We start from the raw sequence: 144,179 nt of genomic DNA, 5'->3' as shown, positions 1-144,179 counted from the left end.
TGTTGCTACATGACAACAAGTCTTCCTTCTTCTAATCTAAACACAAGTCTTCCTTTTTCTAATCTAAACACAGATGGCTCTGGCATAGACATGCCACAGTGTAATTACACATTCCCCTTTTGGATGTGCTCAGCCCCAATTGTCACTCCCAATATGTACAGTGCTTTAGTGACTATTGTCAAATTGTGTCTATAAATTGTGCAATTATTTACCCAGTTTGGATGCCTAGGAGAAGGGATTGTTGTCAAATTGCTCTCCAAAATATGCTCCCAGTTAGATCTCACTAGTAGTTGGTATGAGGGCCCATCTCCCCATACCCTTGCTAACCTATACCTTACTGTTCACTTTACTTATTGGGACTGGGGGAAATGACATCATGTTGGAATGTCTCTGTTTCTAGTAAAGTTGAGAATATTTTCTTGGTTTACTATATCTTATCATTACATGCCAGGAACTGCACTGTGAAATACTTTATTTTGTCTTTGCAACTTGGGTTTTCCAATGCAACAAATACCTGAGACAATCAGCTTATCAAGAAAATAGGCTGGCTGGGCATTTGGTGGCTCAAACCCATAATCTTAGCTACACAGGCCAAGATCTAGGGATAGAAGTTCAAAGCTATCCCAGGCAGAGAGGACCGTGAGTCTCTTATTTTCAGCCAGCCACTAGAAAGCCAGAAGTAGAACTGTGGTTCTAGCAGAAAAGGCCTAGCCTTGAGCACAAAAACTCAGGAATAGTACCTAGGTCCTGAGATTAAGCTCAAGGATTGGCACAAAATAAAGAGAGGGGAGAGGCTGATTCTGACTGATAATTTTAGAGGTTTAAGTCCATGGTCAGTTGGCCCTGTTGCTTGGGCCTAAAATAATAATGATAGCTTGGAGTGGAAGGTAGTGCCAGCAACTAACCTCACAGCAGCCAGGAAACAAGGAAAAGGAGGAATAGGGAGACAGTGGTATCCTACAATCCCCTTCAAGGGCATGCTCCCAATACCCTAAGACCTTTCACTGTGCTACCTCCCATGAACACCATGGACTGAGAAACAAGCCTTTAACAGACACATGGGCCGTGGAAGAGACTTCAGATCTACACTATAGCACAACTCATCCCTATGTAGTAGTGAGGAAGGATCACTATGTTTTTTTCCCATATTAGTCACAAATATACTGAGATTTGAAAGTTAGGTAATTAGCTTAAATGTACACATTTAATGCCCAGGGCAGGAAAATCAGACTACAAATTAATTCCACAAAGCCTATTCTATTCTTTTCCAGTAAAAGAACCCAGATTGTGATGGGAAGAGACATATGGCCAGATTCAAAGCCACATTTTCCAATTTTCCTTTTGGTAATCATAGCCATATGATTGAGTTTTTTACCAATAAGTTATAGACAAAAGGTGAGAACTGAAACTGTTTCCCACAAATTCCCTTACTTATCTGGATCTTTCTTTCTTCCTCTCTTAGATGATTGAAATACCACATACACCATAGAATCATGGGACAACCCAGAGATGGAATTTTCATAAGAGAGATGCAGTCAAAAGCACAAAAGGAAGCCTGGACAGACTTTTCCCTTCCACTCTAGACAACCTACCTCCGGAATTCAAGTTACATGAGCAAACTCCCTCTGCTTTTCTGTTAATACTGATATAATGAAGGAGCCAGGATTTGAACCAAAGTGAAGTTCAGTCCTGACCCTTAAACAATATCATTCCTTATCCAGGCAACATCTCCATACCAAAGGGATGTTACTACAAAAGAAGACTATATCAGTGGCCAAGAAAGATTGGAAAATTCTTGTTCCGATTATGTTTGCTCAGGACAATTGGAGTTGCAAGTCTTGATTCCAGGTAAGAATAACTTTAACCTCCTAGCAACAGCAGAAGAGTTTGTGGATAATTGAAGTAAAAATAGGCTAACAATGAAGAAAAGAAAAACAAATGTTTAAAACCAGAATTCTAATCCTGGCCTTACCAGAATCATCAGTGGCTTCAGCATTGTGTTTTATGTTGATCTTACCCCCCCCAAAAAAAAATCACATAATTTCCATCTTCCTTTTCTTCTGTGTTAATAAGTTGATCTTGGTTCCATAAGCTTATGGTGGAAACCTTGTAAGGATATACACATAAAAAGCTTTTTCAAAAAAAAAAATGAATGCTGCTCTGAACATGGAAGGAATCATTATATAAATATTGAATTCCTAGTGTATGTGTCTCAATGCACTCAGTGCCTATAGCTATTACTACCCGGTTTTAGTGACCCCCAATTTCTCCATTTTTTTTTCAAACCATCATATGGTAGAAGATCCCTTGAGGTACAGGAATCAAATCAGAATGGAATAACACTGTCTTTGTGAAGGTTTAGAGGCGCCTGGAGAAGGGTGGGGTGTGTGTGGGTCTATGTGCATACAAGCATGCACGTGTTTAAGATTTAACCTGCTTCTTCTCATTGAGTTTCATATAGTTCATGCAAAGAGTTGCTGAATATTCATTGATCCATCTAGTATCCACAAGTATGCTATTAGAAATGCATTACTTATCTATAGTTTTGAAATGTTCGAATAATTCAGTGTTGATCCTTTGCAAGATAGGTTTGCTACCTTTAAACCGAAGTGACAATAACATCCAACTGATCTCAAGTTGTGCTCATAGTCTTTATGTCTCTAACAAACCAGAGACTGCCTCTGAGAATCCTGTATGTCACCATTAAATTGAAAAAGGTCTGAAATATCAAAACCTCACTTCGGGTAGGGAAGGGAAGTGAGAAGAGAACAAACGGATGGTTATTCATGAATCACTTCCAGCCTGCCATGATAAATAACAATGGCCTCATTCTCCTCTTCTCCTGGCTCATAATTTTTTTCCCTGACAGTGTTTTACCTGCACAGGAAGAACTGGGCTGGAGGCATGTCTAGTAAAAATGATTTTTAAAGCCTCTTAAAGCATACAATCCTGTTTAGGTTATGAGCCCTTCTTTTTGCATATAGCAAACAATGTCCGATTTATCTCATCAGATGAGGGGGAGGACTTAACTGGCTACGTTTAGTCTGGGAGTTTTGTGACAATCTAAGAATGTTCAGGGAATCTAACAGATCTCTTAACATCTAATAATGTTAAGAGACTGTCATAACATTACATCGATGAGAGAACTTCTTTTTAAAAAATTATGAGCGGAGAGGTCCAGATTTGAGCTTTTGCTATACCATTAAGCATGGAGATTCACTGGCCAAATACAGGTCCTTCCTCCATACAGGTAAAAAACACCCGTGCCATTTTCACATAAAAGGGGTGGTATGTTATTTGGAATGAAGTGCAGCAGTGCAATAATAGCCATCCAAAGTATAGCTTTCTGGGTGTTCTGCTTCCATTGTTTCAACAAGGAATTGCCTGTGCCCGGTGCTGACAGGCAACACGATATGACATGTTGGTGAACAATTTCAGCTGTTTTCTCTCTCTCTCTCTCTCTCTCTCTCTCTCTCTCTCTCTCTCTCTCTCTCTCTCTCTCTCTCCTTATGAACCATATTTATAGACTAAGCGTTGCATTTGGTTCCACTTTCCCATACAGTTATCGTCTTGGGCGTGGATTAAATGTAGATCTGGGTGTTGAAAGACATTTACATAAGTGCTGTTTGTGAACGCAGAAGGCCAGTTCCATCTATTATCGCCAGAACATTTAAATCTTAATGACTGGCATTGTTGTCTAAAAGACGGTGTTTTTCCTGCTGAGAAACTGCATTAGATTCAAGAAACAGAGCTCATTTCCATTCTCTCAGCAGTCTCTCTAGAAATGACATGCAGTGCTTGAAACTGTTTATTTCCAAATTCAGGCCTCCCTCGCATCAGTCATCAGCTTCAATTACCAGTTTTCCGGAGCCGAGCCATCAGGCAGTCTGACACCGGGGTCCGGCCTAATTCCCACCTTCTCCAGAGTCAAGAGCATAATGTGCAGATGAAAAGGTGCAAAATAGCCTGGACTTCATTAGCATGCAGGGCTTGGCTGTTCATTTGCTGGCTGCGAATGGAAGTTCTGACACTGGGAGCTTGCTACAAAATGAGAAAAGTCCTCTTCAGGGGAGATGAGGTCCTCGGTGGTGAGGAAAGGTCATCAAAAAGACAGCCGCTGCCCTTGCTCCCTGCTCTCTATGACTGCTTATTGATTCCAGGAACACCTCATTACACGCCGGATCAACATATTATTGCCATGTTCTGGGACTGAATTGTTTACAAGTGTCTTTATCACCGGCAAAGGCTTGCCCGGAGATGCGTGACTACACTCATTTGGCTGTGACCCGCCAATTATGTGTTATCCGATATGTTGCCGGGTATCTTGATCTTTGCCCGGGTCTTCTCCTGGCATCAACACAGTCCCATTTACTACTTCTTTTCTAACCACTCTTTGGGAAAGTAGCCATTAGCCTGTCAGTGTGTAAATGTGTGTGTGTGTGTGTGTGTGTGTGTGTGTTAACTCTGCTGCAAGAAATCTGAGTATCATGACTCCATTACTTGCAATGCATGAGGTTCATAATCATTTTGAGAAAAGAAATCTGATCTCTCTCTCTCTCTCTCTCACACACACACACACACACACACACCCTTTTTTTTTTTTTTTTACTATTATTATGGCACCCAGGATAAGTCAGACAATTTGCAATCAGTATGCACCACAGAGAGCATAATGTGGCCTGTTCCCAAGCTCACTCTGCTTACATATAGGCCCTACGAGAGAGGTGTCATATTTTATTTGGGCAGAGCCACTGCAAAACCACCGCACAGGACCATTTTAATCTTTCATTACAGACACTTCTATGGCTCCATAAAAAGAAGAGTGGAATAGCAACTCGATTAAAAACTCAGTAAAGAGATTGCACAAACCCTTCATCCCCCAAAAAAGTGAAACCGAGTGCCTTCAGCAAGCACACTTGATTTCCATTTCTCCACTGGTGACTACCACCAACTACCGCCATAACTTTAACCATGTTGTGAAGTGACAACTTTCACTTATTTTTATGACTATTGGTTGGAGAAGGTTTAATGACTCTGCCAAATGTCTGTGCCATCTGAATAATAACAAAAGAATCATTACACTTACATGATCAATTCCATCAAGAAGGGCTATTTCACAGGTTTTCCAGTACAGCATAGAGCAAATCAAGTGCCCAGAAACTTGCCTCAATTTTTCCTGGGAACATATATCCTTGGCAATGGGCACATTCTATAATGAGCGAGATGAATTCTAACTACCTTCAGAAAGGTGACATCTGTAAGTACATTCATTTCCAGATATTTCCCAGGTTTATGTGTTATATTTCTTCAATTCTCTCCAGGCACTCTTTTCCCTCTCTCTCCTTCCAAGTTTTGGAGAAGAATTTTATAAAGATACTAAATTCTTTTTTATTCTCTCTGAAATCCCTCAGTCCTGGCTTTCTGACAAATGACTAACTGAAAAGGATAAATAAAAGATACCCTCTCAGGGTGCTTCAAGTAAATTGGAGTCAAGAGAGAGATGTTTTCTCTTCCAGTGTTTAAGGACACTGTAAATTCTGTAGTATCATCAACCAACAAATAGCCTTTGGAAGAGAGTAAGATGATTGGAAGGATTACCCTTGATTTATTTTTGGAGTCAGGATTGCACTTGGAAAAGTTTGGTCAAGGGATAAAGATGGAACAAGAGGATTGTTTATTTAGGTTCCCATCTGAGGAGCAAGTCTCAATGTGGACTGTGGCTTAGAGAATGACAAAAAGGACAACTTCCAGTAACTAGGAATCAGACAAATAGAGTTTCTTTGTCAACTTACAGTGTAATGATGTAGCAGTGGGAAAATTCTTTGTCTGTAGACAATTTGTGATTAAAAGTTCTAGATAGAAGGGATAGTTCATCCAGAAGCTACTGTTAATCTTCCTAACCAGCACACTTGTTACTTCAGCCATAAAAGAAAATTCTTCTCTGTTTTGACTTTAATACTTTATCTTCTGAGTTATCTAAACGGGCACTAAAATATTCTCCTCAATGGGCAAGATAAAAGTTATTAATCCTTGAGATTTCTTCCCTGTCTTTAGGGGGGGAAAAGAACATGGTTAATGGAAAATGCACACACAATGTGATATACATTGATACAGTGAAATGATCAAAAGATAACAAAAATTTGTTTTAAAAGTTGTTTATTAACAATAAAATCTTCCCGTGTATAACTAATATAACCCACTTTTTAAAAATAAAGAAATGAATGTTATGTGCAACTTTGTGGCAAGGAACTTTCTAGAAACTCAGCATACATTTATTTATATATTCCTCACAGCAATCCTGTGACTTAGGTATTGTTCCTCCCATTTTATAGATGAGGAATCTTTTCAAATATCAACTAAAAGTCAGGCTCTGGTGGCTCATGTCTGTAATTCTAGCTCCTCAAGAGGCTGACATCTGAGAGTCGCAGTTAGAAGCCAGCCTGTGCAGAAAGCCCATGAGACTTTTCTCTCCACTCAGAAAAAGCCAGAAGTGGTGCTGTGGCTCAAAGTGTTAGAGCACTAGCCTTGCGTACAAAGAGGCTCAAGGAAAGTGCCTAGACCCTGAGTTCAAGCCCCAGGACCAGCAAAAGAAAAAAAACAAAAAACAAAAATCAAATCGAGTTTTCCTGTGTATTCAAGGTGACACAGCTAGTGGCAAAGTCAAAAGTTAAACCCACATGTGACCCATGGCAGTGCCCATGCTCTCTGCTCTGCCACCTCTAAGGCATAAAACATTATTCACAAATGTTCAATAACCAAAAAAGCATATTTTCTGCACATAAGCCATCAATACATAGAAAGTGACTAGTTGTGATAATGAATACACCAAAACCATCATCTTTGACATATCTGATATCCTTAACCATAGGTGAGCTTGAAGGAAGCCATCTTTGGTTGATACAATAAAGTTTGATTGAAAAGGACAGTCAAAGCCATTTAATTAAAAAGTGGGGTGGCAATTGTAGGGAGAACATGTTTGGGAGCTATAGAAAGTTTCCCACCAGTCAGTAGGAGCAACTGAGGACATCTTGTCAACTTTTGACTCTTTTACTCATCCCAGTTGTCTGCAGGTCTTCATTTAATGGTTTTAATTGTTGTACTGGGAGGCGGGGAGCCAGCATATTAAAAACATACTTCTTGGGGGTCACAATAGTACATTTCCCTATATCCCCACAGTCCATTTGACCTTGGAAACCCAATTATTAAAAGTCCAGTTATAATATGCAAGACTGGATTCCAAAGACTTGAGAGATAGCCATGTACTGCCTACAAACTCACACAAACTTGTTCGTCAGTTCTGGAATCTTTTCTTGGTTCATATTTCCATTTTCTCTGGTTTGCATGAAAATACCACTCTCTATGAATGATCACCTGATGCTGAGTTTGGATTTAGAGTTGAGGGAGTAGAAATGAGATATGAAGTCAGCATTAGCCTAACCAACTAAGTAGGATGTGGGCAAGAACTTATAAGTGTGGAAAGTGATTTTATCTTACTCATACATCATGTGTTTGCCTTGGATGAGAAGGAATTTATAAATAAATACTGTTGGTTTCATCAACTAAAAAAAGGAAGGAAAATGATAAATATTTTCTAACGCCCATAATAATGTATAATTCTGGATATCTCCTGGTCTATTGTCCTGACGAAGTGAAGCACGATGGCTTGTCCATGGGGATTTCTCCTTCTCAGTTCTTTCTTCTAGCATCAGGGACCTCAGCCTTCCAGCACATTCATGCTGCTCCCATTTCTTCTGTGAGAGAATGAGAAACATTTCTTTCATCAGTTAATTTGCAAGTTTTTTCCATCTTCAATACATGGCTTTCATTAGCATCATCATTCCAAAACAGCAAGACAGAAGAGAGGTCCAAGTATGAGTTGTTAAGTATACACATTGGTGAGAATTAATACCCTCTCCTTCCCAGTTCCATCCCCAACAGGTAGAGGGCATTGCTTGACAGTAGGGAATGGTGGGAAAAGGTGGTATTGGCAAGGACAAGCCTTCTAAGCACCATTCAGGAAACTTATTCCAATCACAAACATGGACATTCCTACATAATAGATGCGTATGTCATCTAAGTCTTACATAGACCAGGAGGATTTCAAAAATACTCGATTTTCAAAATATGTAGCTAGGAGTTCTAGACAAATACAAGAGAAATGAGCTGTTTATCTCGATTTCCATGCAAAGGCATATTATGATAGTTACTCTCTCCACCCAGGTGTTATTTTCATGTCCTTTGTGTTTTCACAAACATGCATTGAGAAATAGCAAGGTGTTTCAACTGCTCAAAATATTCTTAGAGCACTAATCTTCATGTTCTCTCCTAAAAGAGCCAGTAAAAGCAACAATAGTGTGCCACAAGATAGGTATAATAAGAAGTGCTCTAAGAGTTTCAGTGGGGAGATGGAATAGACCCCTTTGGACTAACATGATAGGAAAGCCTCCCTATCCCCAAAGCCTTGGGGATTTGGATAAGTGGAGAGAGATGAGTAGGTATGATAAGCAGTATCAAATATGTCAACTAAAAGTTCTTTCCATTGCATGAGCCTATTTTTCCATCTCCCTAAATCTTGCCCAAATTTATTTTGACTAATAGAATGAGTCCTGAGTGACATCCTGCACACAGGCCTTAAAAAGACGAGAATCTTCCACTGCCTACCTCTTATAGCCAAGCTGTCATGTTGTTGAAGTCTAGGCTATGTGGCAGAGTAACTACAAGCCATATGAATACAAGCTGTGAGAGAAGCCATCTTGGAATTTCCACAGAAATAAGTCCATCTGACTCTCCATGGAGAAGTGTTCAGTATGTCCTGCCTGAATTCTTGACCCAAAGCATTGTGGAAAAAGCAAAATATTGTTGTTTTAATTCATTGTGTTTGTGGATGACTAAACAACAATCAACAAGTAATACACCATTAGTAAATGACAGTGCCAGAGTGATGAGTTGCTGGGTGCCAGTGGCTCACAAATGTAATTCTAGCTACTCAGGAGGCTGAAATCTGAGGATCATCAAAGCCAGCTGGGTTAGAAAAGTTGGTGAGACTCTTATTTCCAATTAAGCACCGAAAGAAGCCAGAAGTGGAGCTGTGACTCAAGTGGTAGAGTGCTAGCCTTGAGCAAAAATGCTCAGGGACAGGGCCCATGCTCTGAGTTCAAGCACAGGATTGGTACCAAAAAACAAAAGTGACAAACTGCTTTCCACATGAAAAATGGCACATATAAAATAAAAACAAATACATAAAATAAGAACAAACTTTCAAATCTATTCATTCAATGCCATCTGTAGAAGGGGTTGCCAATAGTCCTACCCTTGGCTCTTTGCCTTTAAACATCAGTGTGTACCAGCTCAATATCCAGTTACCAGACATATGTGTCATTGCCTGGGAGCTATTTGTTCAATCATTTGTTTGTCTTCTCCCCTGAAGCTTGTCCTGCCTATGCTATGTTCATAGAAGTCAAGCTTCTAAAAACTAGCCCCCTCGGCTAATAACTAAGGGAAGTTTGTGCATAAATATCCCAGTTTCATATGGACTTCCTACAATACTATTATTCTATAATATTTCTCAATGTTCTCTTAGTAGAATTAAATTCTTGTTGCTTACAATATTAACTTACTTTATAACATATAATGTATTTTAATGGCTGCCTTTCTTGCTCTTTCTTTCAACTCCATTAGTATTGTTTCTTAGGATTATCTTTGAAAACACTGCTTGCTTTTGGAGAAACCCAAACTAAGATACTCTCATTTTTCAGCTAAGAAAAATAAGGCCAAGGAGCAGATTACTTTAACTGGATGCTATGATAAAGCAAACCTAAGTAGGCAAATGTTCAATAAAATTTTTAAAAATCGGGCTGGGAATATGGCCTAGTGGCAAGAGTGCTTGCCTCGCATACACGAAGCCCTGAGTTTGATTCCCCAGCACCACATATATAGAAAACAGCCAGAAGTGGCGCTGTGGCTCAAGTGGAAGAGTGCTAGCCTTGAGCAAAAAGAAGCCAGGGACAGTGCTCAGGCCCTGAGTCCAAGCCCAGGACTGGCAAAAATAAAAAATAAAAAATAAAAATCATTTCTTTCTATAAGACAGTCCCTAGAAGGTCAGAAGACTCTACTCCAGAAAGTCATCTTAGGAACATGGCTTCTATTTGCATCATTCCCACACATCAGGTCTCTACAGGAAGAGACATACAAGATGAGATGATAAGCACTGGTGAGAATTGAGTCACAGTGGACACAAAAAGCTGCAAAAGAGAAGCTGCCAAAGAAGCTAGGAAATGTACTTCTATTTGGGCAGCCATATGCACACCAAAAAGAAAATAAGAGAAATAGTAGACTGCCACTTGTGGCACAGGATGACGTAATTGCCCAAGTGTCTACAGTTAGTAGAACTATAAGCTTTCTACTCACTAGTTTCTTTCCTTCTAGTCTGATTTATATTAAAACCAGCTTATAGTACTTTTCCAATGGGATGCTGATAACTATGGTATTCTGCAGGGTCCATCTCTCCTCATCATAGAGGCCATAAAGCAGAATAAGCCTATGGATAATGGGTCTACTAGTTTGGACCAGCCAAAACAAAAGCATAAGAGTACCACAGTCACTAATAACCATGACTTTTCCTTTTTTATGTATTTATTTATTAATAGCTATTGGGGTTTGAATGTGACCTTGGCCTTGCTAAGCAAACACTCTACCACTAGAGCCACGCCCCAGCCCTGTTTTTTATTTAGGTTATTTTCCAGGTAAAGTCCTGCATTTTGGTCCTTACGGGCCTTAGATTTTCATTGTCCTACCATGTTCTCTTGTACCACTAAGAGTATAGGTGCACACTATTATCCTTGACTTGGTGATTGAGATAGGATCTCCCTAACTCTTTGACAAGGCTGGCCTTAAACCTTCCCTATCTCCAAATCTTGAGTAGTTGGTATCAAGAGTCATGAACCACCACACCCTGCCTTCCTTAAGTAGCCAGGCTCATTGGTGGTTCAAATTGCCTCACAGTATTGATTTTAAAATGTTACCTCCTTCTCTTTACTGCCTGAAACACAACTCTGTCTTAAAATCTTGCAATTCTACAATCATAATGATGTAAAGGATGCTCCTGAAGTTATATGCAACTCAACTTGCCTGATTGTCATCTGGACCAGCAGAGGGAAGAGAGAGCACCAGGGAACTAGATGACGTTTATGATAACCAAAGGCTTTTATAGTCACCCTGAACTTGCTTCTGTGGCTTCCAGTCATCCACGTGCCCAGAAAGCTTTTTCTTTTTTATTCTGTATCACAGATGGAGATGATAAATGGATATAAGCAGAGCTCTTTTAAATAGGAAAATAAGCTGGCACTGGTAGCTCATGTCTGTAATCCTAGCTACTCAGGAAATTGAGCTCTGAGAATTGTGGCTCAAAGCCAGCCCAGGCAGGAAAGTCCTTAAGACTCTTTCAACTAGCCAGGGGGGAAAAAGCTGGAAGTGGAGCTGTGACTCAAGTGGTAGAGCACTATCCTTGAGAACAAAGCTTGAGGACAGCATTCAGACCCTGAGTTCAAGCCCTAGGGCCAGCATCTCCCCCACTTAAAAAAAATAGAGGGAAATGAGAATTGACAGATTCATCTAAGTGAACCCTACTCATAACTTTTATGAACTAGTCTATTTTTGTTATTTTTGTTACTCCAGTACTAGGGTGGGGACTGTAGCCTCCACTCTGGGAAGCTGGAAGCCTTTGAGGTTTGGGGCAGTGTGTGTGTGTGTGTGTGTGTGTGTGTGTGTGTGTGTGTGTGTATGCACACGCATGCACCCTGGTCCCAGAGCTTGAACTCAGGACCTGGCACTGTCCTTGTGCATTTTAGCTCAAGGCTGGCACTTTACCACTTGAGCCACATCTCCACTTCCAGTTTTGTTTCTCTGACTGGTTTTGAACCTCAGTACTAAGATCTTAGCTTCCTGAGTAGTATAATTATAGGAGCCATGGGTGTCTGGTTAATATTTTTCAAATCATACTTTTTATAGATTTGGGTTTTAAACTGACCATATATACAAAAACTATATTTTAAGGTTAATGGATATATGCTATATCTGAACTGGAGGAATTTGTTCATTAGAACTGTTTATATCTTCCAAATAAAAAATCATGGGGTGGGAGGCATGGCTCAAGTGGTAGAGCACCAGCCAGTGAGTGAAAGCACCAGATACTGAGTTCCAGTCCCTGTCTCAGACAAAAAAAATAACAGTAATTATATGTCTGGAGGCATATGTCAATGCTGAGCAATTATCTACAATGCTTTTGCTTTACTCTCCAGCATTGTTTTGTCTTAATAAAGATTGTACTGAGTCTTTAATAAATCATTTTTCTACTCCTTGGCTACTTTGTAAGTTCCTCACAGTAGATGGTATGTATCTTTTACCGTATAGTTTTTTAAAAATCACAAACGTTGTATTCGTTAAGTTATCAAATACCACCTATTACTATGTTCTGAATATTTTTAGTGCACATGACCATGAGTAGCAATTGCCTAGAACCCTAAACCGGAAGTTAGTGCTCTGGATTTTCTTTCCTTAACAATTTTGACTTATACTCATAAACCTCCCTCCAAATGCAGACTTCAGTCTCAGTTAGTGGACTGTTGAAAATATGTGTCTAATCACCAAAAGGCAAGCATTTATCAGGATAATCTTTCCAAACTCATCAACTTTAATGGTATCCAGACGGCTTATTTGGAGAGGGCTCATTAGCAGGAAAAAATTCTCAAAAATCTCATGCTCTGTGTCTTTACTTATGTAGTCAAAAATATAATCAGAGTTCTCTGCCTTCTTGTTTAATAGCCACTTTCTGCACATATAATACTTTGAAAAATAGTCAAATAAATGTAAAGAAGATAAATACAGAGCATAAACGAACTACTGCCAAAGAGGGTAGGTTGTATGCATAAAAATGAATAACACCAAAGCTGCAGATTAAGAAACTGAATATGTAGGTGTTTAAAAATGAAAATGGCTCCCAAAAGAATTGATAATGTTCCATTTAAGGAAAGAAATGTTTTCAAATCATTCTGTTGACTAGAGAAGTCTGAATCAAAGTCAGAAATTAATAAAAGGCTGTAGACAGAGACCTCTAAGCATAAATAACAGAGATGATTTGTATTCGTATAAAAGCCTGCAAGGCCCTGCAGTGTCTATAGTTCCATGAGAAAAAAAATCTAATGAAATGCAAGAATATAATGTTAAAAATAGAAATGAATGTGCCTAGGAGAAATACTATTGTCCTATCGGTGTGACACAATGACTTGTTTTCTGAAAAAGTAATGCTTCAAATTGAGCCCAGGCAAGCATTGTATTCATTGTAAAGCTGTATATTTAGACCTATAGCCTGAAGAGTTCGTCTGTCTTTAAAGCTCAGTGCTATCCAGGGCTCATTAGAGTACAAGGACAAAGCTCTATCATATTACTGCTTTGACATTACTCACAACTTCTGGGTAGTTTTCAGTGGCTTCAAGTACTTAGATTGTCAGCAGTGTAGTAAATAGAAAGTAGAATATTGAATGTGTGAGGTGTATTCATCAAACATGTGGACATGTATAGACAGAGATTAAAAACCCTCCTTACACATCCTGTTATACTGAAGTTGCTGCAGAACAATTCCAAGGTAAACATGATTTGTAGTAAACAGAGCTATAGTGCAGTTTGTAAGAATTAGAACAGTCTGAGTCTCATTCAAGATCAAATGGTTGCTTTCTAGACTTTGTGCCAGGAATAGCCTGAAAGATAAAAGAGTATAATCAGAGCCATGAAATCTTTAGTGATAGAGACAGAGCTAGTGAGGAGGGTTAAGTATCTAAATTTGGGGCTTTTTTGAGAGAATGGCAGCATCTTCAAGTGCATGCTTCTCTATTTGGGCCAACTTAATGTTTTGGCTGAGCTCTGGTAGGATGAGTGCCCTCTCCATGCCTTCTCAATACCTGTGCTTTTGTGGGAAGCAGCTTTCAGGAAGAGAGTGTATTGTCTGTGGTGAATGAAGATAGGAAGGATAAATGGTTAGGGACCAATCAATTGAGGACTACACTCAGCCCAAATAATGTATTACTGGTTTCCAGTCCTTCTGTTCATGTTAATGAATTTATTTATTTATCTGTTGGTTTATAAATAATGCTTGTAGGTAAGGAGGGGGGGGGGAAAGATATACCAGAAGTAATGCCACAGAAAGCTGGTCGTCTTCTGACTACCTACTTTGTCTCTTTTCCACAAACCACCTATAAAGCTGTTCCTAATAGAACAGTCCAGTCCCCCAGTTTCAGAAGAGGAAAATGACCCTTCATTTCTCTCTCTCCTTCATCCCCAGCACCCAGTTCTTCCCCAGGCAAGTTGTTCTTTACTCAACACCCTCCCCACCCTTGTGTATTCATCTCTGAATCTTTTATACATGACCTGCCACCAACCTGATGACCCAGGGAGGGTTTTTTTTTTTTAAGGTTAGGGTTACTTAATGATAATGACTTATTTTGCACATTGTCGTCTGCTGATGTTGAAAAGATAAAAAGACATTTGTCAGGGCAAGCTCCTGAAGTCCTCCGAGGACTTCAAGAGACCCTGCCAAAAACGTTTTCAAACTGAATAGTCGTCGGGCTGCCAGATAATTCAGAAACTATTTGTATGAGCTGTTTATCAAATTATTAACCGCACAGATGTTGTTTGGTTGAAGAGCAGCTGAATCCCCTCTCTGGCAGCCACGGAGACAAAGGTCTCCAGGAATAATTGGAGATGTGCACAGAATATTAAATTAATTTACTGCTCTTAATTCTTATGCAAATTCTGACCTCTGATGTCGCCTATCAATTACCCCGCACGCAGTGAAAGCGAAGGCGAGACAGTTTCTTTTCTTCTCTTTGCTTTTTTTTTTTTCCTTTTAAGAACTCGGAAAAAGGAAATATTTGCAGTAAGCAGGCAGCGGGAGGACTGTGTAACTGGAATTGTTTAATTGAATCTCCAAGTTTTCGGGGATGTCCGTGGAGGATAAAACCCTAGGAGAGGGTGGAAGGAGTGCAAGGGGCGGAGGAATGTGTTGTTTGATTGCACACCTGAGGGTCGGGATACAGCCAGGAGCCCGGACCAGTGCTGTCACATAGAACCTTGGCGGTGGCCTTAGGACTCAGGTCGGTCGGTCCTTGGCACTGACGATTAGGTGCCTGTATGCCGCGCTTCCGCAAACCTGAACGCTCCAAGTTCACTCAGCCTGGAAGCGCCTTTGCTTTTCCTCCACCGCCGCCTTTGAGCTCTAGATTGCATAGCCTTGTCTTTCAAGGAATTTATCCAACCTTTAGAAGCCTCAACAACCATTTTTTTTTTTCCTTCTTCTTCATCCAGTTCGTTGTTTTGGAAACTCAACCCGCTACATTGCACTCTCACATTCAGCTCCTCTGCAATCCCGGGTGGGCCGAAATAAGATGTCATTTTGTCCTGTGTGGAGCAGTGACACCCACTCGTTTCCCTGAATAGAGCAGACGCCGGGCTTTGTCCGCCGGGCTTAAACGCTGCATGGCTTCTGTGCTTGGATGGTAGGTTGGGAGACTGGGGTCTCCGAGTCTTTCATCATCTTTCTTATAAGGAAAACCAAATCGGGCGCATAATGTCATCAGCCCGAGCCCGACCTCGCCGGGACCTCGGCAGCCCGATGTTGTAGGCAGCGGCCCCGGTGCAGCCACAACGCGTCGCCTTTCAGCTCCTCCTGGTGCCCACAAAAGCCAGACCACAATATCAATTAATCATGCAGCGGGCAAACAAGGAGATTTATCCCGCGACAAACAGCCCCACGGAGAGCCGCTGAATGGGCGTGATTAGCATGTGAAAAGGAGAGCAAAACTCCGCGGTTCAACAGCTAAAGAGCAATTTGATGGGGCTGGGATGGGGAAATTACTTGATTAGCGTCGGTTGGAGGAGAGCACGGTTACAGCCCCCTCGGCCCCGGAATCCGACACGGGAACAAAACGCCCTGGTAAACCCAGCGACGTGGAGGGAGTGCGCGCGAGGGTGCGCAGCGCCGGATGATGGGGGAGGAACAAAGTGGGCGCAAGGGGCTGACCTGCAAGCCTTCGCCAAAACCAGCCGGAGCTGACAGGAGCGGCGACCACTGGCTTTCACTGCCCACATCTAGAGCTTCCAGCCCTACCAGGGCTGCTGATCAGCCCTATTTTAGCCATTGCCTGGGCTCTGTCTCCTAAGGACAGCGACAGAGGCGCGCCCAGAGGCAAGGGCCCACCCACGTCGTCTCGGGAGCCTTATCTGGTGTCCTCAGGTGTGCAGTCCGCTCCGCAGCCTCCGCCTGACCCCGGGCCCTGGCCCCACGTCTGAGCGGCGACTTCATCAGTCTGGTCTGTCTCTCGTTCCATCAGTTCGGTTCGCACAAGGCAATGAATTGGAGAGCCGGGAAAGACCCGTTTTTCCCGAATCTCCGAATCTAGCCACTCTGTTCCTCCTACCTCTTGGAAAAGTCTCCACATTTGGAAACCTAGCACCTGGCAAGAGAGGGTTTCTAGGTTGATGCCATCCACGGTGCAAAAGTGGGGAGTTGAAAGGGAGCGCCCAAACTGCGGGGCGTGTCTGGAGGCTATGGGGCGCCCACAGGGTGGGCGGGTGCTGCGCCGCGTGGGAACGACTGGCAGAAGCTAACAGAGCAGTCCCCCGGGCTCTGCCTGCGCTGGGCTGGACTGCGAAGGCCTGCCTCCGGCAGATCTTGTGGCATGGGAAATTGGAGTTCGCTGCTTTCTCTCCAGATTCGCAGCGCAGCGCCTAAGGTCCGCGACTCCGATTTTAGTTTGGGGTCACTTGCGCCTCGTGGAGAGACTTATTTTCGGAGAGGAAGCGTGACCCGGCGAAAATGCAAAGGATCGGCGCCGTGGAGGGCCTGCAGGACAAGGCCAGGAATAGAATGAAGGCACGCTGAAGTTCCCCTCTCCCCACCACCCCATCTTGGCTGGTCGCCCATGTCTTCCCAGACACTGCCGACCTTGACCCAGAGCTAAAGCCTTCTCCCACGCAAGAGAGGGGAATTTACTTTCCTGCTCTCAGTGCTCGGAGAACCTTCCTTCTGGGCACATACCCACAACTCCTTGCTCCTTGGCTCCTCCCAGTGCCAAGGAAGGGGAAAGACTTCCATCAGGTACCCCAAGGCCTAGACTACTTGGCTCCTAGGTCTCTAAACCCAAGAAAAGGGACCCCTGAACTCACGTCCGGAATGTGGAGGAGGGAATGAGCCTCCAGTAGATAACTAGCCTCCTTCAAGATACCTGGCTAGGGAGAATCTAATCCGCCTTCCAGAAGTTCATTAACGTAAATGTGATAAAGACTTCAACCAAGAGATTTGCCAAAGCCCTAGCAGTATTAAATATACCCTGCCTCTTGGCACAAAAGAACGGAGAACCAAGGAGACAGATCTTATATCTGTGTGTATATCCGTACACACATGTATATTCGAATATATAAACACAATAAGGTATATTTTATATACAACATATAATAGTGATATCTCTATATGTCTGTAGATAGAGAGAAATAGATATATGGGAGGGGGTGGATCCCCCTTACCAAGTGAACTGTTGTTGTCATTCAGTTGAGCAGTGCCAATCAAACAGCAAGTGGTCGACTTCAAAACTCTAAATTCTTTCTGAAATGTCTTTGGTGAAAGATGTACAGCAAACTCCAATTTGCTGCTGGTGCTTGCTCTCCTCTCTCCCTCTCTTGCTACTCTGTGCTGAGCCGCAGCACAGCTCCCTCCTTCAGCCCCTCGGTGGCCCCTTGGAAACTTAACTTCCCAAGCTTGCACCAGTAGTGAGCACACAAAGGGGTGCCATTACTGGGCCAAGCTAGAGAGCACACCAGTAAGCAGGACATGGTGGGTAGCTGTGGGGCCTCGAAGCTGTGCAAACTCTCAGTCAGACCCCAGAAGTTGGAGGGAGCACACCTGGGTTGCTGAGTCCCAGACATGCAGCTGTTCAGATGCACAAAATCTGACAAGCAACTTGGTAGGGCATGCAGAAATCAGTGTCTCAGATCACCTGCCCATCTTTCTAATGCTCCCTGTGGTTTGAACCTCTTCTTTGGGGGGCTGAGGTTGTGAATTTTAATTCCAAAGCCAAGTGGTTGAACCATCTCAAAGTTGGTGGGTAGAGGGGGCATTGGCAGAGAACCAAGAATACTTTTGCCTTCGGGATGGGCAGAGTTATTCCCACCAATAGCAATGGCTCAGCGCGGGCTTTTTAGCTTTAAAAAAAAAAAAAAAAAAAAGTTCTCCGTGCCCATCATATTGCCCTGAAAAGCAAAAGAGGCTGCTGCAATTTATTCCGATGGGCGGTTTTTAAGAAGCTGGCAATTTGAACCGGCTGGGTGTTATTTAGTGCAATATGAAATCAAATGATCCTATTTCTCAAATAACAGTGTCTGTGAGGAGAAGTGAATCCTCTGAAAGGGTAATTGTCTGCTGATGGTGTTTCCCATTATACCCGATCTTGGCCTAAATGGTGTTCGGCAGCAGGGCGGAGAGTGAGGGGTGAAATCAATGCACGACAACTTGCACTCTGGAGGCAGAAAAGGGCCACACAGATCGTGTCCTGGCACGTCTAGTGAACAATGCCATCCAATGGGCCACCGATTTCGATGTTATTTTGCAAGTATCCGAAATCATTCGACTTAAGAGATCTTGTGGATAAGAGAATAAAACTAACTCTTCTTCCTTTCCAAACTTTGGGACTCAGTATCTTGGCATCTTTGTATCAAACAGCAGATAACCTGGGAAACAAAACCCAGTTTAGCTAGCCTCACGTCTTCCTCACCCCAAGTTAATACTGAGAATGCAAGATCACTTCCTTCCAAGAATATGCAAAGGTCCAGGACCTTCCCTGCCCTGTTTCTGGAACCCAGAGTTAATTCTGGGAAATATGATGCGTCCACAAGTCACACTATTTATGTTATCCTGTGCGGCATCTTTGGGAAATAAAAGTTGGTTCTGGATTTTTAAAAATATTCCCTGTAGGTCCAGTCACTGCTTGGGCTAGGGTTCAGCTTTTGTCCGAAAGAAGCACAGACATAGAGCAAATCAAAGGAGTGACTTCAAATTACAGGGACGAAAGTGGCAAGCGGTGTCAGTAGTCACAAGTAAAAGGCCAGCTTGTATGTAGGCAATATCATATACATATATACATATATATGCCTCTCCTTGAAATTATTTCTATCTGCAGAGCCTGCGACTTGCCTCTTTAATTACCACCAAATCAGGGGGGTGCCCTCTGTAAAGCAGTGGACCTAGAGTACAGTACAGACAGAGCTGGCCCAGAGAGGAGGGGCGTCCAGATTTTAAGCCATACTGGGCCAAGGACATGACTGTAGATTCTGGGCACTTCTCCTTGCCCCTCTTCCAGACGTTTTCTCTCCTCTAAAGAGAGTTCTGTGTGTACCAAGCATTCTGAAATTGTAGTCACAGCCGACATCCACTCCTAATTACGTGCATTTCTTGTTTCTGTTCTAGCTAGGCAGGTTTATTTTCACTGTATTTGAGTGCTTTGATTGTATAAAAATTCATATATGTGTGTGTTTTAAAAAAAAATATTGTGACCTCTATTTAGAAGCCCATTTGGTTGTTTATATTCCCCCCCCCCTTCTTTGGGTACTTTAGAGAAAATGAGGAAGAAATTGTCATTTCTTATTGCATACACAAGGCACTGGCCATCGAAAGCTTTCTTAGGAGATTTGGACATCATCATTCGGAGCACAAGGCATTGGATACCAGGCACCGCGGGTCCCGGCACTTTCTTCTCCCTCCTCTGACTCAAGAAAAGCGGGGCGACCCTTGCTGGGGGTCACTTTCTAGCAGAAAACCCTACCAGGACACGACTTCCCTTCTCCGCCCTCCAGAGCTCACTGGTCGTGGAGCTTTAATTTTCACCTTTCAGCCTCCGGTTGAGACAAACTCCCTGGAGTGCAGAGGTTTGTTGTTGTTGTTGTTTGGTTGGTTTGTTGTTGTTGTTGTTGGTTGGTTGGTTGATTGGTAGTTGTTGTTGTTTAGGTCTTCCATGACAAACCTATTCCTAGAGGACCTGTGCACTCCCGGCTAAATGTCCAATCTCAAATGCGATCATGAAATAAAGGACGCTCACTGTGTCCCAGCAGTGGTCCGTCAGGTCCCTCCACCCTCAGTCCCGTGACCTGCGACCTCCAGTGCAGACCCGGCGACCGGCACCAAAGCATGTACCAAGGTGTCCCCTCGCTCGCGCGGCGGGTGATGGCAGCGGGGGCCTTGTGAGCGCAATCGACTCCTTTACTTGCGTGGCTCTGCTTCACTCTTTCTCCAGAGAAAGGAAGAGTGAAAGAGAAAAGAGGACAGGAATCCCTTCCCCAAACTGTAGGCGATTTCTACGTCTATTCCCTAACGAGTTAAGCTTAGAAATCCCGGTGACTGCACCGACCATGTTGTTGGCGTTTCCCGGCTTCGCCAGTAGCTTGATACTCCTCTACGCCTCTATGCACCCACCCTTCCATTTGGACCCGGGTTTGTAGTGGAACTGGTGAGCACTAATACAGATCCGGGGTCCACAGGCCGAAGGGAGAGGGCTGGGGGGTCATTTGGGCCCTGTCTACAGGAAAACCCCCTCCAGGTGCACTCAGGGTGTAGGGTTGGCAGGAGGAGACCAAGAGTGGCCAGATCCAGCAGCCTCTCTCCCCGGGATTCTCTGAGTCCGTTAAACGATCTAAGGCACTCTGGCAGAAAGAAGGCGGGTTTAAAATCAGATCTACCGCGGCTTGGGGCCTTTTTTTTTTTTTTTTTGCCTCCCTTCACTTCCTCCTCCAACCCCCCCCCCCCCCCCCCCGTCCCTACGCCTTGGGCTCCTTTGCTGGGGGAAGGGCCTGAGGGTCAGATCCATTAACACCCCCTTTCCCCTCTCCTGCTCAAACGACCCCCTCCTTCCACCTGACACTCCATCCACCCTCCCCTTCCCAGACCCACTGACCTTGGGAAGGCGTGGACCCTTGGTGGCTGAGCCTGGCCAAACACTGTGCATAGGAAGAACGCGGCGGCTCCCACGCAGCCAGACCAGCTAGCTGGTCCGCGTCCGCCCCAGCGCCCGACCGAGCGAAGAGCTCCCCTCCCCCACGCCTTATAGTTTAATCACATGAGATATTAAATGATCAAAGCCGCTCATTAATCATCACGCGAGTTATTGAGACTTTGACAGCCCAGAATCATTCTGGAGGTTGTAGCTGGGTGATGGGGGCTTTAAAACCGCTCTTAGGAAACATGTCGAGGCCCTCGCGAACTGATGGGGCCTTTTGGTTGGAAAAAAGATTTGGAAAAGCACAGGCTGGGCTTCCGTTTGGTTAATAGTCAAAAGCCCAAGAACATCCCTTCCGGGCTCCTTTCCTTCATATCTGAATTTTGATCACGATGCTTAAAACAGCCAGAGGTATATAATCCACATCTTAATTTGCAGTTTTTCAGGAGGGTGAATTTGACCTGAATAGATGCATCTTTATTACCTATCGTGGATGGTGTGAAGTTAATGCGATTGAAATACTGATGGAGACACATCATTGAAGTCATTTCAAAGGGTAACTTTTTGCTAACTCAAAGTCATCTCCCCTGGGTTTCCACATACTACAAATATTAAGAAAATGAAATGAAGATTTTTTTTCAATTAAGTAACCAGTTTGGGGGTCTCATTAAAATAATAATCTATGAGTTTTGCTCTGAAGTCATCAGAAGCTGGTTTTATTTCCTAGATTTTTCCCCTTTTCCTAATTTTTTAAATACATCTGCTTACATGGATAAGCCAATTAAAATTGATGTATGACTTGATTACACACAAGAGAGGATGGAAGTGCTCATAAAAAGTGGTCTTTGTCATGCCATAGCAGGGTGACCACCCTGCATTCAGGCACTAACACAATAGCAGAACAATGAACACAGAGGAAATCCCCCCCTCCCCAATCTCTGAAAAGAGTGATGTAATATGCTCTGTCAGCTAAATTTTTTAAAAATACATAGTCTGAAATTAATCTTTGGAAAAAAAGGTAACTCCCATGTTCACACTTCTCCCAACTTAGAACAAGCTAGGGCTGGATGGCCGCCAAAGCCAGTTTTGGTAGGAAAAGGGCTATCATTTAGCTAGGTTGGCAACACCAAAGTTTTGCAAACAAATCTTAGAATCCAATCCTATTATTTTCTCTTTTAAGAAAAGTCTACAAATAAATATCAACCCAAGACATGTTCAAAATCCTTAGCCGCTAAATTACATTAAAATTTTCTACCAGACTGAATTTAGTAAGCAAATGAGTACATATATACTGATCTTCATGGGAATCTTTTATCACAGAATATCATTGATAATTGAATGTTTGCAGGACTATTCATAGGATATATTTTTTCTCTTAGTCTGTTGCCTGCATCTTTCTATCCTATTCACTAACACACAAAGAGATAGGTATCAAAACCCAGTACACACACACACACACACACACACACACACACACACACACACACAGAGCAAGGTGAAATTCATAAACACCACAGAAGCTAGTGCAGGGGAGGGAGCCATAATATGGTGAGGGTTTTCTTTTTTTTCATAAGCCAACAGAGAAAAAATATATATCTTGAGTATATTTATCCAGTCAGTTCATGCCTCTATCTGCGTTGTAATGAAGGAGACATTTGTTCTCAGGGACTGAAAGATCACTTTCTATCCCAGGAGCACTTTCTAGTTAAAGTGGGCCATTGGCCACTGCCTGCTAAAAATTTCACCTTAAGACTTTGCTTTAACACTGGAGGTTCTGAATATAACTAGAATTATCCAGATGGTATGAATTAGTAGGCATGATATATCTTTTCCTGAAATGTGGAATGAAGAACAAAGCTATATAAGAAGGTTTCAAAAATTAAAACAAGAGTTTTGTTGACTGCAGTCAATGAAAGTGGAGGAGATCAAATTAATAGAAAGAACCATTAATTTCCCCATTTTTCTTCATCATGCTGCTTTTGTACACATCAATGACTTTACTGGAATGTTAGAGGCATGTCTTAGAATGTCACTTCTCTTTTTGAGGCTCAAGGAAGTTATATATTATGTGTTCATAACTCACACCAAAAGCAAGAACCCACATTTTTTAACTCCTAGTTCAGTACTCTTTTCAAATAACATTTAAGATAGCTAACATATAACACCCCCACCTCATACTTTCAATCAATTTAAAGTTTGATTTTCTGAGCCTCTTTTGGATTAACCTATGTGGAAAGTACTCTTGACTGAGGGTTATTTCAGCCCAACAATTAGCTGTGATCTTGGATAGGTCACTCGTTAATTTTAGTAGGATTCTCCCACTAAATTTTTGACTAGATTTTTAAAAAAGAAATTATTATAAGAAGCAACAGAGTAGGGAAGGTGGGGTGGGGGGCAGGGGAAAAGAAGACATCAATACCAATGAGTTATAAAGCAAGTTTTCGTTTTATGCACTGGAACTTAATGTTGTTAGAAAAATTTGCAGGATCCTGCTAAAGGGAGGTAATAGAGACATCTACTTTCATAGCAAGAGTATTATAATATTCAGCTCCTGCCAGTCATTGGATGAGCACTGCTGATGTTAGGCATCAATTTCCCATGTCTCACAGGAGTCAGTACAGACTATATCCAAAGAACATTCTTAGGCAGAGTTGGATTGCAAGTCAGGATATATGGAATTGAAGCTTGCAATTTGTGGCCAAACATGGGTTCTTTTCTTCAATGTAGCCTTGCCTGTCTCCAGTGAAGAGATAGATGTGTGCCTCTACGCTGAGTTTGAGTGGACTCTCTTGTTACTTTGACTAATAGGACATAGTAGAAATTACATGGTATTTCTATAGGTGTTAACTGGCCTAGCAGCCTCCATTTTGAGTTTCTTGGAATACTGGGTCTTGAAAGAATACTGGGTCATGAAAGAACTTTGTAGATGTAGTTAACTTCAAAAATCAATTGACTTGGAGCTGGGGATATGGCCTAGGGAGCTGGGGATATGGCCTAGTGGCAAGAGTGCTTAACTCGTATACATGAGGCCCTGGGTTCAATTCCCCAGCACCACATATACAGAAAACGGCCAGAAGTGGCGCTGTGGCTCAAGTGGCAGAGTGCTAGCCTTGAGCAAAAAGAAGCCAGGGACAGTGCTCAGTCCCTGAGTCCAAGCCCCAGGACTGGCAAAAAAAAAAAAAAAAATCAATTGACTTTAAGTAAAGCACATTATTCTCAATGATATGGGTGGGTTTTACCCAACCAGTTGAACATCTTCAAAGGAAAAACAGGTTTCCTGGGGAATGAATTGTTTCAAAATTTCAGCATCAAACTAGGTGACAGTAGCATATGCCTACCATCCTACCTACTCAGGAGGCCAAGACCTGAGGATCAAAGTCCAAAGTCATGCAGGAAAGTCTGAGAGACTCTTATCTCCAAGTAACTAGCAAAAATCCTGAAGTGGAGGTATTGTTCAAGTGGTAGAGGGCCAGCTTTGAGCAAAATAGTGCCCAGGCCCCAAGTTCAAGCTACACACACACACACACACACACACACACACACACACACTCAGCATCAACACCTGCCTGAGTTTCCATCCTAGCAGCGTGTCATAAAGATTTCAGATTTACAAAGCCTTGCAACAGCATAAGCTAATCCCTTCATATGTATGTTTATGTGCATACAAGCACATGCACACATATACACACAGTGGAATGGAGAGAGAGGAAAAAGGAGGAGGAGAAGCAGGGCAAGAGAAGGAGCAGGAGGAGGAAGAGAAGAAGGAGAAGGAGGAAGAGGAGGAAAAAGAGGAGGAGGAAGGGAAGGAAGAGAAGGAAGAGGAGGAGGAGTTGTAATCATTCTGGGTTTTGTTACCAGTCCCTCCAAAGATACAAAAAATCTGTAAATGCTCAATTCCCATATATAAAGGGGTATAGTATTTGCATGTAAACAATCACCTTTCTATATTCTTAAACCATTGCTAGATTACTTACAATGCTGGAAACCACAATGCTATGAAGATATACTGTACTGTAGAGAGTAATTACTAGGAGAAAAGACTATGTATACTTATTGTAGATGCAATCTGTGTAGTTATAAGCGAATACTATTTGTCAGCAGCAATGAAACAGTTTTCCTGAATATTTTTGATCCCTAGTTGGCTGACTCTCCCCAGAAGAGATGCAAAACACAAGGATTCAGAGCTGTGTTTATCTGTCCACAGACATGCATATAAAATTGATCTGCTTCTCTGAAGAACTCTGGTAAAGGCCAAAGCAAGAACCACTCACATGAGCCCAGTAAACCAGGAACCAATGAAAAATCATTTATCATGCAGCAATACTCATAATACGAGGGACAAGTCTAACGTACTATGAATTTCTGTGCCTCGGTTTTATCATCTGTGCAGGAAACTGAAAGGCAAAACAAGAAGAGTGTCCTCATGTTATAACAACCTGCTCTCAAGGCAACTAATCCAGTCTCACTAAGACTGCATTAATCTCTCCTAATGACCTAATCATCTCAACCACCTGTCAGCACTAAATTTCAATATGGGGCTAGAAGGACATATACAAACCATAGCGTATTTGGAGTCATGTGCTGGTTACTCTTAATTGTCCATTGGATTGAAAAGAGCCTAGAAGATTAGTAAAGCACACTTCTGCACATATCTTTGTGTGTGTTCCTAAGGAAGAGTAACTGGGAGTGGAAACCTGCCTTGAAGGGAATAGTACCCCCCAATAGGGTGTTGGCAGGGGGAGGCATGGATGGAATATAAGGAGCAGAAAAAAGAAGCTAAGTTTGAAGCTAAGTTCTGAAGGCTAATACCTTCAGAACTTGGGAGGTTGAGTCAGGTCTGGACTTCATAAGAAATCCTTGTCTCAACACACACACACACACACACACACACACACACACACACACACACACGAAAGAAGCTCATTAAGACAAGCATTCTCACTCAGCTTCCTAGCCATCATGAGATGTGGTGCTTAAACCTCTGAAACTATGAACTAAAAGAAATCTTTCCTACTTTTAAATGGTTACTCCCAGGCATTACTTGTTACAGTAGTAAAAATTTGACTAAAACACTCGATATTTGTAAAATGTTATATTTTTGTTGCTTCATATATAACTTTTATATATTATTATATTTTATATATATACATATATATGTATATGCCTGTTACCCTAAAACCTGGGGGAGCTCACTTGTTAGTTGTCAGAAAGGCAAGAGAAAGCGTGGCTATCTGTTTTTCATGCTCCTTGCTAGTCTCTCTCTCTCTCTCTCTCTCTCTCTCTCTCTCTCTCTCTCTCTCTCACACACACACACACACACACTTTCTCTTCTTTTCTCTTAGCTTTAAAAAATTAGCTTATATTAGCTATTAGAGGAGGTTTTACTGTTCTCCCTGTTTGTCTCTAAGAGAACATGTGTTATGTAGATAGTAATGGGCTGACTTCTATTTCTCTGTCTTTTATGAGACTTTGAACAGGAATAAAAACTCTTAGTCTCAGAACAAAAATGGTTACTTTGTGCTATAGTTCTGATTGATGGAATTCTACATATTAAAGACACACCCAGGAACTGAATCTGGAACTCAAGTCACAGAAAATACTAACTACATGTTAATGTCCTTTGATTTATATCCTAAGTCTTCATGAAAACTTGTTTTTTGTCCCCTAGTGCTAAGTATACATTAAGCCCAATATGCCCAGTAAATATTCAGTAAGGACACCTGGGCTACATTCTTATTGTATATGTTTTCTTCCTAAACAGAAGATTCTATCACAGTCCCTTTTTCCTTGGTCTACTCCAGAGGCTTTATTCATAGCTTCTAAAGAAGCCAGGACATCACCCAACTCTCTGCTTGAGAGTTTATGGAAGAATAGAACTAGGAAGTTGTCTTCACCCAGTCTGGCTGCTATAACAAACTACCATAGATTGGCTAATTTACCAAAAGAAATCTTTTGTTGTTGCAAACCCAAGAGCAAGGTGCCAACAGATTTGGTAAGGACTGTCTGCTCCACAGATGGTAACTTCTTGCTGTTTCCTCACAAGGCTAAATCTTCTTCTACATTCTGTTTTGAATAGTGCACTAGTCCCATTCATAAGGCTCTACCTTAATGACCTAGTCATCTCCCAAAGGTATCACCTCTTAATGTCAGATGTTGAGAACTTTATTTCAACATGTGAGTTTTGGAGGGACACAAGCAACCAAACCATAGTTAGAATTAACACTTCAAGAGCAACCTAACATCCATGATGAATGGGAGTGAATGGACTAAAAAGTCTACTTTCTCAAAAGTAGGGGTATGATTTAATGATAAAGAACATGCTTAGTATGCATTAAGCCCTGAATTCAATCCCCAGCACCAGAACAGGAGGCATGGAGCTGTTTTCTCATCCCTTAGTCAAAGTGATTCTGTTCAATCCTACATGTTTATTTAGGCATTCCTAGCTGAATTGAGCCACCATTTCCTACAGAGGTAATCTGCTCACTAAATCCCTGATATCTGCTTCCTTCCAGCTCATCTCACATCCCTTCTCTCTCAACCACTTCCTAAATTAATCAGAAATACCCCCAAACCTTGTCTTGGTATTGGAGTTTGAGAATTAAAATAAAGGCAGGCCATTTGTCACATGATTACACTAGTTCATAGAAGATCTAGAATATGAACTCATGTCTTCTGACTCTAGACTACATATTTTAGCCTTAAACAGATGTGGGATAATATATTTGAAACATTGATAACACAATATTCAGAAGTCTATAGCAATGCAGCCCCAATGTATTAGGCATTATAGGTATCACAATAAGTATCTTTAAGCAGCAACATACAACCCTAATATTTGAAGTGGAGACTTGGTGCAGGCCTAGAAAGGAAATTGTCTTGAAAAGAGAGAATGAAATAATAGTGGTTATAGGGCATCAAAATATTCCATGGAAACAGGGGGGAGGGGCCTTCAATAGTTCAGCATAGTCTTCAATAGTTCAGTAAGTCTTACTTAATGATGTAAGTTTTAGAAGGCGCAAAAAATTAGATTTACTGCTGGGCACCAGTGACTCATGCTTGTGATCTTAGCTACAGAGGAGTTGAGATCTGAGGAATGTGGTTCAAAGCCAGCCTGGGGAGGAAAGCCTGCGAGACTCATTTCTAACCTCCAAAAGACCAAAAGTGATAGAGTACTAGCCTAGAGCACAAAAGTTCAGGGACAGAATCCAGGCTCTAAGTTCAAGCCCCAGGACCAACACACACACACACACACACACACACACAGAGATTGAGAGAGCATACACATACACACACACACACACACACACACAGATTGAGAGAGAGAGAGACAGAGAGAGAATAACTACATTAAGAACCACTACTGCTTCACACAGGAATCTGAGGATTATGCTTCAAAGACAATCCGGTAGGAAAGTCTGTGAGACTTTTTCTTTTCTTAATATTTTTTCACTATACTTCATCAATTATTTTTTAAATTTCATTTTATTTTTTTCCACTCCTGGGGCTTGAACTCTGGGCTTGAGCACTGTCCCTGGCTTCTTTTTTGCTCAAGGCTAGCACTCTGCCACTTGAGCCACAGTGCCACTTCTGGCTGAGGAATCGAACCCAGGGCTTCATGTATTCGAGGCAAGCACTCTTGCCACTAGGCCATACTCCCAGCCCTTGTGAGACTGCTATCTCCAATTAAATCACATAAAACCCAGAAGTGGCACTGTGACTCAATTGGTAGAGTGTTAGCCTTGAGCAAAGGAGCTGGGGGACAGCACCCAGACCCAGAGTTCAAGCCTCAGGACCAACCCCCCCCCCCCCGCAAAAAAAAATACCACTGACACTATTATAGTATAAGAAACACAAATAGCATTAATCTAGAGAGGACTAATTAAGATTAAATCATCTCATGTAGTACCTGTAAAAATGAAACTCCACATAGCTGTTAAGATTGAGGTAGGTCAGGCACCAGAAGCTCATGCCTATAATCCTAGTTACTCAGGAGGCTGAGATCTAACAATCACAGTTCAAAGCCAGCTTGGGCAGGAAAGTCTGTGAGTCCTTTATTTCCAATTAGTAACCAAAAAAGCTGGAAGTGGAGCTATGGCTCAGTGGTATAGTGCTAGCCTTAAGCAAAAATTAAAGCTCAAGGATAGTGCTTGTGCCCTTAGTTCAAGCCCTGGGACTGGTATAAACACACACACACACACACACACACACACACACACACACGATTGAGGTAGATCTATAGCTCTCTGAATACTGACAGAGAAAACTCTCCAAGACATTTTAAACAAGCACATAAGATGCAGAGCAGTGGCATATATATATATTTTAAGGTTAATAGCTAAATATAGAAAACCATACATATACAAATATACATGTAAACAAAGACATAGATATGTACTAAGAATAATCTAGGAACACCATATGAAAAAGGTGAGAAAGGAAACTAGATTACTAGGGGCAGGGATGAGAGGTTTTTTTGTTTGTTTTTACAGTTTATCTTTTTCACAGTTAAATTTTGCCAGATGTAGTGCAAAAACTAAAAAAAAAAAAAAATCAAGAAATACATTTGAGCTCTTGGAAGCCAGCCAATAGAGAAAAGAAACTAGACCATTGAATAATGTAGTAAGATGTGGTAAGAGAGGCCCAGCCCACGGACTACTCTCTCTTCCCCCCAAAGGGATATTCCTCTTGCCTCTTGAAGAAATAATGCGAGCTGGAGTTGATTGAGAGCTAACTGCACCAGGCATGATTCCAAGAACGTCACACAGTTCATCACATTTAATCCTCTCAACAACCCTAAGAGGAAGGCACTGGTGCCATTACCATTTTACAAGTGAAGAAGAATTTGAGGCACAGCAAGGATAAGTAATCTGTCCAAGGTAACACAGCTTAAGAGGAGGTATAGTAGTATACCAGATACATGAAGCACCTGAGTCAAAATTCTCAACCCCTGTATTCAACCACTTTTCAAGGACACAACAGTAAGTGCTTGTTGGAGTATGAAGGATGTTCCATGTGGCTTCCCCATTGATGTGCCCAGGAATGAACACATGGGCAGACACAGACACAGACATACACACACACACACACACACACAGAACCTTCTAAATATAAACACATAGCTGTCAAATTAAATAGCATTTATTATGCAAAACTCTTTAGTTTTAACCTGAGTGCATCATCATAAGAGAATCCTGGAGTGTCCCTTTGTTTCTAACCCTCGTAGTTAGGAGTACTTGTTGAACCCTGATGAAGTGTATCCAAGTGGCAAACAATCATGAAATCCACCAAATGATTTTTGAGAAGAATCTTAGCATTGAAAGATTGTTCACGTGTGATGTCAGCACCTACAGCCTGCCACTCATGTACCCAGGAATGCAGGAATGCAGAGCTTGCCCCACTTGGGGCCAGCCAGTTATGGTCTATTCCTGCATGAAGGAAGGGTACAAGGATTTGGTGCTTCTCAACTCTGTCCCCTGTGAGGATTTCTCTTTGTCTACAGAGGTATAATCCCGGAGACTTTATGAAAATACAAATTCTAGGACTTTAGTGAAATATATAAGGGTTGCATGATATGGTGAGTCCATTTCATTTAAGTACTGCCTCTGGCTAAGGCAGTAAACTATTATTCTATATTTCTACTGCTTCCCTATTATTTTACGTTGTGGCTATTATTTAGCTTAAAGTTCGGCTATTTTAGAAAAATATTAATTGTAGGCTTATACAATTTGAAATAAAATGAGGAAATATGCATTATTATTATTACCATTAGAGCTGAAGGTTGAAAACAAGGTCTCCTTTATGATTTTTTTTATTTACTAGAATTTTCACCTTCTTGTCTTAAATTAGCTATTACAAATCTTGTTACGCAAAATACTCTTAGTAAGTCTATGCCCTCCTATATTAATCAGACTTTACTAGAATATAATAGGGAATGTGCTAGGGATATTTATTTGGGGAAATTGGATCATAAGATTGTGGGTATCAGTCTTTCCTCCTAAGTCTTTCAATTGACTGGATGAGGCTCATGGCTTTCAGAGATGCTACAGTTTGGGTATGATTGGTGTGTGTCTCCCAAGAGTTTATGTCTTAGAAGCTTGGACTTTAGTGTGGCAATGTTTAAGTGATGGGACACATTAAAATTTGAGACATAGTGCAATGTAATCGCATCATTGCATTTGCTCCCTTAGAGGGGATTAACATAGACTTAAGTGAGACTCTGATTTGTTCCTTGAGAGTGAGTTGTATAAGTGTGACCCTGACCCCTGATTCTCTCTCTGGCTTCCTGTCTCACTATGTGATCCCTCTCACAGGTGCTAACTATGCTGATACTATCTACTACAAGGCCCTTTTCAGAGGCTAAACCAATAGGGATACTTGATTGTGAACTTTCAGTCTCCAAAACTGTCAGTCAACACGTCACTTATTTATTAGGTACCCAGACTGTGTGAGACCCTTCACCATGCAAGATTGTGCTTGAGTTTATCTTGGTTTGTAACTTTTAATATTTAAGCAGATGATATGAGGATCTCTATTGGTATTCATGCTGTAGATTTGGTGTGAAAAATAGGCCAAGTCATTCGTAATTTTATATAAGAATTATATTTTATATTATATGTTATATAAAATTGTTACTTTTTTACTGTTGACTACTAACTGCTGCTCTTTTCATTGGTCAATTTTTTTTAGTTCAAGTCACAATTTTCACATAAGTAAAAACACCTGAGAAAGGAAACTAAAAGAAGTGAAGAATAAAGCCTAATGCCAGTAGTTCAGGTCTGTAATCCTAGCTATTCATGATCGTGGTTCAAAGCTATTCCAGGTGGAGAGTCCATGAGACTCTTATCTCCAATTAACTAGCAGAAAGCTGCAGATGGAAGTGTGGCTCAAGTGGTCAATAGCTAGTCTTGAGTGTAAAAAACCCCTCAAAGACGGTGCCCAGTCCCAGAATTTAAGACCCAGTATGAGCATGAGCTCAAATGCACACATGCACATGGGCACATGGGCACATGGGTGCAGGAACAAAGTGAAGAATAACAAAGTAAAGAAACCTTTTCCCTTCCCTGTGGGTTTTCTTCAGGAAGTTTTACTACTTTGATGATGACAATACTTAAAAACAAAATAAAACGCATGCTTTATGGGCTAGGTCTTATAAACCAGCAACGTGTTAACTGATCCAAATCAAAATTAATCCTGCTTTAATAACCTCCCTATTTATGTATCTGAAAATTCAGGAGCTTTCGGGCTGGTGAACTGTTCATGGTCCACAGCAGGGCAGTGGAAGGGCAGACTGGCTCCAGAGGCCTAGTTTTGGAGGAGCCCATGGGATGCCTGGAGCCAGGTCTGCTTATATAAACATCTGTTTCTCAAGCAAAGTTAAGAACCTTCTTGAAATATGGAGGCCCAGCTGTCCCGGCAGAGTGAGAGAAGGGTAGTTAGCTCCCAAGACCACTACCAGCTCGGCCACCAGCCCCAAGTCTCTCACTCGCCGGCTAGGAGGCGGTCCGCTCCCCAGTGGCGCAAGCGCGGGTCTCCGCCCCGCCCCGTTGACGTCCTCCCGCCCCTCCTCGGAGACCCGCTCACCATAACATTGTGTCCCGCCTCCCTCTGCGCCACGCCCACCACTGCGTCTTATCCCCCCCCCCCCCGCTCCTGCGGCGCCACGCCCATCACGGCATCTTGTCCCGCCCCTCGGCGGCGCTCCGCCTCTTAGGAGAGACGGGGCGCTGTGTTTACCCGCGGTGCATGGTGGGGCCGTCTCCTTAGGCAACTCCGGCCCACCGCTACCCCGAGTCTGTGGGGCGGGCATGGTGGGCCGAGGTGGAAACATGCAACCATTTTCCGCTTCGTCCGCGTCCCAGTCGAATGTCGACTACTACCAGAGGGTGGGCCAGCTTCAGCACCAGCTGCGGGTCAGGTACGGCCCGAGGGTGTATGTGTGGGAGGGAGGACAGGGTGTCGGGCACTGGGGGTATTCTGGAGGTGGGAGGGGGCTGTCTCATATTCCTTCCCACTCCCCTGACTGGGGGTTCCCCAGGGCTCCGGTGCGACGTCCCATCAGCTCCGAATGGGGACTGAAGGGCAAAGTTTACCATAAATGCCCCGGGTAGCTGAGCCCCCACTTGAGAATGTAGCCACCTCTCCAAATTTGCCCAGAAGTGAGAGTGGGAGTTCTCCTGCCTGTCACTCTCCATCAAGCCTCGTGAAATTCTCTCTTGTCTACACTCTGCCCTCCTCACTGTCTCTTCAAATTGTCATCTCACCTTGACAAGCCGCAGTTGGTGACAGGTTCTGGAATGCAGGCTGCAGACAGTGTGTGTTTGTGGAATATATGCCCTATTAAAATGCAGGAGAGTTTCCAAAAAAAAAAAAAAAAAGAAAGAAAGAAAGAAAGAAAAAAAGGAAGAAAGGAAAGAAAGAGAAAAATAAAACAAATCTAGGACTGGCATAGATTTCCCAGCCAGGGGATGAAATTTCCAGTAAGGGAAGTTCGGCTTCTAAAGTTGGTATTGCCTTTGATTAAGACATAAAAGATGGGAACGACTGAAAACAGCTAGACCTAAGAGTGTATAAATAAAGAAAATTAGAAAGCAATTGGACTATAAATAACCCAGGTGAAAGCTAAGTTGTTGGAACTCTTATTTAGCTGCTAAATTAACTAGAGTTAGCAATCTTAATAGTTGACAAGAAAGGAAATAGAGTTTTGGATCTCTTGATAAACAATACATTTAATGAGTGTTAAAAGTTACAAAATCATCCGAGTGAACAGAGAGCTGTGGGTGTGACGATTCTAAAATGATAACAGTATATAATTACTTGTAAAGGCAGAAGTGATTTTCTAAAGCGATTACACTTATCTTGTGCAAGATTTAATTTTTGTTAATTACAAAGCATCTCCTCAGTTGTTCAGTATTTTATGTTCTTTTCTACATGCTATTTTCTTTCTGATATACATTTTACTTCCTTGGATGGCTACCTTAAAAAAATATCTCTGCAGGGTCTTCCCTTTTCTACCTCATATACACTCCCCTCCCACTTTTTTCTTTTTTCTTTTTTTTTCTTTTTGCATGCCTGTATTGGGACTTGGACTCAGGGCCTGGCACCATGTCTTAGCTTTTTCACTCAATATTGGTGCTTTACCCCTTGACCCAAAGCTCCCTGACTGAATTTTTTTCTGGTTAATTAGAATAAGAGTTTGATGGATTTTCTGTCCAGACTGGTTTTGAATTTCCATCCTAAGATTTCAGCTTCCTGAGAATCTAGGATTACAGACTTTAGTCACCAGCACCCAACCCCATTCCCTAACTTTTGTGCCCTCATCATTCTTATAATACTTTTGTGAGAGCTTAAGTAACTTATTCTTTGCCTTGATTGAGGTTTCTAGAAGGAATCATATCTAGCTCATAATGGGATACTTCTGGTGGAGTAGGTGCTTTATAAATATTTGCTGAATTTGTGGAAGAACTCCCCCAAGTCAACTAGTATCTAAGAATTAGGAATGGTTTATTTTAATTATTTTTTTTGCGCCAATCCTGGGGCCTGAACTCAAAGTCTGGGTCATTCCCTAAGCTCTTTTGCTTATGGCTAGCACTCTACCACTTCCAGCTTTTGGGAAGTTCATTGCAGATGAGAGTCTCATGGACTTTCCTTCCCAGGCTGGCTTTGAACTGTGATCCTCAGATCAGCCTCAGCTGTGAGCCACCAGCACCTGGCAGGAATGGTTTGTATAGTACCCTATCATGTAATTGTATTTTTTTTTTGTCTTTTCTTTTTTGGTACTGGGGCTCGAACCCAGGATGTTGCACTTGCTAGGCAAGCACTTTGCCACTGAGCTACATCCCAGCCCAACCCTATCATGTAGTGTCACTAAATAATGATCACTTTCTAGTGAACCTAGGAAAGTGAATCCTATCATGTCCAGGAATATGTTGTCTGCATATACTTGATAATTAAAAAGCAAGATTTCTGAGCCAAGTGTGGCACTGAATACATGTAATCTCAGTGCTTGTGATACTGGGAGGATCATGAGTTTAAGGCTAGCCTGAGCTACATAGTAATACCATCTCAGCAAAAATAATTTTAAAAAAACTATTGTAAACAAAGGATGCAACAACAACAAAAGGTTCTTTGTTTCAATACACTTAAACATGCTTTTGGCTTAGTGTCTGTTCTACTTGAATAGTGGCTGACTTTTTCTCTGCTTTTAGTTATTTGTATCTCTAAGTTGAAAATCTAATCTTAAAATGTTACTGGCTTGAATGGCATTCTTTTTGAGTTATTTTTGCCTCCCTTGCTAGAAACACCTGATTGTATATAGTCCTTATGGTACAATAACAACTGTATAATGATTACTCACTTTATGTTTCACACTTACTGCTTTAATTATTAAGTGAGCTGACTATTAAAATTACTTTAGAAATTTGAGTCCAATTTTATGGCCTATTCGTGGTTCTGCATTTGGAGCTATTAAAAAAATTTAAGTCAGTATAAATCTGTTGCTGTGTCTATTTTTCATTTTAAGAATTCATAACTAATGCATATTATGTACAAGATAGCAGTAACTAACTTTAGATACAATCACAGCTACAGTAAGAACATGAATCAATCCATGGTTGACTATGGAAACATGATGGGTCATTGGGGATTTCTTGAGCCTTCCATCTTTACTGGAAATGAAAAGTCCCCCTAATATGCAGAGTAAGCCTATACTGGTTTTGTTCTTTAGTGGATTAAGAAATTAAAAAATTTAAATTTGTAATTGTGTGAATCAGTGTGTAATGATTGTCATTTTTTCCTATTTGAGTGTTTGGATGTATTTTAAAAAAATCCTAGTGAACACAGGGACCACTGTCTCTTAAAATTCCAGAGTCATTTTGAAGTTTTCAATCTGGGTAGAGTTTTGATGCCTTACCTGTCCAGAAACTTCTAGGGAGTGAGAAATTTAAAAGAGTAACAATAACAGTAACAACAAAAACTACACTTTCTCATCCTTTGTATAGGTAGTCATTGAAATGTTAGCTGATCTGCTATCTGGCCCTTACCTTGTAACTGACATTTTTTTTTTTTTTTTTTTTTTGGCCAGTCCTGGGCCTTGGACTCAGGGCCTGAGCACTGTCCCTGGCTTCTTCCCGCTCAAGGATAGCACTCTGCCACTTGAGCCACAGCACCGCTTCTGGCCGTTTTCTGTATATGTGGTGCTGGGGAATCGAACCTAGGGCCTCGTGTATCCGAGGCAGGCACTCTTGCCACTAGGCTATATCCCCAGCCCTGTAACTGACATTTTTGAACTCAAGTCATCTTACCTGTGTATTACACATAGATATGATGTTAGTCCAGATTTAAAAAATGAGTATACAATATTTCTCTGCATTATGGTGAAAGCCACTAACTAAATCTGAAAGAGTCTAAGGAAGAAACTTGTCACAGTGTGGAGTGCCCACAAGTGTGGTAGAGGCATGTAAGTGGATTTGACTCTTAGAATTTTTTATATGAAAACATGCTTTAAAAGTTCCATTAACTACTCCCAGTTTCTTCAATGCCAACATTGATTCAGGGTCACACACCATACCAAAGTCCAGAAATTGACATTGAGTTAGTAAAGCTGAGGAAGATGGAAAATTGTGGTATTGAGGCAAAAACGGAATAATAAGTGGCTTAAAAGTAGGAACCTGAATGTACAAGGACCACTCAGCCCTCTAAAACTTTGAACAATCCAGATGGAGATGAAGCTGACTAAAGCATAGATTATAAAAGTCTCCCAGAGCTGAGTTTTTTTTTAAACATTCTGAAATAGAGATTTAATATGTAGGAATTGGAAGGTAATCCTGCCCAATAAGCCTTCCTCTGCTTTTTTCATTGAAGTAAATTTCTGTTTTCTAAGCCTTACATTTAAAACAGGTGTGAAGGACCTAGCATTAAGAGGTGTTGTAGCATGGATAAAGGGGCTAGAACATGGGCTACGAACGAAGAGTTTACAAGATTAACACATTTTGTGTGAAATAGAGGGCCAGAAGGGGTTTGGTTGTGGTTTCTTTTAATGTATAAAGTGTTCTGATAGAGGAAGTGTGACTGACTAGTAGGTGTCTGCAACCACTAAAGAGAGAACAGAGTGGACAAAGACATTTTACATCCATTCTTAAAACTTATTTGGGCAAATGATGGCTTTCCAAAGAGCTTCTGTTGTTGTTGTTGTTTTCCCTATATTATAGTTTTGAAAATAACTTTAAAATAGGTTCAAGCTTACTTAGAAGTTGCAGATGTGGCACAAAGACCTCTAATACTCATCTCACATTTTCTCCTTCTGTCGACTTACCTAGAATTATTGGTTCTAACTTGAGTACTCAGTTGTATTTTTCAAAGAGTCTGTGTTTGGATTTTGGACCTCATTTTCCAATCAAAATAATTTTGGTTAAATGGAGGTTTTAAGATTAAGCTAATAAGTTACTCTGTAGAGTAGGTAGACTAAATCTGGGGGTAACTTCAAAGAAGGGAAGGATATATGAAGGTAAATAGAAACAGAAGAACTAACAAAGATAATCTGGAGTTGTCCCTTTCCTTTAGGAAGTCACCCTGAGATGTCCACAAGTGGTCTCAATCTTTGTTTGGCAGTCAAGTATTCCCTCAGATGTCATTTCACTTGTGGTCTTTAGTTCATGTTAACTTAGATTAGCAGTTTGATCTCAGGCAACATTGGAGTTGAAACATTGATAGTGGTTGAATGGGACCTTCTGTGGTTGAACCTGGAAAGGACTCATCTTAAGAATGAATGGCTCTTTATTCAGTTTTACTACTACTGTTTTCTGCCTTGGTTGTTCAGTATTTTTGACCTCTTGCTCAGGAATTCTCCTCTAACTTACTGTCAACACTTACCTGAATATCACATGTCATATGTTAAGTCTTTAGTGGTAGTAACTGACAAGTACTTGCGGTGTTATAAACAGAAAAGTTTTAAATAGAAATTCCCCCAAATTTTAAGTGGCTTTTAGGAGAAATAATCTTCATCAGATTTAAGAGAAGCCAGGTTTGATTTTTAGAGGCCTCTTTCTGACATTCATTTGGCTGTGTGCAAACTGACTGGTTGCAAAGCAAGCCACCAGTCCAAAGTGTTAAGACTCAGCACTCAAATATTGCTGACTCAGAAAAAACTGACCATATTTTATTTTGCAAATTTATTCTGTTTATTGTAGGTCTTTCTTTTGGAATGTCACTTGCCTAAGGATGGGTCTTTTGCTTCCTCACCATGTTAGTTTCCACCTGGTTCATCATCAGCCCTTTTCTTGTGCATTTTCCCCCTTTTGTTTGTTGCTTTTGTTTTTTTGAGTAGAGTCTCACCATGTATCCCAGGCTATCCTTAAACTTGTGATCCTCTTGCCTCTGCTACCCAAGGGCTGGGATTACAGAAATGTACCATTATGGCTAGCTGTCTTGAAGAATCCTATGTTTTTGTTTTTTAAACGATCCTGGTGATTGAGAAATGTTTTTGTATCTTTCAGTCACATATTGCATTTTCTGCTTCTCAGAAAGATTAGAGAAGCATTCTCACAAAGGTGTGATTTTTGAAGAAAATTATGGTCTAAATTCATCAGGTTATTGCTTACCAACAATAAAATGTTTTCTTTTTGAATTATAGTGAACAGAAGAGATTAGATCTGGAAAAGAAACTTAATGAACATAATCAGCCTGATATATGCAGGTAAGGGATGACAATGGGATAATTTCAAGTCAGTTTGTATATGTTAATCAATATTGAATCCTTAATATCATAAATTCTGTAGTTGCTCTCAGGTCCACCTTCAGAAGGGTTCCATGCAGATGCCCCCCACCTGTTTAACGCCCAGTACCTGAGTTACCTAGTTAACTGGCACACCTGGAGGTAGTTAACTCCTCCTTCTCTGAGGTCAGATCCAATCTACCTGGCCATATCTCCCACCTTTTCCTACATAATCGGCTCAACACAGTCCCCGCTCTTTCCTTTCTCTCTTACTCTTTTCTCTTTTTTTCCCTTCTTCCCTTCTTCCTTCCCCTCTGCCTCCCCACACCTCCATCTTGTGTGGGCTGGCAGTTTGCTTTCCCCCCAATAAACTTCTTTCTGCCTGAACCATGTGGCAGGTTTCCTTTCTGGCAAACTTTACAGTTGAGATATATATATATATATATATATATTTTTTTTTCTTTTTTATTTGGTGCCAGTCCTGGAACTTGAACTCAAGGCCTGGGAGCTGTCGAGCTTTTTTGCTCTAGGCTAGCACTCTACCACTTGTGCCATAGCTCCACTCCCAGCTTTTCTGGTGCTTAACTGGAGATAAGAGTCTCTTGGACTTTCCTACCTGAGCTGGCTTTGAACTGTGACCCTCAAATCTCAACCTCCTGAGTACCTATGATTACAGGTATGAGCCACAAGTGCCCAGCATTTACTTTTTTTTTTTAATTTTTATTTTTTTGTCAGTTGTGAGGCCTGAACTCAGGGCCTGGGCACTGTCCCTGAACTCTTCTCAAGGCTAGTGTTCTACTACCACTTTGAGCCACAGCTCCATTTCTGGTTTTCTGGTGATTAATTGGAGATAAGTCTCACAGACTTCCTGCCTAGGCTAGCTTTAAACCTTGATCCTCAGATTTTATTTATTTATTTATTTATTTATTTATTTTTTTTGCCAGTCCTGGGCCTTGGACTCAGGGCCTGACCACTGTCCCTGGCTTCTTTTTGCTCAAGGCTAGCACTCTGCCACTTGAGCCACAGCGCCCCTTCTGGCCATTTTCTGTTTATGTGGTGCTGGGGAATTGAACCCAGGGCCTCATGTATACGAGGCAAGCACTCTTGCCACTAGGCCATATCCCCAGCCCTGATCCTCAGATTTTAGCCTCGTGAGTAACTAGGAATACAGGTGTGAGCCACTAACAGCTAGCTTTACTTTTATTTTTAAAATATTGATTGTTTAATTGATAGTACAGAGCTTTATGCTTCTTAGGCAAGCGCTAGAGTCCTTGAGCCACTTCTCTAGCAATTCTCTTATGTACATGTATATCTGTCTATCCATCTATCTATATAGTATGTATGTACATATACATGTGTATATATATATTTTTTTCCTTTGTGCCAGTACTGAGACTTGAACTCTGGACCTTAGTTCTCTCATTCAAATTTTTTTCCATTCATGACTGGTAATTTAACCACTTGAGCCACACTTCCATTTCCAGCTTTTCATAGTTAATTGAAGATAAAAGTCTCATGGATTTGTCTGTTTGTACTGGCTTTGAACCTTGGTTTTGGGGGATTCTATCTCTAAAATAACCAGCAAAAAGCTGGGATGGAGGCATGCCTCAAGTGATAGAACTCCAGCCAAACAAGCAAGAAAAATAAGTGCAAGGTTCTGAGTTCAAATCTCAGTACAGCCAACAGGGAGTCTTGGGGGGGGGTGTTTGTTTGTTCAGAAAGTAAAATGATGACATCTAACCATAATCATAGTACAGCATTTTAGTACAATAAAGAGTTTCTTGAAAATTATGGGCTTAGAATTAGAGGCTAAAGGTCTATTGTTGACTAATTACCTTTGCTAGTCTGTATTTTCCTATTTATATATCTGTGAATATATTGGTGGTCCTTTTTTTATTATCAAATTGATGTACAGAGAGGTTACAGTTTCATACGTTAGGCATTGGATACATTTCTTGTACTGTTTGTTACCTTGTCCCTCATACCTCCCTCCCTCCTCCCCCTTTCCCTTTCCCCCCCGAGGTGTTCAGTTCACTTACACCAAACAGTTTTCCAAGTATTGCTTTTGTAGTTGTTTGTCTTTTTTTACCCTGTGTCTCTCAATTTTGGTATTCCCTTTCAATTTCCTACTTCTAATTCTAGTATACACGGTTTCCAATATACTCAGATAAGATTACAGAGATAGTGTATTGATACTTAATTTTGCTTGATGAAAGAACGCTAAATAATGTATAGAACCAATAATGTAAGTGCTATATAACAAATACTCTTCTATAATGTAAATGCTTATAAAGAAGAAAGTTACAATTAGCAATAATGGTGCCCTGTGAATAGCTATGTAATATGTCTTAAATATTACACTTTGGATAAGAGTCTCTACATGTTTTCTCACAGGTCAAGTAATGTTACATTCCATATATTATAAGGTATTGTAATAACTTTTTGTAATGTCAAACAAATACTTTTTACTGCTCCTATGGAGAGCATTTTGTATTTTATATTTTAATAATTCTTAATTTTATGGATTGTTGTTGATCCTGTGTCTATATAAGCAATATGCTTTAAAAATTATCATAAAAATGCTCATAAGGCTATGCATCTGAACATGGCCAAATAGACATCATGCTTGATTCACATTTAACTTTAAGAAATAAATTCATATAAAACTTTATGTGAATGTTACCCTGTGATATTGTATGCATTTCTCATGACAGTTATGCCATGATGTAACCAGAGGGGTGTCTATTGGTGCCACTTTAATGTCTTCTTTCTAAAAATGTATATATATATTTCATCTTTTGGGCTTCAGTGCTTTGGGTAAGATATCTTAGATTTCACTGACACATGAATAATTTTATTAAAATTCTTCTTGTCAAAGTCTTAATTCCATTGTTACAAGCTTACTTATTATTTTTCCCCCTAGGGTAAATATGAAGTATGTAAAACTAAAGAAATACCTCAAGGAAATATGTGAATCTGAAAAGAGGGCTCATATTCGCAACCAAGAATATTTAAAGCAGTTTGAGCGTTTCCAAGTTAATGTTGGACGCTTTGCTACAAATCCTGACAAGCTTCAAAAACTTAAGGTGACATCTTGTTTCATAGTATTTTGTTGTTGATGTTATTATTTGTTTGGTTTTTTCCAGGTCTTTTAAAAGTTTATTTTATTGTAAAGGTGATGTATAAAGGGGTTACAGTTACATATGTAAGGTACCAAGTACATTTCTTTTCAAATAGTGTTACCCCCTCCCTCATTTTCTCCCTCTTTCTCTCCCCTCCCTGACTCCCCTCCCTCCCAAGTTGTAAAGTTCATTTCCAACATAGGGTCTAGTGAGTATCGCTGTTGCATTGGTTTGTTCACCCTTTATCCCACTGTTCCTTTTTTTCTTAACTTTTTTTTTTTTTTTTTAAGTTCTGAGCCTTGGACTCAGGGCCTGAGCACTGTCCCTGGCTTCTTTTTGCTCAAGGCTTGCACTCTGCCACTTGAGCCACAGCACCACTTCTGGCTGTTTTCTTTTCTTTTTTTATAGCTAAGCAATGGAATTCTTTATTAATGAACATCATATGTGGTGCTGGGGAATCGAACCCAGGGCTTCATGTCTACGAGGCAAGCACTCTTGCCACTAGGCCATATTCCCAGCCCTATCCCACTGTTTCTGTGATTCCCTTACCCTTCCCCAAATCAGACAAACATATATAAGATAAAGAGTACCAAAATAAGAAACATTGGTGGAAAAAAAAAGTGGAGAAAAAAACAAAACCCAAAAAACGAAAGACAAAGTAATAACTGCAAACAGTACATTAAAGAAAAGAAAAAGAAGGAAAAACAAAAACCCCAAAAGCCTCTTGTTTTCATATCATAGAGATTATTTATATTAGCATCATTTTATATGGTCATATGTACATGGCTATTGGGCTATTGTGAACTTCTGCTAGGACTATCCTAGGCATATAATTATTCTTTGGGTCTAGCTTACTTCACTTAATACGATTTTTTCCAAATCTTTCCAATTACTTATGAATAGGGCAATGCCATTCTTTCTGATGGAAGCATAGAATTCTAGTGTGTGTGTATGTGTATCACATTTTCTTGATCTAGTCATGTATTGAAGGGCATCTGGATTGATTCCATATTGAGTGTGGCCTTGTTTTTGATTATTTGGGTAAATGCTCAGGAGTGGGACTTTGGGGTTATAGAGGTTAGTTGTTTTTTGTTTTCTTTCTTTCATTTCTTTCCTTCCTTCCTTCCTTCCTTCCTTCCTTCCTTCCTTCCTTCCTTCCTTCCTTCCTTCCTTCCCTCCCTCCCTCCCTCCCTCCCTCCCTCCCTCCTCCCTCCCTCCCTCCCTTCTTTCCTTCCTTCTTTTTTTTGTTCGTCCTTCCTTCCTTCCCTTTCCCTCCCTCCCTTCCCTCCTTTCGTCCTTCCTTCTTTCCTTTTTCTTTCTTTCTTTTTTGTAGTGGTGGTGGTAGAATTGGAATGGGTGCTGGTGTTTGCATCCAGTGCCCTGTACTTTTCAGAATGACACTCTACCACCTGACCCACACTTCCAGTCTTCTTTTAGCTGTTTGTTTTAGAAATGGAATTTAGTCAACTTGCTGCCTGGGCTGGCCTTAAACTGTGATCCTCCAGATCTCAGCCTTTAGTGTAGCTAGAATTATAGACATGAACCACCAGTATCTAGCTTAAAATGTGCTTTTTAAAGCTCTTTTCTTTTTGTCAGATCAGTGCCAGTCACTAATGTTCAGTTGTTTGTACATATGATTCAGTATCTGCTTTCTCTGTGGGATGCCATGTGGCCAGTTTCACTCAAAGGACTTTAAAAATATTCCCACTATAGTTGGAGAGTAAATGGAATATTTATAATACAAGTAGCAGGTACAGTGTTGGATTCATGGTATTCGTTGGCAGAACAACTAAATTTGAGCAGCATTAAAATTTCCTCTTGAGATTGCTTCTCTCTTCAAAGAATCCTTTTATTCTCTCTTTGAAAAACCCTTTTATTGAGGTCTGGTAAGAAGTACATTGGCAGAGGGACTAAGACTAGGGATGGCCCTAGGCATTAAGCCTTTCTGTCCTGGGCTGTGTGATGCAGAGTGTATGCTTTTTGAGCCTTCTCTGATACTGGAATATTAATCTTTTCCAGTGCCTGGCTACATCTGTTCCACAAATTATGCAAAACATGGAGGACCAGGAGCTAGCCCTTCTTTTTTGCCATTTGCATACTCAGATATTGTTACCCAAGTTTATTCAACTGTACACTGGTTATAGGAGCAGATGACTTCAGTATTTCTTTTTTTTTTTTTGTCAGTCCTGGGGATTCAACTGAGGGCCTGAGCACTGTCCCTGTGTTCTCCTCCTCCTCCTCCTCCTCCTCCTCCTCCTCCTCCTCCTCCTCCTCCTCCTCCTCCTCCTCCTCTTCTCCCCCCCCCCCCCCTTGAGCTACAGCACCACTTCCAGCTTTTTCTGTATATGTGGTACTGAGGACTTAAACCCAGGGCTTCATGCATGCTAGGCAAGCACTCTACCACTAAGTCACATTCTTAGAACCTAGTATTTCTCTTTTTGTCTCCCCATTCCCTTGTTGCTCTAGCAGTTTTCTCTAGCCTAATGTTATTGAACAATTTTAAATCCAAAGAAAAGTTAAAAGAATTATCATAGGACACATGTATCCTCTATTAGATGTGACAGTTTTAAATATTTTAGTATATTTGCTTTGTGCATGTGTTATTACACTTCTCCTTTGAACACTTGAGCAAGGATCTAATGCCATTATCACACCTAAGAAAATTAACAAATATATTGTATCATTTAATATCAAGTCCACATTCAAAATTTCCCAGTTTTCTCAAAAGTATCTTGTATTGCCGAACCATGAACCCCACAAGAGTTCACATATTACTTGTGTTATTGTTTATTTTAACTTTTTAGACCCTACCATTCTTTATTTTTTTTAAGACTTTGGTATATGGGTTTGTTGGTGTTGTTTGTTTTTTTTTTGTGGTCCTGGGAGTTAGACTCAGGGCCTTGTGCATGCTTAGGCAAACACTCTTCCACTGACATGTACATCTCCAGCCCTGATGTTGGGTATTTAGAAGAAGACAGGCCAAGTGACATCCTTAATTTGACCATTTACTAGCATAGTATTCTCCTCCATTTCCTGTCACAGTGTTAGGATTGCCCTTGAGACCAGCACTGCTCAACACACCAGTCTGCAGTGAAAAAAATGTTCTGTGTCTACGCTGGGGTCTGATGCAGTAGCTACTAGTCATACCTGGCTATTAAGCCCTTAAAATGTGATACAGAGTATACTGAGTTGTGTATTTTCAAAATGAATCTGTTAATGCAAATTTAAATAGTCACAAGAATATCCCATATGTCTCATGACATCCTATCAAGGACTTTCTGGTGTCAGATGGTCCCAGTGAGGTGGACTTTGATCCATTGGTTAAGATAGTAATCTCTAGGTGTCTCTGTCTTAAGGTACCTCCTCAACCTCCTTTGAAAATTAGTAAATAATCTATGGAGGTATGGCTTGGTACCAACAGAATTTGTGTTCCTCACTAAGCTTTTATCTAATAGTTCTGAGATTTGTTGAGGAGCCTTGTCTGAGTCAGTTATTATCTGAGAGTACATAAAGGTGATTTTCTGTTTTATCTTCTATTTGATGACTATTTGAAGAAGTTGAAAAAAAGAGACATCATTTTTAAGTATTTTATGTTGATGGCATTAGTTGTGCATAACAGATTGTTTTTTAAAACTTAGTTCATGAGCTACTAAAGAATATCAGTATATTGTACTGTACTTAGTAAAAGAATGTATACTGTACTTATAGAACTATGGAAAGCATTATAAACATAGTTCAAAATTATATAGATGTAGCCTCTTTTGGACGAGAAATGTCTTTTAAAAACAAGTTGGTTTGGGGGCTGGGGATATGGCCTAGTGGCAAGAGTGCTTGCCTTGAATACATGAAGCCCTGGGTTCAACTCCCCAGCACTGCATATATACAGAAAATGGCCAGAAGTGGTGCTGTGGCTCAAGTGGCAGAGTGCTAGCCTTGAGCAAAAAGAAGCCAGGGACAGTGCTCAGGCCCTGAGTCCAAGGCCCAGGACTGGCAAAAACAACAACAACAAAAAAACCAAGTTGGCTTGACCTGGGAATATGGCATAGTGGTAGAGTGCTTGCATGCATGAAGCCATGGTTTCAATTTCTCAGTACCAGATAAACAGAAAAAGTCAGAAGGGGCTCTGTGGCTCATGTGGCAGAATGCTAGCCTTGAGCAAAACGAAGCCAGGGACAGTGTTTAGGCCCAAGTTCAAGCCCTAGGACTGGCAAACAACAACAACAACAAAACAAATTGGCTGGTGACATAAAGGAACAGATTGTGTAGCCATTGTTGGGAAGGATCTGAATTCTGTGCAGTCACCATGAGTCATGCAGCACAATAATTCTGAGTCTAAATCTGAAGGCTTGCAGAGAAGCCACAGAACCAAGCCAATGCTGTCTGGACTTTCAGTGATTTCATTAGTTCAGCAGGCTCTGTATTTAGCAGAGGTTCATGGGGGATTTAAGTTGTTTTTTTTTAAGTGTCTTCTCATTTCTTCCTACTGCTTTCTTTTGTGCCAGTGTCTAGTAGTGACCTTAGTTCTGACAGAACCACTTGTTTCCTCATATTGCTTTCTCATATTGCTTCCTCACACAGGTATCAAATCTTTACCCTCTGTTGAGTGACATCAGGGAAATCTTAGGAGAAAGGTGTTCACAACTCATTGTCCACATACTCAAAAAAGCTACAGTATTTCCCTTTCCTATTCCTGTCTCCTTGCGCCTCCCTATCCTTAGCTTGCTACCTTTTTCTCCCCAAATCCCATTCTCTTCCAACACTGTATCTTTCTTCTGTTTCTCTAAATCTCCTTCATACTTATATACTCCTCTCCCTATATACGACGCACATGGGTGTGCACGCACACACACACACTACTTCAGATCTGTTGAACAATTTGCATTTCGTTGGTACATTGTGTCTCATACTTGGCTTCGGCTAGACAGCCTTTCTTTTCTGTCCTGCCTTATGTCTGTGTCATAATTGCCTCAGGACTCCCATCATGGTGTTACAATTATGTTTGCATCTTTTTCCACTTTGAGCTCCTTGTGTTATTATCTGTGGATCTGAGTGTCTGGTCCAGAATATGGCTCTTAAGTAAGCATTGAGATCCCTCCCTTGACTGAAAGTTAACTCCGAATTTTGTCTCATTCTCTTATGGACCATGAACACTTTTGTGAGAAGTAGTGTGGTATTGGTTATAACCTATATTTTTCTAGGAAGAATTTGTGTTTGATATCAAAGGCATTTTAAAGATAATGTCAATATTTAAAGATGTAATTCTCCTGGATAATTTTCACATTATATTATGTGTGCTGAAAGGGGTAGAATTTGAGAGCAAATTGATTTCAGCTAAGCATTATGATTGATATTGTGGGCAGGGCCTGGCCTTCAGAATCCTGAAGGGGCAAACAGTAATGTGGCAGAAGGGAAACTGAAGGAGTGAAAGTGAGAATACAGAAGGAAACATATGGAAATTGGATATGTTAAAAGTATAGAGAGATAGCCCAGAGTCATCTGTAAAAACTCCATCTCCTCTTCCTACAACCCCAGTTCATTGTTCACAGATTCCAGTGATTCCCCTGAAATACATTGCTTGTTCATAGTGAGGATGTGAATGGGAAGGTTTTCTTAAATTTAAGTGGGCAATATCAAGCCAGTGACATGAAGTCATATAGTAGGGGACAGAGTGAATTACCAATGGGTTAACTCCATGCTCTTGGGTTTATTAAAACAGATTTCCCAGATTGAGGCAGTTGATGAAGGAATTACCCTTAGAGGGGCTCCAGACCAGGCCATACTACTAGGACATGAGTTGTTTGGCTCCTAAAGCAGTAACTCTGACCAGAAAAAGTCTAGGGCATATGATAGGAACGGAATAGGGACAGGAATCTATCTGCACTAGAGAGAAGAAAGTATAGAGCATTTGAAAGGGGATTAGGAATGGAAGAGAAAAATGGTTGGAGCAGATATATGCAAATAAATATATGAACCCTTGACGTCTGCTGAGGACATTTGATGATTTTTAACTAGGAAAGGTCTATCTCCCAAGTAATTTTGAAACTTAAAAAAAAATTCTCAAGAAGTAGTAGAATCCTCTGATTTGGTGCCGTTACTGAGGAAGTGGGACCAGTGACTTTGTCCTGCAGAACACGGTAAAAAGTCCTTTCTTTGGCATTTAGGAGGTAGATTTCATGGTTATATGTAAAAATGAAGAACAAAGAATGAGATTAAAATATTTTTAGTTGGTGTATAATTTGTATTCACCAATTTGTCATATCCACTCTGATATCAAAATACATTACACAGTTTTTTCTGTCAGTAACTTAGAAAAAAATACCTGTAATTCCAGTAAAATTTTCAAATGTGATAGCTAAATCAGACTCAAAGATACTTCTTCCTGTATTTTAAAACTCTTATCACATTTTCACTTCCATTTTGCTTTAGCAAAATGTATTGAATAAAACTGTTTCCATGGGCTGGGGATATGACCTAGTGGCAAGAGTGCTTGCCTTGTATACATGAGGCCCTGGGTTCGATTCCCCAGCACCACATATACAGAAAACGGCCAGAAGTGGCACTGTGGCTCAAGTGGCAGAGTGCTAGCCTTGAGCAAAAAGAAGCCAGGGACAGTGCTCAGGCTCTGAGTTCAAGGCCCAGGACTGGCCAAAAAACAACAACAACAAAAAAACTGTTTCCATGAGAAAGTACTCTGTCTGTCTTTGGAAGTTATGACTCAAAAACAATCTCACAATCTCATAATCTTATTAAAAACCACTGATTTCAAAAAAACATTTATAGTCACAGGGAAAAAAATGTTGGTTTATCATCTAATTATATAGGTATTATGTTTATATTTTAACACATCTCCTGTTCCTTGGAATCCATAATGTATGCAAGTTTAAAATACTTGGTCTTAAGAATAAAATATTTCTTAAATTCAAGGGATAGGTTAGAATAGAGCGATCAAACTTTGTTTTTATAATTATTTTTTTTATTTTCTTAGCTTATCATTGTTACTGGCTTTAGGAAACTTTGACTAGATATCTGTTTAGATCATTACTGGTCTCTATCATGTTAATAGCATTGTTTAGAGATGCTAAAAATGCCCTACCTGTTATAAACTGCAAGTGTATATAATACTTTTAAAATACTGTAGGGAAAACAGCTCAGTTTTACTAATGTTTCTTGTGCATCTTTTAAATGTATCTAAAGGAAGCTCAGATCTATTTCACCCTCAGATAGAGAACTATGAACACCACTTTGTAATTTCATTATCTCAGAGATCCATTTCTAATTACATGCATAACTGCTTAATTTACAGAATGTTCTCTTACTCATCTGTAATAGACCACAATCACTGACTTTGGTCAGGCTTTGAGTCACTAATGTACTAACTCAGAGTGCTTTTTCATGCTTTGCATTTAAGAAAAAGTCATTTAATGATTGAACCATTTTCATCAATTATAGTGTGGTAATGATGCAGACATCTTTATATAGCTATTAGTACCAGAGCAAACTTTGTATGGTTCTAATGACTATCTTTTATTCCTAGAAAATGGAATGTTTAAAGTTGATCATCTAACAAATATTTTAATCAATTGCTATGATTATTAAGACCATGCTATTATGTAGATAGCATATAGATAAAATCTCAGTAGGACTGAAATTTCCCCTTTGTGTAGGACAAAACTTTTCAAAGAAAATACTGTCTAATGTTTTACTTTCATAACTAGATTTTTGTGACAACTTAAAGTGTCAAGCTGTTATTATGTATGTACCAAGATTTTATCTCTAAATTGATGAAGGACTAAGTAAAAATCCATCAAAATTTTATTTTTAAAATGCATATATTTTGGGCTGGGGATATGGCCTAGTGGCAAGAGTGCTTGCCCCGTATACATGAGGCCCTGGGTTCAATTCCCCAGCACCACATATATAGAAAATGGCCAGAAGTGGCACTGTGACTCAAGTGACAGAGTGCTAGCCTTGAGCAAAAAGAAGCCTGGGACAGTGCTCAGGCTCTGACTCCAAGCCCCAGGACTGGCCAAAAAAAAAGCATATATTTTATAGAATTTGACTTTTTTTTGTGTCAGTCATGGGTCTTGAACTAAGGACCTAGGCTCTGTCCCTGAGCTCTTTTGTTCAAGGTCAACACTCTTATCACTTTGAGCCACGGCGTTACTTCCAGGTTTCTAGTGATTAATTGGAGGTAAGAGTCTCATGGACTTTCTTGTCTCGTCTGGCTTCAAACCATGATCCTCAGATCTTAGCCTCTTGAGTAGCTAGGATTACAGGCATGAGCCCCCAGCGCCCAGCAGAATTTGACTTTTTGTATGTTATTTAATTGTCTATTTTCTAAGATAAATTAATTTTCTTGACATCAATCAAGGGATGTAGTTACACAATAGAGAGTAAATTGGGTTCATTTTATGTTATAAAGATAAGTTATATATAGGTCCTAGTTGTAATAATATCTACCACAAAATCAAACTTTCTTCATATTTAGATTGAATATGAGACACGAATTAAGAACATGCAGTTACTCTCAAAAAATAGCCTGGAAACAAAAGATGAACTAAAAGATGAAGATAGAGAAAAGGTAATAAATTAAAATTATGTTTTCTGTTTACAGATGGTTTCTAAATGTTTATATTTTAAGATATTATAAAGATTTTTTTATTGAGCTTGAAGTCATTAAAGATTTTTTTGATTAGAATATCACCTTTATGTCTAATTGAATTAAGTTTGTTTAAAGGCAGTCACTTTGAGGTTAAGATTTAGATTCCAAAGAAAATCTTAGTATTATTAGTAGATTAAATTGTGCTTTTTCTTTTTTAACTTACAAACTTATGTTGTGTAATAATAAAATAATGTTTTGTAGCTACTTTTTCTTAGTTTGAGAAATGCTTTTAATAAAAAGTAAACTAAATGTAGCATTTTGATTTTTGCTTTCTGTATAGTTTTGTGTATTTTTTTTGTACATTTGAACCATTTCAAAGAGAAAGTGGAAAGAAAAGATTGTATATCTGAGCCATAGACAAAAAGGTCAGCAAGGAATACTTAAATAAATTCTGGTATGTATCTGCCATAATGCAGGCTTCTAATCCTTCTGCCTATCTCCATATAAATGATTCTGTTCAAGACCATAGATGTTTTCTTCACTAAAAGCAGTAAAGCTCTTTTAGATGAAATGTCTAAAAACATCTTGTAATAACTTGGAGCATGCTGGCAAGAGTAGTCACTTGTGACTATGTGTGAAACCCCCTCAGCCAGTCGATATTGTAATAAGCAAAAATGGTAGCATCACTCCATTATTCAGAAAAGCCAACAGCGTGCTTGTTCCTTAGGCTGCAGCATTCATTAAGGAAAGCTTACTGGGCTGAAAGCTGGAAACAGATGATAACGGGATATGATTTTCATATTTAATGCTTTCCTTGGAAGAGTATGTGTGCTACAGATTGATAGAAGAATCAACTGCTACTTTACTAAAAGACTTTCAGGTTTGCCCTATAGCTACCGATGGAATCATTCAGCCAAGAAATTAACTTTTTCTCCTTTTACCTGCTTTATATATCTGCTAAGCAGGCTGCCTGGCTGCCAGTAAATGTTATTATGCAGTTAACTGTTTGGTATTTAAGACTCTTATCAGAAAAGAAACAGAGGCCACACTATTTTGTTTTTATAGTAGGAGGAAGGTTTTAGTTTTTCTTTCTTCCCTGCATTAGCAAGCATTAATCTGAGTTTATAGGAAGTTTTAGTTTTCTTTCCTTATAGATTAAAAAGTTAAAAAGCTAGAATTTAGAGCATTCTTTAAATGGTAAGATACAAAACACCAAGCCCCAGCAACCTTGACCTATATAAAAAGGCCTTTAATGATAAATGATTTATATGCCATTAGATGTGGGCCAAATGTGGTATGATGCGATACTTTTAAACCGTCCATGCAGTTTTTCTGTTTGACGTTTGGTCCTAAAATAATTGATATGTTTTTAATCTACCAACTAGTTTGTTCTCTGTATACCATTTCTGGTAGATACATTCTTAGTATGACAGTGTCAATGATACTTAAGTAAAATTGGAGTGTGTTTTTTCTTTCTATTTGCACTACCGATTCCTTACCTTGTACATAGTTATGGAGTCTTCATTTAATAAAATAGAAATATTTTCTTTATGCAGAAAGGTACCCTCTTAAAAGCTTTACCTATTGACTGTATGTAGAAATCAAGTAGATAATATTTGGAGAAACTTATATCTTGCCTTTAAAATTTTTCATTAATGCTCAATTAAAAGGTAAATACACTACAGCAAAACTATAACAAAACCAATTATTAATATTGTTTTCCAAGTAAGTCCTTTTCATATGCATTAGCTTGTATTTTTTTTTTTTTTTTTTTTTTTGGCCAGTCCTGGGTCTTGGACTCAGGGCCTGAGCACTGTCCCTGGCTTCATTTTGCTCAAGGCTAGCACTCTGCCACTTGAGCCACAGCGCCACTTCTGGCCATTTTCTGTATATGTAGTGCTGGGGAATTGAACCGAGGGCTTCATGTATGAGAGTTGAGCACTCTTGCCACTAGGCCATATCCCCAGCCCCCTAGCTTGTATTTTTTATTGAAAATTTAAGATCTTCTTCTTTAGACAATCACTTGAATTAGTCTCTGTGCCCGGGATTATTGGTCTTAAGGATTTTCCTGTTGCATACATAGTAGATTGAATTTAGTATAGTTACTGAATAACTGTTGTGTTTGAGAAGCTACAGTAGGTCCCTCTGTAATGTCACAATTCTTGCCTTCAAGGTACTTCTCACAAAACAGCCTTTCTGATGGACAGGATAGTGTTACGGAGAACAGGCATGAGCTACATGGAGGAAAATGAGACTGCTTCCTCTGCACTAAGTGACACAAACCTTGGTAAAGAAGATGGTGTTCGAGTAGGCATCAAAGGATGAGTAGGACACAGGTCATAGGAATATATGGACATTGTAGGGGTGGGAGATAGGAATAAAGGAGTAGAAGAAGAAAGGCCAGAAGATAGTTGGCTAGTCAGGCAGAAATCTAAAGAGCTTATTGAGGATATTGTAACAAATGAACTTGGACAGGTACATCATAAAATTTCAGTACTTGGAATGATTATGAATGCATGTGTCCATGCATGTGTGTGTTAGAGTAGATAAAAGAAGGCCTTGGGAGCAGAGCAGTTCCAGCACAAGCATACAGCTGCAGAGAGACGAGACTGGCAGTGCAGCACAGGATAAAACTGGGGAAATAAGCATCAGAGTAGACAGAAGGAACAATAATTGTTATAATGACAAGTGACTGATAATGGTGAGGGATAATAGCCTACCAATATAAAAGGAGAAAGAGGTGATAGCTGTTCTCTTTGAGCAAGGTATATGCCTAATTTCAGAAGACAGATTCTCTTTGCTTCTGGGGTTCCTTCCAAGTAGCTGGTGGGGAATGTAGCTCAGATCCATAGTCAACATTCATGTTGGTTTTAATACTTTTCAGACACAGTTCTAAAGATTTATGTATGCACAAACACAGACATAGAACACACTGAAGTATTACTTAATTGTGGTGCTTGCCTATAATTCTAACACTTGGGAGCTGAGGCTGAGGTAAGAACATAGTTGAAAATAAGCCTAGGCTATTATAGAAAGATCCTGTCTCAAACAAACAAAAAGTTAAATACCTGTCCCCAGATCACAGAATGGTAAGTAGTAGAGCTAGAAGGACTCAAAGTCCAGACTAGTTTGGAGTCTTCTTAAATTTATTTTGATCTAGAGACTAATAAATAAAACAAAACAATAGTTAGAAATGTGGTGGAAAGGGCCTTTTCTTGAAGAAAGTTAGCTTTGATCTCAAGTCAAGATTGGAAGAAACACAATATGTTTAAAAAAATTACTTTTTGCTGGACATCTGTGACTCATAGCTGTAATCCTAGCTACTCAGAAGGCTGAGTTCTGAGAATCATGATTCAAAGCCAGCCCAGACAGGAAAGCCCATGAGACTCTTATCTCTAATAAACCACCCAAAAAGACTGTAAGTGGAGCTGTGGTTTCAGTGGTAGAATGCTAGCCTTAAACAATAAAAGCCTCAAGGAAAACCCAGGGTTCAAGCCCCAGACTTGAACCAGTGCTCCAGTGCTCTGAGTTCAAGCCCCAGGACTGACAAAAGGAAAAAAAAAAGGAAAAAAAGAACCTTTTATGTAGCATTGGACTAGGCAAATACTGGAAGTTAGTGGCAGATATAGAAATTTGCATTCATAAGTGCATGTTTTGTGGGTCGATGGGGTTGAAAGTTACATAAGGGGAAAAATTAGCTGGTGGATCATACCTTTAATTATAGCTATTCAAGAGACTGATATATGAATATTACAGTTCAGAGCTAGTCCAGGCAGTGTGTGAAATCTTATCTTCAGTTAACCAGCAAAAAGCCAGAACTGGACCACTATCTTTGAGCAAAAAAGCTAAAGGGCAGTGCTCAGGCTCTGAGTTCAAGACCTAGTACTGGGACCAAAAATAAAAAAAGATAGGGGGAAAGTTAAGTCATTTTAGCATCTTTCATTTTGTGAAGGCAGCCCACCAAACTAATATACCATGATAATGATCTTTTAATTCCTCTTTCATTTAATTCCACTTTCATTTATTGTCAGCAAATTCTCACAATCAGGACTGAAATGAGATGTGTCTAGTAAAAGAACAAAACTTTCCATCTTTTAGCATTTTGTGGAAAATACTGTTTTATTCCTTTAATGATGATGATACAGAGGGCTAGAGAACTTTCATATGAGGACAAATAATGATTTCTTATTCTTAACTTATGTACTTACATTCAATGGTAATAATGTCACTTGATGATAACAACTCATAATGAATTGACTTTATGGTGGTTTTTACCCTGCAAGATAAGTTACAGAATGCATTTTTTAAAAGACATGCTATGGGGGCTGGGAATATGGCCTAGTGGCAAGAGTGCTTGCCTCGTATACATGAGGCCCTGGGTTCGATTCCTCAGCACCACATATACAGAAAATGGCCAGAAGGGGCGCTGTGGCTCAAGTGGCAGAGTGCTAGCCTTGAGCAAAAAAGAAGCCAGGGACAGTGCTCAGGCCCTGAGTTGACGGCCCAGGACTGGCCAAAAAAAAAAAAAAAAAAGACACGCTATGCAGTCAAAAAGTGAGTTAATGTCTAGAATCATTTTTGAAAAGAAATCTGGCAGTGACTGACCATCATAATTAATGTACTCATATACTTTGTGCTAATAGTCCAGCTCTGGTCACCTATTCCCTAGAAATAGCTCTAGTTCAAAATAGGAGAAATATAATTTGTCTATTGCAGCATTATTTATAGTAGCATAAAAAGAAAATTTGAAAATTTGAATGGCTAGCCTTAGAGGAATGGCTGACCTGCGGAAGGGGAGGGTATAACCACATATATGTGTGTATACATACATATATGTACATACATACATATGTACACAGACATATATGTATGTATATATGTACACACACGGGGGGAGGGGAAGGAAAGGAAAGAGAGAGAGAGAGAGAGAGAGAGAGAGAGAGAGAGAGAGAGAGAGAGAGAGAGAGAGAGATATTCTCAAAAAGAAAGGAGCAAGAGAAAGGGACCAGAAGATTTATGGTGGAATGACAAGGAAAAGAACAAAACTTTCCAAGTTAGATGAAAATCATGAACTCATACATCAGTAAAGCTCAAGTCAACTATGATAAACTCAGGCTTATACCCACAGATTATTTTTAAAAAGAAAACAGAGTCCAAAGCAGAACAAAAACAACCAATGAATAAAGCCGAGATGAATAAGGGAATAAAAATGTAAGAGAGGAAATAAAAATTAGTTATTTCTTTGAAAAGAATCAACAGGTTGACAACTCGTTAGATTTGCCAGGAAAACAAGAAGACTCAACATTTTTAAATTAGAAATGTCAGTTGGTATTTTGTTACTGACCTTTTAGAATATAAAAGATTATAAGGGAAATCTTTAAAAAAAATCTATGTCAACAAATTAGGCCATCTAGAGAAACTGGACATATTCTTAGAATGGTGCTATCAAAGTTAACCAAAAAGAAGTAGAAAATTTGCGTAGACCTATGAGAAGTTAAATGATTTAATTAACAAACTCTTGATTTAAAAATTATTTTTATTTTAAAATTTAATTTCAAATTTATTTTTAGTGGGGGAAAGATGGAAATAAGAATATATCAATCAATGTGAAATTATTGTAATTATAAAATAGATATATCTTGACCAGTACTTTACTTTGAAACAATGTACTTTTAATATTCATGGTTTGAAAAAAAGCTTAGGAAGTCTTTAATTTCTCTTGCTGTGTGCTGCACGCCTGTAATCTTAGCTACTCAGGAAGCTGAGATTTGAAGATCATGGTTGGAATTCCGCCTGGGCAGGAAAGTCCATGAGACTCTTATCTCCAATTAACTACCAAAAAAGATATCTTAGTTCTTTAGACATGGTTTCCTCATTTGACTGTATTTACTATAGTTACTACTTTAACTTCTCATGGACAATTTCTGTTGATTTTTTTTTCCCCCTGCCCTATGTGAGAACTAGAGTTTCCTGTTTTCTTTTTCTTTTTGATTATTTTTTGTTGAAGCTTGAACAATTAAATAATAAAATGTAACAGTTCAGAAAATCAAATTCTTCCCCACTAGAATTTGTTGCTTTGTTGTTTAGTGACTTGAACTAATTAGTCATTAAAGTTTCCGTCCCATAGACTAAGTAAACAGGTAATGAGTAGACAGAGCTTTCTTTACATACTTGGAACTAGAATTCTGTTTTTGCCAAGAGGCTATTGGTATATGTGGCATACACTTTAAGTACTCAGCTGGCAAATTTATATCTTCCCCTTAACCTACAGTTCCTACTTTTGCAGAGCCTTAAATCAAGCCAGAGATGAGAGCTTAGAAATTCATGGAACCATTTCCTGAGCATGTCCATGGTCCTGCATTTGTAGATGGCTCTTTAGATTTCTAGGAATATTCTGGGAGCTTTTCAGAACCCTCCCTCCAATGAGTATTTCCTTCAGCTTTTCCTTTAAGTTTTTGTTAGCCTACTGTTTGCCCTGAATTTTAACCACTACCTTTTGCAGCTTTTGTGTTAGGACAATTTCAACAAACTTGTCCAAGGACAAAAAAGTTATTTGTACTGAGTAAGCACCTAACTTCATCAAACAAAGACAAGGTTTTTTTTGTTTTTGTTTTTTATTTTACATGAGTTTCCCAAAGAACTGCCAGACAGGAAAGTTACCCATTTTTCTCTCTTCTTGTGAGTACAGGTTGTGAAGGGAGCAGTGGGTGAAGTGAGGGATTAGAGTACCATGAGCTCACTGTTCCTATCAAGATTTGCTGTTTTTCTTTATACACACTCACATACTCACACACATGCACACACTTCCAAGATTGCTACAAGCCTGGTAATTTTTCAGAGTTCTGAAAAGTTATTGAAAAAATTTTGGGGTGTTATCTCTTTTATGGAGCAGAGAATTTTCAAAGAATTTTTCAGAGGTCCTTATTCTATCATTTTTTTCTGTCATCTCTGTTCATTTGTTGACTTCAAGGCTGTCTTATTTTATTTTGCAAATAGAGGAAACAGTATGAAGGGAAGCAAGACTTGGATCATTTTATCTCTGTGTGTGTGTGATTTTTCTCTCATTATTTGGGCCTCAGTTTTTTCATCTGCAAAGACATCATATCTCCCTATCTATATGCCTCTGTGAAATAAATGCTCTTATTTCCATGAAAGTGCTTTTGAAGAAAAGTATTTAACTTTCAGAAGGCTTCATGCTTGTTACTTCTGAGTCTGCTTTTCACCATTTCCTTTATTCAAGCTGCTGACCCTCTTCATCCCTCCCTTTCCCTCTCTGAATCACATTTCCTTTCTTTTCTTCTCTCTGCTCTCTCCTTCCCTCTCCTTTTTCCTTTCCCTCCTTTCCTTTTTCCCTAACTGACTATGCTTATTTTTCCCAAAGACATGACAGTAATTTTAAATTGCTATAAATTTTTGAGGTTACTTAGGAAAACTGATATTTATAGTCTGACTACAAATTTAGGATTTACCCCTTCTCTCATTCTTTCATTGAGTTTTGTTTTTGAGGCACTGACTAGTCCAGGCTGGCTTTGAATTCATGATCCTTCTACTTGTCTCCTGAGTTCTAGGATTATAGCCATCTACCACCATGTCCAACCTTGGACGTTTTCCTAATACTAATAGTAGTAGAATTTTGAAACCTCCAATAGTCCTTGGTATTCTCTCCTTACCTATTTTTGCTTGGTTTGGTGCCTCTGTAGCTCCATGGTCTGTAAGTGAAAATTATCTGACTTTAGAGAGTCTAGAACCACAGACAAATCCAGGTAATAAGATGGAAGGAAGAACTCTAGATAGAGTAACTACTTCAGTTCCTCCATGGTTCTATGGCATGCTTTTAGAAATAAAAGCTTTTTGTTTATTTTTATTTGGCAAATTATGTAATAAAATATATCAGTTTAATTTTAATAATATAGTTCAGTTGCATCGAGAACATTCATTTGTTTTATCAAACAAGGTGGGTGCTGATTTCATGGTAATACTTCCTTTTACCTCCTTTTATTTTTTAAAACAACGTAACTGTTCACATGTTGTATACTTCCCTGTCTTTTTACAGGAGGTGATACAGACAGGAATCAAGTTGGGGACATCCATGTCAAGAGGGTTGTATCAACCAGCAACAGTCTTTATGGGTCGCCAGATGTCAGCCATTTCAAGCATCGGAGATTTCAGTACAGAGCAGAAATCTCCCCAACCCACAAAGAACTTTTCAATTCCTGACCCACATTCACACCAACAGACAGCCCAGAGCAGTAATGTGACAGACAGCTATGTAGTACAAACTAATAGTGACACACAGTACTTAAATAAGACTGACAAAATAGATGGAAAGACATCTCTTCAGATTGGTGAGAAAATGCCAGTCACAGCCAGTTTATTGTCTGAGGAGGAACAAACTCATTGCTTACAGATAGGAAGCAGCACATGCCATAGCAAGAATAATTTATCTGAAAGCAAAAAGTCCTCCGAACTCCATTCCTCGTTACAGGAAAGATTAAGTCCCAAGAACAGAACCACTGATTTAAAGTGTGACAGTTCTAGCAGATCAGAGGGATCAGAGGGAGAAATACTGACACAAAAACATACTGAAGTTAAGGAAGAAAGAACCTGCCCGCCAGTCTCTGCAATATCAGTTTCAGAACACTGTGCATCTGAAAATAAGTGGTCTCAAGAAAAGCATTCTGCCTGGGAAGGTTTCTCAGGTGGGATAAGAGGCTGGCTGAGTTTGTTTGCTGATTTTTGTTAGTGCTTTTTCTGGGTGGTGGTAATCTTACAAACTATGCTTTAATTTTATCTCTGTCAAAAAACAACATAATGAGGGGTAATTGTGTGGCTTAAGTGGTAGAACATTTGCCTAGCAAGCACAAAGTACTGAGTTCAATACCAATACCACCAGAAATAATAATAGTAATAATAATAGCAACAACAATAACTTTGTCAGTGCATTTCATTCTAATCAGTTCTTAAATATGTCCAAGGAAATATTTTTGAAAATGAGCTGATTTTTAAAAATTACTATTAAAAATATTTTAGGTAGGCTCTGATGGCTCAAGTGTATAATCCTGACTACTCAGGAGGCTAAGATGTGAAGGTCAAGATTTGAAGTCAGCCTGGGCAAAGAGCCTAAGAGACTCTCCAATTAACCAGCAAAAAGCAGGAAGTTGATGTTTGGTTCAAGTAGTGGAACATCTGTTGTGATTCCTCTTACCAGAGCATGAGGCCTTGAGTTCAAGGGTGTGGGTGGGTGTGTGCACACACATTAAAATATTTAAAAGAATTTTTTATGCCAGTCTCAGAGCTTGCACTCAAGGCATGGGTGCTATTATTTTTTTTTTCTTTGCTGAGCTGAAAATTACCACTCTGTCACTTCTGGCCCTTCTGGTGGTTAATTGGAGATAAGAGTCCCATGGACTTTCTTGCCTGCACAGGCTTTGAACCATTATTCTCAGATCTCAGCCTCCTGAGTAGCTAGTTAGGGTTATGGGCTTGGGCCAGTAATGCCAAATATTTTGAAGGGATGGGAGTGTAGCTCAGTGGTGGAGTACATGTTTAACACATAAGGCCCTAGGCTTCATCCCTAGCACCATACACACAAAAGATACTTTGGGGCTTTTTAGGTATGTGTCTTTTGTTTTGTTTGTTTTTGCTGGTACTGGGACTTTAACTCAGCGCCTCATGCTTGTTAGGCAGATACTCTACCACTTGAGTCCTGCCCCTTGCCCATGTTTTAAATATTCAAATTAGTTGTAAATTGTTTATGTTTTTAACTGATGAATATTTTTTTCTCTATGTTATCTCAATTGTCCCTTTAGTTAGTGATCAGTAATCTCTTCATTTTTCCTCTTACAGATCATCTTGCCCATGGGTCCCCAAAGTCACAAAGGCCCTTCATAAAAATGCTGGAAGAACAGGAAGAAGAAAGTTCATGTAGTAGCAATGACCTTACCATCTCTCTAAGTGAAAATGACTCGTTTTTGGAGAATCTAGAACCACAGCCATTTCGAGGTGACAAAATGAAGAGAGAAGATTCCAAGCAAGAAAATAATGTCCTATCCACTGAAAACAAGAATTGTGATCCAAAAAAGGAATCCTCTACTGACTTACCAACAAGACAGTAAGCTGTTGTTTTCCTTTTCTCTTTTACTCTGTTTTCAGTTGTGTACATTTTTAGAAACCGAATTACTAGGATAATTTTATTGAGCACTTGGCCATGACTGGGTAAGGGCTTCTTAAGTCTTATAAGTAGCCTTTCAGATAAGATCTGATTTTGCTTCTTTTTCTTTCCTTCTACTTACTTTTTTCCTCTTCTTTTTCTTTCCTTCTTTCCTTTTTTTCTTTTATCAAGTAGCATTTTTTTGTGTATGTGCCAGTTCTAGGGCTTGAACTTAGGCCCTGGGCTGGGCTCTATTTCTGAGCTTCTTTTTGCCCAAGACTAGCTAGCATTCTACTGCTTGAGCCATTTCTCTACTTTGAGCTTTTGGTGGTCAATTGGAGATAAGAGTCACAGGCTTTTTTCTGCTTGGACAGATTTTGGGTGTAAGCCACAAATGTCTGGCTTATAAGTAGCCTTTAAAAGTAGTACCTTTTAAAATAATATCTTTGAATTGTAATGGTTGATAGTTTATATTATTATATCCAAATAATCCTTGATTAAAGTTTCAAGTTATCTACCCATCCCTATCACCAAGCATTAAAAAAAATCTATTTAATTGTGTTCATACCTTCTCTATCCACTTAATCTGCTCTTTTTTGTCATTTCTTTTCTCATCATGGTATATTTATTTGTTTCTCCATTTTCATTTCCTGCTTCTCCTCCCATATTTGGGAGAGGTATAGGATATATTTTGAAGAAGAGCAAAGGGAACCACAGTACAGAGGCTGTGCAGTGAAAGCATACTTGGTGTTTCTAAAAACAGCAAAGAGGACAATATAGCAGGACCAGAAGACGTGAAGAGAGGGAAAAGGTGGAGTGAGAGACTGTCAGCAGTCCCTATCGTGATGGATCCTATAGACTGCAGGCAGAACTTTGAATTGTACTTTAAAGAAAATGGTTGCTTAATGGAAAATAAACTGGGAGAAAGATGGAAGTAAAGAGATCTGTTTGGAGAATATTATAATAATCCAGGGAAGAAATGTTATTTGGACTAGGGTATCATCACTAGTGGCAAGAAGTGGCAGATCCTAGATAAACTTTTATGAAGAACCAGCAGTATTAGTCAGAGATTGGATGTGGGTTATATGAGAAAAGGAGCAGAAGAATGGCTATAAGATTTAATGGCAGTGTGACTAGGAGGGTATTCACTAAATTAGTTACTAAGATAAGGCCCTCATAGAAGACATTGATTTAAGGGAAAGACAATCCAAATATAAATCTTAGTATGTTATGCGTGAGATACCTTTTTTACATTGAAGTATAAATGCTGAGTAAACAGATTTCTCCAAATCAGAAAATCAGAGAAAGGTCAGAACTAGAGAAATGAATTTATAAATCTGACTTAAGAAGATTGCTAAAGAGTGAATATAAATAAGAAAGCCCTTGGGCACTGGTGGCTCATGCCTGCAATCTTAACCTCACAGGAGGCTGAGATCTGAAGATCTTGGTTCTAAACAGCCTAGGCAAGAAAGTCTCCGTGAGACTATCTCCAATTAGGCACTAAAAAGCTGTGGCATAAGTGGTAGAGTGCCACCCTTGAGTGGGCAAAGCTGAGGGACAGCGCTCAGGCCCTAAGTTCAAGTCCAAGTACAGGTTACATCTCCCAACTCCCCCACCCCCTCCACCTCCCCAAAAGCATACAAACATGATTCCATTTTCTAGAGCAGAAATAATCAGAAGAAACCAGCAAAGTCTGAGAATCTTCAGAGAAATAGGAGTTGTGCTACAGTTGCCATCTAATGTTTGGAGTGGAGTTTAAGAGGATTAAATAAACTATCCTAGGTTAAAAAACTAGTCACTGGTACCCTTAGGGTCCAAACTGGAAGTCTGGTGCCAGAATTCATATTCTTAATCTTCTTATTTTCTCCCACTGAAATCACAGTCATAATGGTTAAACCCCTGCATAGCCTTATAGGTGAGGAAATAGCTTCACATAGCCTCACCTTATAGGTGAGGAAATGTAAACACAGATTAAGTAACAGTCACAAAGTAATTTTGATGTACTTGGAACATGGTTATCTGGTCCAGAATCAGCATTATTAACTGCTACTCCCCCATAACTCTCTATTGCCTAGATAAAGTATCATCAAAGATAATATTTTGTAAGGTTAAATAAGAAGCTCAGGGTAGAAATTAGGTTAATTAGAAAAAGAAGAGCCTTTCAGACTCAGATAAACTAATGACATGCTATGTATGTTCCTTCAAACTTGAACCAAGTATTTGCAAGGTTGCTTTGTTCTTTCTCTGCCTAGCGTGTTACTAAAAGTAGGATGTAATGCAGCTTTTCAAACTAAGTGAAATGGAAGTCTTGGTTTCTAAGAGTCATAAAAGTGTGAAAATAGATTGAAGCATATCCAGTGAATTTAATTTATCCCTTTTTTAAAAGTTACATATAGGAAGGGAGTTATTATGTAAATCTAGAAAGATTTGCTGCTGGAAATCATATGGCTTAGAATAATAAGTTAGAGCAGTGTTCTCTTACAACCTACCCCAAATTTACTTTATAGGAAAGCAAAAGTATATTTATAAGTTGATTATTTCTTCAGATATGATGCCTTCCTGGGTCTGTTCTCAGCTTACTATTTTCTAACGTGCAATCACTGGTTCATCATAATCATGACCTCTGCTCTCTCAACATAGATAGTGCCCGAACCCTTCTGTCTTCATATAGTTTCTAGCCTTTGTTCCCAAAGTAAGGTTGTACATTGTACTTTCAGAAAAAGTAACATAATGCTACTAGGTGCAGTTATCGGTACTCTTAGTGTTCTGCCTGGCATGTCATTCTTGCCTGTGCCTCTGTTAACTGTTTTGTTCTGGGAAACCTAGGCATTCCTGTGATGGTTAATCTTGATTGTCAACTCAATTGGATTGAGAAGTACTTAGGAGATTAGTAAAGCACACCTCTAGAAGCATCTCTGAAGGTATTTCAGAGACACTTAGGATTAACTAAAGGGAAGGACCTGCTCTGATGAAGGTGATACCATTCCATAGGCTGGGACTAGATAGAATAAAAGGGGAAAAAGGAGAAAGCCAGCTTCCTAGGCATTCTTTCTACTTCCTGTCTGCCATGGGGTGATTTATGTCTGCTACATGCTTCTTCCACTGTGACATACTGCATTACTGCAGGTACAGAAACATAGAGCCAAGGGACCACAGGCTGAACCTTCTGAAACTGTGAGTCAAAATAAATACTTCCTCCCTTAAGTTGCTTTTTTCAGGTATTTGGTCACAGTAATAGAAAACACATTTTCTTTGTCCTTATTTTGGTTTATATTTCTGAAATTTCTTAGCCTGGTTTTTAGGGAAATTGTCTTGAGACCTAGTCAAAAGCAAAGTAAATGAGAATCATAGTCATTATCACACACTGTTTGTAGAGATGTTAAGAGAAGTTTTTGTTGGCCAGCTTGAATTCTAGCCTTTGTTAACAATCTCACCATAGGCTGCTGGCATCAGTCAGAAGAACATGGATGACCTAGAGCAAATGGGATGGGATGACTGAGAAGTGCTTGTAAAAGGGCACTAAATGACTGAGATCTAGTCATTGAAGTGTAAAACACTCCCATTCCCCCATGACTTCCCACTCCTATCTAGTATACTGATGGGAATGCATCAGATTTTGTTGAGGAAATTGTCTATAGGAAAAACCAGTGTCAGTGGGGAAACAAAAACAAGAATACCAAAGGAAATGTTAGCTTCTGATGCCTGCATTGACAGCTACAACAAACAATAAACACTCAACTAACCAGATAAGCATGAAGTCTTACTCTGAAGGTCTGTTTACTTAGCATATCATATCTGTTTTGCAACAGAAAATTACAAAGTATTCTAGTTAGCTAAAAAAGATAAGTCATTGCAAGCAACAAAACCAGACTTGGGCGAAATGCCTGTTGCTCCGGCTTGTAATCCTTGCTACTCAGGAGGCTGAGATCTGAGGATTGTGGTTTGAAGCCAGCCTGGGCAGGAAAGTCCATGAGACTTTTATCTTCAATTACCCACCGAGAAGCCAGAAGTGGAGCTGTGTCTCAAGTAATAAAGCATTAACTTTGAGCAAAACAATGAATAGCTCAGGGACAGCACCCAGTCCCTGAATTCAAGCCCCAGGACTGGCACCAAAACAAACAAAAAACTGACTTAGATGGGGCAGATGTTAGAATTAACCTAGGTTAATGCAAGCAAGAATGATTGATGTGGTAGAGCTATAGTGGAAAAAGAGAAAACCAAACTATCTAAGGAAGATTGGTTGGTAGCTCTCAAATAGTAGAGCCCTTGCCTAGCAAGTTTGAGTCAGGCCCTGAATTCAATCTCCCATCCCACTATAAGTAATAAGTAAGCAGAATTAGTTTCTGTTCTCTGTCGCTGGTTGGTAGATCACAGCACTTTTGTCCTAGCACTTTCCCTTTTCAGTCTTCCTTTTGTTGTCTGTTTTATTTCTTCTTCAGCTCCATATGGCCCATGGCCCTTTATTCTCTTTTTAACTTACAGTTATCACCTTTGAACAGTCTTTGAGCTGTTGGTGGCAGACTCTGGAAAGACCAAGTTTATTTATTTTGTAATCATACAAGAAAGAAACTTTATTTTCATGGTTTCAAATAGTAAACCAAGTATTCATTAAAAACACAATGGCAAACACTGTTAAACGATACACTTAAAGACTTAGGGACTTTTCTAATAGATAAAAATACAAACCACACATAACTTGGGCTATACACATTTTCAAGCCATAAAAGGCCAAATTCATTTTAAGGCAGTATTTGAAAAAAAGATGTCCGAGCTTTATGACTGGAATGGAAAAGCTGCCTTTTGGATGAGAGAAGACTATATGCAGATGGGCCAAGTGAATAAGACTAGCTAAATCTTAAGCAAAAAAATGAGGCCTGAATCTGTTTGGGGTACTCTTAAATGGAATCTCATTATTTTGAGTTCTGGTTGGGAGAAAGAATTTGTAGGTTCTTGTAGGTTATTATCTTAACCTACAAGAGAGATATGAGGAATAATTCTGAATCTCCTGTCTTTCATGGCTTTCAAAAGCTTTTTTTTCTGTTTCCTTTGTTAGTATAAATTCATTTTAATTTGCTTATCATTTTGATGGACTGTGTTTGAATTTTCTTAAAACAGTGCTAGATTAGAGCTTGTCTTCTTTTCTGCATTGGTTCTTAAGTTAGAGTCCAGTTGAATTGATTATTCCATGATTGAGCATATTAGTCTTTCACACATTTTAGCAAAGAAGTCTTTATTGAGAATTTTGTCAAGCAAAACATGTTAGTAGGGCTAGAGATATAGACAGTGGTAAAGTACTGATTAACATGCAAAAGGCTTTGGGTTTAATCCCCAGCATTCCAAAAAGAAAATTAAGTAATTCTAAATAAATTAAAAATATTTCATGAAAATTTTGGTGCCTTCTGTAGCTATTGACTGGAAAACAACAAAATAAATGAGAAAAGCAAGTGAAAAAAATAAAAAGATGTGAACAGCTTTGACAGGTTTGTTTTTATCATGGACTTTTCAGCTAGTGTTTTGATTTTTTTTTTTTTTTTTTTGGCCAGTCCTGGGCCTTGGACTCAGGGCCTGAGCACTGTCCCTGGCTTCTTCCCGCTCAAGGCTAGCACTCTGCCACTTGAGCCACAGCGCCGCTTCTGGCCGTTTTCTGCATATGTGGTGCTGGGGAATCGAACCTAGGGCCTCGTGTATCCGAGGCAGGCACTCTTGCCACTAGGCTATATCCCCAGCCCTTGATTTTTATATACCTATACTTACTGTAAGACTTTTTCTGCTTTTTATAATAAGTAGCATATATCAGTATTTCCTGCTAGGTTTGCAAAACATTCTCTGGATTCAAACATTCTGCCTCCTCTATCACTGAAAAGCTCTGCTTTCCAGAGCAGCTGAATCCCTTTCCAGTGTACTGTCATGAGCCTTGATTCCCTTTGATAATCAGCTGGGCTTTCTATCACATGGGTCTGTGTTAGACATAATTGTCTCTTTCCATCTGTCATCATGAACATCCTTGGAATTTATGTCTACTGTTTTGAAAGTGTAGTTACCTGGAATTGGAGTGTACTGATACTCCCTGAACCTTTGACACTGATAAGAGAAACAGCTTCATCTGGTTCCTGAACTCTACCTGGGAGAGCCAGTTAGCTTTTGCATTTCCCTCCCATTTCCCCTCCCCCCCCCCATGAGCTTTGAACTCAGAGCCTGGGCACTGTCCCTGACCTTTGGTGCTCAAGGATAGTGCTATACCACTTTGAGCCACAGCTCCCCTTCTGGTTTTCTGGTGGTTAATTGAAGATAAGAACCTCATCCATTTTCCTGCCTGGGCTGGCTTTGAATTGCAATCCTAAAATCTCAGCCTCCCTCAGCTAGGATTACAGACATGAACCACCAGCCCCTGCCTAGCTTTTACTTTTTGCTTGCATGGATTCTGCCTGCTTGTGTCCTACCATTAGTTTATTCATCCATAGTGATTTCTTAGTGTCCGCATTTCATTTTTTTTTGTAGCTTTCTTTTAGCAGCTTCTTAGGTAAATGAGAATTTGAATAATAAATTGATTCAGCTTCTTCTCTTTAATATAGTCATAAACCAGCATGTTTTTTTTCCCCAGTGGCCATATATTTAATTTCTGCCATATTCATGTATCAGGAGACAAATGTTGGCATCCAAACTTTTCGTCCTTTGGAAGATACCTTCTCTGGTCATCCTAAAGGTGAACTCATTCTGGTCAGAACACAGGAAGGAGCATGACATACCCAACTGAACCTCAATGGAGACTGTACTGGACCCTATTCCCATTCACCAGTTAATTGGCCTCCTTAGAGACTTACTTCTGCTAGGAAAGTGACATGCTACCTTATTTCAGGATCTTTTTTGTTTGTTTGAATGTTTGTTATGACAGTTTTTCTCTGTAGTCCAGACTGGGCTTTGAACTCAGGATTCTTCTGTCTCAACCTCCCTAATGCTAGGATTACAGGCCTATGCCACAACACCTATTATAAGGCCTTTGCCCTACAGTTAGTCTCAGTAAGCCTCATGACAGTACTGTCATGCCTTCTGCCTTTTCTTTTCCTTGGACCCACTCTAGTAGTATAACCTGCACTTGTCCAGTCTGAGACTCCTACCACCTTTCTTATGTTAAGTACACACACACACACACACACACACACACACACACACACACACACGAGGGTTATAGAGAGATGTAGCATAAACACATCAGTCTTTGTGCCCCAGAAAAAAGTTATTCTACCTTGACCACAAGTACCCTCTAGAGTTTAATTATAGAGCTGATTATAATAATTTCCAGAGTATTTGAAAATAGTACAACATACCTGTAGTGTCTTTAAACTTCCAAAATATAGGATTCAATTATATTAAATTTGAAAAAGGGATAAAGTTGTAGAAAACATTTACCCTGCAAGTCCCTTTTCAACAGATATCAAAAGCAAGATTATTTTAGGCTGTGTTGTGGGGGTTCATGGATCGACAGTCAATGAGACACTCAGATTTAAAAAAAAAAAAAAAAAAAAAAAAGATCTTATTGAGTGAGAAAATACTAGACTGGTGCACCAGGACTGCAGGTCAAGATCTCAAGATGCAGTCCCAGGCCAGCTCAGAAAGCTGCTTATATACCCCCAAACTACAGGAATTTTCGCTTTAGCTTAACTATAGGGGCTTGTTACTTCCAGAGGTGTAACCAGGGGGCTGGTTACTTCCAAGAGGTGTCAGTCACAACAGGTCAGGGTCTTGATCTTCTGGAAATTATCTAGCAACTAGGTGGCAAAAGAGGATGAAAGGGGGTGGGGTGGGGGGTGGGGGTGTGTGTTACAGGTGTGCTCAATACAGAGCAAAACAAGTTCAAAGCAACTTGAGTAAATAAGCTACATAACTTTACAGCAGGGGCTAGCTAGCTTCAGAAAAGTTTTACATTAAACAATACAGATCAACAAAAAGGTTTACATTGAACACTACAGAGCAGTATTAGCAATACTTTGTTGTTGAAAGCTAGCATAGAAATAGATGAATTATCTTCATCACTTCAGCTGAACACGGATATATCTCAGGAGGAGACTCACAACACTTTAATGATTACACACATATGCACTGTACTCAAAGAAACCTAGAGAAGCAAAATGAAAAAAAAATCCAATCTTTATCCTCTGAGCCACCAAAACATAGAGTTTGTAAGACAGCCAGTTAAAACCTTGTATTAAGTGTGGGATCCATAGTTTTCAAAAAGTGAGTGGACTGAAAACACTCATTTCTTAATGCATGTCTGCAGCCACTAATTCTTGGTGGGTGACTAGAAATGTGATGGGTTCAGTCTTGTTGTCTCTATTTAAGGATGGAGGGAAACATCTATTATAAATTCTCCCAGGCCTTCCCTTTGCTCATTAAGAAACTTTTTTTAAAAGGCGGGGGCGGGAGGGGGGGCGGTAATGGGAGGAGCTGTTTCTAAGAATGGGAATGGAACGGAATGATGAGGTCTGCTTGGAGACCAAAGTGGGAGGAAAACAAGGGTTTTGCTTGTGCAGTCCCTGCTACAATGACAAGACCTTAGCGCTGACAGTACCCTACAAAATGTAACCCATAATTCAAGCTGTCAGCTTAATCACACTGTTTTCCAGGTAAAGAGAAGGCGCCCTTGTTTCTTGGGTAAAGAGAAGCTGTGTTGTTTGTTGACCCCTGGTCTGCAGCCTGCAGCAGACCGCCCTGCTCTGTTGGCCTTTGTGTTGCTGTCCCTCCTTCCCTTTTTCTGGTCATTGTGCTCCCTTCAAGTGGCCCCCTGGAAGGGACCACCCAGGGGGCTGCACAATGGGGACTGAGGTAGCCACCAAAACATAGGGTTTGTACAACAGACATTTAAAAGAAAAATACTGTTTAACTATGTATGTGTTTGTCCTTTCTATACTAGTTTTGTGTAGCAAACAAAACCCTATATACAAGTTTCAGTGTGGCCACACATAGAGCTGTTCCAGCCGTCCGATGTCAGACTTGAGATAGTTGTATTCATTTTATTTTCCCAGGGCACTAATTCTTGATGTGGTTTATGCACTTGGATTTATGCCAGGAAACATGATACCAAAACATACAAGTCACCCTTACTTTCATCACACTTTTATTAATAATCATTGGAGCTAGGAGGCTGGGCATTGCTCTTGGGTAAAATTTATCTGTAGCTATTTGATAAAAGCTAGCAGCCTGGAATTCAGTTCTCAATAGCCATTTACACCTCTGTAAAAGGATTAGTTCTAGCTGATTGTTACACTGTATAAATCTCAATTTGCATCCTTATGCAGGTAGTATTTCTGTCAGCATCTCCTGTGGTCTCAGTTGTATTTGTGTACCTTTAGGTGGCAGACCCATACAGATTTTCTCTCTCTAGTGTTGGTACTAAATAGCCTCATATAACTAATAAGCCACACAATTTGAAATAGTGTCTCTAGTTTTGACTGACAATAATCTGCTTTGGCTTCATTAGAATTTATAGCAGTTGTGGCTCTTATATGCTTGGCCCATGAGAGTATTCTTTTTTGTTGTTATTGTTCAGTTATATATGAAGTTTATTTTTTAATAATTATTTATTGTCAAAGTGATGTACAGAGGGGTTACAGTTTCATAAGTAAGGCAGTGGGTACATTTCTTGTACAATTTGTTACCTCCTCCCTCTTTCCCCCTTTCCCCCCTCCCCTTATCTTACTCCCCCCATGAGTTGTTCAGTTGGGTATTCTTCTTTATCTGTTTAAACCTGAGAAACTTCACTGGTCTTAGGCATATTTTAAATGATATTAATTGTAATCCACACACTTCTTTGGGAATAAAATGTAAAAAACCAGAACCAGTGCGTGATTGTTTTAAAGTAATCTTTTCTACCCAGACTATATATTCTAAGTTTAAGGCTCAAACCCTTCTTTTGCTTAGATTGCCCTATAGGCAATAGATAAGATTTTGGTTTTGCTAGAATAAAGCTGGAACTACTCTTCAGAGTTCTGGATGCTCAGCATTGGCTAGCAGTGGGGTCCAAATACAGTATAAGATAGTTCACTGACAAGGGGTAGAAGGCAGAGCAAAGGGAATTAAAAAGTCTCAGTTATAGTATATAAGAAAGGGTTATGATTCAATTGTAGTAAATAGATGAAAACTGATAGAATGCTTCTTGAAATGTAAAAAGAAATCTAACATTTTAGCAGTTATATTGTTAGTGCAGCCTATCTCAGTTTTTGCATCTTTCAGGAGAAAAATTAAGGCAAGGCTTTAAATGTAGTGATAGTATAGCTAACTAGAATAGAAAGACTTTCAGTGGTGAAACTTCTACTTCAGCACAGGCTTTTATTGAAGTTTAAGAGAACTGGAACATAAGGTTCCTCACTATGATGAGCCCACAGGGAGTGATTGACAGGAAAGTTGTGAAAGAATTACATATCTCAAAAATCATCCTGCACATGGGGTTATACATGATCATCTTAGAAAACCCCGAGGTGAGGAGGGGATCCAGTCTTAAGGTATAATGACATTATAATGACAGGGTACTGATCGTAGCAAAACATCTCAGATCAGATGAGAAGGACATAATGATGAGTAACATTGCAGAGCAAAATTAGTCTTGGGGGGGAGGGTCCTGTACCAGGTCTTCCCTGTATCTTTGCACCAGGCCTCTTTCCTACTCATTATTAATAAAGAGCCAGAAGCCTGGGTCTAGAAAAGTTAACTTGCAGTTTAAAGCAAGTAGGCCATGGGGGAGAGAGAACAGGATTCTCAGCAAATATATACTGAACCAAGGATTTTCCATTTTAGGGTTCCCTTTGAATATCCCCATCACTCATATATAAATGTTCCTTACCAGTCTTATCATCAGTCCCACCATAAAAGCATTTACTAGCTTATTCACCAAATTCTGACTGTGTTCCATGAAAGGTCCTGTGCTAGTCACAAAAATCAGCAGTTTACATGAAGCAAAAAGGATGGTATTAGTTGCTGAGAGTGTTCAAAATAGAAAATATAGTGTAAAAGGACCCTGTGTAGTCTGCAAGTTTTTGAAGTAATAGGCATAGACATGCCAGGTAGACAGAGGTAGACACAACTGTTGTTACATAAGCATCACTCTTTTAAGAAGTGTTGGATTTTAAGAACCAAAGATTGAATGCATAGAGCTGAAAGGCATTTGGAAAGTCCCAAGGGAAAAAATAAGTCTGGTTGTTTTGAACCTGTGAAGAAAAATACACTTGCCAGGTATTACGGGGGAGTTGGGCCAGTCTTTGGGGGCTCCAACAAATCCCAACTAGGTTATTGTATATTTTTTTTAATTTGAAAAGTTTTGAAACTTGGCTGGATCTGTTCAAACAGAGACAAAAGAAACTTATGATTTTAAAATTTAAAAATAATTGTGAAGTAAGGAGGCCTGTTCATTTTGCTTTCATGTGTTTTTGCACATGTGCCAAAAGAACACAAGGAGAGGAGAAGCATCTAGAAAAGAATTACAGTTTAATTTGTTCCTTTGTTAACAAAAGATAAAGCTTCCAACAAAAGCTTCTATTTTGGTGTTTTGCCTGAATGAGGTTGAACAGGTCAGTGTGAGGAAGCAATGAAAGGCACTCAGAGCCCCTTTACGAAGAACTTTCTACTTTTTCCAGCCTTAAACCCTCTCTTCTTAGGGAACCATTCCAAGCTCAAATCCTGAGAGCAGAGCTCCCTTTTCCCTCCTCAAGCCCTATACACTGGTGACTGTGGCAGCTGGGGGGGGGGGCGGGTATAGGGAGGAGCACTGGGGGTAGAAAAGGGAAGCCAGTGCTCATAGAAGAAGGGTAGAGAAGGAAGATAGAGACAGAATGTAGCCAGGTAGAAAGTGAAATTCCCACCTAGTTTTCAGCAGACACTGGAATTGGAAGCAGGCAGTTGCTTTGTCCTGTTCATACACCTGTGGTTGTTCCTAAATTGGCTTTTCATCACTTCTGGAACCTCTTTGAGTTGTTCAGTTTGAAATACAGTTTCCTTCTATAACACTTTGGCTGTGACCAGCTACATGGCTCTATAATTCCTTAATCTTATTAATGCCATAGTAAAATATTTTATAAAACTGTTTAAAAGTAATTTTACATAATTGAACTTATCACAATTTATATCAGCCATTAACATAGCATTTTGAGGCTACTTTTTCATAGAGAAACTCAAGCCTAAGCAGCCTGGCCTGTTGTGCTCCGATTTTAAGTCCCCATTTCAAAAGACAACATTCATGGGAAAACATACAAAAGTTATGGTATGGTTGAGGAAAAGCTTAGTAGTCTCTCATATAGGTGTGAGACACATACTCACCTGCCTAAATTCAGAGTGGATTCAGAGACCTGAATTACAATGAAGTACTGCAAAAGGGAGACCTTAATGGCAGTCTTGCAAGATCAGTATCTGGTAGGCAGGCATACCCAGAGTAGTTCACCCTTCTAGTGCATAATTCGGACATCTCCTTCCTCTTTGTGGTGTCAAGCACATGACCATTAAATAGATTCTGTAACTTACCCAACTACAGTATTAATTACCAATGAATAACACTTTGAAAAGTAACATTAAGTTATCTTGTAGATCACATTTACTTTCCTTTTGAGCTTTGTGTTGAATATTCTAAACTAAGAAGTGTTAGCAGATCTAACAGAAACACTTTTGTCTTTGGTATTTTCTTCCATATCAGTTTAGAATTATGTTTTCCCCCAGTAAACATTTTTTAAAAGGTAGTAACTCTCCAATGTATATAGAAGCTATTATGATACAGTGATAGGCTTAACCTAACACAGTGGCCAAACCTTCCTATTATTATTAATAAATACAGACAATTTTACTGAAGTAGGGTTCACATGAAAAAAAGATCAACTTTGTATATTTAGAAAAGAGGATGTGATCTATACTTCAGCCAGAAGTTTCTTAGCAGTAACAATTTAAGTAAATTTCATGAGTTGTAGAGATCTAACTTTGTTATGATTGACATATAAAATTAGCCTTTTCTGCTGTTAAGATTATCTAGCATTCCTATCAGTTATGTGGAATAGGGAATGAGATTGCCAAGCTATGGATGTAAACATCATTAAAAGCCATCAAAGAGTTAAATGTTATTTCCTCAGATGGATTTAAAACTGCCACAAACACACAAACAAGTTTTTAGAACAATCCTTTTTACGTCCTTGTTGAGAGATAGTGTAGTTGCTGCATTTTTATGGCTAAATTATATTACAGATGTATTTCAGTAAACCTAAAAGAACCACCATAGCTTCTAAAAGCTGGCAGTCTGTTTTTAAATAAACATCTCTGGCAGCACCTGATTTATTTTATAGGCTCTATAATCACAGTGACATTCTGAAAGGAGACCTTGAGGTTTGCAGAGCAGCTGTCCTTCACCAGCTTCCCAGACTCTTTGCTGGAGGTGGCAGCAATGAAAAGCAAGCTACCAGTTACTGGTATGAAATTACTGCTGTGGTGGAATGGGCATTCTTATTCCCAAAGCTTCAAGGTGTCAAAGCAGAAGGAGGAGGAGGTGAGGGCCAAAGGGCAGCGAGAAGCACTTAGGGTAGACTAGTAGACACTAAAGAGATATTAGTTTAACTTTTTTTTTCATGAACTTCCCACCTGTTTGCTTGTAAATGTATTTGTATCTAATTGCCAAGAGGATTTAACTACTCAGTGTTTTCTAGTAGTAATGCTTAAGAAATCTATGCTTGTACATGAACTAAGGAGTATGTTAAAGTGCTTACTTGAGAGGGGACCAGAGAAGCCTTTGAGTAGTATATTAGTACATCCAGGTGAACAACCCTGTTATATTTCCAGCATAGTAAGTCCAAGCCAAGTTTTTTTTATTTTATTTTTTTTTTTTTGGCCAGTCCTGGGCCTTGGACTCAGGGCCTGAGCACTGTCCCTGGCTTCTTCCCGCTCAAGGCTAGCACTCTGCCACTTGAGCCACAGCGCCGCTTCTGGCCGTTTTCTGTATATGTGGTGCTGGGGAATTGAACCTAGGGCCTCGTGTATCCGAGGCAGGCACTCTTGCCACTAGGCTATATCCCCAGCCCCCCAAGCCAAGTTTTTAAGTCTACCCTAGACATTTACCCAAATGACCACAAACAAGGCCACCCTAAAGCTACCAAGCACAACGGTATTCCTCACAGCATTATTTACCATCACTAAGATATGGAACCAGTCCAGATGCCCCTCAGTAGATGAATAGATGGTATAATTACAGTGGAATTCAATGCTTCCATCAGAAAGAATGGCATTACCCCATTCATAAGGAAATTGAAAGACTTGGGAAAAAAAATCATACTAAGTGAAGTAAGCCAGACCCAAAGAAACATAGGCTGCATGGTTTCCCTCGTTTGTAATAATTAGTATATGCCTAGGATAGTTCTAGCAGAGGATCACAATAGCTCAATAACTGTGTACATATGACCATGTAAAATGATGCTAATTGAAATGAAAAAAATATAAAGAAAGAGACTAGAAAAAAAGGTCTGCCCTAGATTTAGAAGTCCAGGGTAAAGCTGTTTTATTTTCACGTGTGGTCTATGGACTAACAGCATCAACAAGACCTGGGAGCTTGGTGAGAAATGCTATTCTGAGACTCCAGGCCCATCAGATTCAGGGCCTCTGGGAGATGGAGCACAGCCATCTATGCTTTAATGAGCCCTTTAGGGAATTCTGGTCCCTTTAGTTTGAGACCCATCATCCTTAGTTATGACTTACAAGCTATAAAGCTGGGATAAGAGAGCTAGTGGTTTCCTGGTAGATGGAAAATATCATCCAAGATTCTTGGTTGTCTTCCCTATTTCCGCCAGAAGTCAATTCTACATCCTTCACTCACTTTTTAGCTGGTCTGAGTTTCTCATTATAGCCTCAGACATCTGGGCTATTTATTTGGTTTCTACAATCACAAATATATGATATGTGTAATGTGTCATGGGTGCTGGTATCTAATTCATTGCAAAAATACTTCCAGTGTCCTGGAGGGAGGACCGGCTGTATTTCCTTTTACTTAAATAACATCTGCTCTGTTTACTAACAGAACAAATTATTACCCAGAGTAGTTAGTAGATGCTTGGGACAGTATATAGCTGAAAGAACAGGCAGTTCAGCCTGCATCTAATACCATCTCCACCTTTCATGTGCCATCTTGGCTGTTTTATATTAGTATAAACAAGATAATTATGTTTTCTTTAGAGTAGAATTCAACTTATGTCTAGTATACATTGAATTCATCATGGGGTGGGTATAAGTCAAGATAATAAATAGTCTTTAGAGAGACCTTGACACACCAAACTTCAACAAATTAGGTAGTTCCATTTTATACTACCTTCTGCATCTGTACTGGTGATCTCTGAACAATGAGCGATACTGGAAATGAGCTTTCTTCTCAGTAGCTTTTTCTTTCACATTTTGATCACTCTCAATACAAAAGAACTACAGTCCTATAGCACTCCTCCACAGCTTGAGAGGAGTCTTTCTGAGCTCTGTACGTTGTCTCATGGTTACATATTGCAAGGCTTTTTAACCAATCTATTTCTTTCTTACTGCCTTTTATATTAATTTGTATACTTTTTGTCATAAGCCATAATTGTGACCTGTACCTGGAAAGCACATATGCATTTTGAATTCTCTGCACAACTGATGTTATTATCCCATTGTGGGTGATAAGGTAATATGTTTAGCTAGGTACTGGTGGTTCACATCTATAATCCTAGCTACCTAGTTGGCTGAGTTCTGATGATCAGCCTCAGTGGGAAAGTCCATGAGATTCTTGAATTTAGGGCCTGGGCACTGTTCTTGAGTTTTTTTGCTCAGGGCTACTCACTCTGCCACTTGATTTACAGCTCCACTTCTAGCTTTTTGAAGGCTAATTGGAGGTAAGAGTCTCATGGGCTTTTCTGCCTAGACTGGCTTTGAACCACAATCCTTAGATCTCAGATTCCTGAATCCCTAGCATGAGCTACCAGTGTCCATCTCTGTATTGGTGCTCTTAATCTACCCAGAGCACACCCTCAAAGATGATATGAAGATTTTGAATTCCTGCTCATCAGACTGGTGGTCTGGTTCAGCGGTAGAGTACTTGCTAAGCAAGTACAGATCTCTTGAGTTCAAACCTTAGTGCTGCAAAAAACAAAAAGTTGAATTGCTGCTCAGAAAAGGACAGAAACAGCACTGTCATCATTATTGATTTATGTTATAGCAAGAATTAATTGTTCAAAGACCTTTATACTTAAGGCTCCACTGTTAGTATGTAAAGAATCAAGTTATTTGGGGGCTGGGAATATGGACTAGTGGTAAAGTGCTGGCCTCGTATACATGAAGCCCTGGGTTTGATTCCTCAGCACCACATCTATAGAAAAAGCCAGAAGTGGCTCTGTGGCTCAAGTGGTAGAGTGCTAGCCTTGAGCAAAAAAGAAGCCAGGGATAGTGCTCAGGCCCTGAGTTCAAGACCCATGACTAGCAAAAAAAAAAAAAGAACCAAGTTATTATTTTAATAATTATGAATGTTAAATTATTTTTATTATTGGGATAATTGATTTAAAATTATTGCCATCAGAAGACATTTTAACATTGAGTAATTTTAGCGTATTTATCTATTTCAGATATAACTATGCTCATACTCTCAGGTTAAAAATTTGCGTCAACTTTATATTGTTTGTATTACACTTGTAAAAATCTATTTTTTTTTTTTTGCCAGTCCTGGGCCTTGGACTCAGGGCCTGAGCACTGTCCCTGGCTTCTTCCCGCTCAAGGCTAGCACTCTGCCACTTGAGCCACAGCGCCGCTTCTGGCCGTTTTCTGTATATGTGGTGCTGGGGAATCGAACCTAGGGCCTCGTGTATCCGAGGCAGGCACTCTTGCCACTAGGCTATATCCCCAGCCCTAAAAATCTATTTTTAAAAAAGTATTATTTATTGTCAAAGTGATGTACAGAGGGGTTACAGTTTCATATGTAAGGCAATGGGTACATTTCTTGTGCAATTTGTTACCTCCTCCCTCATTCCTCCCCTCCCCCTTGCCCTCTTCTCCCATGAGTTGTTCAGTTGGTGTACACCAACTTGTAAGTATTAATTTTGGAGTCATTTGTCTTTTTATCCTTTATCTCTTGATTTTGATATTCTCTTTCCCTTCCCTAGTTCTAATATCAGTATATTACACTTGTAAAAATCTTTGTAAAATATATTTTTATTTTATGTAGTTGTACAAAGGAGTTGCCATTCAACAGAGCAGTTTATAAATACAGTGCATCTTGATCAATGTTACTCCTTTCAACATTCTTACCCACTCCTTCCACCCCACATCTTCTCTCATTTTTCTTAATTTTTAGGTTATGTATTGAATTTTTTGCCATTTAACAAAGCAATTTATATATACAGTGCATCTTGATCTGTGTCATTCCTTCAACATCACCCCCCCCCCCACAACCCCGTCCCTTATTTGTCTCAGTTCTGTGGCATTTACAGTGCATTATTGTCTGTATTCTACTCATTTCCCTCATTCATTCTTCTGCATCTTTCCTCTTGAACCCCTTTTTGCAAGTACCCATTTCTTAGTACTCATTTTGTTAGACGTTGACTTAGTCTTTCTAAATAATTATATTATTTGCATTCTGCATAGATTCTATTATACTTGTTAATTCATTTACAACTGCTTGGGTGCCACCCAGTGTGTTTACTTCTAGATTTATAGGCACATTCTAGTACCCACTAATAAGGGAAAACATGTAACCTGTGCTCTTTGTCTGGTTTACTTCACTCAACATAATCCTCTCCAAGTCTTTCCATTTCCTTATTAATGGTTCACTGTCATTCTTTCTGATGGATAAGTAGAATTCCATTGTGTATATATACCATATTTTCTTGATCCATTGAGGGGCATCTGAGTTGATTTTGTATCTTGACTATGGTAAATAATACTGTAATAAACGTGATTGTGGTGGTGACTATAGTGTATTATTGTTTATGCTCTGTTGAATAAATGCCCAGAAGTAGAACAGCAGGGGTCATATGATAGGTCTATGTTTAGTGTATTGAGGACCCTCCATACTGCTTTCTAGAGTGATTGAACAGTTTTACATTCCCACCAACAAAGTAATAGAGTTCCCTTTTGGCCACATCCATGTCAGCATTTATTATTGTTGGTTGTCTTGATAATGGCCATTCTGACTGGAGTGAGGTGAAATCTCAGTGTTGTTTTGATTTGTGTTTCCTTTATGGCCAGAGATGTTGAAGACATTTTAATGTGTCTATTGGCTATATTTGCTTCATCTTTCCAGAAGTCTATCTTTAAGTCATTAGCCCATTTATTCATTGGGTTGTTGATTCTTTCAGGGTTTATTTTATTTTATTTATTTTTTGGCCAGTCCTGGGCCTTGGACTCAGGGCCTAAGCACTGTCCCTGGCTTCTTCCCGCTCAAGGCTAGCACTCCGCCACTTGAGCCACAGTGCCGCTTCTGGCCGTTTTCTGTATATGTGGTGCTGGGGAATCGGAACCTAGGGCCTCGTGTATCCGAGGCAGGCACTCTTGCCACTAGGCTATATCCCCAGCCCTCAGGGTTTATTTTTTGAGGGTTCAGTTTTTTGAGCTCTATATAAAAACTTTTTAATATATTTTGCCTATATTTATAACAAAATTTAGAACAAAGTACTTGCCTATATTTAGAACAAAATAGGATATTTGTTACTTTGCAGCTAAAACTTGAGTCGTTATGTTATAAATCACTGTACTTAGGAAGTACTTTTGTTTAAGTGGGTTTTGTGATTAGAAGCTACTTCAAGTATAAGAAATTAATTGTAGAAGATTTAAAGTAGTTGTTAATTCTGTTTTTGATTAAAGGACTATATAAATTACCTGCATAAAACTTTATCTTTGTGCTATGTGACATTGATGTTGTAGACTTTCTAGTTGTTAAGTTTAAAAAAAACAAACTCCTTTCAATTCTTTTTACGTCTTTACAAGGTTTTCTCGTTTTAGATATATGTAGTAGTAGCTTTGGCATAGCTGTGACCAAAATAGCTGAAGGAAACAGCTTCAGGGAAGGAAAGAATTATTTTGGCTCACAGTTTCAAGAGTGTCTGTCTGTTACAGTGGGGAGAGCAGAGCAAGCAAAACAGTTCATGTCATTGCAATTAGGAAGCAGAGAACAGAAATATCAGAAAGGCTCAGGACAAGATAAAACCCTCAATTACATGCCTTTAGGAATCTACTTCCTCCAACTGGTCCCCAGCTCTTACTTTTTATCATTTCCCAATAATGTCTTCATATTATGCATCTATCAGGGATCAATCCACTCATTATGTCAGAGTCTTTATGATCTAATCTCTGATAGCTTTTTCACAGATTCACCTAGAGATGTGGTTTACTAACCTCATAAGCAATCAAGTTGACCATCTAGAGATTAGCCATCACAGTGTGTTTATGTGACTCCATTCAAGGGTTAACCATGGCTCCTATACCAATTTCTTCATTTGTCCTAAAATATACCTATAGGAAAGCTTGGTTTTGCCATAGCTGTTGTGAAGTCACAGATCTAAATGCTATATTTTCTTTAATAGTTCATTTGAAGTATGACCCTGGGCAAGTCAATTTATTGGTTTTATCTTTTTGTTGGAAATAAGTATAATAATTAAGAGAAATATTAGCTAGTTATCTCATGCCAGAATCCAGGAGTAGTTGCAGGTGACTGAAGTAAAGTAACCTTGGCTTAACTTCTACAGAAATCACATCGAAGAGTTATCAGAGAAAATGTTCTCTCATAATTTAATTCACATGACTAATTTAAATAATTCATCCTAATTAAACTTGCTTTTAAGCCAGAAACATAATTAATTTACTTTTTACAACAAATATACCTGATGAATCGACTAGTATTTGATGATGACCAGTAGTCAGTACATTTTCCCGGGAGAGACATCTAGTGATAAACCAAATACTGGTGCAAAGGTTGCTTCATTTGCATGTAATCAGAACAGAGACCTCATTAGTGTTATAGGACATCATTTATGTATGGTAGGAACCTAGTTGCTGAAGGAATTTACTGTCAAATGAGTCAGGAGCCTTAGAATCATCTTTAGAAGCTCCATTAAAGGATTCCAATGACTCATCCCACTTTATTAATACTTAGAAAGAAACTAGGTTTGGATCAGGCAAAGATCATTACAATTCAGATTTATTAAAGAAGCTTCTTAATTGTACCTAGACTAACTTTATCCCCCATTTTATTATGAAAAATTTCAACTATACAGAAGAGTAAAAGAAGTCATACAGGGTGTCATATATTTTCCACCCATATTCTACCCTTGATGTTTTATTGCATTCTCATATTGATTAGTTGGTCCTCCTTTCTATCCATCAATCATTCTCTTTTTCCTGTACATTTCAAAGTGTCAGACACTACACTTCTTTTTTTTTTTTTTTCAGTTGGTCACAGGGCTTAGACACTGTCCCTGAGCTCTTTTGCTTGAGGCTAGTGCTCCACCACTTTGAGCCACAGTGCCATTTATGAGGTTTTTTTTTTTTTTTAGCCAATTGGAGATAAGAATCTTATGGACTTTTCCTGCTCAAGCTGGCTCCATGATCCTCAGATCTCAGCCTCCTGAGTAGTTAGGAGTACAAGTGTGAGCCACCAGCACCTGGCTCCTACACTTTTTAAATGTTTTTGTTTGTATTTTTTCTTTATGTTGAGAATTTTTGAACACTTAAAGCCCCATATGCATATCACTCACATCCACCAACTGTCTACTTTTTTTTTTTTTGGCCAGTCCTGGGCCTTGGACTCAGGGCCTGAGCACTGTTCCCTGGCTTCTTTTTGCTCAAGGCTAGCACTCTGCCACTTGAGCCACAGCGCCACTTCTGGCCGTTTTCTGTATATGTGGTGCCGGGGAATTGAACCCAGGGCCTCATGCATACGAGGCAAACACTCTTGCCACTAGGCCATATCCCCAGCCCAACTGTCTACATTTTACTAGTCTTGAGTTGCAGGGAAATGGATGGTTCTGGAAAACATCCTGCTGAGCAAAGTAAAGCAAGCCCAGGAAGACATGTGTGGATCTTAGACCAAAATACAACCTCTTATGTAAACATACACAAAGGCATATGCTTGTATACACAATTTAGTTGACTGAAGTATATGTAGTACATACAGGAGTGAAACGCCAAGAAGTGAGTATCAGGAAGCTGAAATGAGATTGTAAGGGAAGGATGCAGCTAGGAGGAGGCGGATGGAGCCCCTAAGATGGAGCCCCTTAGATTGCCTAAGCCATTTTGACACTACTCATTTATCTTTGAAACATCCTTTTTGGTATAAAAATACGTTCCAGGCTTATCTTACACATATCCTGCAGCCAGACCTAGAATGAGGATTGTGATTCTCATTCTCATTTGTGCAGCAATTTAGGCTTACTTTTGAATTCTTTTCTAATAGTATCTTCATTTTTACTATAAGTAAAACATAGTAAAAATAACCAGAAGAAACTATTGTCAAGATGGAAATGCAGTGTTTGTCTCTTAGTGACATTAAGAGCTTTATCATTCATATTGTATTTCCACAATACATGGTGACACTTCAGAATCACAAAGCCTGGATCAGTTTCATTAGATTCTGTAGGTGTGGCAACATGCACCTAGACTTTACAAAACTTCTTAAGTAGATCTATGTGCAGCCAAAGTTGAAGATTCTTACTAGCAATGAAAAATCATAACCAAAGATTTAATTTAAAAAGATATTTGGATTCATAGTTTCTTGTCTAAAATATAGTAAATTCTAGACTTTCCTGGATAAACTTTTAATTCTTCTAACTGGATTTTTAATCCTTGGAAGATATGCAGCTTAAAAGTAATCTAGTACTGCCTATATTTACAAATCTTTAATATGCCCCCTGTTTCTGCCTTGCAGATCTGACCAAACACCAGACTGGGGTTTATTGAAGTCACAGTTGGGTCAGCATATTGCCACTTTGAAAGAAGGTGACAATTCTCTTGAAGAGGAGGTAGGTAGCTACACGGTTTTCTTAGTCAAAAAAGTGGACTTAATGACAGTGATCAGTAATTTTTATTTAAAAAGTAAGTTTCACAATTGTATTCATTTGAGGAAATAGCATATGATTAAGAATGATTAACCTTTTAAATAATGATAGGAAAAGTAATGTGAGGTTTTGTGATTGGTTGGTGTGTTTTAACTTTGTATTGTTAGACCTTTTGCATAACATTTGTAGAAGAATCCCAGCTCTAAATATGATGTTAATTTGAGCTCCAGAAATACACTAACTAAGTATATGTACTGTAACACTTTCAAAGGAAGTTAAAAGCATCTTGGTTTTCTGTCTATATTCTATACTTTAAAATGCTGAAAAATCACTGGTGTTAATCAAACATGTTTTGATTCATTACTATACAGAGGTATCAGCCCAGATTTATTGGAAGGAAATAATAAAATTTGTCCTTCTAGGAGATGACATAAAAGGGTATATAATAGTCAAGAATTTACATCTTCAGTAAAAGGGGTCAAGCCACTTGGAGAAGCCTTCCTCAGTTCCTTTTTAAATCATCATAATCTCATTTTGTAACAATCAAAAAATTACCAGCAAATTAATATCAACAAACTATCCGTAAAAATAGTTATAAACAGGTAGTGTCTCAAACATTTGTGTGAGGCTGAAGAAATGCATAGTCCCAAAGGATGATGTTAGTGAAATGAAAGCTGGGTACTGATAGGTGAGGTCTATAATCACAATTACTTGGAGGCCAGCTTGTATAGAAAGGTTCTCCAGACTCCATCTCCAAAAGAAACAGCAAAAAATTGGGCTGTAGGCTCAAGTAATAGAGTGCCATTCTAGCGTTAAGCAAGTACAAACCCTAGTACTGGAACAAACAAACAAAAAACAATGTTAACAAAATTATACCAGCAAGATAAGACTTGTGAACGTGAAGACAGCATGCTTTTGTTGTGCTCTAAAACTGGATTACACATCATTTGATATTTATGTTGAGAATCGAACCAAGGTTTCACATAAGCTCCACCACTGAGTTACATCTTCATCCCTTTTATGTATCCTTGAGTTGTATCTTTAAGTATCTTTGAGTTGTTTTGGTTTATTGGAACAATGTGAACATTTAATAAATATTATGGATTCAATATTTCTCTTTAGATAAAAATCTTAAAAATAAGTGGTTTTCAAAATGTAAGGCCCCAAATAGCAATTACTTGGTTTGGAGTCTAATGAAACTCAGAAGTATTTACTTTGATCTCTTGAGTAAGTGGCTAATTAAACAACCACATGTAAATTATGTTTACCTGTGGGTCCCTGTGCTGGCCGCTCCAGTCAATCCTTTCTCTTGAGTAAATACATCACCAAAGCCACAGAAACTCAGATTATGTCCCCTGGAGACCAGATAAGATCCGACAGGGCCAGCATAACCTATCAGGCAATTACATAATTGAGCTACATGCTTTTAATTCAGAAAAATTTGTAATTACTTTATGTGGGGAAAAATGAGTTGGATGCTTCATTAAAATACAAAGTGGCTTAACATTTTTTGTCTCCCAAGTGATGTCTGTTTCTGTCAGGGAGAAGTTTGATATAGCAGAGCAGCTTGCTGGTGTCACTCAGAATAGGTCAGGTTCTGTTCCCCACTATGTACACGCGTGCGTGTGCACACACACACACGCACTGCGCACACACTACAGTTATGTTCACTCATTCCCTAAATGATGGACTGCTTTCTTATCCTTTCTTCCTGAATACGCATTTGCCGGCTCATATTCCTTTGTTTTCATTGCTACATGAATAAATTCCCATCATCTCCTTTAACTTAAATGTAACTTAATTAATGATGCCTGTGTTCCTCTTTGAACACCAAAAAATTACTTTCATGTCCATTGGGAAAGGTCATGGTTGTTAATACCCTTGCTTTCCTGTAGCTGTGTCAGGAGCACTGGCTTACATATAGAGGGCAATATAATTGTATCACATACTCTCACATTGTTTCTCTTGGTGTTTATACTCCTATGCAGAAGTCAGATTCTTTTAGAGCTAGGATGTATTAAAAAAAAAAATCGGGGCTGGGGATATAGCCTAGTGGCAAGAGTGCCTGCCTCGGATACACGAGGCCCTAGGTTCGATTCCCCAGCACCACATACACAGAAAACGGCCAGAAGCGGCGCTGTGGCTCAAGTGGCAGAGTGCTAGCCTTGAGCAAAAAAAAGCTCGAGGACAGTGCCCAGGCCCTGAGTTCAAGCTCCAGGATTGGCAAAAAAAAAAAAAAAAAAAAAAAAAATCAGGAAAAAAACTTTGAATTATCAAGATAAACAAAAAGAAAAAAAAAACTGCCCTGATTCTATCTATCTATATATGTCTGTTAACATTGAAATGTGTGATATTTGCTATTCATAATTGCATTGCATTGTTTGTATACATTACTTTCCTTTCTCACAAAGTGAATTTCCTTTTATACTATTTCATAGTCTTCTACATCATTTCAAATGGCTTTAGATCCCCTGCTCATTCTCTTTTTAGTCATCTGTGCTTCTGTTAAATTTATTCCTATTTTTCTTCCAGTAAGAAAGTTTCAGAGAATATCTGTACGATTTAGCTTCTTCAAATTCCTTAGGATGAATTCCTAGGTGTAGAGAAGTAGCAGGTCAAAGGTATGAACATGTTTCATGCCTTTGCTATGCTTTCCTAGTTCTCACTCTCATTAGAGTTAGCAATAATGGGTGAATAAGTAATTTCTTTGAGTTCTTTAAAAAACTAAATGTGATCAACTTTTTAAAAATAAATTTGAGAGGTGAAAATGGTAAGTTTTATTTTACTCATTTGACCTTTCTGTTACAATTGAGGTCAAATATTTATGTACCTATTAGCCATTTGTATGTCTTCTTTTATAATTTAACAGTTCATGTTCTGTGTTCAATTTCCTACTATTTCATATTGGCTCATAAGAACTTTTAAGATACAAATTTGCACATTTTGTCACAGTATTTCTAGCAGTTTGATCTTTACCTTTCACTTTTCATAAATGGAGTTTTAGATACAAATCTTTTCCATTAACAGTTTCATCTATTTATACATTTGAATATCATAATTGATAAGTTTCTTGGTATAAATTAAGTCAGTCTAGGTGACTCATGACTCTTATGATTTCAAATATAGGAGGATTCATATTTAAGCTGAACTTTGAAGAAAATTCTAGTAGAATTGAGACAGAAATTTTAGGAATACTATTAAGTGTAATTCATAGTGATTTACCTGTGTGTGGTAAGATCTGAAACATGGAGGCTATCAGTATCAGTCATCATGCAGGTGTCATTGTGTCCTGTGGATGTAATTTCTAAAACCTGTTTCCTAGTTCAAGAAAGGCAGCAAAGCAAAGGACTAAGTTACTGATATTAGGCTTCAGATTGCTGAGAATGGTAAAATGCTCTCCAGTTTCCCTTCCTGAATTCAAAAGATATCTAATTCAAAGAGAAAATTTATCAATAGCAAGTATGTTTAAACCTATGCATAGTCCACTCATAGACACTATGAGAAAGCTCATGGAAAAATTGTTCTCTGGCAGTAATTTTCAGAGTAAGCTCCATTTTTGCAGGGCCCAATCCCACCATGAGATATACAAAGCATCTTGTAAACTGTTCTCTGGGCTTTATTCCCTTTATAGCTATGAGTTAGTATCTCCACTTTCATACAAGCTTTTTCAAATAGGGGCTTTCTTAGAAATAAAGATTTCTGAAATATCTACAAATACTATCTGGAGAATGTCTTATGGATGTTTTCCTGACTTAGCATAAGTTTTTTTGTTGTTGTTTGTTTTTAGTCAGTTGTGGGGCTTGAACTCAGGGCCTGGACACTATGTTTGAGTCTCTTTGTGCTCAAGGCCAATGCTCTACCACTTGAGCCACAGCACCACTTCCAGTTTTTGAGTTGTTTATTACAGATAAGAGTCTCAAAGGGACTTTTCACCCAGGGCTGACTTCAAACCATGATCCTCAGATCCCAGCCTCCTGAGTCGCTAGAATTACAAGGTATGAGCCACCAGTGCCTGGCTAGAAGTTGTTGTTGTCTAAAAAACATATGACTGGTCATTACATAGGCTGAGTTTTGTTCTGTCCATTTGTTATTCTTCCTTGCTTTTTAGTGGCTTATATTACAGATTCTTTACAGAAGATACATTAGACAGATCCATTGCTTTATCTGAGGCCTCCATGGTCCAGCCATTCTCATGTTGCAATCTGACACGCACTAAAGTCTTTGTAAAGTACTCATCTTTGAGAAATTTGATGGACCATAAGTACATGCAAGCATTTGGGCAAAAGGGAACCTTTACAAGAGAAATCACACAAGTAAAAGTCCATTGGTTATATGAGCTTGTGTTAACTCATTAGTGGAAGCAGTCATTGTTAGTGAAGTGTTCTTGAGCAAGCAGCTTATGCAAGCACTTATACAAGAATCTGCAGTTAGGTAGTTCCAAGGCAGTCTCCATGGAGGAAAAAACCTGAATGCTCCAAAGCTCTCAGAACTGTCCAAGAGTTTCACATCAGTGGAGCTGCATAATGCATGCATGCACAGAAATTTAATTTTTTTGGTTTTGAAATTCATTTTGATTTTTAAAATTATCTTCTGACCATGCTTGGCCAAAACCATGTATAATCCACTATTAAGGCAGACTTATTATAATGTAGTTTTGAAGAATTCCTTGCATAGTTCCTGTCATAGGCATACATGCATAAGGGTTTTCCTTCATGCTTCCCTGGCTCTATTTTGTTAAATTGACATAAATGACTCCATTTTGATCCTGATAACTTGCAAATGCCAAAACAGTTTTGGAATTCAAGGGAGGAAAGGAGTAATAAGGTGTTTGTTTTAAATTGCTTAAAAAATCTATGAATCATTGCTAAGCAAGCCATTGAATTCATTTTTAAAAAACCCCAATAACCTATGAATCTTTACATTGTCTGCAAATTCCACAGTAGAAAGTACAACAACAAAAACTTTTTTTCACAGTCCTTTAATAATTTTATTCTTTTTTTGTTTTTTGTTTTTATATATATATATTTTAATTATCAAACTGAATTACAGAGAGGTTACAGTTTCATACATTAGGCATTGGATACATTTCTTGTACTGTTTGTTACCTCGTCCCTCATTCCTCCCTCAGTAATTTTATTCTTAAAATGTATGTTGACACTGACTATTAACAGGTCATGTCAAGAAATTATTAGTTATAACTATTATAGTAAGGTAATAGGATTTAGATATACATAATTGAGGTTCTCAGAATGTAGGAATTATTTTAAACCTCAGAAAATGAAAATTATAGCTTTTGCTATAGAATTTAGGTCAGTTATTTTTGTTCATATTTTAAGATACATTCTATATGCCCAGTATTATTGAGTACAGACTGGATCAAAAATCCAGATAGCATAATGAGAGTTGAGAGAAGGTAGTTCAAGGAAGAAGTGTCTGCACTTTGCGTTTCTCTTCCTAGGCAGATTTCAGAAGCAAATGTAGTAGAGAGGTCCATGTAAGCTGCTAGGATGTGATTGGATGACAGCCAGCAAAGAAGAGATGAGCCTAGGTCTTGGCTTCAAGACAGGAACCTATGCTGAATTCCATTCTTCAGAAATGGGAGTCCAGAGCATGTTATTCCAATAGAGAGTTATCACAACTGGAATAAAATCTAGGAACTAGCTTATACAAGTAGGAAAAACCCTGCTCACTAGAACTGCACCACAGGTAGCTAACTTAACATCAAATCCTTTGGCCAAGGACTAGAAGCCCCATCCCCCCAAATCAGCTTTCTGTAACTTCCATCATAGGCCATGGGACCAGGAGGCCAGCAAGTTTTAGGGAGGGCAGAGGGCAGGAGCTTTGAGAGATGTCAAGGCTGAAGACAATGGACATCAAATGTTGCCAAGGCTAAATGTACAAGGTTGATTGAGCCATCTCTGCCTTAATGATTCTTCACTAGCACACCTTCACTCCTTCCATGTTAATCACAAGAAATGATTATTCCTTTCTCCCTCATTTACTAAATAATTGCTCTGTCACTGATACCTTCATAGATATAGATGACCTGTGAAGTTTTGCCCAGTTCTGCTTTTTATATTAGCTTATACAATCTTGAGTCCATTTCTTACAGATTGGGTCGGACACTGGCCATGGGGCCCACTGCCATCGGGGTTTCTGTTCCAGAGTAGATTGCCACTTTCTAGTAGGAAGTGAACAAAGCATACAGTCTCGCAATAGGGTGATGTGATCAATGATTTTCTCCTAAGCCTTTCCTTGTTACCAGCGTATTTTTATATGTTAGGGGCAAACTGATGATCTGGAAATTAGAAGTCAGGTTCTGTTAATTGCTACTTTTTCTTCACCTCTCAAGTTGAATGTGATAAAATCTGAGACAATCTAGTGCCCTTTGAGAAAAAGATGTGCAGCCTGACAGGTGAGGTTCCCACTCCCCAGTGACCTACAGGCAAGTGTAGATCATATTTATTCTTGGTTCAAAATTAGGATTCATAATCAGGTTACTCATCTTTTTGCTCAGTGAAGATTCCTCAGCCACTACATTTTTCTGTAATGTCCCCCATTGGGAGGGACGTTAAGGGGTCATTACTATCTAGGGAGTTGAGGGAACCACAAGAACCTATTTTTTCAAATCTTTCTCTCAATCCAAACCAGTTGTTTGTTGCATTTCTAGAAAACAGGACTTGTACAAATAGAGAATCAATCTTTCCTTCAGAAAGGTGTTCTAGGGTTCTGACTTTTGGGCATATCAAAGGAAGATTAAACTAGCTCAGATCAGCAGAGGTGATCATTTCAGAGCCCTTGTATATTACACAAGATTCATTCCTGAAAAAAAAAGTTATCTTAAGTGAAAATTTTTATATAGAATTAAATTGTTTTGAAAATAACCAGTTGTTACTTTACCTTGAGAACATTTTAATTTCAGTTAAAGTCTAGATCTTTGAAACCAAGGGGAATGTGGTTACAAATTGTTGTGATTTCTTTGTGCTTTCTTTGAAACACTATAGGCAACAGCATTATTGAAAAAAGCTCCTACAGAAGAGAGTGACCATAGGTCAGCTATTCACAGTAATGAATCATCTTGCAGCTTGCCATCTATTCTGAATGACAATAGTGCAATAAAGGAAGCAAAACCCCCTCTGTGGCTCAACAGTGTTCATACAAGGGAACAAGGTAACTATTGTTAAACAGTCTGTTCACAGCAAAAGGCATTCAGAGTCAATACAACATCCTCTTTCTCAAGGCTTACCTATAAAACATCACTAACTAGAAGGTATTTTTGATTTTGAGATACATGATATTTGTTTTATGCCACCTCCCAATAGATATTTCTGTTCTTCTTTAATTGGAATGGGAAACCTAGTTGTAGGTCTGTAGTCCTGTTGTATTTCTAATAAAATAAGTGTTCTGAGTTATGAACAGCAATACTCACAAGACACTTGGAAATAAACTTTACAATTTGCGGGGGAGGGGAGTTGAGGGGGAGGGAAAGTGGAAGAGAATGAAGGATGGGGTAACACTTTTAGACAAGAAATGTATTCATTACCTTATGTAACTGTAACTCCTCTATACATCACCTTTACAATAAAATAAAATAAATTTAAAGTTATGAATGTTAACAAACCTAATCACTTGGCAGTATTCTTCAAACAATGAGCTAACCGAACCCAGTAAGTAGAGAGACAATAAAAGAACTGGCCATTAAAACAGCCCATATGCCCCACAATAAATGAGTGAATCCAAAAAAATGTGTTACCTATATACACAGTGGAATCTTGCACAGATATTAGATAGAATAAAACAAATGTCATTTTCAGGGAAATGGATAGAACTAGACATGTGAGGTAAGCCAAGCTCAGAGAAACAAATGGTGCATGTTCTCTCTGATATGTGAAAGTTAGATAAAAAATTTAGTGGAATATGACAAATTATACAAAATTTTAGATACACACACAGTGAGACCAAAATAGGATACTGTTAGGAGAAAAACACAAAGGCGCAATGCCTAAGTGCCTCTTCATAGTTACATAAAATAATATACATACTGAAATGAACTCTAAGATATGGAAACAAAGATTTTTTGGTATTTTTTAAAATGTTTAGTTTTTGATGATTCTGTCTTCTTTACCTTATATATGGGGTATTTGTGCATATATCTTCAGGAACGTTTGGGAATATTAAGAATAATTAGGGGAGAGGGCAAAGAACTTGAGGAGAAAAGGGTAAGAAGGGTAGTAGTGGAGCTCTCTGGTGAAAATGAACTATACAACTCATGGGTAGAGATGGGAAGGAGGAAGGGAGGGACTGGGAAAGAATGAAGAAACAGAAGATACTGTACGAAAGGAAATATATTCATCATTACCTGATTCAGGTCATTCTAATCCATCTGTACATCTCTCCTATAATAACAATAAAGTATATTAATCTTTTAAAAAAGAAATGGCCATTAAACTCTCAAATATGAAGCTAGGAGTATCGATTAGTGTAGAGGGCTTGTCTTGAGTTTGTAAGGCCCTCTATTCAATCCCTAGCATCGAGGGGGGAAATATCTGTTTCATAACTTTGATTTTTTTATCATGTGTTCAATTATCAGATGTTTCAAGTGACTGTGGAGATGAGAGCAAGGAAGAAAGCATCTCGGCAAAAGTTCCAATCACAGGTAAAGCTATTGTTGCCTGACCATTTCAAAGTACATAATTAGAACATTCAATGGTTTGTGGGGTCCACTGAGAGCTAGTATATTTAACTACTGCATACTAAAACAGGAGATGAATCATAAGAAGTAACATACAAACTACTAAACTATCTTAACATGCACTACAGTTTCCCATGAACACTCCTTATGATGTTATATATTTACACCTGTAAATGTCTTCCATAGTGCAGCCTTTCAGCACCTACATCTGTGTGAGAACAATTGATCCCAGTAGAACACCCAGGCAGGAGATGACAAATCATAGGGGCTTCTGATTTTACTTTCTTCTTTCCTATAGTGATTGAGGATATGAGCAGGGGATGATAAAGTGCCACACAGAAAGCTTTCTTGTGCCTTAGTTAATTTAAGAATTTTACCAGTCAGGCTTCATCAACACCTGTTAAGATTTCCAAGCATGTATTAGGTATGTTTAGATGAAATCTGAATGATATCATTACTTATTTTAGGTTTAGAATGTCAACAGCAATAATTAGTATTCTGAACAGAGTCTTATTTGTTGTACATCTAAATTTAGTAGTACCTTATTTTGTAAAGTGCTGTGCTACTTCATTATAAATTCAAAGGTTTGACTTTAAATATTTATGCAAGTAAATACACCATTGCCTGAAGGTACTGAGACATGCATCTGCATATGTGGTAATTTGCTCTTGTTTATAAGAAGAAAAGAATGGCTCGCTTATATGGCAATACAATTCATGACATGGATGAATAATTTTTTAACTCAATTTCTAAAATGAACTCTAGTTTTGAAAAAGGAGTGTATAGTAAAGCAATTATTGTGTATTATGTGTCAGATAATATTTCATTCCAAAATACAGGGATTATATTTTCTTTTAAAAACATTTTTCCCAGTGATGTCAATTGTGTTTGTATTCTTCATTGTGAGAAAACTGCATGGGTCTCTTCTTGATTATTTTTATTACTAGGAGAAATATAGAAGATTCCAAAACTGCAGATTAGTCATTTGGCTATCTTCTCCTTGCATTTACCTTTGAATGTAGATGTATATAATGGCCTATGAATTCATTTCATTTAGAATAATAAAAGCTTATTTCTTGTAAGCCTGCAATTATAAAGATCATACCAACTTTGAATTACCTAATTGTTCATTCTTCCGTTTTCAGTATTCTTTACAATCTTCCTTGTTGTGAGTAAGTGGCACTCCCATCCTTTGTGCAAATGCGAAGGGAAAAGATAGGTCAGTATTAAGTTTTAAATCTTGGTTTCAAGCAGAAGTGTGATGTGCTTAGGAGTAATCAGGGCTGTTTGGCAACAAGATTTTTAAAGAAATTGTAATTTCAACAACCTGCCTATTGAAAGTTTAAAAGATAATATTTTGTGTCTGTTTTATGTAAAAGTATTAGATACACCAAAGATAACTATGAAGAATATGGAAAAAAACTTAGTAAAGCCCTTTCCTTATTAGAACATTACTGTTCCATCCTTGCCACCATGTCCTCATCCTTGAGTATCCCCATCCTTAGACCTCCCATAATGTTCATGTTGGAAGGCCTGTGTACCTTTGCTGTATTTAATACTGTTGCTGTTAAATAGCACTTTCATCTGTTATTGCAGCTACTTTGGTATCTAAAGTTCTTGACCATCATTCCTTTATTTTTTTTGTGTCTTTGGCATAATTATAGAGACAGCTTTGGGGGAGAGCAAGGCAAATAGATAGTGTGACTTAAGGTCTACCTATCCATTTATATTAGTTCTCTTGGAGTTTCCTGTTTGTGTGGTGCATTCCTGTTTGTTTGGGTTGCATTTCTTCTATAGTATTTCAAAGGAAAAGACTGTCCCAGAGGCTGTGCCCTGGAGTCTGAGGAGCTAACAGCTGAGCCTAAGCTTTGCCATCAGCATCAGTGTCTTACCTCCTGCTTTGTTTCTCCACTCCACTAAGCTTCTATATAGGAGAAGCAAAGGTACTACCTGACAGGTTGTTTTAAGGCTTCTCTACTGGATCTCATAATTTCTAACATTTCTAAATCAGTACCATATAGTCAAAAGGAACTTTACAAAGCAAACTCAACTGAGAAATGAAGGGGAGACTTATTTTGAATGAATCTTGGGGTTATGCTAGTGCAGCTACACTCAGATGTTAGGATTGAAAGCTACTTACTAAAAAGCTATTCCAGCAATCAACTGAAGGTTATAGTAGTAAAGTTCAGCAACTCAGAAGTGTACTCAGTGTGGGTCCCTCTATGTGTGTCTGCTTTGCAGCCATTTCAGAGAGGTTGGAAAGCTGAGGGAAAGTCCAGGGTAGATACAGGAAGTTAATGATAGAAGCTCTGAAGGTATACTGTTTGGGAAACTTTTAACCTAAGAAGAGCACAGTAGCTATTTTTAAATATTTAAGGGACTACAGCATACAAGGCTGGGCATTGATTGGGTGTAATTATCGAGTGTAGTTCAGCAGCAAAATAATTTTCTAGCTCTTTATTTCATCCAAACCAAGGTAAGCATCTTCAAGGTATGAGATTTTGTGTTTGGAACAGAGCAGAAACTATGATTCTCTAAAGAAGAACACTATGGAAGGATTTTTTTTTCTGCTACCTGACACTCCTTCCACTGCAGAGATTGTGATTCTTGTTCTGTCCTAAAGGAATCAAATATACCAACATTCTTATGTCTTTATTTCCCTTTATCTGTTCGGTGTTCTCAATCTTAAATCTTCTAGACAGAGGACCTCATCCTTAAAAAGAGTTTGTTAAAGGTGGGCTTTGTTAATCATCATTGTAGAAGGGGTGAGTTTTCTCTGCTAAGATTTGCAGGTTCTACTAAAAGGAATGCCCTGTAAAATGGGGCAGACCTGAACATGCCTGGGCTTTGGAGACCACATGCACTATGTAGAGAATGCCAATTGATGTTTCCTAGAAATACTCAGGGCAGGGGGAGAGAAGGACTCCTTGTGAGCTATTTATACCCACAAAGTGATATTCCCTGCATTGGCAACTTTATTTATATTTACACGAAATTTACCTTTCAGCACTAGTTTTCACTTTTCCCAAATAATACAGCCTACTTGGGGAGAGGGGAAGGGCTGGGGGAGGGGTGAATGTGGGAGGAAAATGAGGGAGGAAGTAACAAGTTTGATAAAAAATGTACTCACTGCCTTACATATGAAACTGTAACCCCTCTGTATATCACTTTGACAATAAATAAATATTTTTTAAAACGAGGGGATATCTAAAAAATAATGATACAGCTTATACTGTGTCATAAAAATCCAGAACCAACACAGTATTGGGCACACAGTAGACACTTAATTTGTCAAACAAATGAATAAAAATGGGGACATTAAGGAGTCTCCTTAAAAATGCTTGTTGATTCAGTTCAGAATGCTACCTCTTTCAGTCACTCACTCCACTACCACTTTTCCCACCCCACGTGCCCATCCTGGCAAAACTCATCTCTTTAAGCTCCATGTGAAAAGGGCTCTTGGCTTTTATCTCAAGAGGATTAAGCCTCTAAGAATGTCCATTCAGTTTCTGATTCTTTTGACACCAGTTCTCTTGGTCAAGCTGTGTTGAAAGTGGTTGCCTCACTGTGCCATTCCTCACAGATATTCTGAACATTTCCAGGCCACCCTGAGGCATCCATGTAGAATCTTTCCAGGAGGTCAGCATAGATTTGCAAGGTGTCACTTAGAGTCCTAGAAACTGCCTCCCAAAATACTTTTATTGTTGTTGGAGGAGTTTGTTTGACAGTACTGGAAGTTGACCTTGGCTCCTCAAGCTTTCTAGGCAGGCATTCTACCACTTGCACCACTCCACTAGCTCCTTTTTCTGCTGGCTATTTTTGAGAGAGAGTCTTGACTTATTTCCTAGGATATCCTATTTGTGTTTCCTAGGATTTCCTATTTGTGTTTCCTTGCATAGCTGGGGATGACAGGTTCATGATGCTGATTGATCTGCACCCAGCCATTGGGTTTCCCCTGTTGCTGGGATAACAGCTGTGCACCATCATGCCAAGCCATTGGTTGAAATGGAGTCTCATGAATTTTTATGATGAGTCTACTTTACTCCATGATCCTCTTATCTTTGCTTCCCAAGTAGATAGGCTTGAACTACTACACTGGTATCATTATTGCTAGAGTTTTATATCAAGTTGACAAAAAAATAAAAACATACAAGAGCCAGGTTGTCATTAATGGTGAGATTTATCTTGAGAGAAAGGCTATATACTTTGAGCTACCAAAATGTAGTGACCTATCATTGCAAGTACCTAGAGTTTACTGTGAATGTGCTTCAACTGGTTTGTCCCAGAAATGCTTTATTGATGAAAATATAGACTTGTTATCTACTATACTTTAGACTGGGAACTTTCAAATTGTATAACACCAGGTGCCACTATATGTTGCAGAATTGTCTACCTCAGTACACATGGCCCTACATCTGAGGTAGAGGTGAGCCTACTGAGGGACCTGCTACTCACTGCTTACAGTAGTAAGAGTTCCTCATGACATTGTAGGGTGGTGGAGTTTATTTATTTAAAGTGGCCTTTCTCAGGACTGCTGTTGACTAGAGGATTCTACACTCAAGAACATGAACTTATCTGTGCTGAAAGTCCACAGTGATTGCACAGTAGAATCCCATGTGGATTCCTTTGACCAAGCCACTTATCAGTTAGATAGGATCTGGGTATTGGGAGGAGGTGACCCAGGAACTTTATAACACATCCAATTCAATTTCCACGTTTAAGAACTATGGAACTGGGGGCTGGAAATATGTCCTAGTGGTAAGAGTGCTCGCCTCGTATGCATGAAGCTCGGGGTTCGATTCCCCAACAACACATATGTAGAAAACAGCCAGAAGTGGCGCTCTGGCTCAAGTGGCAGAGTGCTAGCCTTGAGCAAAAAGAAGCCAGGGACAGTGCTCAGGCCCAGGACTGGCAAAAATAAATACATAAAAAATAAAACCAGCAGCAACCTTACAATAAATTTATTTAAAAAAATAGAACTATGGAACAGAAGTCTCAGAGTTCAAAGAGTCCTCAGGTTTTGTTGTGAAGAATTTCATTGTGGGTAGGTGACTGAAACAGAAGAGATTAGGATTCAATATTTTTATAAAGTTAGGGATGAGAGAACATATTGTTTTCCTTTATCTGTTATAACAAAATTGCCATAAACCTAGTAAGCACAGCGTTGTACATTTGCAGTCCCATACCCTTGCTGTCCCAACTACTGAGGGGGTTGAGTCAGGAGGCTTGCTCAAGCCCAGAAATTGGAAGCCAGCCTAGCAACAGAGTGTCAGAAGCAAAGTACCACAATTTAAAGTTACAGAAATGTGTTCTCTCATAATTCTTGATGCATTCTGAATCCAAGGTATTAACAGGGGCCTGGTCCCTCAGAAGTCTCTAGAGAAGAATTGTTCCTATTTCCATATCTGGTGGTTCCTCGCTATGTGTCCATCTTCACATTACTTTCTTTTCTGTGTCTACTTCTCTTATTAAAGGATATCAGCCAGGCACCGGTGCCTTATACCTGTAATCCTAGCTAGATTGCGGATCAAAGCCATCCTAGGCAGGAAAGTCTGTGAAACTCTTATCTTCAATTAACCACCCAAAAGCAAGAAATGGAGCTGTTGCTCAAGCAGTAGAGCACTAGCCTTGAGCAAAAAAGCTCAGGGACAGCTCCTAGGCCCTGAGTCCAAGCCCCATAACAGGCAAAAGAAAAACAGAATAGCATTCTGGATTTAGTGCCCACAGTAAATACAGGGTGATTTCATCTCCATCTCCTTAGCTAATCGATCTGTAAGAACTTATCTCAAATAAGGTCACATTTTGAGGTTCTGGGTGAAATAGAATGAGGAGGGGCACTCAACTTACTAGGGACAATAAGAAGGGACTTTTTTTCTCTTTTAAATTTCTGGCATTCAGTTGACCTCAGTTGTCCTTACATAAATGACAGCGATAATGCTAGTGTCACTAGTAGTATGATTCTTCTTGTCATATATATGGATTCTCAAGGACCAATTGCTAAAAAAATATATATTGTTTTCAAAAACCTATTTAGACATCAGGCACTGGTGGCTTACACCTGTAATCCTAGCTACTCAGGAGGCTAAGATCTGAGGATCGCAGTTCAAAGCCAGACCCAGCAGGAAAGTCTGGGAGACTGTTATCTCCAATTAACCACCAGAAAACTAGAAAGGGCACTGTGACTCTTAAATGGTAGAGTGCTAGCCATAAGCAAAAAGAGTTCAAGTACTCCATGTTATGGAAACAATTGTTATATCACAGTTGTAACTACTTTCAACGTCCTATGTGTATGTGTAGTTTCTATTATTGATGATGTTCTTGTATCACCTTCCTGTGGTTGTACCTACACTATCTCTGTAATCTTATCTGAGTATATTGGAAACCGTGTTTACTGGTATTGGAAGTAGGAAATTCAAAGGGAATACCAAATTTGAGAGACACAGGGTAAAAAAAGAGAAACAACTACAAAAGCAATACTTGCAAAAATGTTTGGTGTAAGTGAACTGAACACCTGGGGGGGGAGGGAAGGGGGGGAGGGAGGGGGACATGAGGGACAAGGTAACAAACAGTACAAGAAATGTATCCAATGCCTAACGTATGAAACTGTAACCTCTCTGTACATCAGTTTGATAATAAAAATTTGAAAAAAAAAAAAAAAGAGTTCAAGGATGGTGCCCAGGCCCTAAGTTCAAGCCCCATTACTGAGAAAAACAAACAAAAACCAAAACCATTTAGGACTAGTGATATAGCTACTAGTGCACATGCTTATTATCATGCATGAGACTTAGGGTTTGATCACTGCTAAAAACAGAAGCTATATAATTATGCTAATAAAATATAGTTTCAATCAAGATTACTCAAGCTTTGAAACATTACAGGGTCCATGAGTTTGAGACTTGAAAATTCACTTCCCATAATTAAACAGTGAAAAATGAGAAGCAGTATGATTGTAAATTTTCACAGAAAATACTGTAATCTCTTAGTATATGTAAGAGACTGGTTCCAAGACCTACTTAGATACCAAAATCTGTTCATGCTTAAGCCCCTTATATATAAAATTATTTGTATTTGCATATATCTTACACACATCTCCCTACAGTACTTTAAATCACCTCTAGATTACTTGTAATACCTAATACAATGTAAATGCTATATAAATTATCATTACACTGTATTGTTTTAAGAAATAATAACAAAAAGGTCTCTACATAATTCAGTACAAACACATCCCCTTCCCTCTAGTCATTGTAGGGCTGGGAATGTGGCCTAGTGGTAGAGTGCTCACCTCACATGCATGAAGCCCTGGGTTCGATTCCCCAGCACCACATGTATAGAAAACGGCCAGAAGTGGCGCTGTGGCTCACGTGGCAGAGTGCTAGCCTTGAGCAAAAAGAAGCCAGGGACAGTGCTCAACCCTGAGTCCAAGCCCCAGGACTGGCCAAAAAAAAACCAACAAAAAACAAAACAAAACAAAAAACAATAACCTCTAGTCATTGTAATCTGTTTGGTTGGATCTATAGAAATGAAGCTGAGACTAGAGAGCCGAATGTAATGCCCTCAAAACTGTTTTAGTTCATCCTAGGAACCTTCATTAAATATCAGGTACAGGCTTTGCATTGTTTTCAGGTTTAATTGTTGAGTTGCTTCATAGAAGTTAAGGCTAGAATGTAAATGTCTATTTTCTGATAAAGCCCTATACAGCTCATGTGAAATCAGTTTTTCTTCTCATGCATCAGCCCTCAAGGGGAATTTTGGCAGTAGATTTACAGGCCTAAGTCTTCTAGTGGAGTAAAGTTTAAAACAACACGTCTGGGTATGAAAATTCTCATTATGGATTAAAATCTATGCATATCTCACATTCACAAAGACTTGTGACCTTTGTTTTTTAAGTTCTAAATATGGGTGGATTTTCTGGGTTTAAGAACTGAAAGTACCATATCTCAATATTTTCTTTCACGTGAGATTACTAGAGGAAATGTAGAATTTTCAATGATAATATTTGTTTTTTCTAATTGAGAACTATATCTTACACTTTTTACAGAAAAACCTGGTTTTGACACATCAGTAGCACATCTAATATAATGTGAAGAAAAGCCACTTATTTTTTTACATGTGTAGAAATACATGAAAAGTAATAGCACTAGAAAATTTCTTTTAAAATTTAAGAATTTCTGCCCACTTCATATAGGAATAGTACTTATTCTTCCTTACTTGAAGATGCCCAGCTCTTTGTGGGTTCAAGGCTGGTTTTTCTAGTGGTTTGCTTCTTTCTTTGTTATTCCTTTCTGGGCTCAAGTCGTCGTCTTTTTTTTTTCATTAAGGATTTCTGCAAAAGCAATGGGCAGATTTCCCTGTCACCAGACACCCCTTAGTGGATGGTGACCCACATGTTTATCTGGCTCTTGTAATGGGTTGTTAAAAGAACTTGTTCATCAGATATTTTCTTTTTATTTGTAGATTTAGAAGTATTTTAGCAGGTGTACATTTACATATAAAAGAGAATAAAAGATAAGAAGTTGAGGCTTTTTCTTTTTTCTCAACCTCATCTCTCTCCTACTTCTCTTTATTCAGCATGTTTTCTGGGTTTTTTTTTCTCTCTAACTGTGTCTACAGTATTTTCTAACACAAAACGCTTATCAGAAAGAAAAAAATTGTCTTAGTGATCCTTTAGCACTTTGCAGAAAGATAGATGATTGGATTCTGGTAGCTATGCAACAAAGTAGGAGAAAATATATTGATTTCATTGTGTCCTCCGTGTGGAATTAATAGACAGGATAAATTTTAATCTCTGAGAGCTGGATACTACGCAGAAGGGGGACCTTTGCCTTGTTTTATGTTTTAAACTGCAATGTTTCCTACTTTTTAAACTAAGGCTTGACACTGATTTGCATATATAATAGATGTTTGACTGAGATTCAGAACTGAAAGCTGAAGAATGCACGTGTATTTGGTTTTGTATACAAGAACTTTCCAGCTGAATTGGATCCAGCCTTCAGAAATGTTTGCTTTATCTAACCATTTTTTACTACTTAATAATTTTCCAAGAGTTTAACGTTGCTAATGGGAGGAAGTGTTTTCTCTCGAGTTCTAAGACACAGGCTAGAAAATTACATAAAGCCTTCTACCACCACTCAGTGCTCAAAATTTCAGACTTACAGCTTACTTGTAGCTGAAAAGACTAAATATCTCACCCCCCCCCGAAACATATGATCTATAGTCCATCCTCCTTTAGCACAAGCTGTCTGCATGTTTGCCCCAAAATGTGGCCAATAGTTTGTCTTTTTTACACCCTGAAGTTGGCATCTTGAGTAAGTCTTCTAAGTTTCAAGAGGATGTCAGAATTGAGAACCCCTAGCAAAAAGTACACTCTTTGCCTCTGAGGAGTCTAAAATCTAGTCCATTACTTTAAAATCTTCATACAGCTGTTGCAGCCTTCCATGATAATGTTTCAGGGTCTCGACCCTTTTGACAAAAAAGCTTTCCTAGCATCTACCTTCTGTTCTCTGCCTGCAGTTTTCCCATAAGTGTTCTTGTGCCACTTTCAGTAAACATAGAAATTGGTCACTAACATCTAGTTTTTAGGATACAAATATGTTCTTTTTGGCCTGCATTTGCTTTATTTAAAGAAAAAAAGGCAAAAGTCTGGCAAAATTAAGCTTACTTTCCTACCTGGCAACAATTGCCTACCACCAGAGATCAGCTGATTTCTGTAGACAGGAAGGAATGTGCTCCCAACCTACTGCAGGACTTCCCCTTCCCACTCAAACTACCCACCCAGAGTCACTTCCTGTTTTGGTCATGCTGGGGTTCAAACTCAGGTGTTGAGCTTGTAGCGCTACTTACTATTTGTGGTTCCTGCTTGGACCCAGGAGTCATTCCCTCCCTGTCCAGTCATTTGTAGTATCTGTGTTTTTTAACCCTTCTCCAACCTTGTTTCTATACAGGCTGTCTATCCTTTATCTATCCAACCTCCTCTAATTTAAAAAAAAAATCAGGGGGCTGGTAATATAGCCTAGTGGTAGACTGCTTGCCTCGTATACATGAAGCACACATATATAGAAAAAGCCAGAAGTGGCGCTGCGGCTCAAGTAGCCTTGAACAAAAAAGAAGCCAGTGACAGTTCTCAGGCCCTGAGTTCAAGCCCCAGGACTGGCAAAAAAAAAAAAAAAATCAGACTCTATTAATCTTGATTTTCCTATTTAGATTATCTTACAATTCCACTTCTGATTCATCTGACTCACAATATAACTGACCCTTTTCCTCTAGCTGGTTTCATTTCTGAGGACCTGCCTCAGGTACCACTGATTCCTCCAAATGAATGTACTTTATTCTTGAACCTTTTAAACTTCACTTTGTTCTTACATCATTGGAAGAATCATACTCATACACTGGAGCCTGGGGTGGGCAGGTAGGTAATGTGTCCAGCAGTCCTCAGCCTGCTTACTCCTTTATTCTCAGGTCAAAGTAGTAGTTGCATTCTAGATAGACATGTTTTTCCTGGTGGTTTTCAGTGACTCTCTAAATGAAGTGGGGTCCACAGACTGTTTAAAGATGCAATACCAGTGAGGATCCTGGTTGGAAGGGTTGGTCTTGGTAGAATGGGACAAGAAAGTCCCTCCAAAACTCTTGGTTAGTGGAATGCAGATCTGTGAAGCCTTAAAGGAAAGCCTGAGAACAGGACCCAAGTCCTTTAGGAAGGAAGGCAAGAGCCAAATGTGGTACATGCCTGTAATCCCAGCACTTGGGTGGCTGAGGCTGAAGGATTAAGAAGTAGAGGCTAGCCTGGTCTATACAGCAAGACTCCATCTCAAAATAACCAAAAAAAAAAAAAAAAAAAAAGGGAAATAGAGGAAGAGACGGAGGAGGAAGGGTAAGAAATCAGAATAGAAAGTATGAAATACACGGACAGGCTCATCTTGTCCAGAGTGTTGTTCAGAGACCATTTACTTCACATGGTTAATTTTCTCCCTTGAGATTCTGACCAACTATCTTTGGCAAGAATGTTTAATTCCTACCAGTCTGAAATCACCTCAAGACAACTAACTTGATGTTTCTTATGAAAATCCCCTTCTTGAAGCCAGTGGTATGAATGCTTCTTATTTATGAAAATCAGGATTGCTTCTCCATGGATCAGACACCTTAAGACAATACATGAGAAGAATTGTAAAAACCTCAGTCCGGCTACCTGCCTGGAACCAGGCGCCTGCTCTGCTAGTTGAGTAGCCCTCCCTTTTTTTTAATTCTTTTTTTTTTTTTCCACTTTCTGTCATTGAATGTAAAAATAGCATGTGGTCATTAGGACCTGAACTTTTATCCTACAAACTGATTTTTTTTTTCTGGCTGATTCTCTTAATAAAATAAAACATACATTTTCAGCCTGGTATGGTGGCTCATGCCTACTTGGGCAGCTGAGATTGGAAGGATTTCAAGGCCCATTCAACTATAAGTTCTCAACCAATCAAAAACTGGTTTTGGTGGTGCTTGCTGTGATTCCAACTACAAAGGAAATGGAACTAGGAAGATCTGGTGCTGGCAAAAAGCAAGATCCTTATTCATGCTTTTCCGGGCTGGAGATATATATCACTCAAGGGATAAAGCATTTACCTAGTAAGCGCCAGATGCAAATTCAAATCCAAGTATCTCAAAGTGGGAGAAGAGAAATACATCTTGATCAATGTCACCCCTTCAATCATTCTCCCCAAAATGCTCATTTTGAGTTACTCCTTTCTAATCTGATTGATTCTCAGGAAGGCAAGATCAATTATATTTTAAAATTCTGTGTAATGATAGTCTTAATCCAGTAGGACTCGTGGTTAAATTCTCAAATAAAGCTAGCAAAAGCGGAAATTCAACCTATTTCTCAGGTTGACTGCAGGACTCCTTTTGTGGCCATGTTGAAAATGTGGAAGGGGATGCTGTTTTGTTTTCTCTATGCTAAAACTTGAATTCTTAGGGCTGGGAATATGGCCTAGTGGCAAGACCACATATATAGAAAAGGCCAGAAGTGGCGCTGTGGCTCAAGTGGCAGAGTGCTAGCCTTGACCAAAAAGAAGCCAGGGACAGTGCTCAGGCCCTGAGTTCAAGCCCCAGGACTGGCAAAAAAAAAAAAAAAAAAAAAAGGAGGAGGAGGAGAGAGGAGGGAGGCAGAAGGAAGAAGAAGAAAAGAAATCGTGAAAACTTGAATTCTCCATCCTCCATTTCATCCAGGTATCCTCAGAACTTCTGGTAATGGGAAAGTTGTGTTATTTGAGTCCTTCACATAATTTATTTACTCCCACAGAATAGCTTACAGCAGACACTAATAGAAACCCTTCAGGGCCAAAGGGGTCCTGTGAATATAAGCCAGGTTTGATCTGCCGCTGTTCTCCCTGGGCATCTGGATTTGATCTCTGTAGACACACTCCCTTTCTTTCCCATTGGGTTAGGTTTTTATCAGCTGTGGAACTCAGAATTTACCTGGTTGCTGCTATGCTTCCTGATCCTCACAATATTCACCTGGCCCTCTTCCACAGACCAGCTGTGGTGTGAGAGCTGGAGGGGCAAGGAGTGTTCTTGAGTGAGTGACCTGACCAACTAAGAAGTGTCTGAATATTCCTGGAAGGGAAAGAAACCACTGTACTGTGATTTGAGAACTATCCACAAACTTTTTAAACAGTTTAAATATGCTATCTCAAACTGTTACAGTTCATCTTTATTAAAACCTGTTAGGTTCATTTACTTTTATTTTCACAATTTCTAAAAAAGTGACAGTTCAAAAGTAATTGTCACTCATTTAAAAAGTGTTAACTTCACAGGAGAGATTTTAAGAAACCTCTCTGAGCAGTAGAAAATTTGGCATTTCTATGTTTTGTTTTTTGTTAACAAAGAAACAAAGACCTACCAGTTGCTGAAGAAATCTACCCTTCTGGATAATACAAATCAAAATGAAGAGAAATTTCAAAAGGACTATGCTTCAGGACCACAATTTTCAAGTAAGTAAGAGCAGATTCATTACTTAACATCAGTATCCAGGAACAGGGAATTAGCCATTGCTTTCTTCAGGGAAGGTGGTCCTTCTTTGAAGGTTTCTAGAGTTTATTTTGTAACAAGTTGTCACTAAGTCAAAATGAGTGAGTGCTTGTTCAAACAGGCATTTGGAAGAGCCTTTCCTTCTGGATAGGTGGGGCCCAGAATGGCATAGCCCTGAGAGACCCCTACATGTTGCTTGCCATGCCATCATGAGACTTGCCATTAACCACTACAACAGGTGCTCCATATTTCTTGTCTAACCTACATCTCCTAGTTTAATGGTCAACAAGTAGGCAGAGCTGTGCCTGAACTGATCTCCCTCAACTAGAATGTTGGGAGAGTTTGAGTTCTTACAATGAAAAAACTGTACGTCTCAGGAAAACTGAATTATAAACCTTAAATGTAGTTTCTTGGAGGATTTCCTTTATTTATACTTTTGTTTTCTTATACCCTTTTTTGTACACTTACTATTTTCAGTGGGTTTCCTTTCATTATATCTTCTTTTAATGTATTAGTCACTTTATACAAGTAGATGATTAATATAGAAGAAAATACACATCAGTGCATTTTTTTTTTTTTTGGTCTTTTCTTTTTTGGTACTGGGGATCGAACCCAGGACGTTACACTTGCTAGGCAAGTGCTTTGCCACTGAGCTACATCCCAGCCCGTGCATTTATTTTTTATATAACCATAATGCTATAATATTTCTTCTTAAATTTGGACAATGATTTCTTAATATTATATATTTAGCTTTTACTATTTCTTAAAAGTTTCTTCTCTAAACAGCATTTTCAAGGGACATATTTATGGTACCTCAGAACTACTTGACTTTGGAGAATAAATTCCTATTCTGTTGGTATAGTCTTTTGCTCTAAAATTCACTCATTTGAGTTATTTTGAGGGTGAAGTGAGTTATTGCAATCCCAGCACAGGGTCTGGGAGTGAAAAGCTCTCAGGGAGGCCCATGCTATGGTGCTTATGATTGGAACCCTGCAAATATAGTCATTATAGTTTGGTGAGGTATTCAATATTTATTTTTCATGAATCATAAAGGAAGTTATCACTTCAGAAAGATGTAACACTAGCCAAGTCTTAAGCATCCTCTCCCATAAGTCTTACCCCATCATCAGTGAATAAGGACCTGAAAGATGTGGGGTTTTTTTCTCCTAATATTAATGTATGACTGTATAGTTTTTTCATTTGTTTAAAAGGGAGAGACAGCATCCCCTTCTGACCATAATGAGTATTGGGGAAATAAATGGCAAGGACAAGGTATATAAAAGAGGTTGGCTTCACTTGGATGACACCTCACAAGAAGTATACTTGGGAGCTGCCCAGAATCCTTAGAAAGAACAAAGCAGTTAACCACTCACAGGTCAGGGATGACAGTAGTTCCAGGTACCTCATTTTTCCAGTGACTCCTGACACCAAAAGAGACCATCCAAAGAGGCACAGCATATAGCAGACTTTAGTGTAAGCTGCTACCTTCTAACCAGGTGGCCCTCTTCACCAGGAGGGTCAGGAAAAGGGGCATTCATTACTTTCTTTCCTTTCGCAGATAATCATGTGCTGGAACAAAAGTCAACCTTGAGAACCAAGCTTTTTTCCTTTTTCCAAATGAGGCATTTAAAAAAAGCCATTTTGAACATATAAACTTCAAATAATGTAGGGAGAAAAGTCATATGCTACTAATAAAATATTACCATGATATCCTGGCTACCTTTTAAACAAATTCTATCAAGTGATCCCCTTACTAATCTAAAAATAAAATTGAGTTCCTCTGAGGATTTTACATATTCCTTCAAATAGTATTCAAAAGTGCAGTTATTGAAAAGACTATCTATAGCAATAATCTGTGTTACCTTCTTTTCTGAAGGATAGTGCACCTCTAAGAACAGTGGTATTCCCTACTTATTTAAATTTTTGCTTCATTCTAAAAAGAGGCTACCTAAATGCCAATAAGGTCTTCTGAAACATGACATGTCACTGCTGAATTATTGGTTCCATCTCTAGTCTTTTCTAGTCTTTTCTGCTTCGTAGAAGCAGAAGAGATCAACCCAGGCCAGAGAATTTATCTGTTTGGACATTATCTGTTTAAAAATAATTTCTTGGAGGTGGTTCTGTGGCTTAAGTTGGAGAGTGCTTGCCTCGAGTACAAAGAGGCTTAGGGACAATGTGCAGGCCAGGCCCTGAGTTCAAGCCCCAGGACTGCCCCCCACCCCTAAAAAAAAAAGCCAGTAAAAAATAATTTCTGTCTGGGTATAGTGGCACATACCCAAAATCCCAGTAATTGAGAAGCTACAGCCGGGAGATCACAAGTTCAAAGCCTACCTGAACTGAGATCACAACTGGATCACAAGTTGAAACCTATATAAGGAGATCTTGTCTCAAGAAAAAAAAAGTTAATTTCGGAAGTCCCAGACACAATGATATTTGTCTTGATTTGCCATTGTCGTTTATGAAGCCTTAATACTAGAAGAAAAATCTATTTTAATTAAAAAATTATGGATTGAGCCAGACACTAGTGTCTCATACTTGTAATCCTAGCCACTCAGGAGCCTAGGATCTGAAGATTGCAATTCAAAGCCAACCTGGGCAGGAAGTCCATGAGACTTATCTCCCCTTACCCACAGAAATACCAGAAATGGAGCTGTGGCTCAAGTAATAGAGCATCATCCTTAAGCACAAAAGCTAAAGGACAGCATCCACACCCTGAGCTAAGCCCCAGCACTGGCACAAAAAAATTAAGGTTTTAATAACTATTACAATTTCTGTTTATTAAGTATAGATGGCCTCTAATTTACAAAGACTCAGCTTAGATTTTCCAGCTTTACAATAGTGCAAAAATGATACCATTCACTATTCACAGTAGTGAAGATATGAAAACAACCTGGATGCCCATCAGCATATGAATGGACATAGAAATGTGCTATATATCCACAGAAGAATATTAGCCATAAAAGAATGATATTCTATTATTTGCAACAAGTTCAATGAAACTAGAAGGCATAATAAATATTACATAAAATAAATCAGACTCAGAAAGACAAATTGCTCTTGTTCTCACTCATGCCTGGTTGTTAAAAAAAAAAAAAGTTGATCAGAACATATCATAGTGAATACTAGAGGCTAGGGATCAGGGATAATGGGAACTTTGATAATGAGAAGTTAGTTAATAAGTGTGCTAGAAGTAATAATTTCCACTGTTCTGCAGAACAGTAGAGAAACTGTAGCTCACCATGATCTGTTATACAGTCTATTGGATAGAAGAGAGGCACTCAAAATCTTCAAAGGGAATTTTAATTACCCTAATTTCATCATCATATATGTATGTATAGATAAATTTCACTGTGTCTTCTAAATATGTACAATTATTTATATAACAATTCAATGTTTAACAAGATAGACATGTTAACTACCCTGATTTTAATATTACAGTTTTTGACATTTACACACTGGTTTTGACATTACACACTGTATACATCTATCACCTTATAGCACTACACTCCTTAAATTTGTACAATAAAATTATTTTTAAGCTATAAGCATTCAATAAAACCTATACTTTGATTTTTGATCTCTTCTCAGGCTAGCAATATGAAAGGGGAGATCTTCTCTCAATGCTGGGCAGTGGCAGTCAGCCATGCCATCTCCAGGGTAAACTCCAGTAATGGACAGTGCAGTCTCTTGGTAGCTATGATGTTCAGTATGTTAGGCACTTTTAACTAGTGATATATTTTAACTTATGGTGAATTTATTGGGATATAGTTTCATTGTAAGTTGAGAAACATTTATACTTCCCTTTAATAGTTATTGTGGGACATAAATTATGCAAAATAAACTTTAAATGCATTATCTCATTCTTTTTTTTTTTTTTTTTTTTGGCCAGTCCTGGGCCTTGGACTCAGGGCCTGAGCACTGTCCCTGGCTTCTTTTTGCTCAAGGCTAGCACTCTGCCACTTGAGTCACAGCGCCACTTCTGGCCATTTTCTGTATATGTGGTGCTGGGTAATTGAACCCAGGGCCTCATGTATACGAGGCAAGTGCTCTTGCCACTAGGCCATATCCCCAGCCCCCATTATCTCATTCTTTTCTCTAGTTTTTATTGTGGTATTAAACTTTTCTATGTGTGGTACTATGGTTTGAATTCAAGGTCTCTTGCTTACCAGGCTAGTGGTCTGGCTACTTGAGCTATGCCTCCAGCCCTGCTTTTTTTCTGGTTATTTTGGAGATGGAATCTACTCAACTTTTCTACCTGTGCTTCCTTGGAACTGAGGTTCACTGTGATCTTCCAGATCCCAGCCTCCTGAGTAGCTAGGATTACAAGTATGAGCCACCGGCCTTGGACTTGCATTAAACTTTCAAATCATTTATTTTCAGTTTTTTTCAAACATCTATGTCAAAGCTCTAAATTTACATGTAGTTACTGCATCCCATAAGTTTTGCTACACAATACTTTCCAATTGTTCATACCTTAATATTCTGTATTTTTTTTTTTTGCCAGTCCTGGGGCTTGAACTCAGGGCCTGAGCACTGTCCCTGGCTTCTTTTTTATCAAGGCTAGCACTCTGCCAACTTGAGCCACAGCGCCCACTTCTAGCTCTTTCTGTGTATGTGGTACTGAGGAATCGAACCTAGGGCTTCATATATACAAGGCAAGCACTCTTGCCACTGCGGCCAGGCCATATTCCCGGCCCCTATTCTGTAATTTTTATTAAGAATTTTCCTTTAATTTGCAGTACCCTCATGAGCATGTTAACTTCTAATTAGAATTTTGCATAGACAACATAATTTGAGTGCTATAAAATTTAAAATGTTACTATTAAACATATTAATAATTTGTTTAATTTATCCATAAATGAAATGATATTTTACAGATTGTGTAGTCAAGCACCCCTATACTCAATTCCTTCATTCCATACTGAAATGAAACTATGATTCCAAATTTTCTAGGTTTATAATCACACAAATGCTTCTGATGGTTTCCATTTGATTGTACATTATCTTTCCACCTCTACTCTCAGATCCTGGAGACTTCTTTGAACTCCAAAGAGAACTAAGAAGCCAGCTGGGAAAGTGAAGGGAAACTTCATAAGAGTTACAGATAGATAGTGGTGGAGATATGCACTCTGAATTTAGGATCTACACATGCACACTTAACTATTGGAGAAGCAGCACATGTTTCATGTATTTTCTGAGTAGATGTTTTAGGTCTCTGCATCTAGACCTGTCGCTTACACCTTGAACCTTAGTTTTCATTTTCCAAAGCCGTTGGCCTTTTAAACATATGGAGACATTTTCTGGAGAACTGCTTTGCTGAAGAGGTGACATGTGAGCAAACTGGATACAGGTTAGGAACTGTACAAAACTGCCATGTATTCTCTTCCTGGCATCTAGGCTTACTGCCTGCTATGAACCAGTGTAGGGGAAACACTCAAGGATGAAACTAGTCAGAAAGCAGAGATTAGGGAATTTCCCACTAGCTAGAAACAGTGGGGTCAGTCCATTCTCCCAAGCCCTGAAGGAAAGAAAGATTGTGGAAGCCTCTGCCTTCCCCTTTTCAGGCTGAGAAGGTAGCCTTGATAGTTTTCAATAGAAATTTATTCTCCTCTGTGGGATTGAAAATAGGACTTGGCAAAGGGATACAAGGGTAGTGGGGTAAGTGAGTGTTGTTATTTCTGACACTTGGTTCCCAGGACCCATTATCTTGATGAGCCATTGCTGACGGTGGTTCATACAATGTGAATTACCTTGTACCATGTGCCACATTAAAGACCCATGTGCATATGTGTGCATCTTGGTTATTTAAAATAGATCTTGTCAGGTGATTTTATTTCCTACTTTGTGTTGCTTCTGTTGAGGTACCACAAGGAAATCCCACCATTTCCTGTGAGTATTCTATCAGTGTTTCATCCCTGGCCTTATAGGGGCAGCTTCCTCTGTTCGCTTTTGTTTTACCAAAGTTCCTAGGAGGCACTTTTCACCCATTTGTTTCATTGCTGCCTGTTTCATTGCTAAGACTCACTCACTCTCCCTGTTTGTGCTTATCTCAGGTTTGAACATTGGCAGCAGCACGCTCAAGACAAAGACAACTCACAACATTGCTTCGGAAGCTAGTTTTTCATCTAGTGAAGGAAGTCCTTTGTCAAGGTAAAGTCCTGAAAGCCTTTCTGAATAGCAGCAACAAGATGAGAAATGTCAGTCCACAATGAATTAAACTCTGCCTATGTATTATTTTGTTGTGTTACTTGATGGAGGGTTATGATTTGGGTTTTTGTTTATCTAAAAAGCAGTTGAAACTTTAGCCTACCTTTGAAAATTTTTGCACCAGAGCCAAGTATTGTATTGCAGCTGTTGTTTCCTTGGTTTAAGACTCAATTGACACCTCAGTGAACCACAAATTAGCGTCTACAGCTGCTCGCAGTAGGGCTGCTTAGAGACTGCACAATGGAGGTTGTCAGTAAAAGGGCAGAGAGAAAACATCAGGCCTTAAAAGAAATAAATTGCTATGTTTCTTTCTGAGATGACTGATACATAAACTAGCAATTGTAGGTATAGTATTTGTATTCTTGTTTTTTTCTAAGTATTTAGGCTATCTTTCTCTTTTCTGATGCTTTTCTTGCCTTCTTGGAGAACAAGTTTTTCTTTTCACTTTAGTTAAACTATAGCACTTGCAAGTTTTTAAGCGTTTATAATTGATTTGGGTGCTGAATTTGTCAACAACGTACAATACTAATCATGTAGTGGCCTCAAGCTACTGAGAAAGAATTTAGAGATGGGAATGGAAACAATCATGAAATTTTACTTTGGGCTAAATATCATTTAAAACAGCACAATAAGTTTCTCTTTGTGATAGCATTGCTCATTAAAATGATGTCCATTAGATGATTGTATTCCATTTGAATTTACTACTTGACCCTGATAAAATTTTAAAGTAGGACCTTTATGTTTCTAATGATACATGTAATGTTCTATAACATTTAATGATCTCATCCAGAAATGTTACACTGAAATCAAATGAAACTGGGAAAGAAGAGGAGGGAAGCACTTTCATTTATATTTTATAAAAGCATCACAATATTTTTAGGATCTAGAAAATTTAAATGAGGTTAGTTTTGTAAAATTCTTACTTTTAGAAACTTGATGAGTATCCAAAATCATTATCAGAAATTATCATATTTAATATCTGAGTTTCCATCCATATTGGTGGAGAAAGTGGATGATAACTGAATTCAGAAGTGTTGAAGTATCACATTGTCATAATAATATTTTAACTTCAAGTTTTTGGTCTTTTAAAAGAATTTTAATTTAAAAGCCAGTCATTTCTGCAGATAGTGTTCAGAGTTTAGTGTTAACATTTGGCTTAATAAAAGGAATGCTAAAGGGAAGTATTATTTAATATTTGTTTTATATTATTAGAGATACTAAAAAAAAAGTTCATCTTAAACTTTTCTTTTTCCTTTGGGGCTTTTTTTTTTTTTTTGCCAGTCCTGGGGTTTGAACTCAGAGCCTGAGCACTGTACTTGGCTTCCTTTCACTCAAGGCTAGCACTCTACCACTTGAGCCATAGAGCCACTTCCGGCTTTTTCTGTTTATGTGGTACATGCAAGGCAAGCACTCTACCACTAAGCCACATTCTTTTATATATACATTCTTTGAATTTTTAAATACATTGAGAAAAGCGATTGGATTCTGTAGAACATTTTCAGTTTGGTAATTTCATATCTTGTTCATATTTCACCAAACTAAAATTGAACTTTTTTCTACAAATCAAGGCCTTTTGCTTTTTGTTACTATTGTTGTTTCTACATGAAATTAATTTCCTAATAAATCATAAGTAATCTCATCACCCACTTTAAGAAAACAAAAAGCAAAAGCACAAAAGGTCTTGCAGAAACCCTTGATAATAGTCCAGCAGTGAAAGGTCTGGCATCAAGTGCATGGTTTGGCGTGTTGTTGGCCACAGCTTGCTTCTTGTACTGGGTTTGGTATTGTTAATACCCCACCCTGGGCTTTGGAGAGCTCTGGTTTTGCTGTTTGTGCCTGGCTTTGCTGAAATTTCTTAGAGGCTTACATTTAAGGATCCCACTTACTGCAGTCACTCCTTGTGCTTTATTGCTTTTACAAGTGGTCTCGAAACCCAGTACTTGAGAATAAACATAACAGTGCAGCGCTGCTGTAGCACTTTTAAAAATTCTTCTTTGCTCTATTTTGTCAGTGAGCTGATGAGCAACCTCAAAAAAAAAAAAAAAAGACCCCACTGGACTGAAAAAATGGCTTCCTCTGATGTCCTAGAGACAATAATTATGATGTGCTAGTTAAACCCAAACTACAGCTGAGGGATTTTACTTTAAAGCAGCGGCTTGGGCGCAAAAATGCATTTATAGCTCTTTGTCTGCACCTCATTATGTGTGGGCCTGATTCATTAAGTAATTGGTTTGCAGTTGTTTACATGAGTATTAAGGCCTTCTTTTCAGCCGCCTTTGAGAGATACATTGTGCAAATGTTGCCTGTGATGAATGCAGAATGAGGGCCAGAGGGTCCGTCCTATTGGCTAAACAGTGCACTCTGTTGAAAAGCCAGAGAAAGGGATTGGGTGCTGCTTTGCATAGCAATGACTTTCTTAATAAGCGTTACAGATTAATACACACAAGCTATAAAAGATGCAAAGAGATACTCTTAGCACATTTATACATGCTCATTTTATTGTGGTGGTGGTAGTGGGGTCCAGTGGCTTTCATATTCCAGTTTTTCAGAGCAGCAGCTTCAGTGTATGAGCCGTAATAGAGTCCAATGTTTATTGTATTATAAATCACGGGCAAGTAGGCAGATCGGCAACAGTTTATTATTAAAGATTCTTTCAGTGTAAATCTTTTTCTACCATTGTATTTGCTTCAGCAAAATCATTTTGTGGTTGAGTGGGGATGAAAGGCATAACGTACGAAGGAGTGAGTTCTAATAGGAAGCTGTTCTCTAAGTAAAGACCACTTGTTCCCTTTTGTTCAGGGGTGCATGCCAGAGCTTCCTCCCCTCTGCAAACATTGTCTTGCTTTACCTTCCTCAGGAAGCAGTTTTCACTCTCCGGATCCATTTATTCAATGGAGACTATATTTTAGCAGCCTGCCTTGTAACTTTAGCTTACTGGTTCCTGCCTTGTAACTTCAACATTGGGTGGAGATAATGTTTTTGCCAAAGAAAAGAATGAGTGCTTGCAACTTAATTGCCTGAGGGAAAAGTAACAGTAGTTATTCAGCCACCACACCCTGGCAAAGCCTCGTGGGTGGCATTAAGTGCCAGCCATGCAACCATGGGAGCCGCCAGCCGAGGGCGCCAGCCTGCAATTGATGTGCTGACCGGGGTTGTGATATCCTCTCTTGCCTATCCCATGCTGTTTTCCCTAGGATAATATAAAGATCAAGAGAAACCTATGAGTTTTCCTGGAAGTTCATTAGATTTTCTTATAAAAGTATCCATCTCCATCTTTTCATTTGCATTAAGCTCTCCTGAGATTGCAGTTTCTTAAATATTTCACATTTTGCATCAGTCCCCCATAGTGTGTGTGTGTGTGTATGTGTGTGTGTGTGTGTGTGTGTGTGTGTGTGTGTTCTTGCATAGAACACTTCCACATAAGAAAGTCAATTACTTGAAAGGGAGGAAGAAGTTAACAAACTGACCTAGGCAGCTGAAAATGACATCTGCTGTAGCACAAAAAATTAACCATCAGGGGGCGCTCAGACTTTATCAAATTTAAACAGCCTCAAACTTTGGTGGGCCTTTTAAAACTTAGAAATTCGTTTACAGAGATGATCATTTTTTTCTTTCTGAATTAATTTTTGCCTTACATTTTTCAGGAAATGTGTACTTTAATATATCATCTGAGAATGCTACGTGAGATATTTCAGGAAGCAGTCAAAATTAGTAAAATATTTAGAGTTTACAGTCTAAAGATCACATCAGAAATGTGTTGCTAGCCTGCTCTCCCATATACCTTTAGATCACCAGGCTGCTTGTTATGTTCTGATGCAAAATGCTGGCATTTGTTTTTATTACTTATTTGCTTTTGACAATGCTGAGGTTTGGACTCAGATATCACTTAAGCCATGCCTTCCACCCTCTTTTGTCTTAGACTACCATCCTTCTACCTATGTGTCTAGTGAAGTTGTGATTGTGGGCACAAACTGCCAAGTTACTTATTGTTTAGATGAGCTTTCTAGCTTCTTTCCCTAGCTGGCCTCCAACCATAATCCTCTCAATATTTGCCTCCTGAACAGGTGGAATTGGAGACATGCCCTACCAAACATGGCCTTATTCCTGTTCTTTTACTGGGATTTTCTCCTCCACTCTTTCATTCAACCATCTAAAGTTTTCTTGAGCAGAGGATGTAGCCTTGTTGGGCACCCCTCCAGTGGCCTCATGACTGTTTAAATTACCATATGCCCAAAGAAGCCCTTTACAGTTAGTTTCTTACTCACCAGAGCTGCCTTAGCAGTCAAACTTTCTGAGAGAATAAGCATCAATACATAGCTCCATCATTCAGTCAAGCATTTTTCCTTATAAAAATCGTTTGTATAAATGCTCTGTTTTGTATCACATACCTGAACTGTAAGGAGTAATGAATTCTATACAGTTGTATGCATGAGTGAAGGTAGGGGGGGGGGTGTGCACACGCACAATTTCAAAGAAAAAATGTCATGGTTAACTTTGATTAGTCCTCTCTACCCAGGCATTCCATGCATTTGCAATTTTCAGGAAGCAGGATCCTGGCAAGCCTACTTTCAGGGAGCCTTCTTGGCCTGTCTGCTGATTGATATCCCCATTTTACAGACAAGGCAGATGCTCTGGGAGGTAGGGACCTTATCCGGAGTGAGCAGAGTTAAGCCTTAGAAGCTAAGACTTCTGTCCCAGAACCAATATATTCCAGCTTACATAGTAAGCCATACATTGGGGTAGGGACCTGGTTGTTCTGACCCAGGGTTCTCCTTGGTGTTTTACTGCTTCTTATATGATGGCTAGAGGCAGGTATCTGCAACTGGAACATCTGAATCAGTGTTGCTAGAAGAGTGTTTATTTCTCTCCTACTACTGGCTGGCTCACTGTGGCTTGAGACAGGTAACTAAGCCTACCCATATGGTGAAGCTCTATAAATATCCTCTTCTAATTTCATAGGGGACTTTGTAGCCTTAGGTTTTCTATGTTTCACTTTTTTCCTATTTACTGGCTCCACAAAGCAAAGCTTAAGACTTATAGTAATCCTTGCCATCTACTTTTGTGTTTGACTGCATATAGTATTTCTAGTATGTTGTGTTATGATTGATTACATATGTGGAGTGTTCACTCTGCCAGGGCTACTCTCAGAGGAAGCCTGTCTTTCTTTGTTTAACAACTATGGGCACAAAGCAAGTGGCTTTGATTAGAATTGTCTTTGTTTGGTTTGTCAGTAGTGGGGATTTCAGAGACTGCTACCAGGATGTATTAGAAAACAAAGTAGTGTGATGGATAGACAGGTTGAAGACATGTGATAGAGCCAGTATGGCAAAATGTTAATCATCAGGCATCTGCCTGATGGCTGCATGGTATTCACCATGTTGTTGGGGGTCAAAATTACTGGGAAATTCTGCAGAGATACTTGGCCATTATAATGAGACCGGCAGAACCAGTAGTTGTATTTTAATTTATTCAGGCAATCTTCTGTGGATCTTACCTGAAAATGGCTTATTTTGAAATAAGACCTAATTATAAAGTTCTAGGGGAAAATATCTAGTTCCCATCTCATGTTCCAAGAGTTGTCCATGAAAGGCCATGTGGAGGAGACACAGGCCATCGGGTTGCTGCAGGTGTGTCACATGTTGGCATCAGTGCTGTGGAGGCTTGGCAAATAGTGGCCCATGGGCCAACCTCTAGTTTAGTTCTATACATTCCACAATTTAAGAATGGCTTTTGCACTTTTAAAAAGTTAGAAAAATCAGTCCAAAGAGTTTCACGATACCTGAAAGTATAGTGAAATTCAGATATCAATGTCGGCAAATGAAGCTTCACTGGGATACAGCCATGTCTACTAGCTTATATATTGTTCATGGCTGATTTCCCATCACATCAACAGAAGTAAGTAATTGTGACAGTTCTGTGTGACCTGCAAAGCCTGATCTATTTATTATCTGTTCTGAGCAGACATCCTTTGCCAACCTCTGCCTTACAAGTTTAGAAGTGTTATATACTTTCAGATATGACCATTTCCATGGCCTGTAACTTTAATTCTTCTATCTTGTTTACTTTCAGGGGTGAATTTAGTTTTGGTTTTCTCCCATTGAAGAACAGGAGTGGGGAACGTTGGACCCAAGGGCTGTATAGGTCCCATGAAATCATTTGGCATGTGATAGAGCAGACACATATTCCTTTCATATGCTTCTCATTGACTTCAGCCCATCTGCTTGTATATTGATCATTTTGTGTGGCCTGCAAATGATGTTCTACTCTCCAAATGGCCTTTGGCAGAAAAAAATTTGTTTCCCTATCCAGGATAGCAACTAAACAAGTTGGCTCCCAGCACTCCAAGGAAGGTCTCTCTATGTGCCCATGGCCTTGTGCTAACTTTAGGCATGTTAGGCATCACCAGAGATAGACATGTTGACCCTACGAACTGTGTGTAATAAAAACCAGTCTTGCCAGGCACATAGCAGTACATTCTTGTAATCCTAAAACTCAGGAGGCTAATATCTAAGGATCATGATTCAGAGGTAGCTCCAGCAGGAAAGTCCATGAGACCTACCAAAAAGCCAGAAGTGGAGTTGTGGCTCAAGTGGTAGAGTACTGTACAAGCCTTGAGTGACAAAGCTAAGCCCAAGTGTGCATACGTGTGTGTATGTACACGCTCACACACATGCGCACACACATTTTTTTTTGGGGGGGGGCCAGTCCTGGGGCTTGGACTCAGGGCCTGAGCACTGTCCCTGGCTTCCTTTTGCTCAAGGCTAGCACTCTGCCACTTGAGCCACAGCGCCACTTCTGGCCATTTTTTATATATGTGGTGCTGGGGATTTGAACCCAGGGCTTCATGTATGGGAGGAAAGCACTCTTGCCACTAGGCCATATCCCCAGCCCCCCTCCCCCCATTCTTGAATTACAGTAACACACAGGATTTTAGAGATGGGCTTTCAGAGAGTAAAAGAATTGTTCCTTGGGCATGAGGGTGGAGTAGAACACACTTGAGAGCATCCTCCCCCTTTCTCAGTGGGTGAACTGTGGTGCATATAACTCTGAAACATGTTTCTTGTCAGAAAAACTACTGAAAAGACACACATTTCACTGGTTTGTTTACTGACTCCCTGTGGCTTAAATGTATTACACAATGTATACGGGACAAACAGAAAAAGATAAATTCAAGGGGCCTCAGGAAGACATAGTTTGTTTACAGTGCCATGTGCAGAGCCAGAGGGGCCCTGACAGGCTCAGTGGTTCACCTCTGCAATGCAACCCAACCTTGCTGGCTCATTTGCTTTTGGTAAGTTGGAAGATTTCAAACGGTCACTTGCATACATATGACCGCATGTGCAGCATTAGTGAGTTTTGTTTTCTTCTTTTCTAGAGCTGCTATCTCCTTTCTGAGGGTCATAAGGATCTACTCTTCGCAGAGAAATGGCCACAGGCAATACTTGATTATTAATTCTAGGCTGGGCCTAGAAAATGGTACCTCAGTGGGAGTTTGTTTTAATCGCCCCATCCACCCCCAAAAAAGTATATTATGGCACTATGAGAGAAGCAGCAGTACTTCCAGCTGCAGGTTGACCAGACTCAACCCTCTAGAAAGGGAAGGATGGATGTGCAGGGTTTCTTGCTTCAAGCAGAGCAAGATGGTGGCCATAAAAAGATCACTGTCGTGCCCTGTATGACACAAGTAATCCTAATGTCTCCTTTGACACTGCCCCCCCCCCCCCAATCCTTCAACATGAGCCTTGGAGAGTTTAAGTATAAAAAAATGTAATGATGTTCCCAGAGAGGACTTTTTCATTGACTAAAATCACAAAAACTCTGGAAAAGACAGCTGAAAAATCCCACCCCACTGAGCCAGATTTCTTGTCCTGTTGTTTCTAGCAGAGGGTCAGTAGGCACTAGGGTTTTTGTTTGATATACAGGAAGCTAAATGTATGTGTCCATGACACTTGTCATTTTCCAGCATGTTTGTTGTGACCTCTTTTATTAAACTATTTGTATTGCTGCCTCAACTGAGTAAGTATTTTAACTTATAAAATCTTCTTGCATGTTAACATCTTGAATTTGCTGCTTCAGTATTTCACTTTCACTCACCTAGGAGCTCTAAAGCTTTATACACAGTGTTTTCCAGAGGACTACTGAGTGGAAGTTGTCCTTTGCCTCCGGACCGTGTGATCCTCCTCTAGCCAGAACCCACAGCACACAGGGCATCCATACCCAGGGCAGAGGGGACCTGGGAAGAGCCTGGCAAGGGTACACACAGGGGACCCCAAGTGATGGTGCTGTAGTAGCAGTGCTCCCACCAAAGCCTCAGCAAATACCTCTGTGTACAGCCAGTGTTTGTATTGTCTTGGCGTTTTTAGTATCTGGAAAGGAGAGTTTCTGGCCTTCCAAGGAATAACAGTGTTTCTTCCCTGATAGCTCTTGGCAATAAAGCACTTATTCTGGTTGTCACCTTTTTTTTATGTTTTACAGGCATGAAGATGAAAAGAAGCTAATGACCAACTTAAAGTCAAATGGTAAGAGAAATAATCGGACACGAGTTTTTATTTTACATTTAACCAAAACTGTTGATTGTGACACATGGTAGTGTCCTCGGCCCATGTGTGAGGAATGTGAAGTATTTGCTTCACCAGGACAATCAATGTGAGGAGAGCTCTCCACGGTTCCTTCGAGGGTCCTCAGCAGAATTGATCCCAGGTGGTCACTGCCAACACACACCTGTGAACACACCTTCTAAAGGCTTCCTTTCTGTCCTAGATCACTTTCCCATGGTTCCTAACAGCACCTCCCAAAGAAATGATACTGTATCCAGGTCCTACCTTAAGCAATTTATCACTGCCTTCCTTTTCCTCTCTGCTCCTGCAAAGAACAGAGAGGCCTGGTGGAACAGCCCAGGTAACCTTGTTTCTGTGTTGACTTGATTTTAAATCTCCCTCCTGTAATGAAGAGTTGGACACAAGAGAAGAGAAAATATTCTGCATGGATTTTTCTGTGACAATGCAAAGGACACATAGTAGAGTGTGTAAATTTGTACAATACTGACATGTATTGCTGCTATGCCAAATCTGGACCATCACCTAGTATTTCTGGTAGGTCTTTTGCAGGACGGTACCTCAATTAGCCAGTCCTTCTGTGCTGTTGTGAAAACTTCAGTCAGAGTGTGGAAATGTTAAATATCTATGTTTTTCTCTTCCAGCCTTTTGGGGGGAGTCTGATGACAGCAACTCAGAAATTGAAGCTGCATTACGTCCTAAAAACCACAGTACCTCCATCGATGACTTTGATGACTTTTATGACACATGAGCCTATAACATCTATTGAAAATAAAATCTTTAAACAGACTGAAACCAAGTGTTTATGTCCATTATAAATACACTCTTTAAATTTTTTTCAGTATTTAAGGGGAAAAGTTGGAACCAGTCTCCAAGTGAAATTTCATGATACAAATACAAACTAGCAAGACTGGGGATGAAGCTCAGAAATGTGGAGAGACCTAAAGTTCAGTCCTCAGCACCAACAAAGAAAAATGGGAAACAAATTTCCATCACCTGATATGTGTGGGTCAATAAAATGTGGTATATCCATACAATTGAGTATCATCCCTCAATTGAAAAGAATTAGTACCCAGCTGCTAGTGTCTCATGCTTATAGTCCTAGATGGATACCCAGGAGTCTGAGATCTAAGGATCATGGTTTGAAGCCATCCCAGACAGTGAAGTGAGACTCTCATCTACAATTAGCCACTAAAAAGCCAGAAGTAGAAATGTGGCTCAAGTGGTAGAGTACCAGCCTTGAGTGTAAAAGCTAAGGGACATTGCCCAGACCCTGAGTTGAAGCCCCAGTACCAGCACAAAAAAAGAACAAGCTATTGATACACTACACAAAGAACACTGGCAAAATCTTGAAAATATAAATCTGAATGGAAAGAAGCCAGCTACAGAGGACCATAAAATTCAATTCATTTTGTGAGGTGAACTCATGTGAGTCCCTCCTAGAAGAAAGTTTAAAATAATAAAATGAGTACCTGATGGTTGTTTATTAATCCAGTGTTTTTGAATTATAGAACATATGCAACTTGTGGAAAATGACCAGAAACATCATGGGAAGTCTGAATCTGTATACAGGGAAATAAAACATGAGACTTCTAAAAAAAAATTCATTTGTCTGGGGTACACTGAGCATGGTAGTATGTGCCTGTATTTCCAACACTTGGGAGGCTTAGCTGGAAGATGGGAAGTTTGAAGCCAGCCTGAGCTACATAGCAATACATGAGAAGGAGTGAGAAGAGGAGAGAGAAAAAGGAAAGGTAGATTGATAGATGATAGATAATAAATGGATAGAAAGATTCAAGAAATGGGTATAAAGATGAGAGAAAGACCTTGGTTAGGAAAATCTATGGGAAGAAAAAGATCAATGGTTGTTAGGCTGAGTTTAGAAATAGACTGGAAACAATTAAATTATACACTTTAAACAGACAAATTGTGTGCTATATGAATTATAAATGATTCAGGAGTTAACTATCAGTAACTCTTGGTACAGCCTTTTTTCACATTTTAAGTGTCACATGAGTAAATATCAAAAGCTATGAGCTAGGCTCTAGTGGCTTATGCTTGTAAACCTAGCCACTCAAGGGCTGAAACGTGGAGTATGCGTTCAAAGACAGCACAGGCAGGAAAGTCTACAAGACTCCTTGTCTAACCAGCAAAATCTGACTAGGTATGGTTCAAGTGGTAGAGTTGCAGCTGTGAACAAGAAAGCTGAGTTGAGAGTATGAGGCAGAGTTCAAACCCTAATACAGAGGCACCCCACTTTCCATAAAAGGCTGTACATTCAGCACAGCTAGGGAAGCTGGGAGCTGTAGTTAGTCATATGACTACTGTGGCTTCCTCTTAAGTGTTCTGCTTAAATTGTAATGATTATTAAATAGCTTTCCAAAAGCTTACACCTGTAAACTTAGCTTCTCGGTGGCTGAGATCTAGGGGACTGCAGTTTGAGGTAGCCTTGGCAGAAAAGTTTGAATCCATCTCCAAAATAACCAATCAGAAAACAGCTGAAGGTGTGACTCAGGTGGCAGCATACAAGCCTGCTTTGTGTGAATCCCTGAAGTCAATCACATACACACACATTAGACTTACTCTTTTTTTAAAAAAAATCTCTTGCTTTTCACACATCTTGGCTCACTACCTCCTTTAGTCTTATTTTGTGCGTGTGTGTGCGCGTGCGCATTTGCGCACTCGCACCAGTACTGGAGCTGGAACTCAGAACCTAGGCTCTGTCCCTTAACTTTTTTGCTTAAAGCTGGTGTTCTATCACTTGAGCTGCACTCCCAGCTTTTTAGTGGTTAATTGGAGACCAGTGGCTCACAGACCTATTCTCACCACAGTGGCTTTGAACCACAAATCTCAGATCTCAGCCTCTTGAGCGGCTAGGATTACAGGCATGAACCACTGGCTGCCCATGTTCCTTTACCTTTTAACCAAAGGTATAGTTTGTTTTATAGTTTTACCCACTAGTAATAAGAAAAACGATTCTCCCAATCTCAGCTGCCCAAGTAGCCAGCTTCAGATACAACTTTAATACTCAGCAAAGCTTTTCTGACACCTCCATATTTGGGCATTCTTAGGCTACTCATTGGGGAAAAAAGTCTAACAGTAACCTCAGCATTCTCAGCTCCAGCAGGAGACAAAGCTGGAAATGGCATACTCTATGCATTACACTACATCATGAGTGTGTCCTCAAGTACAAGAGAATGAATGAAAAATAATTTATTCTGGGTTTGAGAAGTTTCACTAGGTGAGTTTGTACAAGAGAGGAGTGGAGGCTGGAGGGTGTGAAGGCCTCTAAGCAGAGAAATGGTATGTGCAAGGATTACAGGCAAAAAAGAACATGGCATAAATTAAACACAAATATACAGTCCCTAACATAAAGATTTGATTTAAGATTTTTCAACCCTGGATGGTAAGAATTTGGATTTTTTCCAGGCTAGTGACTTGTCATAAAGAATTACCTCTCCATGTGTGGGACAGTAGCCGTGGGAGCCACAACTGCACACAATTATGAGGACAGACACCAGCACACTACAGTGTACTGTGTAGCTAAGTCATCAGGTTAAGAAGACTAAGGGTCTTGAATATATTTCAACTTAGGTAACTACAGACTGTGACGGAAGGAAAATGTTCATTATTTACAGAAAATAGGGTTAAGAACACCAAGAGACTCTAAAGGCAAAGTGTTAGAGCCAACAAAGTTGGTGGGTATAACGGCAACTTCCAAAATCAGCAGGAGAGCTGATTTTGGAAAACTGTGGGAAAAGATTAACAACAATTTAAGAGGGGAAAAAACACATATGACAAAATAACCTGAGAAAGAATGAGGTTACTGAAAGAATTTTATACATTTATCATTTATTGACAAAAAAACCCACCCGTTCATGGACAGTCCTATGGTTTGAACATGGGTAGTGTCCCTCAGGATTGTATGTTGAAAGCTTGGTCTTCAGGGAAGTGCTGGTGGAACTCTTAAGAGATGAGACTAAGTCGGAGGTCCTTAGGACACGAAAGCATGCCACTGAAGGGGACTGTGGAACACTGCCCCTCTCCCCATATACCATGTCTTTCTCTCTGCTTCATGTCTTAAGCTGTGAATGCTGGCTTCAACATGTACTCCACCATGATATGCTGCCTCCACCAGAGACCTAAACCAGCAGGGCTACCTGATCCTGGCCTTCTGAGTCAAATGATCTTTAATTCCTCAGTAGCCTCAATCAGGTATTTTGTTATAGTGACACAAAGCTGACTAATATAAATGGACGTGCTGCGAATCAACACCCATAGTTTTCTCCCAATTAATCAAAAGAGTCAATGCTATTCAAACCCAAATCCCAACATGCATTCCAAGAATCTGATCATAAAATCCAGAGGAAATTTAAAAGGCTAATATGATCAATTTTGAACAATGGAGAGATCTTGCTGTAGCAGAAATCAAAACGTTATAAATTATAGGGTCAAAATAAATTGTTGGCATGTTTGAAGATAGTACCTGTTGAAATTATATTAGGAAGAGGGCTTGTAAAGGAGAATGATGGAGGTGGAGAGATTGATTGGAATACATTGGATACATAGATGGGAATGTCACAATGGAAAGCTCTATTGTATAATGATAATGTATGCTAACAAGATAAAAATTTAAATATATATTTGGGAAACAGAAATAATATTAAAAATAGTAATTAATAATACCAAAAATAGTAGTTCATACCTGTATGCCTAGCAGAGATCTGGAGGCAGAGATCTGAGGATTAAGGTTCAAAGCCATCCCAAGCAGAAAAGTCCACAAGACTCCAATTAACTAGCAAAAAGCTGAAAGGAGAGGTATGGCTCAAGTTGGTAGAGCATCAGCCTTGATGAAAAAGGCCAAGCAAGGGTGTGATTCACTAAGTTCAAGCCCCAGTACAAGAAATAAAAATATGAAAATAAAGAATAGTAGTTAGGTCATATAATATTGACTAACTGACAGAAATATGGAGCCAGTAGTTGTCCTAGAAGTACTCTCAGGCATGTGCACAGGACAGATGTAATAATGAGTATTGCTGGCTGGTTGATGAGCTATATAACAGAGCACAGAATTTTTTCCCAGCACAAAAAAAATCCCAGCTGGGATATAGAACTAAATGTAAGAAAATTTTAAAACAATTGAAGAGAAAAGGCAAATATCATCACTTTGGAGTAAGAAAAAAGTTCTTAACCAAGACTGGAAAAGCACAAACTCATAAATAAAAATAAATATCACTACATTAAAATTTAAAACTTCTGAGTGACAAAAATATCAACGATGTGAAAAGAAATCATCTAGTAAGTGACATTTGGAGAATACATGTCTACCAAAGACCTGTATCTAGAATATATAAAGAACTACATGTCACTAAGAAATACAGATCTCAGTGGGAAAAGCAAGGAGTGAGAATAAGTAGTCCATAGAAAAAGAAGCCCAAATGATTAGCAGATACACAATCATAGTGCATACCCATAATCCCAGCACTTGACAGGCAGAGGATTGAATCTGAGGCCAACCTGAGCTCTTAGCTTCACTTTAGCCACTGAGTAAGTGAGGGAATTCGGCCTCGTAATGAGTAGTGTTAACTGTATATTCAGTATGAAAAATAACTGATAGGTCCATCTTTGGAGTCTCTGTGCCACAAAGAATGCTGAACAGCTTAAAAGTCTTGAGAAGTGCTTGCTTGGGCAGTGCATAGTAAAACTGGAACAATACAGAGAAGATTAGCATGGTCCCTGTGCAAGGATGACTGCAAATTCATGAAGCATTTCATGTTTTCACACCATATAAAAGGAAATGTACTCATTATCTGACATGTCATTATAATCCCTCTGTATATCACCTCTATAATAACAATAAAGTTAATGCTACATAAAAAACATAAATCATCAAACCCAACCTCTCCCACCAATGTGAATTCCTGGGGGCAACAAATTTGAGGGAACAGGAATGCCAGCCAAGTTCTATGAGCTCAACATTGCTTCATGGAATATGAAAAATATTAAAGATAAAAAATCACAACCCTCTGAACTGAATTTAAAATAATAAAAGAAAATCAGCTTTTGAATTAAAATAAAAGTCTTAAGAAGACTGAAGAAACTAGCCATGTACCACAGAATTGGATCATCAATGGATCTCTTGCCTTTTGTTCCTGGAGGAAGCCATTTGCCAAAGTAGGGAGCCATTCTACAGCAGCTATCTCCATAAACATACCTTTATCACCATAAGTATGGCAGAGTGATCAGAAAGCTGCCATAATCAGAAACCCATCCTAATCAAATCCCAATTACAGATACCAGTTCCTGAATCAAGCCCTCCTCTACCATCTAGTGCAGGAAAGTGGATGTCTAATGCTGTGTCTTGACATTCTGAGACTTCAAGCAATAACTCAACAAGGTTGCAACTTGAGCAGCCCTGGCAGCAAAAAAGCAACATAGCTCCCTACCCTTCAAATCTCTGATTGGTAGGATCTAGCTGCAAGAGAGTTTAGACAGTATAGCTTTTAGCAGGCTCTACAGTATTAACAAGAGATGCTGGGGCTGGGAGTGTGGCGTAGCAGTAGAGTGCTTGCCTAGCATGCATGAAGCCCTAGGTTCAATTCCTCAGCACCACATAAACAGAAAAAGGCAGAGGTGGTGCTGTGGCTCAAGAGGTAGAGTGCTAGCCTTGAGCAAAAAGAAGCCAGGGACAGTGCTCCCAAATCCCAAGACTGGAAAAGAGAGCGGTGGGGGGGGCGGGGAGGGAGGGAGAGAGAGATGCTGGAAGGGATGTTGAGTACTGTTCTAGCTTCTATATAAACACACACCAGTACTAGTCCAGGAATAAAGTGAAAGATTGTTCCCAACAGAAAAGGCAGATATAGAGGTGAAATCTATAAGCCACCAAAATTCACCTTGCTTAATCATTGTCCCTAGGGACCCATCCCAGAAACTTCCATGATTTGTCTCAGCAGAAATCCTAACAAGGAAAATCTTTGCATAGTCCTTGCACAGATAAGACACATAAAATTTTATTTGCTGCTACTGGGACTTGACTATCCTTGAAATTTTCATTTTGATGAATTGTTATTCTAATTTCATATTCTTTTTAAATGATCAACATTCTACTCTATCCTTCCTGACTTTCCCCATTACCATGTAGTTTGATATGCCTTATGATTCATTATGTTGTTGATTGATGAGATTTATTTAGGCCACAGTTCTCTATTTGTGACAGCTTGTGAGCTTCTTCCTTCTTTCTCTCACCAAAGAAATGAGGAAACCAAACAACTACAAATCCTAACAGCTTTTATCAAATTCTCAAGCTTTCGTCCACTTTCAATATCCCTGTCACTAATGGCTATGTCCTTGGTAGAATGCTTTGGTGACAATCAGATTATGATGGATCAAAACTGGCAAAAACACATTAAAGATGATCACAATAATTCCAGCCCCAAGTCCAGGCAGATAAGAATGATATTACTCAAGAACTTACTCTGAATGACAGAAACTGAACTCATACAATGTAAAGGCTCATTAGCATTCAGCAGCTAAGATTTCAACTCTAACTACTTTTGGTAGTGGTTGTAGATACTTATTTCAAAATCATCTGGAAATCTCTTGCTTCTTAAGGCAGCTCCCCTTAAATCTTTTTGGATGACACAGGTCATCATTTGTCTCCCTTTGCTGATGTTTTCCATTTCCCCAGGCTAGTCTAGCCACTGACACAAAGACTAATATTTGATGACAGATGGTTCTGTGAGCTTCTGGTAAGGCCATATCTCACTTTTGGAATGCAAGTGATAACTGAGTTCCTCTAGAGTCTTATTTATTATACTATTATTGTGCACAAACTCATTAGATGTAAAGCATTCTGCCAGTCAACTTGATCCTACTCTTCCCCAGCTGTCATGCTGGCAGCCCAAAGATGACGGCAGATGATACTGATGGACAGAACCATTGCTATCTCTTGCTTTTCCAAATTTAAAGCCACTCAACTGAAAGAACTTGTTGGAGTAAAGAGCTAGGGAGCCACTGTGTTGTGTGTTGTGGTTTAATCACCATGGTGGTTCATTAAATGTCATTTGTGGGATCCTGCTGGCTACGCCTGGCTAGCACTTGTTTTGTCTTGCCAGTTCTGGGGCTTGAACTCAGGGCCTGAGCCCTGTCCCTGGCTTCTCTTTTTGCTCAAGGCTAGCAATCTGCCACTTAAGCCACAGCGCCACGTCTGGCTTTTTCTATATATGTGGTGCTGAGGAATTGAACCCAGGGCTTCATGTATACGAGACAAGCACTTTACCACTAGGCCATATTCCCAGCCCCTTGGCTAGCACTTGTAAGCACACCTATAGACAGTGTATGAAATCAGTCTGTACTACTCTCTCCAGTCCCACAAGAATGATGTCAGTTTCCACATGTGTCTGGATTCTTGTTGAGAACTAATCTTCCTCCTTTTTCAGATTTGTCCGTATCCTGTCTTAATGCACAAAAAATCCTCCATAGACATTTTTTTGTAACAATACAAGAAGTAGCTGCTTATTCAATTGCTCATTCTACAGGAGCATTCTTTCTGGAGGAATGCCAGATAAGCAGAAAGATGAATTTGGCATTCTCTCTGTCCTCAAGAACTTTTCTATCTCACAGAGAAAAAAAAAATGGATCATCTTCATGTGAATTGTATAGGGCAAGGATTCAGCTGCTAGGATAAATAGTCCCCCAAGCACAATGGCTTAGAGGATATGTAAATTTATTTCACAATCATTAGTAGCCCCAGGTTTAGCAGGTGGCTCTGTTTCATGCATTCAGAAACCCAGATTCTTTCTCTTTTGTTCCTCTACCATCCCTAGGGTACCAAACTGGTCTTCACAGCCACACTGAGTTATAGACACTAGTAAAAAGAGGAAGAGTGGAAGACCTAGGAAAGAAATATGCTTCTCACATTCCATTGGTGAATACTTAAGTCATGTGCCCACATCCAACCATAAAATAGGTTAGGAAACAATTACTAATGGGACAGTCATGTTTTTAGGAAGAAGCGGAAATGTTTTGTTGGAAAATTGGTCATCTTTGCCATACAGTGCCGTGTGACAAATATTGGTAGAGGAACAACCCCGTAGAGGCTGAGGTATGACGAGTAAATAGTTGGGGTTCAGGAGCCAGACACACATATATTTGAATCTTCATACTTGGCGCATATTAGCCAATAGTGTAATTATTTGCTACTATGAGAAAATACATTCAATAGATTGGACAGACTGCCAATACGTAGGTCCTATTAGGCCTACATAAAGTGACCACAGGACCAATAAGAGTTTAGAAAGTGGTGGGAATATGGCCAAAAGGGAATGCTACTGCACTGTTGGTGGGAATGTAAACTTGTTTGGAAAAGAGTATGGAGGTTCCTCAAAAGACTAAGCATAGAGCTTCCCTATGACTCAGCAATTCCACTCCTGTATATTTATAGAAATGACCACAAACCAGGCCACACTAAAGTCATCAGCACAACATGTTCACTGCAGCATTGCTAAGACATGGAATCAACCCAGATGCCTCTCAGTGGATGAATGGATCAAGAAAATGTGGTATATCTACACAATGGAATTCTATGCTTCCATCAGAAAGAATGGCATTGTCCCATTCGTAAGGGAATAGACTTTGAAAAAATTATATTAAGCAAAGTAAGCCACTAGACTCAAAGATACATAGGCTGCATGGTTTTCCTCATTTGTAATAACTAGGATGTGTCTATAAATCTACAAGTAAATCCAACCAATAGTAAAAGACAAATAACTACACTTGGACACGAGTAATTAAACAGCACTCTAAAAATTCACACAGAACAAAGGAAGGTATTCTTAGGAGAGGATCACAGTGGCTCAATATCTATGTTCATGTGATCATATAAAATGATACTTACCAAAATGAGCTCCAAGAAATGAAAATGAGGTGTTTTTTTTTATTGTACTGTTTGCAGTTTTTCCTTGTTTATTCCCTTTTGTCACTGTTGTTTATTGCTGTACCTTTTGTATATAAATCTATATGATTTGGGGAGGGGCAGGGGAAGCACAGAAACAGTGGGTCAAAGGGTTGAACCAATTCAGCAGTGATACTCATTAGATACTATATTGGAAATAAGCTATACAACTTAGTTAGGGTGGGGGGAGACTGAGAAAATGAAGGAAGGGATGACATTGTTCAAAAAGAAATGTGCTCATCATATGACTTATGTAAGTATAACCCCTCTGTGCATCACCTTTACCATAAAATTAAAATAAAAATAAAGAATTCAGGAAGGAAGGAGCTGGTGGTTCAATCATCCTGAGTGTCAAGACGTGCTTGACCAGTATACTCTTTTTCCCTATGAGATATTTGAATATTTTCGAACCACAGGAACTCACATTGGGCTCTCAAGACTAATATTATGATCTTTGGTAACATGGAACCTCTACAAATCTCCTTAGGAGGATATGGGAGAAGAGAAATGATCAACATATATCAGAAGAATCAGGGAGAAGTATCATGGTGGTACAAGAAACAAAACAACCTGGACTGTGATCCAATGCAAAACTTGCCCAACATGTCTGGAGGGTAAAAAAAATCCAAACTGGAGCCTTTCAGTCCCAATGTCTCAAATCATATATGTGTATACACAGTATATACATATTGTATATATTATAGCATACACACACATACCACACATACACATACCATAAACACTGCAGTCAGATAAGTTTTGTATTATTAACCCCCAACACACATGAGCTTCAATTCTTAAAAAGGTCCTGCAACAAGTTAAACCCTTGTTTTCCCACTTTTCATCACATGGTTTGTCACTATGTTTCAGCTGAGGTGGTCTGGCAATATGGTTTGGATCTTACATAGGTTTCAAACTTTTTTTTGAGACAGTCTCACTATGTAATCCTGGCTTGCATTAAACTCATAATTCAATACCCTCCCAAGTTACTGAGATTACAGGCATGCATCAATATGCCTAGTAGTTTGGGCCTCAAAGGTCCCCTAAAGGGGCATGTGTCTCCCAAGTATTCAGAGGTGAAGACTTGGGAAGGTGATTAGATCAGATTCACAACTTAATGGACTACTGGGGAGGAGGGCTTAGCCACTGGAGGCTCTCTCATGGAGGCTACATTTTGTCCCAGGCCCCTTCCCCGCCCAACATGTATTGCTATTTTTCTCTGCTTTCTACACTCCAAGAGGTGAGAATCTTTTCTCCTTCACATGCTTCTGCCATTGATACTCTGCCTTGCCATAAGTCTAAAAGCAACCATATCAATCAAACAAAGACAAAAGCCTCTGAAACTCTGAGCCAAAAGAAATCTTTCCTCCCTTTATGTTGTTTTGTTCTCAATGATGGAAAAATGACCAACATATCTGGCATGGCTCAGAGTTCTTTGAAGAATTTGGTAACACCTTTTGAGCATCCTGTTCCTGAGGTAGCTGACCAACAGGAAATTTCCAGACATCTCCATCTTATGTGTTATCCCCACTTAGTGACAACCCCTCCTCATGAGTCTCCCTACCTGGTATTGAAGTCCTGCAAAGTAGGCCTTGCCCCATGACCTGTGTCACAATTGACACAGTGCCCCTTCTAGGCATAAGCCTTATGGAAAATCTGACACTTCCTCTTATGTACTTCAGGGAAAGCTAGCTTCCATGTAAGAAGTCCAACTATTCTGAGACCACCACATTATGAGGGAACTCAAGCTAACCAGCTGGCAGGGCATGTGGAAGAGGACCAAGGAACTCAGCCCAAAGGAATTAGTCATTGAGCTGCCCACAGGTGACATTTAGGACTACAGGTGCTGCCTGCTCAAAATGCAGACTAGCAGCAAAGTACCACTTGTTAGTGTGGGCCACCATATTTCCTGATATTTCTTGTACAGCACTGTATGCTTAAAACAATGTGTTTGGGTTGGGGATGTGGCTTAGTGGTAGAGTGCTTGCCTAGCATGCATGAAGCCCTGGGTTTGATTCCTCAGCACCACATAAACAGAAAAAACCTGAAGTGGTGCTATGGCTCAAGAGGTAGAGCCAGAAAAAAAAAAAAAAAAAAGAAGCCAGGGTCAGTACTCAGGCCCTGAGTCCCAGGCCCCCAGACTGGCAAAAAACAAACAAAAAAACAGTGTGTTTTCCATCTGACTGAGAGGAGCTCCGAGCAAACCAGCTAGTCCTGTAATATCTTTGCTTTCCTTTCCTCTGTGCTCTATTCCTTTCTCATAGCCTAAATGCTTCAGCCAGCATCTCCCAACAAGGACATCTCATGCCTAATTATGGTACTATTAAGGCATTTGAGATGATAACATTTCTGTAGTAATGCTCTCCAATATATGGTCCTTACTCAAATTTCCCTGTTTGTACAATTATGTTCTCTTACAATATTTTTTAACTGAAGGAGCCACTTACCTCACTGCATTTGATTTTAATAGACATGAAACATTATTCAAAGACACTTGATTGAAGAAAAAGATTCTATCTAGAAATCCATGTGGTTATCATCTAGGCAACTCTTGCTCACTTGAATTGGGAACAACACCTGTTCTACTACTTCAGAGGTCATAGGCTTTAGTAAGAGCCATCATTTACTTGTAGTGGACACAAGTATTACAATACTAGTATTCTAGAACTAGTCCTAGTTGTAAGTGCTTTCACATGTTATTTTTGTCACATCTAAACATCTCCTATATTCATTATTTGGCTTAATTCCTTCTTTATGGGCTTTACCTGAAGAGCCAGACTTTGAAGTCAGGCCCCCCTTTACCATGCAAACCCCACTTTACCACGTGAACCTGAGATAAGCAGGCCCTGTGAGCAAACTCAGGACAAGCTTATTAGGGCCCAGCGGTTGAGAACTCTAACCACTGGGAATGCTTTTGCATTTCGGAACATCTGAGTCTCGGTGGCCTTCTTGGTGGTCGTCTTGCGACTTGGCACAACATTTGGGGTTTTGTCCGGGATCGCCCCAGACACCCCCAAGACCCCAGACTCCGAAGATAAGAAAACTGTTCTTTTTGTCATGTCGCTGTTCATTTGTCATGTCCTGTAATTTGTCTGTTTGTCTGTTTTGCTTCTGCTTATTTCTTGAAGGGGTTGTTGAAGCGAACGCCCTTACTCGGCAATCCTGGGGAGACTGGGGGACGCCCCAGACTCTCCACCCTTGAAGGGGGGCCCCTGGAACCCACCTTCAACTTTGGTCCACTCCTTCTGCACCCTTGCAGGAGGTTGTGGGCCAACTTGGGAGATCTCCAACTCCTAGCTTTTCTTTTTCTCAGGCCTGTGTGTTTTCCTCCATTTGTATTGTTTTGTTTTTTGTAGCCTTTTGAAGGACAATTTTTTTTTTCTTTGCCAGTCCTGGGGTTTGAACTGAGGGGCATTGTCCCTGAACTCCTTTTTTTTGCTCAAGGCTAGCACTCTACCTCTTGAGGCACAGCGCCACTTCCAGCTTTTTCTGTTTATGTGGTGCTAAGGAATCGAACCCAGGGCTTTCTGCAGGCTAGGCAAGCACTCTACCACTGAGCCGCCTTCCCAGCCCCTTTTGTAGCCTTTTGGACTGAACATCTGATCAGAGCTATGGGTAACATTCTATCTTGGGAACCTCCATCTAGCCCCCTAGATTTGACCCTAGCTCACTGGAGGGAGGTCAAGGAGATAGCTCAGAACCAAGGTGTGGCCCTTAAGAAGGAAAAGTGGATCACCCTGTGCAAGTCAGAATGGCCCACCCTTGAGGGAGCTAATTGGCCACCTGAGGGGAGCTTTGACATAGTTAAGATCAGGACTTTACAATGCCTAACCGACGCCCCTCATTCAGGCTATCTAGACCAGATTCCTTATATAGACACATGGAGGGAACTCGTTGACAGGGACACTTCAGCTTGGGTTTGGCCTTTCTTACCAACTCCCTACTCCATTCCTTCCCCTACCCCAATATTCGTTCCAAAGACACAGGGTGACAAGAGAGACCAACACTGGACATTTTCTACTAGTGATCTTTACAATTGGCATACCCAAAATGCCCTCTTTTCTGAGAAACCCTAGGATTTAATTCGCTTGCTTGAAACTATACTTTTCACTCACCATCCCACTTGGGATGATTGTAGCCAGCTTTTACAGGTCCTTTCCACCACTGAGGAGAGAGACCGTATCCAGGAAGCAGCCTGGAGACTTATGCCCAGTCCCACCAGAGCGCCCAGCATGGATCCTGCCTTGATTGCTACCTATTTTCCCGAGACCCGACCAGCATGGGACTACAATAGAGCTGAAGGTAGGGAGCGACTCGTGGTCTATCGCCAGGCTCTGCTGGCAGGTCTCAAGGCGGCAGCTTGCCGACTTAGCAATATGGCCAAAGTTTATGATATTAGACAGGGAGAAAGTGAAAGTCCGGCAGCATACCTTGAGCAGCTTGTGGAAGCCTTTAGTCAATACACCCCGTAAGATCTTGATACCCAGGCATCTGCTCAGATGATTATGTTTGCCTACGTAAATCAAGCCACACCAGACATAAAGCGGAAGTTGCAGGCTCTAGACAGGCTTGGTGAAAAATCTGTTAGGGATCTAGTAGCAGTGGCAGAAAAGGTTTATAATAAGAGAGAAACAGGAGAACAAAGACAGGAAAGGAAGGACAAAGAATGTGGAATGGAGCAAAAAAGAGGAACAGAGTTAAGGAAAGGAGTGGCTAGAATTTTGGAGCAACAACAGGCACAATACGAAGACCTCAGGAAAATCCTGACCTCTGTGCAGGCAGGCAACTTTGGACAGTCCTCCTCTCCAAGTAAGGAGCAGGAGCCTAAACCCCAATCAAGAGTGGGGAAGAATCAATGTGCCTATTGCAAGGAGGAGGGGCATTGGATCAAAAACTGACCAGAGCTAGCCAAGAAAAAGGAGGAAAGACAGAAAGTAGGATCAATAGTGTTGCCAGCCTTAGAGATGGCTGAGGACAGTGACTGAGGGAGTCGGGCTCAGATCCCCTCCCTGAACCCAGGATAACATTGAAAGTGGAGGGGAATCCAGTCATGTTCATGGTAGATACGGGAGCAGAAAATTCAGTATTACTAGCCCTGGGAGGGCCAATGTCCACTAAAACAACATGGGTCCAAGGTGCGACGGATACTAAACCCTATCAATGGACTACTCAAAGAACAGTGGACTTGGGAGCGGGCCAGGTAACCCACTCGTTTTTAGTCATCCCTGACTGCCCCTATCCATTGCTTGGACGTGACCTCTTAACAAAAATGAAAGCTCAGATACAGTTCACAGGCAGTGGGGCTTCTGTAACGAACTCAAGAGAAAAGCCTGTTAGTATACTAATAACTAGCAAGTAAGAAGAGGAGTATAAGCTACACCAGCATCCCAAGCCTGAATCTCCAGAAAATGAGTGGCTACGGGCATTTCCCCAAGCATGGGCAGAAACTGGGGGAATGGGACTGGCAAAACATCGTCCTCCAATCTTTGTGGAACTCAAAGCTGGAGCCGACCCAATAAGAGTTTGCCAGTACCCTATGTCACTAGAAGCAAGGAAGGGGATCACTCCTCACATCAGAAAATTGCTAGATTTAGGAGTTCTAAAGCCCATCCAGTCAGCCTGGAATACTCCACTGTTGCCTGTAAAAAAGCCTAATTCTAATGATTACAGACCAGTGCAAGACTTGAGAGAAGTTAACAAGAGAGTAATGGACATTCATCCAACAGTCCCAAACCCGTATACCCTGCTGAGCTCCCTGTCACCGAGCCATGTGTGGTATACTGTGTTGGATCTAAAGGATTCTTTCTTTAGCCTGCCCTTAGCCCCACAGAGCCAAAGCTACTTTACATTTACTTGGCATGATCCTGAAATCAGGATAAGCGGTCAATTGACCTGGATCAGGCTGCCTCAAGGATTCAAGAATTCGCCTACCATCTTTGATGAGGCGTTACATGAAGACCTGAGTGAGTACCGCTCCAAAAATACTGGAATAAGTTCTACAATATGCAGATGATTTATTAATAGCTGCTCCAGACAAAAATAGCTGTCTAAAGGGAAAAGCTAGGCTCTTAAAGACTCTTGGCAATTTGGGCTATAAGGCCTCCACTAAAAAGGCACAAATTTGTAAACCTGAAGTCACCTATCTGGGCTTCATATTAAAAGAGGACAAGCGTTGGCTGTCAGATGCACGTAAAGAGAGTGTGCTGAAAATCCCTGTGCCTAAGTCAGCCAGACAAGTCAGAGAGTTCCTGGGAACAGCAGGCTTTTGCTGGCTGTGGATACCTGGGTTCGCTGAGATGGCCAACCCTCTATATGAAGCCACCAAAAACCTCCCAGAATTTCACTGGACTGAGCAGATGCAAAAAGCCATTGAGGCAATCAAGAAAAGCCTTCTGGAAGCCCCAGCCTTAGGCCTACATGAGGTGAATAAACCATTCACATTGTTCGTGGCTGAAAATAAAGGAATAGCAAAAGGGGTGCTCACCCAGCCAATTGGGCCCTGGAGACGACCAGTCGCCTACTTGTCAAAGAAATTGGATCCTGAGCCGACCCTGGCCCAAACAGGGCCAGGCTGGGAAAGGGGAACCCGGCGATCGGCAGACAGGCTGCCAGGAGAGCAGAATTCATATAGCGGGAGACCCCACGGACACAAGGCAGGGTGCAGACCAAGACACACACCGGCAGCGACGAGAAGGTCGGGTCCACACCTGGTTCGGACAAGGGAACCCAGTGCGGCAGAAAGAGGGAACGGGGGAAGCCACCACGACACTTCGCCAACCCCTGAAGGGCTAACGGCTGCGAGGGACACACACACAAAGCAGCAAAAACACGCCTACACAGAAGGGAGGGAAGACTTACACAGACCTCCAGATGCGCAAATCACAAAGAAACATAACTCGGTTCATCAAAGGACAAGCCAACTCGCCAGCTCCAAAAAGCAGCACGACTGAAGAGGAGATGGAGACTAATGAGCAAATGATGGAGCAAATGAGGCCATGTTAACAGGAATGATCGAAAGCGTCAGAAATGAAATCAGAAAACAATTCCAGGAGTTTAGAGCGGAAATCTGGAAGGACACCCAGGAAGCCAAGAAAGAAATGGAAGCAAAAATGGATACAATGCAAGCCGCCTTTAAAGAAAATCTCCACATCCTGAGAATTGAAATGCATGAAAAAATAGATTTAAAATACAACTCTTTAAAGGAAGAAATTTCCATGATCAGAGCTGATATGACAACCATGAATAGCTCTCTGACATCCATAAACTCCGCAACTTAAACCATAACACAAAGAGTGGACCATATAGAATCCAGAATCTCTCGCCTGGACGATGAAGCAGCTGACAACAACCAGAAAATGACCACACTCCAAGAAAAGGTGAAGCTTCAGGGAAGATTAATCCAGGAACTAATGGACAAAGACAAGAGATATAATCTACGCATAATTGGAATAGAAGAAGGAGCCGAATAGCAGAACAGAGGGCTTAATCATGTTCTCAATAAAGTTATTGTAGAAAACTTCCCCAATCTCACAGGGGACCCCATCCAGGTAACCGAAGCCTATAGGACACCTGGCAGGCCAGACCCCAGGAAAACCACCCCAAGGCACATAATATTCAAGACTACAGACCTCAAGATTAAAGAGCAAATTCTGAATTCAGCCAAAGCGAAGAAGGAAACTTTTTTCAATGGGAAGAGGATTCGAATAACATCCGACTTATCCACACAAACTTACCAAGCTCGAAGTGAGTGGAAGAACACCATCCAAGTACTTCAGAATAACAATTTACAACCTCGGATCAAATATCCAGCGAACCTGGAGTTCACATTCGAAGGGAGAACCAGATCTTTCCACACCAAAGAGGAGCTAAAGGAGTATGTGAATAAAAAACCAGCCCTACAGCGAATATTAAGAGGGGAAGCCCACCCAACAGAGATCGTAAAAGACACACAGAAGGAATCAGAAAGAAACTTCAATAGCCAAAGTCCAGCAGAAAGACCAGCTCACTAAAGACAAGAAGAAAAAAATAAAAACAGGAAAAAACAGCCCAACAAGAAAATGGAAGGAGAAAAAACACACTTATCCTTGATCTCTTTAAATATAAATGGCTTAAACTCCCCGATTAAGAGGAGCAGACTGGCAGAATGGATCCGCAAACAAAAAGTTGACATCTGCTGTCTACAAGAGACCCACCTTACAGCAAGGGACAAAAACAGGCTTCGAATGAAAGGATGGAGCAAGATCTACCAAGCAAATGCACCCACCAAAACGGCAGGTGTAGCCATTCTGATCTCAGACAAGCTGGACTTCTCTTTAAAGTCCACTCAAAAAGACAAAGAAGGACACTACATATTAATACAAGGAAAAATACAGAATCAAGACATCACGGTGATAAATGTATACTCACCGAACAAAAGAGGCCCGACATATGTCAAGCAAATTCTCACAGAATTACAGAGCAAGATAGACGCAAACACAATCATAGTGGGTGACTTTAATACTCCTCTCTCTCCAAGAGACAGATCCAACACCCAGAGGATTAGTAAGGGAGCTGAGGACCTAAATAACACCATTTCCCAAATGGATCTAACAGACCTATATAGAACCTTTCACCCTACAGAGACCCAATACACCTTCTTTTCAGCAGCCCATGGATCATATTCCAAAATAGACCACGTCATAGCCCACACAAAGAACCTCAGCAAATACAAAAGTATTGACATCATCCCATGTATTATATCTGATCACAGTGGATTAAAGGTAACCCTCAACAACAAAGGATACCACAGAGCCTATACACACTCTTGGAGGCTAAACCACACGCTGCTATCCAACACTTGGGCCACAGATCAAATTAAAGATGAAATCAACGAATTCATAAGCCACAATGACAAAGAAAACACATCACAAAGAAACCTATGGGACACAGCTAAGGCAGTACTGAGGGGCAAGATCATTTCACTCAGCACCCACATTAAAAGAATGGAAGCAGAGCAGGTGAATACCCTCACGATGAAACTAAAACAACTGGAGAAACAAGAAATGACAGAATCTAAAACAACTAGGAGGGGAGAGATCACAAAGATTAAAGAAGAGATAAATCTGATTGAAAATAGAAAGACCATTCAACAAATAAATAAGACTAAAAGCTGGTTCTTTGAGAAAATGAACAAAATTGACAGACCCCTTGCAAGACTCACAAAAAAAAGAAGAGAAGAGACTCATATTCGTAAAATCAGGGACTCCACAGGAAAAATTACAACAAGTACACATGATATTCAAACAATCATAAGGAGCTATTTCCAAAACCTCTACTCAGCAAAAAACAATAATTTTACAGAAATGGATCAATTCTTAGAGAAGTACAAACTGCCCAAACTGAACCAAGAAGAAATAAATCAACTAAATAAACCAATAACTTACGGTGAGATACAGGAGGTAATCAGGAACCTCCCTACTAAGAAAAGCCCAGGCCCAGATGGATTCACCAACGAATTCTACAAAACCTTTAGTGAGGAGCTAATTCCAATACTCCTCAAACTCTTCCGCGAAATAGAAACGGAGGGAGAAATCCCAAACTCATTCTACGAAGCTAATATCATACTCATTCCCAAACCAGGCAAAGATCCAACAAAAAAAGAGAACTACAGACCAATATCACTAATGAACACAGATGCAAAGCTCCTCAATAAAATATTAGCTAACAGGATCCAGAAACTGATCAAGAATATCATACATCATGACCAAGTAGCCTTCATCCCTCAGTCACAAGGATGGTTCAACATCCGTAAATCAATCAACATAATTCACCACATAAACAGAACTAAAATCAAGAATCACATTGTTATCTCAGTCGATGCCCAAAAAGCCTTTGACAAAATACAACATCCATACCTATTAAAAACTTTGGAGAGAACAGGAATAGATGGAACATTCCTCAAAACAATAAAAGCCATATACAACAGACCAACTGCTAATATATTAAATGGAGAGAAACTTAAATCATTCCCCCTAAACTCAGGAACAAGACAAGGATGCCCACTCTCCCCACTTCTGTTCAACATAGTGCTGGAATCCCTAGCCATAGCAATAAGGCAAGAGGAGGACATCAAAGGGATCCACATCGGCAAGGAAGAAATCAAGTTATCCCTATTCACAGACGACATGATCTTATATCTGAAGGACCCAAAAAACTCAGTACCCAAACTCCTACACCTAATAAACCAATTTGGCAAAGTAGCAGGATACAAAATCAATCCACAAAAGTCAGCAGCTTTTCTTTACACCAGCAATAGACAAACAGAAAAGGAAATTATGGAAACAATTCCATTTACAGTAGCCAAAAAAAGAATAAAGTACCTAGGGATCAACTTAACCAAGGACGTGAGGGACCTATTCAATGAAAACTACAAAAATCTAATAAGGGAAATCAAAGAAGACACAAGGAGATGGAAAGACCTCCCATGCTCATGGGTAGGCAGAATCAATATAGTGAAAATGGCCATATTGCCCAAATTGTTATACAAATTCAATGCAATACCTATCAAAATCCCAGCCACATTCTTCACTGAAATAGAAAAACCAATCCATAAATTCATATGGAACAGCAAAAAACCTAGAATAGCCAAAGCAATTCTAGGCAAAAAAAATAGTACAGGAGGTATCACCATACCAGACTTCAAGCTCTACTACAAGGCCATCATAACAAAAACAGCATGGTATTGGTATGAAAACAGATCGGAAGACCAGTGGATTAGAATTGAAGACCCAGAAATAAAACCGCACTCTTACAGCCAACTGATATTCGACAAAGGAGCTAAAGACATACAATGGAATAAACATAGCCTCTTCAACTACTGGTGCTGGGAGAACTGGGCAGCCATATGCAGAAAACTCAAAGTAGACCCAAGCCTATCACCATGCACCAAGATCAACTCAAAATGGATCAAGGACCTCAATATCAGACCTGAATCCTTGAATCTACTGAAGGACAGTGTAGGAAAGACACTAGAACTTATAGGCACAGGAAGGAACTTCCTGAATAGAGTCCCAGGGGCACAACAAATAGGGGAAAGACTCAACAAATGGGACTACTACAAATTAAAAAGTTTCTGCACAGCTAAGGTCATAGCCACCAAAATAGAAAGACAGCCAACCATATGGGAAAGGATATTTACCAGCACAGCAACAGACAAAGGCCTGATATCTGTCATCTACAGAGAACTCAAAAAACTAAGCCCCTCCAAGCCCAATAAACCAATTAGGAAATGGGCAAAAGAGCTAAAGAGAGACTTCACAAGAGAAGATATAAAAATGGCAAAGAAACACATGAGGAAATGTTCAACATCCCTGCTAGTAAAGGAAATGCAAATAAAAACAACCCTGAGATACCACCTCACCCCAGTTAGAATGGCCTATACTCTGAACTCAGGAAACAACAAATGCTGGAGGGGCTGTGGGGAAAGAGGAACCCTTCTCCATTGTTGGTGGGAGTGCAAATTAGTACAACCACTTTGGAGAACAGTATGGAGGTTTCTCAAAAAGCTCAATATAGACCTACCCTATGACCCAGCCATACCACTCCTAGGCATCTATCCTAAACAGCAAAACCCAAGATATCAAAAGGACATTTGTACTTCCATGTTTATCGCGGCACAGTTCACAATAGCCAAAATTTGGAAACAACTCAGATGCCTCTCCACAGACGAATGGATCCAAAAAATATGGTACTTATACACAATGGAATACTACATAGCGATTAGGAATGGTGAAATATTGTTATTCGCAGGGAAATGGTCAGAACTCGAACAAATAATGTTGAGTGAGACAAGCCTAGAACACAGAAAACAAAGGGGCATGATCTCCCTGATATATGACTGTTGACAAAGGGAGACGGAGAGACAGTAGAGACCAAGTCTGTGAACACTGTAAATGTGCTTGATACATTGTATATTGCATATGGGTCTACCTGACCTAGACAAGGGATGGAAAACCAGGTTGTAAGATATCACAAGAAATGTACACACTGCCCTACTATGTAACTGCACCCTCTTTGCACAACACCTTGTAAAAAAATTTATGTTCAAATTAATAATAAAAAAATATTTAAAAAAACAAAAAAGAAATTGGATCCTGTCGCCGCTGGGTGGTCTCTGTGCTTAAGAATAATAGCTGCAGTAGCCCTCTTGGTAAAAGATGCAGATAAGTTGACTCTGGGACAGAACCTGACTGTGGCCACTCCACACGCTCTAGAGGGGGTGCTAAAACAACTGCCCAACCGGTGGATGAGCAATGCCCGCATGGTCCATTACCAGACCTTGTTACTTAACCTGGCACGTATCAGCTTCTGTGTACCTACAGCATTAAACCCAGCAACTCTGCTGCCGGATCCGGATCTGGAAGCGCCTCTGCATGATTGTGAGCAGATCCTGGCCCAAGCACATAACCTCCAGCCAGACTTGCTGGATTTGCCGCTATCACATGCCGAGCACACCTGGTTCACCGATGGCAGCAGCTTCATTCAGGATGGAAAAAGGTATGCAGGTGCGGAGGTTACTACGGACACTGAGATAGTGTGGGCAGAGGCACTCCCCCAGGGAACTTCTGCACAAAGAGCAGAACTAGTGGCACTAACAAAAGCTTTACAGATGGGAAAAGGAAGGAGACTAAATATCTATATAGACAGCCGGTATGCTTTTGCCACTGTACACGTCTATGGAGCCATCTACCAAGAGAGGGGGCTACTGACAGCCAAAGGAAAGGCCATTAGAAACAAGGAGGAGATTTTAAGCTTCATCCGGACCCAATGGGAACCAGCAAAGATTGCCATTATGCACTGTCTGGGTCATCAAAAGGGAGTTGATTCGGTGACTAGAGGGAATAATCTGGCCAACCAGGCAGCTAAAGAAGCAGCCCTTCAACCCAGAGCAGAAGTATTGACTCTAGTAGACCCAGGGCCATGAGCTTTGCCTTCTGTGCCCCAGTATTCCCAAGAAGACTTGGAGTGTATAAAGAAAATTCCCATGGCCCACAAAACCCCAGACAGAGAAGGAAACAATGACTGGTGGAAAACTGGTGAAGGGAAACTTATCTTGCCACAAGGGCTGGGTAAAGGGATCCTTAAGAGAATCCACTGAGCTTCTCACATGGGAACCTGAAGAATGCAGGACTTGCTCCGATACTCCAAAGTGAAAATTAGACAAGGAGATCAACTTATTGAAGATATTGTTAAAAATTGTAAGGCCTGTCATCTCGCCAATGCCCCCAATCAAGTTACTAAAGGAGCTCGCCTCCGTGGGGATAGGATAGGCCAGGCGTGTATTGGGAAGTAGATTTCACAGAAATTAAACCTGGAAAATTTGGATACAAATATTTGCTAGTTTTTGTAGACACCTTTTCAGGATGGGTTGAAGCCTATCCAACAAAGCATGAGACTGCAAATGTAGTGGCTAAGAAGATCCTGGAAGAAATCCTACCCAGGTATGGCTTCCCATCCACCATTGGGTCGGACAATGGACCGGCCTTCATCTCAAAAGTAAGTCAGGGAATAGCCGCCTCACTGGGGACAGATTGGAAATTGCATTGTGCCTAGACCCCAGAGTTCAGGAGAGGTAGAGAGAATGAATCGGACTCTAAAAGAGACCTTAACTAAATTGGCCTTAGAGACTGGTGCAGACTGGGTGTCACTCCTTCCTTTTGCTCTGCTTAGAGTAAGAAATTCTCCCTATCAGCTTGGCTTTACTCCTTTTGAAATAATGTACAGGTACCCCCCGCCCCTAGGCTTCAGACTGAATTGCTTGCTGATTTGGATGATGCTGAATTTTTGTGTAAACTTGATTATTTGAAGCTCATGCATAAGAATATGTGGCCCCAACTTAAGGCATTATATGATTCTACTTCTGTTCCTACCCCCCATTTATTCAGACCAGGGGACTGGGTGTTCGTCCGGAGGCATAACCCCAAATCCTTAGAACCACGGTGGAAGGGACCCTACGTAGTGCTACTGACTACTCCCACCGTTCTCAAGGTAGACGGCATCGCCACTTGGGTCTATTGCTCCCATGCCAGGCTAGCTGACCCCTTTGCCCTGAACGACTACCGTGGTGGAACATGGGAGGTCTTCAAGCACCCGACTCAGCCGCTTCACCTTCGCCTCAAGAAAAGAAAGTTAGACTGAATATTGTTATAATTTTCTTTTTGCCTTCTTTCCTTGCTACCCTGGCTAATGTTGATGTTATTTTGGCAGCTCACTCCAAAGTGGGGTGACCCCCTTATTTTAGCAACTAGCAGGAGTCCTGTAAAGTCCCATGCAAGAAGGCATTGGTAGTTTTGGACTTGCTCAGGAATACGGGCATAGCCACCCGACCCTTAGAGCATAGCTGAGAAGTTTATGTATTTTGTTGCTGACATTTGGATACTAAACACTATACAGTAATGGTAAGTCTGTATAGCTGAAAGTTAATTTCCAGCTTGAAGTAATCCTGCAGTCCCTTGGTAAAGTAAGATTATAGGTTCCTGGCTAGGTAAGGTCAACGTCCCTCAGTCAGCCTGAAGAAGCTACAGAAGATGGATGATTTTCACCCATCAGTCCCCCCTTTAAAACCAAGGGACCAGAGTTGGGTTTTTTGGTTATTACTTTGGGCCCTATTGGCCCATGCCTTATCTCTGTATCATCCCCTAGACATGCAAGCCATTGAAATGGACAGAATGGAGCCATGATTGGCTCCCAAGGTACCAAAGATAAAAGGGGGAAATGAAGAGCCAGACTTTGAAGTCAGGCCCCACTTTACTACGCGAACCTGAGATAAGCAGGCCCTGTGAGCAAACTCAGGACAAGCTTATTAGGGCCCAGCCAGTCGAGAACTCCAACCACTGGGAATGCTTAACTCTAACTGCCCCCAGAGTGCCTTGAGCCCTGAGCCAATCAGATTTGTACCTGTGTCCTAATCTTGCTTGCTTGCACACCTGATGGCTGTAAGTTTGTTTTTTGCTTTTATAAGCCCTGTGCAATCGCAGCTCGGGGCTTCCTCCTAACCTCCACTGTGTCGGTGGGTAGGACGAGGCCCGAGTTGCAGCTCGCCTGAGTAAAGCCTTGCCTTGCTTTTTTTTTTTTTTTTTTTTTTTTTTGCCAGTCCTGGGCCTTG

The 144,179-nt window shown here is 39.7% G+C and overlaps 1 protein-coding gene and 1 non-coding gene across 3 annotated transcripts; both read left to right on the top strand.

Annotated features, from left to right (window-relative positions):
- Positions 1-32,737: 32,737 nt before the first annotated feature.
- Positions 32,738-120,063, top strand: Kiz (kizuna centrosomal protein). Of its 2 annotated transcripts, XM_048348711.1 has the most exons (13): positions 32,738-32,943; positions 38,656-38,718; positions 41,660-41,822; positions 50,347-50,439; positions 58,514-59,159; positions 60,307-60,571; positions 82,494-82,587; positions 89,628-89,793; positions 91,214-91,279; positions 104,182-104,286; positions 110,377-110,473; positions 119,006-119,049; positions 119,730-120,062. In XM_048348711.1, the coding sequence occupies exons 1-13, from the start codon at positions 32,834-32,836 to the stop codon at positions 119,834-119,836; spliced, it is 2,019 nt and encodes a 672-aa protein (XP_048204668.1). In that variant the 5' UTR covers positions 32,738-32,833; the 3' UTR covers positions 119,837-120,062. The 2 variants fall into 2 exon arrangements, with proteins under 2 accessions (XP_048204668.1, XP_048204669.1); XM_048348712.1 differs by lacking the exon at positions 38,656-38,718 and having other exon boundaries at positions 119,730-120,063.
- Positions 120,064-124,760: 4,697 nt separating this feature from the next.
- On the top strand, positions 124,761-124,865 carry LOC125354069. The gene has a single exon (XR_007211452.1). It is a non-coding gene; the product is annotated as a U6 spliceosomal RNA (small nuclear RNA).
- Positions 124,866-144,179: the final 19,314 nt, after the last annotated feature.

Source organism: Perognathus longimembris, chromosome 6, assembly GCF_023159225.1.
Source record: "Perognathus longimembris pacificus isolate PPM17 chromosome 6, ASM2315922v1, whole genome shotgun sequence".
In the NCBI taxonomy this organism is placed as follows: Eukaryota; Metazoa; Chordata; class Mammalia; order Rodentia; family Heteromyidae; genus Perognathus; species Perognathus longimembris.
Note: the sequence above shows the minus strand (reverse complement) of the source record. Positions and strands in the feature narration are given on the sequence as shown.

Bases quoted from the DNA above. Each gene is read 5' to 3' on its own strand.
- Kiz (XM_048348711.1), top strand. From the start codon at position 32,834: ATGGTGGGCCGAGGTGGAAACATGCAACCATTTTCCGCTTCGTCCGCG. The intron at 89,794-91,213 runs GTAACTATTGTT...TTCAATTATCAG, and splicing joins TGTTCATACAAGGGAACAAG to ATGTTTCAAGTGACTGTGGA. The intron at 110,474-119,005 runs GTAAAGTCCTGA...TATGTTTTACAG, and splicing joins GAAGGAAGTCCTTTGTCAAG to GCATGAAGATGAAAAGAAGC.